Here is a 144,179-nt window from a genome sequence, read left to right as displayed (position 1 = left end):
AGGAACTGTAGCAGTTGTAAAAGATTTGCTAGAATATCTTACTGAATCCTTCATAGAATGATCTGTTGAGAAATGGTGTCTTCCCTCAGGACCTTCTGTAGTTTCCACTGACCATGAGGGCAGGCCATTAAAACAGCTCCCTCCTCCCAACAGGGTAGCTTACACTCCAGTCTCAAAATACAGGACACAGTGGTCAGTCCAGGAAATTGATCTAACTTCCAACTGCTTGACCTCCTATCTAACTCCAATCAATAGTATGTATAACTGTTTGAATGAACCAGTAATCACACAGTATAATCATAGATCACCATGGTGGGCATGAAACCTTGAACTAAATCTAAGGATTCATCATCCATGCATATGTTAAAGTCATTAAGCACCACCAGCCTTGGTGCCTCCAGTGAATATAGGAACTGATGAGGCGAACTTCATCAGCTCATGCAGAGGCTGCAATGGAAGAGGCAGTCAGTACACCAGAACTAGTCTTAACATATCCCTATCCTGGAGCTCACACAGAAGATGAATGCATAGTGCTGCATTTAATCCAGCTGAGAGCAGGAGACTATCTGCACTTTAGGTTTGATGCAGACAGCACAACCTCACCACCTTCCTGCCGATCTCCAGACGTTCCTGCTCTATCAAATACAAGTCCAGAACTAACTGCACCAAAAGTGGTCCAGCAATATCATCTAAACAGGTTTTGGTACTATAGGGGAGACTGGTGACTAATTAAGTTGCAGCTGTCCACCAGGACTTCATTAGGTGCAAGGCCATCAAACAGCAGGAACATAAGAGCATTTCTCAGCTGGCACCTCAGCCTCTTGAGAACTGACTATAGGCAAACTCAGCAGAAATTAGATTAAGCCTCTTGACTGTAGCTTACCCCGTACATATGGTGTTTTCCTGCCCACTCTCCCATCCTGCCATTGCTTCATATGTTGTGTTCAGTGGTCAGCTTCTCCAAGCCATACAAAGGAAAATGTATTTTTGTGTCAGCTTGTTCCTGTAAACATTCAATTAATCTGCCAAACACCGACACCTCTTCTTTATGGGAAAGTCTGCTGGCAGGGACCACCTCTTCCTCTTGCTGACTGCTCTTTGCTTTTTGCCTTTAAAGTGGAGCTCCAGGCAAACATTTCTGCTTGTGCCTGCTATCAAAGCCAATTATTGCTACCTTCCTCAAGTAATTACCCGTTTCGCCTTGAGTCTTAAAACAAGCTACATTGCATACAAAGTTACATGCACCCTGGCATGCACTGCAGCGATGGCACAGCATATCACACACCTCAAACCACGTTTGTGTAAGTTAAATGGTCTAAAAGCTGCTTTTTATTTTAGACGGGGGATATGGCAGTGGCTAGGAGCGATAAGGTACAAGTTCTAGTCCCACTTCTACCATTTACATGCAGTTAGAAAAGCTATTTGACCTGTCCTGGCTCCCTTGGTACAAAGGGGATAGTGTTGCTTGCAAAGTATCATTATCTGAAGGTGGGATAGTCTATTGAGAGAAGCAAATCTCCATATTTTCATCAAAATCTTAAATGTTAGGTATGTGAACAGCTGTGAAAACTGTTCATTCCGCTCAGCCTGTTTTTGTGAAGTCGGAGCCCAGCACAAGACAAGGGATGGGATTTTCAAAAGTGCCTCTGTGATTTAGTGCATGTGTTCCATTGGAAATCAATGAGACTTGTGCTGCTATGTTACCTAGGCACTTTTGAAAATCCCCTGCCCCACCTCCCCAGTCTCGTGCAACATATAATGCAAGATTTGCCATAACATGTCAGATTATTGGACCATCAAGTCTGCTATTCTCCTTTGGCTGAAGGATACCTGAATATTTCAGATATTGGCAGCCCTCCCAAAGCACCTTGCCGATTGTGGAATGCTATGCCTGGGGGAAGAAATTCCTTCCTGACCCCTGGTGATGCTCAATTTCCGTTTTGGAACATGAGCTTTTCTTTCCCCTATCATAGCATGCATAATTTTATTGCCCTTGAAACGCTATCTAGCTACAGAATTTGACTCGATGATCTTCTGCAACAGGGCATTCCGAAGGCTGACAATGACGACATGATGTGTGAAACAGTATTTCCTTTTCGAGGTTCTCCAGTTACCAGCTGTTAATTTCATCAAGTTTCTATATTATGAGAGAGAGAGTGAAAAGAAGGACCAGCTCTGTTTTCAAGCCAGCCTTCATGAGAGGACAGTTAGGCGAAATTTGACCCTGATTTAAACTTAATGAATTCAGTGGCATTGCAGGGGCTGTAAATCAGAACAGATATAATTCTGAGTGTACACTCGAAGTTCAGAAACCATTGCCACTTCACCCTGAATTTTTAATGGCAGTCTTCTCTCTCCACACAGGGAACAGAAATCATTCCCTCCTGTCTGTAATAATAATAATTTGTCTTAAGTATCCATTGTGCTGGAAAAACTGCATTATATGAAGTCTATAGGCTGGAATTCCTGGCACACTACAGACAATAGTTAATCTATAGTACACCCTGCGTTGCAAGCTTCCTAACAGTGACTCAACCCCCAGCTATCCCTCCTAACTGATAACAAAAGTGATATATTTGACCTTTTAAATGTGAAAGAAATGATTTGAAGAAAGGGTTATATATATGCACATGGCTTAATGTCACTCACTAATGAAATGTAGCCATCTCTGAGATGAAATACAGCTACTCTTTAACAGTGTACAGCCACACTACATAATAGATTAGGACAGGAAGTAAAGAAGAATAGGGTATCCAATTGAAATTGCAGAAGAAACTTAGGCAGGCAGCCTGTAATTACTCAAACTGGAATCAGGGCAGGACACACATACCCTGAGATCTTTAAAGCCACAATTAGTCATCTCCGTAAGCATAGTGTCTCAAGGCCATGCTGATGCTTTGATTCCATACTGGCTCAGTGGGCAGATTTCCACCTACAGAAACACTGCCTTCACTTTCTACCCCACCTTTGTATTCATTGGAGTTCTCCTATCCAAAGAGCTGACTGTTCTTAGCTTGTGGGAGCAGATAAGAGCAGAACCTGAAGGAGCATGATGAGTGAGTATTTGTTCTTGTAACTCCCATTATAAGACCAAAAGGACATACAGATTAAGGATGGAATTTTCAGAAGTACTTTGCTCCAATTAAAGTTGGTGGTAAAACTCTCATTGGTTTCAGTGGGAGCAGAGTTCAGGTACGTCTACACTGCAATTGGGAAGTGTGACTGCAGCACATGTAGACATACCTGAGGTACCTGATCAAAGTGAGCTCAATAGCAGTGAAGCTGTGGCCAACAAATGGTGGCACAAGCTAGTCCTGCCCACCTGACCAGAAGCCTGGATAGGTAATCAAGCAGCCACTGTCCATGCTGCTTTCATTGCTATTGGTACTCACCATACCTAGATTAAAGCTAGCTCAGGTATGTCCACACATGTGACAACCACATCACTGATGGCTGTGTAGACATACCCTTGAGGCCCATGCTGATGGTTTTTGAAATTCCGACTCAAAATGCACCTAGCAGTTTAATTAATAAAGTTAGTGCCCTAATTACAGTTAATCCCTTTAATGAGAGGATTGCCATCACATAATAGCTTTAGGGAATCATTAGGGTCCATAAACTATGATCAGTCATTAACACTGTTGTTGATTTTTAGCTTTTTCTAAAGAAGTGGCAGGTCCCTAGTAGTTACAAAACATGCAAACACTAGGTGCAAAACATTGCTCAGTAGCGCTGTTTACATAATTCAACTCATTAATCCTCACTACATCCCTGTGAGGTAAGCAATCATGTACTGTCATTTATCATGTAAATATGGGTATTGCAATAGGACCTAGAGCCCCATTGTGCTAGGTGTTGTACAAACATATAGTAAATGACAGTCCCTGCCCCACAGAGCTTATGGGCTCATCATCCTCAATTTATAGATGAGTAACTGAGCCCAAACTGGGACCCAGGGGTTTCTGGATCTCAAGCTGGTGATCAGATCATCAGCTTTAATGCCTTGTTCTCTTATGGCTGGGGATTTCACAGTTACAGATTATTTATAAATCAAGTGGGCGGTCGCCAAAGTGGAACAATGTGTGTGTGCATGTGGTAAGGAAGACATTCCTACTCTGGTTCTGTCACGCTCAGCAGTTTCTACCCCCTGGGTTTTTGTTTCTCCTTTAGTTTTGAATTTCTGTCCTTGTCAAGATATACTATAATTTATCCTGCTGTTGAAAGCACTTCCAGTTGCAAATCAAACATTATTTCTTCACTGAAGCAAAGCAGATTATTTGACTTTGAGCCAAATTATGGCTGACTCTGCTCAGTAACCTTCCCCACTCCTTGTGCCCCCATTCAGGGACTGGCCATAATGTGGCTGGGAGTGTAGCCATTTCTCTCTGTTTCTAACAGTAGCGCTGGCTGTCCCAGAGGGGCGAGGTTGTGGCCTGCTTTTACCTCTCTGTGCTTCAACTAGCGGAGCTCGCATGGCACGGGGGAAGCACACACTGCACCCTGTTAAAGGGCAGCAGAGCTCCCTCTGCACTGTGATTCCCCCAGGAATCCCAAAAGGAATTCTTACTGAGTCAGCCAGAATTCCGCCGGCGGTTCCTGATCACAGGAATGTACCTTAAAGGCACACCTAGCCCTTCATATACCTCTTACAGTGCTAACTAAAAGTAATGCCTTTGCCTCATTACTGATTACAAAGCTAAAACTGTTCTAGTCTAGCAATGAAGAAACAGCATTCAGTTCTGCTGTCAACACCAAGCTCACATTAACTCCTTCTTTCCAGCAGCAATTTCTCCCACAGATTTCTCTTCTTCAATGGTCTTTTTAGACATCTTTTTAAATCCTAAAAATCTCTCTTTGCCGTTGAGGTGTTCCAGTCAAGCAAACCTATTGCAGCCAATTAGACTAGAGCAACAGGCTCTTATTTATCCCCCAGAAATCTGAACCACTGTAAAACTGCTTGCACAAATGTTTCTCTTCCACTGCTCCCCAGGAATCACAGGCTGCTGCACAAATTCTGCTTTCAGCAACAGCAGTGTGACTCCACTTCAGAGGGGTGACGGTCTTGTGCCCTGGGACTCAGTTCCCAGCTCTGCCACAGACTGCCGGCGTGACCTTGAGGCCATCACTTAACGTTCTGTGCCTCAGTTCCCCCTCGGTAAATCAGGATAATACTATTCCCTCCCCCCATTTGTCTATCGTATCTCTTTAGATTGTGAGCTCTTTGGGCCAGGGGACTGCTTCTGAGAGCTTTTTGTACAGCACCTAGCACAAGGGACCCCAATCTCTGAAGGGACCTCTAGCTGCGACTATGATATAAATAATAATAAGCAGCTCAAGTCAGTGGGCCCTATTCTCTTGCCAGACAATGCCAGTGACTCCTACTGAAGTCAATGGGACTGATTCCACTCTCTTAAACTGCTGTAACGTCGCTGACCCCAGTGGAGTTATTGTTGATGTGCACCAGTGTGAGGGAGAAGGGAACCAAACCTGATGAATCCAATACTGTACGCCCATGACTTGTGCATAGAAGGGATCCTCTGCCTGCAGATCTTACCCTCACAAAAAAGTAGGCGGAGTTTAGTTCACTAGCCTGGGCAGCTGGGGGCTAGTTCAGTCCCTCAAAGCTGCTCTGAGTCACGCCGGTTGGGAATAGCCCCCTAAGGGCAGTTACAGCAGCCAGGGCTCAATGTAGCGTGCTTCTGTGTTCCTCCTGCCTCTGGCCTGTTCCTAGCACATTCCCTTTATTCTGAGTGGCCGCGAGGGGGTGGCATAAAGCCTCAGCCGTTTGTTTAAGACAATTTTAGAGCCCCTTTGCACCACTGCCAGAGTTGGGCCTGGATCTGGCCTATTAGAAGAAAAAACTCTGGGTAGTTAAAGGATTTCCTGAAGGATCATGTAAGCTGGTGTACCTCAGCATAGCCTCATTACAGTCAATGATTTCCATCAACTGAGATAATCCAAAGTTACACCAGTGTAAGTGAGAGCAGAATTGGACCCATTGTGTCCTACCTGTAAGTGAGAGAACTGGGCTACGATGCAGATAACACAAGAGCTGCAAAGGCAGCTCTAACTATCCCAGTTTTCAGGCGGCACCTGCTCAGGTTAGTTGCAGCCTCCTAGCCACTGAATTCCTTTTGCTTTCATCTCTTCAAGTTACAACCTTACCATTATGACTTACACTTACACACAGCCTTTCAGTTTCCAGTGAAAATGTTGTTTTGGTCTCTCTTTGCCATGACTTCAACTCAGTGCAAATCACTTATTTGCTCCGACTCTGCAGAGCCTGTACACCTCCATTCTTAACCCGCAGAGTCATTCTGTGAACACCTAGCAGCAGGGATGAAAGAGTCTCCAGGAAATAACACGCTGAGATGTAAGGCCTCCCTGGCTTCCAATCAACCCCCCCGAAGGGGAAAGGCCTAGGGCTAAAGCCTGAATTCTAATTATAACAACAGATTTGCAGTCATTCCCAATTATGTCAAGCTCGTCAACAGAGACTAAAAGTTATAAAATGGAAGTGCCATTCTACCGTTAACTATAGCATTGCTGTAATACAGGTTCCATCCAAAATACTATGTTACAGGAACATTGAGGTTACACAGTTGAGCACTCAGATGTCATGAAATGACACAGTTAATATGACACACATCCTTTGCTTGCACTACAGGGCCTGATTAACTGCATTACTCCAGTTTGACACCACTGTCACTCCATGGATTTCAATAGAGAGCTTCATCTAGCTAACAAGTGCATAACAAAATGCACTGGCTGGAAGTTGAAGCCAGCAAAGTTCAAACTGAAAAGAAGACTCATTTTAACACTGCGGGTAGTTGAGCAGTGATACGGATTATCAAGGGGTGGAGTAAATTCTCCATCCTTTGAGTCTTTTACGTCAAAAACGAATGTCCTTCCAGAAGATATGCAGTACACAACCACAATTTTGGGGCTCAGTGCAGGAATTACTGGGTGAAAGTAACCTGTGACGTGCAGGAAGTGAAACTAGATGATCACATTGGTCCCTTCTGGCTTTAGAAACTATGGAAACTGGAGTGCGACTGGCTGAAATGGGCCCGTTCTTCAATTACATAATCATGGATGGAGCCCTCCCTAACCCCTGCACACCTTCAGTGCACAAGAAGTGCAAATCAAGGGGATGAGGGAGTGGGGAAAAATAGTATTTCACTGCTAAATTTCAACTTTCTATCTCCAGGTTGTAAAGTTGTCCAGAAAATGTTACAAGCCTGTTTCTATAATCAGAATGCACATTTATACAGCACCTAGCACATGGTGCTCAACAATATTTGTTTACACTCTTCGTTTACTCAAAAAAACAGAACCCTTTTTGCTTAAACTTGGGGAAGGGGAGGAGGAGAGAGTTCACTTTCAGCCAGGCAGCAAGTGTGGAAAATTTCAGCAAGATGGAAGTTTCATAAATGCATAAGCAAATTAAAAAAAAAAAAAAAAAAAAAAAAGCTTCTGTGACCTTAACCGAAGTGGAAGCAAGAATCTGGTCAAGACTACAAAGGAATGGATTGTTTGCCCTTTGCCCATCAAATCAGAGTTTGAATTGCTTCCCAATTCCTTTGCCATTCCAGATCCTGCACTCACTGTCACTTGAAGGGATTACTTGTCCCTGACCCTACTCAAATATTTTTCACTTGTCAATCTCTCTCACGGGCTATGTTTAACCTGCTACGGATCTGTCAAGGCTGCTTGACCTATGAACATATGTGCTGCCACTGTTGCTTCACAAAACTCGTGGTGAAGGCTACTGTATTTTGACAGCCTCCCTCCAGGGTTGCCCAGCAGGGGGACAAAAGGAGGCAGTTTGCTCTGGACCCCAGCTTAATCCACGGAACAATTCTTGCAGAGCACCATTTAAAGTGGGTGGGCTGGGGATGTGTGATGAATGAGGAAGGTCATGACTGGGGGGACAGCTGGACCAAATTTAAGTCAGTGGTATTGCAACCTGATGCACAGGGTCACAGGGCTGCTCAGAATTGGCTCAGCAGCCCTTTCATCAGCCAGTTTTGGTCACATGACACTGTGCTGAGAGCCAATGGGCTGGAGCAGGGAATCACACCCAGCCCTGCGGGATAAGAACTGCTGCTGTGGGATGAGTGCTGAGTGGGCTTGTGCTCTCCATTCCCTACCCTGCCCCCACATCACATACCCCCTGGTAATTTTTTAGAAAGGAGGGACTCCATTTGAGATTTAGCCCTTGGTCCCCACAAACCTCTCTGCAGCCCTGATAGCATCCTATGATCTAGGTAGGCATTTAAAATGTGCCAAATCACAGGGAGATCTGATCAGTGAATACAAATTTAGGACTAGGTTCTGACAGCCTCAATTACATTTAGTCTAATCTTATTCTTTGTATAGCCCCATTGAAATCAATGGGACTGTTTATTACAGCCACACACAGGAGTCAGGGGATCAGAATAAGGTCCCTTAGGATTCTGCTATATTTCACAATGGACCCTCAGCCTCCTCTCAGTCCAACATAAGAAATGGCTTAGACAACAAGCTAAACCTTCTACTCCTTTTAGCAGATGGAATAAGGCAATCATTAAAGAAGGAAGGATTGCAGAAGCTCCTTCTCTGCTGGAATGCTGTGTTATTAACTCTGTGTTGTTTGATGTAATTGCTCTGTGTGTGTGAGAGAGAGAGAAAGAGAGAGATTCCTCTTTCTTCTGCTTCCCCTCCTTTGTGATGGGGAGGCTGGCTGCAAAGGTGGATCTTTCATTGTACCCTGAGATAAAGGGAGATTTTGTAGCACACGTTACATCCCAGAATAATTACTGCTTTCTTTCCATATTTCTTTTAGGGCTGGGAGAATTCAATATGACACTAATGACATTCTAAACACCTAGACAGATGAGAGACAGAGAGAGACTGAGAAAAGGACCAAATGACTTTAGTGGGTTATGGGTTTTTTATGCCATTTCCCCTTCTTTTAAAGCATTATTTTAAAGGAAATGTTAATTTAAAAAAAAAATTATTTCCAACAAAGTGAAAGCTGGGGAATGCAAACGATTTAGGACCAGATTCAACCTCCAGTTACACTAGTTGTGATTCCTTGGTTAATCACCCTCACTGTTAACAATTTGTGCCTAATTTCTAATTTAAATTTGTCTGGCTTCAGCTTCCAGCCATAGGTTCATGTTAGGCCTTTCTCTGCTACATTAAAGAGCTCTTTACTACCTGTTATTTTCTTCCCGTGAAGGTACACACTGACTGCAATCAAGTCATCTCTCAGTTTTCTTTTTGATAAGCTAATACATGGAGCTCTTGACATTGTCTCTCATGGTACGACATTTTTCTCCAGCTCTCAAATCATTTTTGATGGCTCTTTTCTGCCCCCTCTCTAATTTTTCAACAGCCTTTTTAAAACGTGGACACCTGAACTAGATGCAATGTTCCAGAATTGGTCTCACCAGTGCCATATATAGAGAGGAAGGCTCACCCCTACTGCTACTCACTGCTCCCTTATTTATACATCCAAGGATCACATTAGCCCTTTTTGCTACAGCATCACATTGAGAGCTCTAGTTGTTTATCCACTTTCAGATCCTTTCCAGAGTCACTGCTTTACAGGATACAGTCCCCATTTTCTTGGAATGGCCTGATGTCCTTGTTCCTAGATGTATAACACGGCATTTGCCTGTGTTAAAACCCAGTGTGTTTGAATGGGCCCAGGTTACCAAGTCTCCAGATCTGTCTGTATGATTGCCCTGTCTGCACCATTATTTACCACTCCATAAATCTTCATGCCATCTGCAAAAATTTTATCAGCAGTGATTTTATATTTACTACCAGATCATTGATGACCATGTTGAATAGCATCAGGCCTAGTGCCTCTCACCGTGGAACCCCACCAGAAACTGCCCCTCCCGCCTCATTTGATGATGATTTCCCAATGACAACTTAATTTTGAGATCAGAGAGTTAGCCAGCTCTTAAGCCATTTAACATGTGCTTTATAGATATCGTAGAGTGTTCATTTTTTGACTAGAATCTCATGAAAATACTCAAACACCTTACAAAAAGCTATTACATCTATTCAGTTACCTTAGCAGAGTGATTCTCAACCAAGGGTACATGTACCCCTGGGGGTACACAGAGGTCTTTGAGGGGTTACTCAGATCACCTAGACATTTGCCTAGTTTTACAACAGGCTACATAAAAAGCACTAGCCAAGTCAGCACAAACTAACATTTCACAGACAATGATTTGTTTATATGCTCTGTATATTATCCACTGAAATGTTATATTCCAATTGATTTATTTTATAATTATATGGTAAAAATCAGAAAGTAAGTAATTTTTCAGCAGTAGTGTGCTGTGACACTTTTGTATTTGTATGCCTGATTTTACAAGTTTCTAAGTGAGATGAAACTTGTGGGTACACAAGACAAATCAGGCTCTTGTAAGGGGTACAGTAATCTGGAAAGGTTGAGAGCAGCTGCTTTAGCAAACAAACATTATCACATCAAAGAATTAAATCAGGTTTGTTTGACAAGACCTGTTTTCTATAAAACCATGTTGACTGGCATTAATGATATTCCTATCCTTTAATTCTTTATCAGTTGAATTCCCTATCAGCATTTCCATTATTTTGCCTTGGCTGGTGTCAGACTAATCCGTCTATGGTTACTTGTCATTTAGAATATTGGCATAACATTAGCACTCTTTCAGTCTTCTGAACTTTCCCTGGTATTCCAAGATTTATTAAAAATTAACATCAGCAGGCCAGACAGCGCCTCAGGCAGCTCTTTGGCGCTCTGGGGTGCAAGTTATCTGGGCCTGATGATTTAAGTGTTTATCTCTAGTAGATATTTTCTACTAGGGATAAAGAGCTGGCAAATACTTCATCATCCTGTTGTGAGATGAATGTATCATCCTGCTTCTTTCAAATACAGAAAAGAAATGTTTTTGAACACTTCTGCCTTTTCTGCATCATCATTAACAATTTTACCATCTCTCTCTAATGAGGGGCTTTGCTATTGCTATGATTTCTTTTGATCAAAGATCAATTGCCAAATTATCAGCAGGTAAGTATGCCCAGTGGTCTGGGATGGGATGGGATGGGATCTGAATTAGTACAGAGAATTCTTTCCTGGGTGCTGGCTGGTGAGTCTTGCCCACATGCTCAGGGTTTAGCTGATCACCATATTTGGGGTCAGGAAGGAATTTTTCTCCAGGGCAGATTGGCAGAGGGCCTGGAGAGTTTACGCCTTCCTCTGCAGCATGAGGCACGGGTCACTTGCTGGAAGATTCTCTGCAGCTTGAGGTCTTCAAACTACAATTTGAGGACTTCAGTAACTCAGACATAGGTTAGGGGTTTGTTATAGAAGTGGATGGGTGAGATTGTATGGCCTGCATTGTGCAGGAGGTCAGATTAGATTATCATAATGGTCCCTTCTGACCTTAAAGTCTATGAGTCTATGAGGGGCTTTGCTATTGCTATGATTTCTTTTGTCCCTAATATACTTAAAAAACTTTTTCGTAATTCCTTACCCCTTCTGCTGTGGATTTTTCCCTGATGTCTTTAGCTCTCCTTATCAATTTTCTGCATTTCATAACTTCTAGTTTATTTTGATTGTTGTCTATCTTCCCTTTTTTATTTGTTAAATATTGCTTTTTTATTTCTAATTGATGTCTTCACTTGACCACTAAACCAGGATGGGTTTTTAGAAGTTAATGGCATCTTCCGGATCTGAAATAGGGAGCAGAATTTGGACTAGACAGACTTTATTAAAAGTAATTCTTACTCTGCTTCTGGGGCTACAAGGGCTACGAATAACAAATTATTAATGATTATTCTTTATTATTAATTTCATGCTGACGCTCAAAAAATCCTGTTTGGACAGAACCCACCAGAACTCAGCCTTCCAAAATGTCAACTCTTGTTTTAGATCTAGAACTTGTGGATTCTAAATTTAGCAAAATAACTGTCCTCCTCTCTAATTTCTAACTACTCTGGCCCCAGAATAGTTTCTGCTTCCGTTACTGATGCAGATGGGATGTACTCAAGGAAGCCAACAATTCTGTTAAAGACACGTGTGTGCGATACATGAGCCATGGCTTTCAGGGAATGTATCTCCATGTATCTTTTGTATCTCCAAGGCGTGAGATATTGTTTTCCCATATAACAGCCAGGTGACAAAACAGGAAAGCAGCTGACACCCCAGGGATAGATGTTGTATACAAACCTGAGATGATAGATGAATTAGATTAATACAAATGCTAGCACCTTGGTGCTTTGTCAAACCAATATGCAATAATGTGTGGGAAAATAGGAGCCTGCTCCTGCTCCCACTGACAATGGAGAGTTTTTCAGCTGACTTCAAGGGGAGCAGCAGTAGGCTCTGTGTTTGTGTATCTGCCATAATGGAGACATTGTTGAAAAACTTGCAAAACTCTGAACAGTGGGAAATGTCCCGCCCTCCCTCACTGAAAGCAAAGAAACCATAGTAACAGCAGGGAGGGAAAGGAGCAGCAGCAGTACAATTTGTTTTCAGTAACTTGACAGCTTTATTTCAACACAGTCTTTATCCTTTACCCAACACACTGTACAAACACATCAGACTCTCCATTTTCTCTCACAGGGCCATTGTCCAGGAGGGATAAAGGCATCTGCCTTCTACAGGGCTGAAGCCAACTACTTGCTACATAGCCTGTAGAGAAGACATGATGTGTGGATCCCTAATATATTTATCAGCAAGAGTGGTTCACAGTAATGAACGGCATTGTGCATCTCCTGGGAGAAGTATTCCTTCCACACAAACAGGCACTGGGCAACTGGGAGACTGGACCTTCACTGAAATGACCAACAGGTTTAGCTGCTGAATAGGTGGTGAAATCCTTACAGGAGCTATTGTAAATAAAGCGCAGCTCTAGCTGAACAAACAAGGGATTTTTCCAGGTTAACTTGCTACTCCACGGTATCTACTCTCTCCTCCTCAGGGATCAGCATTCGACCTACTCTGAGAGGAGTCCAGCCAAGCCCCCTCATGGCAGGCAACATGGATGCTAACAAGTTGGGGTCTGACCATACTCCGGAGCTGGCAGCACATGCCAGGTCTGTGGTTTAGCTGGCAGCATGCTAATGCTAGCCAGCCCTGAATACTAGATTGGAATTGTGCATTGGGACTGCTGAGCAGGAGGACAGGAGAAAAGAGGAAGGGAAATAAGGACCGGTAGGTTCCTGTCACTGCACAGGGCAGATCCTCCCCTGCAAAGTGTGGGTCTACTCTGCAAAGAGACTATGGAAAAATAGCACCTTCTTACTTACAGCTGTGCTCCAGGGGTGAAATGGATCATTGTGCAGCCAGTCAGCACTAGGCCTGTGCATTACATACGTCCCACTTAAGCCCAGTTTTGACCCTCAGAACTCCTCAGGGAACTTACATCATGGAAGAGTCAGACGTAGCAGATCTTATTTCTGCCCCGCTCCTCCCTTGCCCAGACCCAACCTGTGGTTCACCCCAAACATCCTTTCCTTCCCTCCCACTGTGAGAGTGGGGGCTGCACAGGAACCTCCACCACAAGTGAGTTCCCCTTCACCGGGAGATGCTCCACTGGCTACACACAGTCTCTCAAAGGCAATCATATAGCTCCTGGGCCAAATCCAGCCCTCTGGATGCTTTCGTCTTGCTTGTTATTCCCTCTGAAAACATCAGAGCAATCTGGCCCATGCTAAGATGTGTCTTCCTTGCAGCTGGGAGGTATGATTCCCAGCATGAGTAGACAGACTTGAGCTAGCTCAACTCAAGCTAGCATGCTAAAACCAACAGTGTGGATGCTGTGGCCCTGGTAGCAGCCCAGGCTAGCCACTGAGCTCAGATCCAGGGGTTCAGGCAGGCTTGGACTCAGGCAGCTAGCCCAAGCTGCCACAACATCAACACTGCTATTGGTTGCTATGGCAGCAGAGTGAAGGAGGGCATTTTACTAGAGTTGGGCTGAAGCCACAAAGTTCAGATTCATATTCAAACTTCCCAAACCTCAGAGATGTTCAGATCCAGAGTTTTGGTTCAGGCTCACCGTTGATGGTTATGGTTTCAAAATATTCATGCGAGGCTGTTATGGCCAGTGTGGTGCAGAGGCCAAGACAATGGGTGCTTGTCTATTCAGCTAATAATCTTGGTAGAAATCTTATCTTGGGATATATAAACCCTAAGGCCAAATGTATTATTATTACTAATAGTTATTACTAATAATAATATGAAATTAGTAAATAAGTAATAATTTTTTTTGAGGAAAGAGAGAGAAAAAATATTCTGTGCACGCACATACACAGACAAAATCCATACTGTCATACTGCTGAAAGAGACTACTGAAAAACGGCATTTCTGCATTCCCACTGACTGAGAGAATTTCATTTCAGTGTAATTTTGTTTAATCAGGCTTTTGATTAATTCATTTAATTAGTCACCATCAGGAGAGGGAACTTTAATGTGGATTGATTTTATGGAGTCTTCTGTGGCACTGATTCAAGAATTATGGCTTGCTTTAAATGTAGTCTGAGGGGCTTAGTTACAGAAATTGTAAGTGCAGTCTAAATTGATAAATATTCTAATTATTAGCCATGAGACCAGGTTTCATCTCACTTATAGTAGTTTGTATCTAAAATAACTGCAAGGACTTCAGATCAGAATCAGAGTTTAATTATGCTGATATGTCTTTATTTACATAATGAAAATGGGCTACATCCTCACCTGGTGTAAATGACTGTTGTTCCATTAAAATCTGGCCTGTTGAAATTACATCACTTTAAAACTAATGGAAGTAAGATCAAAATAATGCCCCATAGAACCTTCTTCTGGTTCCTTCCCTATGTAAATAAACACCAGCTTAGGCTCTTTGGGCCTGATTATCCTGTCAGTTGTATGCTGTTGTATATATGAAATCGATGGAAGTTACTCACGTACAGTTGATGCAATGCTTGGACTCCTTCCGCTTTAGACTCCCACTCACCAACATGCAACTTTACACTCTCCACACACACGACATCACCTCCAGAGTCTGTGCATGGCCAGTGTGAATCTGAAATACTGCTGAGTTACTCTGGATTTACACTGGTGTAACTGAGATCAAAATTTGCCCCTGTGAGCAAATATGTTAATTAAGACAAAGCCATTTTTTACTCAGTAATTCCTCAGAGCAGACCTGAATAAAATGAATGCTATAATTTGAGCTGATTAAAATTTTTCAAACAAAAAGCTCATTGGAAAACAGCCCTTTGTGGAAAACTGGCAAACAACTGTTGAATTTTTGTAAATTGTTTTTTCACAATTTTTTCCACATTTTTATCCATGGTTTTACCCAAAAAGTATCAAAATTCAACTGATATTTTTTGAAAATATGAAAAATGATCAGTTTCAAAGCCTGCTAAACAGAAACAACTTGACATTTCAAAAAAAAAACACCATTTTTTAAATAGTGTCCAGTTCTATAGCTATATTAAGGAAATAGCTTAATCACATTCTAAAACAGATTAGCCATTTATTGGTGAAATTTAGCCCTCCCCAGGGCTATTTGTGCCCGTGATTATTTGCACCAACAAGAAGAGGCCTGCTTATGGCTGGACTGATTTTTTTTTTTTATCTCAGATCCAGCATTTCCTATTCCAGTACTCTCTGCTTTTAACTAACTCTACACAAATGTATAAATATCATCTCATTTTCCTTTCCTCCTGCAAGGACTCCAGTGATCTGAGATGATGTTGCTGGCTTCTTTTCCAAGCATCTTCCAATTTTTCTATGAGTTGTGCAATCAGCCACTTTAGCATCTGGTTCTCTTATAGACTCATAGACTTATAGACTCTAGGACTGGAAGGGACCTCGAGAGGTCATCGAGTCCAGTCCCCTGCCCTCATGGCAGGACCAAATACTGTCTAGACCATCCCCGATAGACATTTATCTAACCTACTCTTAAATATCTCCAGCGATGGAGATTCCACAACTTCCCTAGGCAATCTATTCCAGTGTTTGACTACCCTGAGAGTTAGGAACTTTTTCCTAATGTCCAGCCTAAATCTCCCTTGCTGCAGTTTAAGCCCATTGCTTCTTGTTCTATCATTGGAGGCTAAGGTGAACAAGTTTTCTCCCTCCTCCTGATGACACCCTTTTAGATACCTGAAAACTGCTATCATGTCCCCTCTCAGTCTTCTCTTTTCCAAACTAAACAAACCCAATTCCTTCAGCCTTCCTTCATAGGTCATGTTCTCAAGACCTTTAATCATTCTCGTTGCTCTTCTCTGGACCCTCTCCAATTTCTCCACATCTTTCTTGAAATGCGGTGCCCAGAACTGGACACAATACTCCAGTTGAGGCCTAACCAGCGCAGAGTAAAGCGGAAGAATGACTTCTCGTGTCTTGTTTACAACACACCTGTTAATGCATCCCAGAATCATGTTTGCTTTTTTTGCAACAGTATCACACTGTTCACTCATATTAAGCTTGTGGTCCACTATGACCCCTAGATCTCTTTCTGCCATACTCCTTCCTAGACAGTCTATTCCCATTTTGTATGTGTGAAACTGATTGTTCCTTCCTAAGTGGAGCACTTTGCATTTGTCTTTATTGAACTTCATCCTGTTTACCTCAGACCATTTCTCCAATTTGTCCAGATCGTTTTGAATTTTGACCCTGTCTTCCAGAGCAGTTGCAATCCCTCCCAGTTTGGTATCGTCCGCAAACTTAATAAGCGTACTTTCTATGCCAACATCTAAATCGTTGATGAAGATATTGAACAGAACCGGTCCCAAAACAGACCCCTGCGGAACCCCACTTGTTATACCTTTCCAGCAGGATTGGGAGCCATTAACAACTACTCTCTGAGTACGGTTATCCAGCCAGTTATGCACCCACCTTATAGTAGCCCCATCTAAATTGTACTTTCCTAGCTTATCTATAAGAATATCATGCGAAACTGTATCAAATGCCTTACTAAAGTCTAGGTATATCACATCCACCGCTTCTCCCTTATCCACAAGGCTCGTTATCTTATCAAAGAACGCTATCAGATTAGTTTGACATGATTTGTTCTTTACAAATCCATGCTGGCTATTCCCTATCACTTTACCACCTTCCAAGTGTTTGCAGATGATTTCTTTGATTACCTGCTCCATTATCTTCCCTGGCACAGAAGTTAAACTAACTGGTCTGTAGTTTCCCGGGTTGTTTTTATTTCCCTTTTTATAGATGGGCACTATATTTTCCCCCTTCCAGTCTTCTGGAATCTCCCCCGTCTCCCATGATTTCCCAAAGATAATAGCTAGAGGCTCAGATACCTCTTCCATTAACTCCTTGAGTATTCTAGGATGCATTCCATCAGGCCCTGGTGACTTGCAGGCATCTAACTTTTCTAAGTGATTTTTTACTTGCTCTTTCCTTATTTTCTCTTCTAAACCTACCCTCTTCCCGTAAGCATTCACTATACTAGACATTCCTTCAGACTTCTCAGTGAAGACTGAAACAAAGAAGTCATTAAGCATCTCTGCCATTTCCAAGTCTCCCGTTACTGTTACCCCCTCCTCATTGAGCAGTGGGCCTACCCTGTCCTTAGTCTTCCTCTTGCTTCTAATGTATTGATAAAAAGTCTTCTTGTTTCCCTTTATTCCCATAGCTAGTTTGAGTTCATTTTGTGCCTTTGCTTTTCTAATCTTGCCTCTGCATTCCTGTGTTATTTGCCTATATTCATCCTTCGTGATCTGACCTAGTTTCCATTTTTTATATGACGCCTTTTTATTTTGTAGGTCACGCAAGATCTCAAGGGTAAGCCAAGGTGGTCTTTTGCCACATTTTCTATCTTTCCTAACCATCGGAATAACTTGCTTTTGGGCCCTTAATAGCGTCCCTTTGAAAAACTGCCAACTTTCCTCAGTTGTTTTTCCCCTCAGTCTTAATTCCCATGGGACCTTGCCTATCAGCTCTCTGAGCTTACCAAAATCCGCCTTCCTGAAATCCATTGTCTCTATTCTGCTGTACTTCCTTCTACCTTTCCTTAGAATTGCAAATTCTATGATTCTTGTAGCAGTGAGTCTCTGTCTCCTACCTCAGTCACATTCTGCTCCATTCATTCCAAGTTTTTGGTTCTGGCCCTGCTCGCTCTTAGCTTCTGGTTTGTTCAAACTCCCCCTTAACTTCTCCCAGTTTAAAATCTCTTGAGTCTCTCAAATTGACCCTTAGCAAGGTCACAAATCTGACCTTATTTTCTACTGTGCATTGATTTTAGGAACTGCTTACTGGGAAGTAAACTCAGGTTTTCCATTTGTTTATATCTGTCAAAAGGTCTTTCAGTATAGTCTGTAGTACTTCTGGTGTGCTCTCAACAGCTCTGAGTACATTGCAACATCTCCAGCTCAAAATGTAAACAAAATAAAATATAAACAGTAATAAATCTATTTTTTTTTAAATCAAGTTGATGAGGCAAAGTTTAAGATGCTACTAGTGCTGTGCAGGAACCTGACTTTTTGCTTCAGGGGTAGTTTTGCAGAATGAAAACAAAAATCTTCCAAAATTTCCTGTGAACCATAATCCCCTCTCCCCCCCTTCAGCCCCCTACCCAGCTGTTTTGGGATGCCCTTTCCAATTTTGACTTCTTTTACAGAAACTCTTCCCCCTCACCCATTTTTGTTTAGACAAGAATTTGCATCCATGGCGACACGTTTCCACAAAATATTTTGCTTTCAATGAATTGGCATTTCCTGTTGGAACAATGTTTTGCCAGAAAGCAAGGCCGGCCTTAGGGAAAATGACACCCTAGGTGAACTTGTATTTTGCTGCCCTTTCTTTGTGTTTGAGAACAGCAGTATGGGGCACAGGGTGGAAGGACCATCTCCTGGCCCCAGAGCCTGGCTTGGCTGCACAGGCAGGAGTTTCTGAGTTTGGGGGCTCCTCCAGGCATACAACCCCTGACCACCTAACAGTAGGAGAGCAGGTGTGCAGACACTACCCATGCCCACAGGAAGGGGTAAACCAGGGGCTGGCCCGCTGGTTCCACAGGGGTGAGCCCTGCTGCCTGAGCCTCCCCACCAGGCTGGCAGCTCTGGAAGGCATCGCCTGCCCCCTGCCCGCCCTGCTGGCCAGGGGCTCCAGTCCTGGGCTTGTTCTCACTCCCCCTGGTCCAGCAGCCCAGTCCCGACAGTTTGTGGCACTCAGAGGTGGTGAAAGGGAAGGGGGAAAAAAATCAGGCTTGTAATAGTAACAGAGATATAACCATGTCTTCCTAATTTCTGTTGTAAAATACCTATTACCATAAAATGTGGGTGTCATTTATTCCTGTTCCTTAAACCAATTCCTGGAGGAAATAAGATTCTACAATAAATTGTCTGCATGCCTGCTAGTGAGGCACTGTGATTTCTCATTTTCCCTTCCTTGTATTTTAATAAAGAACAATGGGCCCGATTCTCCGCTGTCATGCACCTTGGATTGTCATTCACACCTGCATAGAGTGAGTTCAAAGTGAATGGAAAATACTCCCATTCTGGGTGGGTATTATTTTACACCCACTTTGAACAGGCATAAATAACTGCACCAGGGGACAGGAAATGAAGAATCAGGCTTCATTTCTATTCCACTGACTCACTCTTACAGCCCTCCACTGTGCGCTGCAGTTTGGAGCAGTGCCAAGAACCAATGGGCTGCATGCCCAGAAGTCATTGCAGCTAACTAGTCCAGTACTAGTAGGGGGTAAGAACAATCCAGCTCAACCTGTGTGTGTGAGTTCAACATACCGAGGTGCTGCTTTGCATTAGCTTGCATCAAACTAAGTAACTCGAGTTGAGCTTGGCTGATATAGTGCTGTAGTCTAGATGTACCCCAAGAGAACAAATGAGAGCAGAATGGATCAATAGCTTATGAGTCAGTATCTACACTCCCTTTGCATTTTCTAACTGGGTCAATTAGAACTAGCTCTGGATGACTACTAATTGTCAAATACATTATTTATTTGATTCAGTGATGTCATTCATTGAATATGTTCTTTGAACAAATAATGTTTTGCAGTTTTGCTCTAAAGTTATTCAAATATTATTTATTGAATAACTTAGCTGAATAAAGGCAAAGTTAATTAAATAAATTATATAGTGAATAATTGTTTCTAATATTAGATAGAACACACACACAGAGCCTGATTCTGGCCTCACACCAGATTTGCACCAGTGTAAAACCACTGACTTCAGTGGAGTTACCCCTGACCTACAGTGTATATAGGGTAGAGATAAGCCTGAGTCACAGAATTACAAACTAGTATCAGAAGTAGATCAAAAGGGTGGCTTTATCTTTGTCCCTCTCTGATGTACAGTATTTGACTAGTGAATCAGATGAAGAGGGACACTGAACTTTAGCCAGCAGTAACTAAATATTCATAACGCATGCTGAAGAAGGCAGAGAGCAGGAATACATATAGACCAGTTCTGCCTCTCACTCATTATTCCCATCTTTAACAGAGGGTACTGCAGATAATATTAAATATAATTTGGTTGAATTTCTGACATGTGTGATTTTTTTTCCTTTTAAAACTGCTTAGGAATCTTGTGAGTTTGGGGGCGGGGAATAAGGGAATGTTTCGTGGCAATAGAATAAATGAACATTGCTGTGGAATTTAGGGGTTGTTGCAGCAGACTTTAGTCCCATATTGCCATTCGACATTGTACATAGTGTACATTTCTGTGTCGTACGAGATCTCTTCTCCCCACCCTCCACACCCCGCTGGAGAATTTCCAGTTTTCGTCCCTAAAAAATGCAGTTTTTCTCAGTCTTGGAAAGGGTACGTACAAGCTGCTAGCGAGCAGGAAAGCTTTACTGAATCCTGTGAATTGCCTGATAAAGACATGCTGGATCTCTGGTTGGTCACCTGATTTTTCACAAGTAATTTGTGGCTAGGTGTTTAAAGTAAAGTGTCAGCTTTAATTCATAGCCCTCTTCAAAGCTTTACTCATATGGAGCCTAAATAACCTCACATCTTCACATAGTCTGGTAGTCCAGGTCAGGTTTGAGGTCACTGGCAGGGCAATGGAAAGACCATAGTGACTCTGCAGCTGTTTGCACCATACCTGGCCACATGGACAAACAAAGGACTACACTTTGAACAAGATAACCTTTGCGATGACCTTGCACGTGTTGATACAAACCATATGCACAGTCAGACCTTCACAGTGTAACAACAAACCCACTTGTACTGTGGCACTTCCAGTAACATTCATAATAGAGATGGACTGGGCTTCAAAATTCAGACCTAGGTTTCAATCCCCTAAAAATATAGGCAGTAAGGGGTAGCTCAGGTGGGAGGAGCTGCTTATAAAATAACAGAATTGGCCAACACAGTCCAACTGCAAATGTGTTTCACAGAAAGAGCTTTCTCCCAAGTGCTTGTCGTCAGGAGTTTATATGTAAAAATTGGAGAAAATAAATAACCTTAAACAAGTAAAACAAAAGGCCCTGCTCATGGTACAGCAAAAACTACTAACAGATCATCTCAGAGGTGCATGGGGAGCTCCCTCTTTTGAGCATTCTGGGTTAGTTTGATCCCTGATAACCTCAGTTATTTTCCCTTCAGCTTCCATTTTATAGGGTTCTCTTTAGCTGCTGATGGCCGTTAGGGCAGAGGAAGTAGTAATACAGTTAATGTCAGATATCCCAAATAACCTAATCCCAATTTCCTAGAATATGAACAGGGAACCTAGAGAATGTCTCCAGGATGATCTAAATCTCCATCAGCGGCTGCTACTAAGGACTTCACATAGAAGTATCTCAGTCTAGATAAAGACTGTTGGTGCTTTTGGTTAATAAAAACCATTCCAGAAGTATTTCCCTTTATGTATATGTTTCTCTTGCTTCCCTGTATAGATGATGTGTTAGTATGCGTGCCCCTTATCCCTGTTTAATAATCCCCATTGTGCCTTGTGCACACATGGTACATTGGTTTTATATAGACCTTAAGAATACATTTTTTCTCTTTTCCCCTTACCTTGTCTCTGCTTGTTAGCACGCTAATAACAGTTTCTAGAGATGAAGGATGATCCAATGGTTTGGGCGCTAGCTTAGTATGCCAAAGACTTGGGTTCAAGTCCTTACTCTGGTATGATCTTAGGCAAGTTACTAAATCTCTCTGTGTGCCTTTGTTCGCCATCTGTACAATGGGGATAATTATCCTTTCCTGCCTCTGGGGGTGTTATAAGGATAAGTACAGTAAAGACTGTGAGGTGCTCAGATACTATAGGTATAGGGGCCATATAAGTACCTACAATGAGGAAGAGCAATTTGAAGAGGGAAGGGAGCCTAACCTGACCACCCTCAAAACACACTGATGTGCTACTATACCAGTTTCTGAGGACCAGGTAGTTACCCTGGAAACACAGCCAGATTAAAAAGAGCTTCTTTGGTGGCAATGTAAATTCATTTTTAATTTTCCATCCACAAGTCCAGCACTGAGCACTTGTTACAATTGTCCTTTGTATCTGCAGGAGCCGGCCATAAGCCAGAATTAAAATGATCATCAAATGTGGGACTGGAAGCAATTTCCCCTCACCTCATACTGACAGCCACCTTTGGAGATTTTTGTTTCCCTCTGCAGCACTGAGCAGGGATCATCTGTTAGCATCATTAGGACGTAACCTGATTTAATCCGTTTCCTTTGATTGCCGGGATTGGATATGGTAGAGCACAGTCTTTCCCATCTTCTGTGGGTTTTTGCAACATGATTACATTTTATGACTCAGCTGTTAACTGTGGATATTGCCAAGCTCAGGCTCAATCAGGGCTTTGTGTTTGATTCACAGCTGATCATTTTGTCATTAAGCAAGAATTATGAACACTTCAGACCTGGGTAATGCAAATAATCACTTTAAAATAAACAACTGAGTTTATTTGTGAGAGTGCCCAAAATGGAAATGACAGCAACGGCTGCAAGTAAATTACCACTGGCTAATTGGGCCCAAAGAAAGTTGAGGGCCTGAAATGTCTCTTTCTATTTCATGTAGAGAAAATAAGAAAGGAAAAGCATATTAGACTCAAGTGCATTGATTTTTGCACTCCTGAAATCACTCATGTTTTCTCCTAGCCCCAGAAGAATGGGAAAGGACTGATTCACCACTAATTCTTCTTCTACTGGGAGAGGCGCTGAGGATTAATGGTTTGATATATTTACTCTTCATTTGACTTGAAAACAAACTTGGCAGGCACTGTCTGTTAATTTAGTTCAACTCCCCCCCCCCGCTCCTCTCTTCCTGTGAACATTGTGTCAGCCCAGGAAATCAGCTGTTCAGCAGTTCTCTTGTGCATCTTTTCAGTGTATATTGATTATCCTGACTGTAAAAAAAACAGATGCAAAAACACGAAGTGATGGTTGTTGCAGTTATGAAAAACGCTGAATTGTTTGTCAGTGATGGCCCAAAACACTGTAGTTACACTCCTGCATCTTTGCAAAGCTGTCCTTCAAAATTGACTAGCACAGGCACAAAACCTATGCATCTGCCCTTAACTCTGATGATTGATAATGATCATTAAATATATATATTTTACTTACCAGTCAAAAAACACACCAACTCTTTGACCTGGGTGAGGGCAAATAGAATTTTGCAGGCTGCAGAACTGTAAGCTGTAGAATTTTGGATCATTAGGATTTAATCACAGTTTGGAAATAAACTCTTTTTAAAATGAAAAGTTAGCAGATCTGCCTATGGGTAAGTCCTCTTGTGCTACCAGTTCTCTTTTCAACGCCAAAAGGAGATTATTTAAAGTACAGTTCAAATTATTTGGCGTTCTCTGGGAACATCTGAAACCTTTGGATAATAAGGGGCGTGGGTCCAGCAGGAGATGAAATCTGTGCTCAGGGTGAGGGGCTGATTATAGAGAATTGGCCAGATTGCCCAAGAGCTGCTGGGTCTGCAGCTTCTCTTCTATGGAGCTTTGGAGCTCCATCCACCTGCTGTTGCAAAGCCTAGCATTTCTGTAGGACAGAGCTGCACAAAACTTCCTTCCTATGGAACTTAGGAGTTCTGCATGTCTGAATGGCTCTGTGGAGCTCATTGGACAGAAGCTCAGTTCTAGCAGAGCGGAGGAGCTCTACAGTACCAAAGCTTAAATTAATCCCAGATAAAACTCTGGCTTAGTCAGACATAACTTTTGCTAACAGGAGCCCAGTTAGTGAAGATTAGACAGCAGACAATTTATATCTACTAAGGTTCACCTGAATTACAATTCCTCAGTAATTCCAAGGGAATGAGGAAAAAATGACAACTAAGCATTAATATAATTAAAACTAAATTAGTACAGTCAAAGGAGTGGGGTTCAAATCGTCAGGCTGAATTGCCCACATATCAACGCTTGCTTTAATTTTTCTTTTTCACACTCATTTTTTGATCCTGAAAAAATTTTCATTCATCTGGCAGGTTTTCAAACCAGAACTGGTCATGCACGGTGGCTAGTGCCTGATGCTAAGCACATAGGGCTAAACTTGTTTTGACTTCAGTGGCAATCAGACCCACTACCAGATAAAGTTACATGACACCTGGCTCCTCCGTGAAGAAATGCAAAAAAGAAAAAAAAGAAAAAAAAAAAGCATGAGGAACATCAGGGAGGAGCAAATGGCAAGCCCCGATGGCATGGTAAGGTGGTGGATTTGGAGGTGCCCTGTGGGTAATGTATGAATACTGCATGTTGGCCTGGTTATTGGGGTGTTTTCTGTCTGACTATATTGGGTTAGCTTAACAGGAGTCTGTGTGGAAAAACAGGCACAAAGGAAAAGAATGGCTTAAGATGAGCCACTTTTCAGCAAACTCTTAGGAGTTGTTAAGGGACAATGCCAGAACTATTAGCTTCGATTATTGTGCCTCCTCTCCAGCCAACCTACAAAACTGGTTTGGACAAGGGCAGGGAAGGCCTGAGAACACAGAAGAATAAGTGAACTCTGGTAGCATAAAAAGGGACCCTCTCTCAAGAGATGCAGTAACTGTTCAAAGGAATGAGGCTGAGACACAGGACCCATTTGGGGTATCAGGTGAAATGAGGGCTATGTAGGTCACCATCACAGCATGGTAAAGCTTTAGGTAAGATAGGATTTTAGAGCAACAATCTACATGCATGCCTTTCTCTCAAATCTTTGTTCCAATTGTTAGACAAGCAATATTTTGATTTAAGACAGCTGTCTGATCACTGCACGCCACTGGTCACAGACTTCCAACATGAAGAACCACAGGTGACTAACTCTGGTAATATGCTTACACTTTAAAGCTATATCAGCATAGCTATGTCGGCCAGGAGTGTGAAAAAGTCACACACTTGACTGAAGTAGCTATGCTAACAAAACCCCCACTGTAGACACAGTGATGTCCATGGAAGAGTGCTTCTGTCACCATAGCTAAGCTAACCTCAGTTAGGGTTCTGGTATTCCTACAATGAAAGAAAAACTTCTGTCTGTGTAAGCTGTGTCTACTGTTGGCAGGTTTACACTAAAAATGTACATCGGTACAGCTGTCCCAGTGAAGCTACACCTCTGTAGGACATCTGGTGAAGACGCTCTAAGCCGATGGGAGAGAGCTCTCCCATCAGTTTAATAACTCCACCTCCACAAGAGGCATTACCTATGTCAGCGAGAGAAGTGTGGATTTCACCATGAGCAACATAATAATGCTGAAGTAAGTGTGTAGTGTAATCCAAGCCAGTAGGGGGCTAGGCCATCATAGCTATGTTGGCACAGGCTTCACAGTGTAGACATAACCCCAGTAATACCTGTTGGGTAAACACATTTGGAAAACAGGGTTCTGTAGCCCAGGGCCTATTCTAAGGGAAGAATTGCAAAATTCCACTTCAGAAGAGGTAAAGGCATGAAAACATAAGAACGGCCATACTGGCTCAGATCAAAGGTCCATATGGCCAAGTATCCTATCTTCCGACAGTGGCCAGTGCCAGGTGTCCCAGAGGGAATGAACAGGGCAGATAATCATCAACTGATCCATTCCCTGTTGCCCATTCCCAGCCTCTGGCAAACAGAGGCTAGGGTTACCAGGGTTCCCATCCTGGCTAACAGCCGTTGATGGACCCATCCTCCATGAATTTCTCTAGTCCTTTTTTCAACCCTGTTATAGTCTTGGCCATCAAAACATCTTCTGGCAAAGAGTTCCACAGGCTGACTGTGCGTTGTGGGAAGAAATATTTCCTTTTGTTTGTTTAAACCTGCTGCCTATTAATTTTGTTTGGTGACCCCTAGTTCTAGTGTTCTGAGAAGGAGTAAATAACGCTTCCTTATTTACTTTCTCCACACCAGTCATGATTTTATAAACTTGTATCATATCCCCCCTTAGTCGTCACTTTTCCAAGCTAAAAAATCTCAGTCTTATTAATCTCTTCTCATACAGAAGCTGTTCCATACCCCTAATCATTTTTGTTGCCCTTTTCTGAACCTTTTCCAGTTCCAATACATCTTTTTTTGAGATGGGGCGACCATATCTGCACACAGTATTCAAGATGTGGGTGTACCATAGATTTATATAGAGGTGATATTTTCTGTCTTATTATTTATCCTTTTCTTAATGATTCCCAACATTCTGTTTGCCTGACTCCAGAGGGGTGCTCTCAGAGAGACTCGAAAGGGAAACAAATGCAGCTAGCCCTATAACTGGGACAGTTAAATAATAATCTTAAAGTCCATTTTATCTCTTTATCCTTCTTATCTCAAGAAAGCCTCCCAAATTTTAAAAAGCTTATAATGAAAGGGGAGGAATGAAGATTAAAAACCATGGAGAATGGGAAAAGGTAACCCTGATCTGGGCATGATCACAAATCCACAAGTTGAAAGAGAAGGAAGACAAAGAGAAAGCACAAAGTAGTCTATACATTTGTGAGTAAGCAGAGGAATTCCAGGATCTAATAGCTGGAAAAATTGCAAGTAAGTTTCATGAAAAATGTTCAACTTACGAACTAAAAAAAAAGTTAGGTAATGTGGGCAAGAATTCATTTCCAAAAGGTAAAGAAAGCTGCAAGATCCAATTTTGTACTGGGAGTCAAACTAGTGTGCAATTAACCTTTCCTTCCTGCTTTGCCAAAAGTGAACATTAATCCTCAAAGCCACTAAAAAAAAAGCCTTGCAGAAATTCCCAAACCCCTTTCTGTGGGTGTTTTATCATGGAAGGGTGCTCGTGACTTGGTTTTGCCTGTGTAGGCATGTTAAGAACTGAGCTACAACTCTGAAAAAATAAGAGTCTAGCACAGTTACCTTAATATGGTTATAACACAGACAAAAATCAAATAGTGTTATTTCTCAGTAGGGAAACAACTGTGTTGCAACTTTGTTTCCCAAAAGGATTGCAAATGAAATAGAAATAACTGTGAAACCTTAACCCTTGTGTTAACATAGCTTCATGTAGTTCATTTTCTAGCTTTTTAAAAAAAGATATAGAGGAAGGAATCTGTGATAGAAAGTTTATTTTCATAGGGCAAAACTCATCCCAAAACTCAAAAAATCCTATAAACTTTACTAAGAGTTTGGAGTAAGCATCAAATGTAGGAAATGTTCTACATCTACTATAGTCTGATTCTTCAGGCTATTCGTGAGTGGAGTGCAGGACAGATGGAAAGATGAAAATCACACATACACCCCAACCCTGGATCTATGGGTTGCCACTGTGTGCCAGTTTTGTAGGGGTTTTGGGCCTCTGAATCTATGCAAACATGGATCTGTGGCTCATCTCAGACCTGTCCCCAAGCTATCTCCAACCTGCACCCAGAGTAGCCATCTTTGCTCCAGTAACACCAACTTGTAAATAAATAACTATTTTTGGCAACAGGAAATGTCTTTTACAAAGCTTTACAGGTTGGGCCTGATGCTATTCCCATTGAAGTATATGGGGAGTTTGACTTTGATTTCAGTAGGAATAAGAATGGACCCAGAGTGTAAACGTTTCCTTCTGAAATGAAATGTTTCCACTGCTGCTGCTTCTTCAACTTCCCCTGACAATTTCTCAAATGTCTTGGAAATGTTCAGTTGTTCTCTGCAAAACCTTTTTTAAATCCATGTTTTTATCCCATGTGATTGTAGGTCTTCTCCTACAAGATTCTCCTCTTTCACTTACGCTGGTACAAGGCCCCAGTTCAGCAAAGTACTTAAGCACGTGCTTCAATTTAAGCAGGTGCTTAAATGCTCTAGGTCCTGCTTTAGCAGTCTATTCCTATGCAGCAACGCGCTTAAACATATGCTTAACTTCACACATTATATCCCACTGAGGCATAAGTTCCTTTGAGTTTGATGTGACTAGTGCTTTGCTGAATGTGAGCCTAACTCAGGAATAGCGTCATTGAACTCAACAGGATTACACTTGCATAAAGTCATTCCAAGTGAAAGGAATATCTACCTCTTGCCACTGGGGATTAGTAGAGAGTAAGAGTTGGTCTACACACAGATCTTATACCACTTTAACTATATTGGTTTGCTGAGCATCACAACACCTAGCTTCTTTGGCACATCCAGCCCAGAGTGACTTGTCCCAGGTAACCCAGCAGGCCAGTGGCAAAGCCATGGACAGAACCAAGTGCTCCTTAGTCCCAGTCCAGTTCTGTATCCACTAACCCTCTCTATCCACTATCTTATTCCTATAAATTTAGGGAAATAAACTAAATCAGTAGAAAACATCTTTGTCCTGGTAATACTGCATCCACACAAGGGGGTTGTGGTGGTATAACTATTTTGCTAAAAAATCACACCCATAACTGATATAGTACAAAATGCATGTGTAGACCAGGCCTAAGAACTCATCTTGTGCTTTGCCTGGGGCTGTAATGCAAGCAAAGTATTATCTCACTGGACCATATCTGTTGGATTTCTTCCCTCCTGGCTGCCTGAGAATACGGTCAGGGAGAAGAGAACCACTTCCTTTGCTTTAATGTACTGGCACCAAATGTTTTCAATCAAGCCGTGAATGGGGGGTCCTCATGTTTCTTGCGGTGAGCACACAACAAACAACGCCAGGAGGAGGGATCTGTAGGAAACTGCAGATATCGCTACTGCAGGGCCAGCTCCAGAAATCTAATTACAGATTGTGCAAAGTAGAGAGAGCTCACAAATCACTCACATATTTCCCTTTGTTTAGCAGCTAGGTGATGGATAAAAAGGAACATTTGGTTAAAGAGTCATATATTTGGAGGACAGTGACTCATCCAGCATGATTCAGCAGTGCAAGCGTAACCCCTAAAGCCTCAAGAGCTGTCTCAGTCACCTCAGTGGATTTAGCACTGCCATTAGCAAAGAAACATATGGCTTTTTAAGTGATGTTGCTTTTTAAGTGACTATATGCTGATTATGTCACTTCCAAGACACTCAGCTGGGCACGCACCCACAGGCTGATTCACACAGGCGCTCACACACTGAGGCTTGCTTTTGTTGCTAACACGTGCCCACATATACAGGCTTGTTCTTAGTTTGATATTATCTGAATCATGGAATTCTGGCCCAAATAAGAGTCACTGGACTCCGGTCTTTGCTGCATAGAGGGTGCTCTATGCTAACTATCCACATTTTGTACAATTAACCATCGTGAATCACTCAGAAGAAAAAAAATATCTGTTTGTTGACCTTTGTGAAATTAATTGCTTACCTGTCCAGTTCCTAGAAGAGTCTACATCAGAAAAGTATCAGAGGGTAGCCGTGTTAGTCTGGATCTGTAAAAGCAGCAAGGAATCCTGTGGCACCTTATAGACTAACAGACGTTTTGGAGCATGAGCTTTCGTGGGTGAATACCCACTTACATGCATCTGAGGAAGTGGGTATTCACCCACGAAAGCTCATGCTCCAAAACGTCTGTTAGTCTATAAGGTGCCACAGGATTCCTTGCTGCTTTTACATCAGAAAAAGCCACCATCACCATCATTTTTAGTAATCTCAGCAGAGAGCTCAAGGATTAAATGAGTCTGAAATCTGAACCATCACTAGAAGTAGTCCTAGGCAGTCTGACTGGGGCAGCGTAGGGAAGTTTGCATTGCCATCACTCAGGCTTTTTCCGACTACAGTCTTCAGTCCCTGGCTGCAAGTGTAGCTGTTTTCCCCAGCACCTAATTCACTTAGGAAAAAAGGTCTTTGAGAATCCCAAAGTCTTACTTTGTCTGAGTTGTTATTTGTCTTATTTATACAGTATCTCAAAATATGCTATGTGCTTGTTATACTGATAAAAAGAATATGATCCCCTGCCTTGAAAAGTTTACAGCCAAATTTTAGACAAGATGCAATGTGTAATAGAAACATGGGACTAGGGGAAATGGAGGATAAGGGTTACAATAGTATCATGTGGTTACTTAAGGTTGTTATATGCATGTCTTGGTTGTTTCATTTTATATATATATATATATATATATATATATATATATATATATATATATATATATATAACTCATAGATTCATAGACTCTAGGACTGGAAGGGACCTCGAGAGGTCATCGAGTCCAGCCCCCTGCCCTCATGGCAGGACCAAATACTGTCTAGACCATCCCTAAACACATACATACACACTCTGCCTATGTCTATATTTATCTCTGTGTCAATCATGATATACTGTAGCATGGGGGCGTGGTCTCCCCCCCTGAAAAACGGAGAGAAAATTGCAACCCCTCCCTGGCGGGCAGAACCGGATACCGATGGCCACCTCGCTGGAAGCAGAGTGGCGGGACAGGAACAGGAACTATAAAAGGCCAGTCCTCTAGCTCAGTTGGGGCAGAGCTGCCAGAGGAGCAGGATACCTCCCCCTGCTCTGCTGGAGTGCGGACCTGATGGAAGTTGCTACCGTGCCAGAGACCCGAAGGAACTGCTGGAGCTGCCAGACACAAGGGACACCGAGGACCTGATGGGGCTGCCACTTGCTGTTTAAGCCAGCGAGACCGACGACAACCCCAGAATTCAGGTATCCTCAGACTGAGAGTGTAGGAAGAAGCCCAGGGAAGCCGAGTAGGGTTTGGCTGTGTTACTGACTGCAAGCCAGCCAGCATGTTGCACCTGCCTTTCCCCGCTGACCCAGTGGCGGACCACTGGTGGCACTGTTAGGGCCCTGGGCTGGGACGCAATGGAGCGAGTGGGCTTGTGTCCCCTTACTACTCCACTGTCAGGGCTGGTAGCCTCCCTCCCTAGCCTGCATTGGTCTGACACCCATCTGAGCTAGGATGCCAGATGGTTTAGCTGGCTGTCCCATTAGAGAAATAATACCCCCGACTGCTGGGCTGCTCTTCCTGACAGCAGGCCAGAGCCCCCTTATCTGATTGCTCTCCTGCCCTGAGTGAGGGCTCCAGGCAGATAGATTTACTCCTGTGTGGCCTGACTGCAAGCTAGGGCCATTAACTGAGTATGGCACCATCCTGATTGAAGGCTCTGGACTATAGATTTGCCACCACCCAGCCGACTGTGGGCCAGACCCATTAACTGCGTGCTGCCCCACTCTGGCTGAGTGTTGGGGCTACCAGACCCAATTGATACCCAGCCTGGACTGAAGGCTGAGGCCTACTAACTGTTAGCTAATCCCCCCTGAACGAAGTCACTCTAGGAGCATCGCAGTGAGGGGGCATGATCTCCCTCCTTGACAGGTGGGGAGAGAACCACAATCACCTTACATATACATACATGACTAATAGACTGAAGGCTTGACGGTATATACAGTACGAACCTTAAAAACTCAACATTCACTGACCAAGATACTGGCAGTAACTGTGATACTGGATATTCCTGTACTGAGAATAGAAGGAAACCTGCTGTACAATCTCTGCAGGATGGCAAATGTGGAGCTGATAATAGTGGCCACTGTATCAGAGCAGATTGGTAAATATCATGCTGTTTGGTAGCAATACACAGATGAGCCAGTGTGAAAAGTGCAAACGCTGGTAATAGCATCAAGATATCTGTAAATATCATGCTGTTAATAGCAACACACAGAGTAGCCACAATGTGAAAATCTATAACATCCACTGTCACCCAGTCAAGGATGAATGAATGTAAAAATACTGATTTCTTTTGAGAAAGCAGGATACAATGACAGAGGCATGGATTTCAGAATGATTATAGTCACCTCTACTGAATCACCTGTGATGAGATCCATCCTGTGCAGAGAGCCATTACAGGGCTTGTGCACCTCTTAAGTCCTGCATAAGCCTTGTGCTGGTTCTCTTCACACAGATGAATTTCACCCGGACTGCACAAGGTTCCTGATCTTAACCAGATTCCCTGTTCCATATGACTACAAAAAAAAGAGAGAGAGAAGGCAGAGGGAAATATACACACTCTGTTCTCAGGACCCTGAAACCTTTGACACCACCAAAAAAACAGTACAGATAGAACCTACCACAAACTAGCTGAGAACTGATTGCTGCTTACAACATGACCAAACTTGGTCTACACTAGGAACTTATGTTGGTATAACTACATTGCTCAGGAGTGTGGGAAATCCATATCCCTGAACAACACAGTTATACAGAACTAATCTCCTGTGTACACAGCACTATGTTGATGGGAGGGCTTCTTCTGTCAACATAGCTATCACCTCTCAGGCAGGTTGAGTATCTATGCCTAGGGTTACTATATGTCAGATTCCCAAAAAGAAGACACTGATGGAAGGGGGAGAGCTACAGGGAGGAGGCAAGGGGAGGGAGAGTTGAAGGGGGTACAGCTGGGGAAGCTGGAGGGGGTACCTGCAGTGGGGGGTACTCACTGGAGATAGGGGGACAGGTCTGTTACAGCGGCTGGCGCAAGCCCAAGATGCAGCCACAGCTGTCAGTGAGTGCATCCCTGAGAGACCACCTCTCCAGGGCTGGAAGTTGAGGCCTGGGTGGGCAGGATGCTGCAGCTGTGGCTGCAGGGGAATGGACCAATCAGCTGCGGATGCAGCGGAGGGACCAGTCGGGAAGCGGACCAATCAGGGCTCTTTCTCAGCTGCAATGTCTGTTCTGCAAAGATCCTGGACATTGCCTGTTATTTGAAAAATCTGCCAGGACAGAGAACAGAGCCTCAAAAAAGAGGCAATGTCCAGGAAAACCAAACATATGGTAACCCTGCCTATCCCGGTGCAGCGTAGGTAACATCTCCACTAAGCAGTACAGTGGCACAATGGCATCGATGCAGCTGTGCTGCTGCAGTACTGTATGTGTAGACAAGCCCCACATTGATTTGCTCCCTCCTATGCTTTGTTATTGTGCTTGAGATGAAGCTGTGTTCTTCCTACTGATAACACTGAATCGGGTTATACTGGGCATTTGCACCTTCAGCAAAATCAAGGCACATGTGCGTCTGGGGTTAGAATTTTTCCCATTGTCTCTAATGTTGTGGTGTTATTTCTTTGAGAAACCAATTGAAAAGGTGACTGTTGTTTTTGTTTTTGTTTTAAATATAACATAAAAAACTCTTGGAAAACTGAGTAGGGAAGGGGTTCTTTTTTAGTTTGATTGCATGAAAAGACCTAGTGGACAAGGGGGGCTCCTGGTTTATCATTACGTGAAATATTTTTACATGTGGGAAGGTATTAGCAAGAAACTAAATGCATTCAAGTCATTGCTGCAGTAACTGTGTATGCCTGTCGTGTTAGGGGCTATTATTTCAGGCGTGAGACCAAGCAATCGTTTCCTTTGTTCCTCAGATTGAAAACAGAAAAGAAAATACTATCTCCGCAGTCAAAAGTAATGTGCATTCAGAGCCATTTCCACCATGCAGGCAGAACAGGCCTAGGGCAGCAGAATGTTTAGCGACTCTTGATTCCATCACTGGATGGGAAGAGGTATCCCTTTTCCATTTTGCCCGAGGCAGTGAAAGCGTCAGCATCAGAGCAACTGCATGTTCATTGCTCTGACTTAGTATTCAAGCAGCATTTGCTGTTGTTTCCTCTCACTCTCAGCCCTGCTCCTCCTCCTGTATGCTGAAGTCATCAGGCGAGCAGTGATTCCCACTGCCTGATACCAGCTAGCACATTGCACTTAATCAGTGAGGAGTGACTCTAATATGAACTCCCAGTGCATTCACTTCAGCAGATGGGACCTGTGGGAGGAAATGGAAAAGAGAGGCTAGTGTTCCAGCCAAGGACCTTCATTTTTTTTAAACCAGGAACTGTTTTTTTTTCTCATGTATTGAAATATTCTTGCAGACCCTTGAGTTAGAACTTATCCCTGTTTCCAGAGATATCAATGGGAGTTTTGCCTTTGACCTCAATGGGAATAAGAAGAGGCCCCTAGTCTGTCTTTCTTCTAACTTTTCTGATAATGCTCCTGGATCTGTGAAGCTGTTGATCTACTAGCTTGCAGCAAGTTACAGCCAATCAGCCCATCCAACACCTCAGCCTCTCTCTCTGCCATCTGCCACCTCATAGTGGATGTTGAGTTTCAGTTGGTGACTTGACATGGTCAAAACTGATTTGTTGATCTTTTTCCCCATACTCTCTCCTCCCCACACTTTCTCAATCACCATTCACAACACCTCAGTCCTTCAAAACTCTTGGATGAAGACTGTTACCCCAGGTTTCCAGAACCCAAAGCAGTGGTAACTTAACTGTTTCACTCCAGGTGGTGTCAGGAGTAAATCAATGGGAACACAGCTATTCTGTCTGATGAAAGATTAATACAAGTAAACATGCTCTTACCTAAAACTATAATTTATTAGATTTAAGCACACACAGACTTAAGTAATAGGTTTAGACCATCCCAAATAATTACCTAGAATCTGAGATGGTACTGAGCAATTTGCAGCAGGTCAGCAATAGCCGGTTGCTTCCCGCTAGAGAGTCTGGTGTCAGGGAAAATGTTCTCAGGGTAGCTTCAGAGAACTGCTCCAAAGTACACTCTATTATCTAGTCTTTTTATAACTAACTTTTATAAAACACATAGATTATCCTGACCCCAACTGGATCATGACTTCACCTAACTTCAATAAACAACTTATCAACAAACATTCCTAACAATTTTAGTCGTAATAAGCCTCCATAGCAAAGACACCCGAATTCAAAGTTTTCATCCACTTATTTTCTTTCAGGCTCAGTTTGTTGACTCTTTTTCTCCCCTCCTCCCATTCTGATTAGCAGAAACTGCAAATGCAGCTAGCATTTGACCTGGCCTCCAGAAGCCCTGTTTGTTCAAATTAACCCTTAACTATGTGGTGTTCTTTTTTAATTAATGCATGGTGGCTGAATGCACATAATATGGTTGCACGTAGCTTGATCAAAATCTGGGGTACACAGACCTCTCAACTCAGGGGCAACAAAGACCATCTGGTCCTGGTGATTTATTATTATTTAATTTATCAATTTGTTCCAAAACCTCTTCTATTGACACCCCTGATTTGTTCCTCAGATTTGTCACTGTCGGGGAAAAGACCACCACCTTGTTGATTGATCAGACAGCCTGAGGCTCCTTTTATTGAGAAATCATCAATACATGCGTGCACACACGGAGAGACAGCGTGTCCCCTAGCAAGGGTTAAGCCGCTCTCCCAAACTGATTTTTGCCACAGCTTATAAAGCGTAAAACCACAAATTAGCATATTTGCTTACACATAAATCATAACCTTATTTGGAAATCATATGACATACATTTCCGAAGAGCAATTAACATTATCCTTATATGGTAGGTATAACATATGTAAAATTGCAAGCTCTTATCTTTTACTTCCTTAAGGATGTTTTCGTGACTGTCAGAAGACCCTGACATCAGTTACCCTACTTGCGGTCTAGCTGACCTGCCTCGTAAGGCCCCTTGGGACTCAGTGTCCGGTGTTCAGTTCCCAATTCTGGCCAGCTGTTGCTATGCTGATATTTGGATTATGCTAACGCAGGCCTTTTAATATGTTACTGTAGGGCAGTGGTAAGCTGGTTCTTTGGGGAATTTTTCCCTTATGCTAGCAGCATGATCATGGTTTGTGTATACCGAAACTGCCTTCTGGAAGTGCAGTTCCGCAGTGGTTATGTTAGCTCATTTCTTATGTGTTAGTACTTTAGGCCTCTGATCTTGTGATTAATATAAGCGGATTAGATCTGTTATAAAAAGGGGGGGGTAGATTTCCCTGTCAGTCACCTAAAAAGAATGGCTCCGGTGTGAGCATCTCTCTCACAGCCTCTATAGTAAAGACTGATACAAAGAATTAATTTAGCGCCTCCACAATGGCCTTATCTCCCTTGAGTGCTCCTTTACCACCTTGATTGCCCAGTGGCCCCACTAATTGCCTGGCAGGCTTATTGCTTCTGATTTACTTTTAAAAAAATTGCTGTTAATTTCTGAGTCTTTGGCTAGTTGTTCTTCAAATACTTTTTTGATCTTCCTAATCATACTTTTACACTTGACTTGCCAGAGTTTATGCTCCACTCTATTTTCCTCAGTAGGATTTAACTTCCAATTTTTACAGGATGCCTTTTTGCCTCTGACCGTGTTTTTCACTTAGTTGTTTAGCCATGGGGGCACTTTTTTGGTCCTTTTACTGTGTTTTTTAATTTGTGGTATACATTTAATTTGAGCCTCTATTATGGTGTTTTTAAAAAGTTTCCATGCAGCTTGCAGGCATTTCACTTTTGTGACTGCATCTTTTAATTTCTGTTTAACTAGCTTCCTCATTGTTTAATTCCCCTTTCCGAAGTTAAATGCTGCTGTGATAGGCTTCTTTGGTGTCCCCCTCCCCAGGATGTAAAACTTAATTATATTATGGTTGCTATTACCGAGCAGTTCAACTATATTTACCTGTTGGATCAGATCCTGTGCTCCACTTAGGACTAAATCAAGAATTGCCTTTCCTCTTGTGGATTCCAGGACTAATTGCTCCAAGAAGCAGTCATTTATCGTGTCAAGAAACTTTGTCTCTGCATCCTGTCCTGAGGTGATATGTACCTTGTCAATATGGAGATAATTGAAATCCACCATTATTACTGAGATTTCTATTTTTATAGCCTCCCGGAGCATTTCACAGTCACCATCACCATCCTGGTCAGGTGGTTGGTAATATATTCCTACTGGTATATTCTTATTGTTCGAGCATAGAATTGCTATCCACAGAGATTCTATGGTACAGTTTGAGGCATTTAAAAATTTTACTGTATTTGAGTCTATGCTTTTTTTCCACATACAGTGCCACTCCCCCAGCAGCCCAACCTACACTGTCATTCCTATATGATCGTGTTACCGTGTCTCATTGGTTATCATCATTCCACCACGTTTCTGTGATGCCTATTATATCAATATCCTCATTTAATACCAGGCACTCAAGTTCACTCATCTTAGTATTTAGACTTCTAGCGTTTGTCTATATGCATTTATAAAATTTGTTACTTTTTAGCTGTCTGCCATTATGTGATGTAATTGGTGGCAGGGCCGGCTCTAGCAATTTCACCGCCCCAAGCACGGTGGCATGCTGCGGGGGGGCGCTCTGCCGCTCGCTGGTCCCGTGGCTCCGGTGGACCTCCTTCAGGCATTTCTGCGGACGGTCAGCTGGTCCTGCGGCTCCGGTGGAGCTGCCGCAGGCGTGTCTACAGGAGGTCCACCAGAGCCGCGGGACCAGCGGACCGTCTGCAGCCACACCTACGGCAGCTCCACCGGAGCCGCCTGCCACCCTCCCAGCAACCGGCAGAGTGCCCCCTGCGGCGTGTATCCCCAAGCACACGCTTGGTGCGCTGTGGCCTGGAGCCAGCCCTGATTGGTGGGATTCTTTTTCATTTGACTGTTTCTCTTCAATTCCTACTTGTACTTTATCATTTTCCATTCTTGCCACCTTACTAGGATATAGAGAATCCCCATTAATAGAGCCTCCCCTCAGGGATGTATCTATCCAAGCAGTGTGATCCTCTGCACCTGCTGGCTTCCCCTAGCCCTTAGTTTAAAAACTCCTCTACAACCTGTTTAGTTTTACATGCCAGCAGTCTGGTTCCATTTTGGTTTAGGTGAAGCCCATCCTTCCTCCATAGCCTCCTCCTTTCTCTAAAGTTGCCCTAGGTCCTAATAAATCTAAAACCCTCCTCCCCACACCATTGTCTCATCCACTCATTGAGACCCTGCAGATCTACCTGTCTAACTGGCTCTGAGTGTGGAACTGAAAGGATTTCAGAGACTGCTACCATGGAGGTCCTGGACTTCAATCTCTTACCTAACAACCTAAATGTAGCCTCCAGGACCTCTCTCCTACCTTTCCCTATGTCACTGGTACCTACATGTACCAGGACCACCAGCTCCTCCTTGGCACTGTATACGTGTTAAACTTTGAGATTCACAGAAATATTGTTTAAAAATCAAGATAATACTTATTATTTTTGTGGGACTGTGAGACTCTTCCTCCTCTGAGCATGCTGTGGCTATAGTGCATTGTTTATGCTATGAGTTGTTGCTAAAATCTGATACCAACAGCACAAAGATCACTTGTGATTTCATATCATGCTTTTTGCTGCACTTTGGTTCAGAGACTTTACTGATCCAACTTTGGCATCAGTGAAAATTGTGGCTGCAGGGTCAACAGTTATAAGTAGCTAAAACTACAGCGCCTAAATATGGTGATAGGTGCTATATCAGGCGCCAATCCTGCAATGATCTATGCAGCATGCTTAACTTTATGCACTGGGAGTATTCACATTTATTTCAATGAAACTACTCATATGGCTTGATTTTCTGAGGTGCTGAGAACCTGCTGCTCCCCTTGAAGTTAGCTGGAGTTGAGTACCCAGCACTTCTGCAAATCAAGCCCAAAGTGTGTAAAGTTGGCACATGTATATGTCTTGTCAGGCTCAGAGCCAAAATGTGGATCCATCAGATATTGGAGAGATAAGGTGGGTGAGGTAATATCTGGGTGCAATAGAAAGGTTTCCTCAGTGCTTGGGATTGCTGCTCATGAGTGGCTGCCTATTCCAGCTTTCTCTCTTGTCCCATATCACTTTACATGCATATCTCTAGTGAAAAATTTATTTATCTTATTCTCACCGTGATCAGAATGGCCCAAACTCTTTCACTTCGCATTATGCATAGCACTCAGTGATAGCTTTCTGGGCTAAAGGTCAACAGCCCACTACTTCCTTAAGCCTTGCCTCAGTGGCACTAACCATCACATTGCACTATTAGAAAGAAAATATGTTTTGCCTGATTAAGGGAGTTAGACGTCACGGGTAATTGCAGAGTATTCTGCACATTGCACTTGGAACACAAGCAGTATTTTGTCTTGCCAACTAGCAATTAGTAATGTGTTAGCAAACAATGACTTCACCGGACTTCTCTGGAAAATTCAGGACAGGGGCGCATTACAAAAGCAGAGGGCCTGATCTGCCTGCTTTCAACACTGGTATAAATAAAGACTAACTCCACCGAAGTCAATGGAGTGACACCAGTGTAAAACCAGCATACATGGGAGGGGAAGCAGGCCATGGAGTTTTTATTCCGGGAGCAGGTGCATTGCACCAGCATCGGTGTCAATACCCTTCAATCCCTGCCTTTTGAAGTGGCCCCCATGACTGGCCAGCCTATTTTATAGTGCTGACAATTGTCTGTCCAGAAAAAACAATGTCAGCGAACTGCTCAGCAGTTACTGGCTGAAAACATCAAGCAATCTATAGCTTCAGGATGATTAGGCAGCCTCAGATCACTGGGGATGTGGACGTTCCCCTGCCCTGTCCCATTTATGAAACTGAAATAAATCCTTGTTTTCCATCAGCCTTGAGCTGCACAATTGCTTTGCAAGGATCTAAATGGTGAAGCTGTAGAAGAAACGATGAAGCTGCAGTTTATGTTGCTCGTCTTCCCTAGTATGCAGTCACTAAGGATTGCTCAGGGCTCCTTAGCTACCATCCTAGGTAATATGGGGTGTTTGGTGTTGCAACCATAGTAAAGCTTGAGGCTAGCAGTGGGAGAGGGTGTTTCCCTTCTCCCACTGCCCTACTGGGGCATGGGGAAAGCACATCCTGCCCTCAGCCATAAACCCTTTAGGATTTTGGGGGGTAATGATTCTTACCTGGCAATGGTCTTACCCCAAAGCAACCACTCATCACTTCCCAAATGCCTTGGGCCATAGCGACCCAGACACAGGAGGTGGCAGCACAGATGGCTCCCCTGAAGACACCTAAGGAAATACAGACAGTCTCTGAGCCCTGAGATGGGGAGTGGCAGATTCCTTTCCCAAATTGGAGCTGAGGTATGTAAATAGCAAAAGAAACTGAACCACACTCCGATTTCAGGTGTATTCAGGATTCTATGCAAATCTTTCACACAGCCGTAGCGTTAAGACTGCATATTCACTCTTCCAATCCAGTCCAAGGCCTAATGGTGTAAATCAGGAGTAACTCCATGGCAGTTAATGGAGTTATACCAATGTAAAACCAGTGTGAGATCAGAATCAGGCCTGATCTGGGCATTTATGATTATAAAACAAGTCTGGTTCCTTCCCACTCTATTCTATTGTATCATTTGCTGCGCAGTATGCTACATTGCCCAGTGACATATGATTAATGCCTGTGTAGTTTCAGTAAATCATACTAAGAATGCAGGAAATGCTGTCCCGGGAGACACAGTGACAACTACAGAAGCCTAAATGATGCTGTTCTTCATCTTACCTTCACCTGAGCTTTCTAACCCTCCCCCGCCTTTCCAAGGACTAATCCTTTTTTAGAATGATTGCATTACTCAAGAGCAAATATTTTTATCAGCCAGCTACATTCACAAGATACTGGAGCATTCATTTTTTACTATCTTGTTTCCCTAAAGGATTTCACCTTGAAATGTCACTTGCATTTGCTACTCTCCTGTTTGGTCATTTGCTGCTGTGCATACTGCAAAAAACCACACCTCCTTTGCTTGGGCAGTCAATTTTTACTGAGTGATATAAAGTAGTATATATTTCTCTTGCTGTCTGTGTACAGCACTTGCCGTGAGTCTTCTTATAGTTTGGGTTAGGGACTATTCATAAGTAGGGCATTTCTCTTCTGTCTTGGGAAGAACATAATAAGTGTGAGCTTTTATGTACAGAGGGACAAATCCTGGCTTTCTTACCCACGCAAAACTCCCAGAGGCCAGATTCTTATTTACACTAACATCCTTTTACACCATTTGGGTAGTCTAAAGGGGCCTTTAAAGTGAGTGTAAACATGTAAGGCCTGTTTATACTGCCAGAGCATTGTAAGGGTATGTCTACACTACAAAAAAACACTTGCAGCTGGCCCAGATCAGCTGACTTGGGCTCGTGGGGCTCTGGCTGTGGGGCTATAAAATTGCAGTGTAGACGTTTGGTCTCGGGTTGGAGGCCAGGCTCTGGGATCCTCCCCTTTACGGGGGCTCAGAACTCAGGCTCCAGCAAGAGCTTGAACATCTTCACTGCAGTTTAATAGCCCCTCACCCCAAGTCCAAATCAGCTAACACGGGCCAGCCGCGAGTGTTTTATTGCAGTGTAGACATACCCAAGACCCTTGGAATAAATGAGAAATCAGGCCCCCATTTGTTTTGCCTGATGAAGAACTACAGAGTTTGGCCCAGAGTGTCTTTTATCCCAAAGCCCTTTACAATTACCAATATAAAACAAGTACATACTAGCCACAGGAGCACAACTCTCAGCATTGATAGGCAGCCACTACGACCAGGAAATGTGGTACTTATTTGACAGCAACAGAAATACCACACAAGAGCTTATGGCCAGGATAAGCAGAATATCACTTCACATTGATTTGGCGGGAGCAACTTTTGGTAGGCAGAATGTAGTTACTCAGGCTGGCATTTAGTTACAACTCCAGGGGTAATAACCCTACTTTTACCAAAAATGTCATTGGCTCTTTAATGATCAGATGGGGAAGATCTCAGTTTTATATGATTCCAACAGCAAAGTGGCCCTCAACAATCTGGGCGACTGGTTCAGAGAGAAAAGTACCACCTACAAGATAATCAATACAACGTCATGCAGCGTTTACTGTAGGTTTTCCATTTAAGTACCGATCCAGTCTATCCCTACTTCACTTAGGAGAGCTGACAGGATCATAGCACAAGGAGAGGTAGCAAGCTACATACATGAAAAACAGCATGAAGTTATTTATATGCTTGTTTGCATTTTAGCGTATATAGCATCATACATTATGTCATTAAATATTACCATATGCATTGATCTAGTGAGTCTTGTCTTTACCTGAGTGTGGTGTCTTGAATGTACTTAATTAGAAAATCCTTTCTAATCTGACTTTCTGACAGAAATTTGATAAAGCTTTGTAGAAGCTCTTACTGAAATTCCAGTAATATCCATGGTGTAAAACTGGGGTAGCACAGTGGTGAATGAGGTCCCTAAATTTTGGATGGATTTGGAAAAAACAAAATGGGATATATTCTGGCCATTAACAACATTTGAAGTTATGTAAGTCACAATAAGTGTAATCAAATCTCATTCATTAGGGCATAAAATGATCACCTACAGGGGACCAGAAGGAATTATTTGTTAATGTACAGCATGGCATAATTGACTACTTGATTTGTGGGGTAGGGATTTTGGTTTCCATCAGAAGCACTGGATACTGTCCATTGCCAGAGGCAGAATACCAAATTTGATGGACCAATGGTCTGATTTGGGATGGCAAATCCTTCTTTGCCATGGGGAAAACAGATATTTCAGTAAAGAATGACATCATCTTTAAATAGTATAGGATTGGCCACACCCAAATCCAGCAGTCCTGATTAACAACCTGAGTAGCCTATTCAGGCAATCAGACTTGGTTGGCATTTGTTGTTATAGACCTCATCAGATAGAACCAGAGACATGAAATTTTGCAGCAGTGAGTAGATTCCATATTGGTTAATCTGAGGTTACCTGGGAAAGAATTTCACCAGGCCAACAAGTGCTCTATCTCATTACTTTTGCTCTGACAGCAGTTGCTTTGGAAAGACTACATTGATGGCAGAAATGTAGTGTTTTAAATGCAGAATGATGGGGGCCAGTGGTAGTTTTAAGACATCTAAATATCAGAGAGCAAAAGTTTCACATAGCCCATTCATGATGTACAACTGTAACAAACCTCCTACAATGCATTGTTACCAGGTTTAAACCCTGAATCTTCAGCACAGATTTCAACTACTTGAGCTACAGGACTAACTACATTTCATTTTCAAACTAGAGAAGAGAAAGTGAGTGAGAGAGAGGGGGAATATGTGTGTGAGAGAGAGAGAGACAGAGAAAGGAGCAGGAGAGGAAATCACAAACATTTTCTTTCTAGGGATATTCCATCTGACAATCAGCAAATACTCAATGGGGTGATTTCTCCTATTGAGTCTTTCCCTGCTGGATGCCCCTCCTATTCTATTCCCCATGCTCTGAATTAGAAATATATGCTACCATTTAGAATCATAGCAGTGTAGGGTTGGAAGGGACCTCAGAAGGTCATCTAGTCCAAACCCCTGCTTAAAGCAGAACCAATCCCCAGACAGATTTTTTACCCCAGTTCCCTAAATGGCCCCCTCAAGGACTGAACTCACAACCCTAGGTTTAGCAGGCCAATGCTCAAACCACTGAGCTATCCCTCCCCCACAAGTCCCTAAGGTCTTGTCTACATGGGGAAGATGTACCTGTTATACCAATAGTTATACCGATATAACCGGCCATGTTGAGGCTCTTATTCACATATAAGAATGGCTTTGATTTAGTTTAAACTTCTTCCTAAGTGACATAAGCTAAACTGGAAAAGGTACTCAAAGTAATAAAAGTGTCTACACAGGCAGTTATAGTGGAATAACTATAGTTGTTTAAATTCATACATTGGATTATACTAAAAAAAACCTTTCCTGTGCAAACAAGACCTAAATTACTTCCTAACAGGACAATTCCATTTAAAAAAGCAATATAAAATCAATTCCTGCAAAGCTTAAAGACAGTTCCTGTAAAGAGGTCTCTTAAGTAACCCACAAGGACAGACAGGAGCCTGCAGATTTTACGTCTTTACTTGAAGAACTGATCTTGCAAAAGTGGTTCATGGTCCTTTGTACTGTCTATATTACATCTCTGAAGCTGCTGACAGTTTATGGAATAGTATCACTCATGACCTTTACCCCTTAGGAATATGACTGTGCAATGCCATTGCTATCTCATAGCAGTGCAGTTGATTTCTGAAATACTGCCACCTAGTGACAATTTAAAGAAGAAGCTCAATCAACTCCGATTCACAGATTTCAGTGGTGGGGAGGAGAGGGAGGGGGTTGTTTTGTTTTTGTATGTTTTGTATTTTTTTTTATTTAGGTTCAGTTTGGGGAATTTTTGTATTTACCTTATACCACATGCCATGGCAGCCACAGTCGTGCCCCTGACATCATCCTTATCTCATCTCATTGTTGTTTATTGTTAGAAATCTCTTGCAGCGCATTGTGAATGCCCACAGCACTTTACAAATTGAAGGCCACCTCCCGCACTCCCCTTAGAAGTATGGTGGTGAGGAAAACAGGCTACAAAGTCTTACACTGTATCAGTGGGAGAAGGAACAAGCCAATGGAGAATCTTCCCCCTTCCCTCCAACTCCACAGAAACATTTCGGTCAGGGTATGGCTACACTTGAAATTTCAAAGCGCTGCCGTGGCAGCGTGCAGCACTTTGAAGTGTGAGTGTGGTGAGTGCAAGCTTACAGGTGTAGCGTGCAGCGCTGGGAGCCGTGCTGCCAGCGCTGCGGCACTGATTACACTGAGGCTTTACAGCGCTGTATCTTGCAGCGCTTAGGGGTGTGTTTTTTCACACCCCTGAGCACGAAAGTTGCAGTGCTGTAAAGTGCCAGTGTAGCCAAGGCCTCAAACTCTGGACAACTGAGGCCCTCCAGAGGCCCTGAGACAGTTGGTCAACGGGAGGGCTGTTCTCCAGGGCATCAGCCCCCTCCAGACTCATCTGGATTTCCCTATCAGAATTCTCTTATGCAAAATGCCATTCCACAAAATCAACCTTGCTTTGAAAGGCAAGTGTTGGCCCAGGTATGGAGTGGGAGCGAGTTTCCCAGGAGAGCTGCTGTGTGAGACAGGAACTCTGGGGAGAAGTGCAGATGCACTAGGATACACTATTAATTTCTTGGCCTTCTGCATACATATCTAGAGCTGCAGGATTTTGCTGTGGATCCATAGACTTTCATTATTTGGGAGGGTCATGCCTCCCCCTGCCCTGTAACACACACCCATCACTTTGGGCTCTGCCCCCGCTCCATGGTAGGATGCTTTGTAGAAATGCCACAAACTGAAACACATGGCATTTTCTGGCCCTTGCACAGTTTTCTCCTGCAGAAGGCGTGAATTGGCTCATAAAACACATTCCCACGCCCTGGAGTTCTAAGACATCCACATTACGGAGGCTGGCAATTATAACATCAGTAATGAGAAGTAGGTCAGCAAAGGAGGGATTCACTCCTATGTTGAAGTAGATTTTTGTGCTTGAAGCTGGAACAAAACATGTTTGCTCAATGTAGATTATGGTGTATTTTACAGGAATGCTCACATCAGTTCTGGCCAGAAAGAGAGGCTACTTGAGAGGCAATGGGCAGGTGACTCTTGTAATACTAAGGAGAAATACATGTCATTTCCTCAGCATGTTGTGCAAAAATCTGGGAGTGTGGGACCAACCCTGCATATGCTTGTGGAACATGGAATAGGGAGCAGAGACTCAAGAGTGCACCACAGCAGGCACAAAAAACGACATTGCAGGGGCACAGGTACCAGTCTTTGTCTTGCACAAATGCAGTGCATGAACGCTCCACAGGCTTGAGAGAGCCATTAAGATGCCATCTGGAATTGGAGGCAGAATTGGATTACTGCCCTATTGGTAGGGCCCTACCAAATTCACGGTCCATTTTGGTCAATTTCATGGTCATAGGATTTTTTAAATTGTTAATTTCATGATTTCAGCTATTTAAATCTGAAATTTCATGGTGTTGTATCTGTAGGGGGCCTGACTCCAAATGGAGTTGTGGGGAGTTGCATGGTTATTGTAGGAGGGGGCTGCGGTACTGCTAACCATACTTCTGCACTGCTGCTGGCAGTGCTGCCTTCAGAGCTGGACAGCTGGAGAGCGGTGGCTGCTGGCCGGGAGCCCAGCTTTGAAGGCAGAGCCACTGCCAGCAGCAGCGCAGAAGGATGGCATGGTATGGTATTGCCACCCTTAATTCTGCGCTGCTGCTGGCGGGGTGCTGCCTTCAGAGCGGGGCGACTGGCCAACAGCCACAGCTCCACAGCTGACCAGCTCTGAAGGCAGCACAGAAGTAAGATTGGCAATAACACGATTGCCCTAAAATAATCTTGTGATCCCCTGTAACTCCCTTTTGGGTCAGGACCCCCAATTGAGAAACTCAGGTCTCCCCCTGAAATTAGTATAGGGTAAAAGCACACAAAAGACCAGATTTCACAGTGGAAGACCAGATTTCAGTCCATTACGTGTTTTTCATGGCCATGAATTTGTTAGGACCCTAACTACCAGGCTAGGTGGGAAGCACACACCGAAAGGACCGTGCATTTGCTGCACTCCCTGGGAGCTCCTGGAAATAATGTGCTTCTTGCAGCTCCCAGGTTGTGCAGCCCATGCAACATCTTTTCAGAGGGTACAGTGTGAGTGTCCCACCTAGTCTGAAGTCTTCTTCCAGATAATTTTGCCAATGTTAATATTTACTGGTCTATACTGTTTTCAATCATAGAGTTCAAAGTGTTTTAACAAAGGAAGTATCATTGATCCCATTTTACAGACAGGGAAACTGAGGCATCTATATATTTCCAAGATCACACTGCAGGTCAGTGACATAATCAGGAAGAGAACACAGGTCTCCTAATGCCCTGTCCTGTGACCTATCGACTAGGACATGCTGCCTCATTTTAGACTCAGCCAAAATCAATTCCTCTCAGAGAAGCAACTTCCTGCACATGTATTAACTATTTTTATTATAATGACACTTTTAAAAAATAGGTATATCCTTTTTTAAATAATATTTTTTGAGTTTTGCTCTAAGAAACTTGTATGATAACACTCTGTTTATCCATAACCCAACCCTTCTTTAACCAACCATTTTTATATCAGAATCATGTTCGGTCCCCTTGAATTAAGCACTTACCCATTAACTCCCCTGATTGTCCTAAGTCCTTTTTATCTGAATGCTGTTGATGTTGCTGACACGTCTTAAATGAGGTTGCACTGCAATCAGTTGTCCTAAGCAAGATAAGCCGTGCACACTGTGCATGACTCCATCTATTAATGTTTTCTTAAGTTTGCTTTTTTTTAAGCGCACCAATATTCATGTTAAAGTTTAAAAGGCTGGAAAATCTTGCAACATGAGGTTTTCTCTAATTACACCCTCTGCATGGTGCAGTAAACTAAGTCTCCACATTTTTGTCTGTGTGTGCTTCATCCCTGGAAACTACGTGGAAAACCTTTTATGAAACTCCAGTGCTTAGCTTTGCTGCACAAGAACACCACAGATCCTGATCCCCCCGAGGCTGTTTTCTGCCACTCTGGAGGCATAAAGTATCCCTAAAGTTGGATTAACCAGTTACATGGGGAATCCCCAAGTGGCACAGGGCTGGCATAATATGTGCCTGATACACCCCTTCCCATCCCAACGTGCCAGAGCTGGTTATGTCAACTCTACAGCCACTGGGGATCCCCCCATGCCAGAGAAATAAACAGCTGGGGTGAGGAGGCCAGTTTCAGCTTCTTTTTGCCCCTAGAGTTCCACAAAGGGAGCAGAACAGAGACCGGGATCTGGTTGGGAGTGTGGAGGCCCGTGAATAAAAATATTTATGAAAAAGCATAGCCACATGTAGTTACTGCAGTTGCATGGGCAAATAGGATAAAGCACATGTAAGCCAATAGCTAGATGCCCAAATATCCATTTGCAATCAGGGAGCGTTCAGGTTCGTGGATGGAGAGAATCAGTCAGAAACTGACCTGGAGGGAGGGGGAAAAGAAGAGGAAGGGAAGGAAGCAGTGTTAGAGATCAGTTCAAGGGATCTGTGGAGGGGATAAAGTATCTGCTTGGGTTGAGATGAAGAAGGAAAGATAGGAGCCACAGAAAAGGGAAAAGAGAGAAAATCTCAGATTATTTTAGAACTCATCCTCTGAAGGTGAAGGAAGTCCTGCAATTCAGTCTCCAACTCTAGATGAGTCCTGGAATCCTCACGAGCTCAAAACACACACTCGGAGCCAAGGGTGTCTGTTCAGAATTGCATTTGAAAACTCAAGACAATGAAATAAAGCTCTGCAGACCACACTGACACTGAAAATCTATGGCTGCCAGCCACCTAGCAGCCATTTGTCCTCACCGTAGAATACGAAAGAGGAACATCCCATGGACCTTCCCCCTGGCAATTCTGCACACCTTTAGGCTCCCAGAAGCTGCAAATAACTACTGCACAGTGGCAAACTGGCAGTAATGGCACAGCAGCAATATACTATCAGAGAGAGTGAAAGGGTGTTTCCAAATGAGATCAAGACATGATGTTGATATTATTGCCCCCTTAGGGCTGAAACCACCCCACTTATTTCTTTTTAATACCTTAGGTTTCATTTAGATTCCATTCCCAAAGGTGAGCAGCCAATTTCCTTCTCCATGAATAATTCAGCCTCCCTGTCTATTGACTATTTCATGTGTCATCTGCAACTCCATGTGTCACAGTTCATTTCTGACAATATCTCCACACCAGGCTGGAAAATATTTTTTCCTTTACTTATTACTCAATATTTGCTAATTCTTCTGCTTAAAGATCAAAGCGCTTGGACTTGCTCCAGGAAAGGATTTTCTAGCCTGTGGCTGCATATCAACCACGGGTCTGGCAAGGTTTCAAGATTAAATGTTAGCATTGCTAGGGGAAGCTTTGCATACGTTACTGAACATTTCAGCACTGGAGGAAGAAAACAAAGCAAAGATTCCAGTTTTCCAAACAAATCCAGGATTTGGGATTTTCAGTAAAACAGAACCAATTGTCTTTTTAACTTCACCAAAAACAAGATCGAAGGCACAAGGAAGCAAATGGGAAACGTTTTCTAAGGGCCCAGTCCAACTCCAATTAAAGTCAATGAAAAGATGCCCAATTCAAAATGCACAACAAAGGTTGATTGGAGAAATGCCTCTATAGCTAAATAGAAGGCCAACAATGCAAAAAGAATGTCTGGGGGACAGGCTTACAAGTCAAAATTAGAGATGGGTCTGATCTGGACCTAAATTTGCCCCAAAATCAGGGGTGTTCAGATCCAGAAATACTGTTTGCTCCATTACCCAGGAAAAGATATCTACAAGTTTGAATTCAGATCCAGACTTCCTCCAAGTTCAGTGGTGTTTGAGTTCGAGGTTTTTACTCAGGCCCATCTTTCCGGCAAATAAGAGGGCTGACAAGAGACTGTTTCCTTCCCGTAATTTAGACACTGTTCCCTTATCCTGCACATAAGAAGAAGTAGATCACAAATCTGGACCAGATCCAAACCTCAGTGGCATGGCTTGTAACTGCAAATCTCCCCTGTTGGGATTGGAATCTAGCCCTTCAGAGTTAAAAATAATTTAGATGAGCTGAGCCAAGAAAATAAAAAGGAAACACCCTCCTAACACCAGCTAATGAAATCAAGAAGCTGTATTATTAAAAGTCATTGTTGCTTTCATTTTATTATAAGTATTTTTTAGCTATACTGAACGTAAAGTAAACTGGTAAAGGCCTTATGACCTTATATTTCAGATGTCAACAAGGGTATTATGGAGGAGACCCTGTTCTAAGAGTCTATCTCTGCTTCTACTGGGAGCATCATCAATGATGTTCTGAATCCCCTGTAGATACCTGTGTTGGAACTTGTTTGAACTATCATCTATCTTAGACCAAACTTCAGCTCTTTTTTTTTCCAGTTCATACAAGTTCAGATAAGGATCTGGTGGTTCATGTTTTAAGCACAAAACCAGCTGCTGTCACTCCTGTCAGATGTGCAACAGGCTTCAGAACTTGTGCAGATCCAAGGGAAAAATTTGGCCGAGAGGACAGGCGCTGCATGTGCCCTGGGAGGAGAAAATAGACCTTCCAACTGGGCATCCCTGAAAGCCATAATAACAAGATAACATAATCTCCCTTCCTCCTCATAAAATAAAGCAACAAACGACTTACAACACTAACAAAGGCTGCTGTCTGCCAAGGTTGAGATTTAGGCTGCTGTCTGCCAAGGTTGAGATTTAGCCAATGACTTGCACTCTGTTTACCCAATATGGATAAATAAACTGATGTCAGAGTAAAGGTCAATGGCATATTTGTCCTAACCCTAAATTACACAATAGTGTGTCAGGGTGCAGATATTACTTCATAATAACTAGCCCTGTTTTGTGTTTTAGGGATACTTGCCCCTATCATCACTGATGTGAATACCCCTTATTTTGATTTTTAAAGAGGTAAAGAACAAGTTTCAGGAGGCCCTTCAGCAAAATGTTGCCATGTTGTGGGAAAATGGCTGCCAACCAAAAGTAATATCTTGTCGGGAACAAGTTTAAATATTCAGACAACAAAATTTAAGTAAGGAAAAAGTTGGAGCCAGGGGATGTTGAAAAGTAAACATTGGATCCCGCAGCCTGGTCACATGCTTTGGCTGGCTTTCATCCAACTATGTGGGCCCAGCTCTGTGTCCCAGAGTTTACTCAATTGGAAAAGCTAGTTGGTCTTTTTGGTGTGAGGCAGTACCATCAGAATGGATGAGCAAACACTAGAAAGGAGAGCTAGGATTCCCTTGGAAAACTTCCTCAGTTAGGAAAATGGGTCAAATCCTGCTCTCAGCTAATGGATCTGAGTTCAGAGTAACTCCACGGGAATCAATGGAATTATGCTTACTGATAAGACTGGTGTGACTGAGAGCAAACTGTAGTCCATTGAATCTGTATGAGATTGTATGAACATTGCTGAGTGTGAAAGCCAGAACACCATAACAGTCCACCCCTTCTGAGAGATACCGATCACTCTCCTTGGACCTGGGCATTTTTCTTCCTGATTTTAGAGTAATGTCTTGTGGATGAATCACAACCCTGAATAGAGGGTACAAATTATTATTATTACCTGTTGCTTATATTGTGACAGTGCCTTGAGGTTCCAGCTGAGAGAGGATCCTCATTGTGCTAGATAAAATACATTGACCCTCTTTGCACAAGCAGGGCCCACCTTGTCCTGGGGGCATTGACTTACAGAGGAGAGGGTAAATGGTAAGTTCACCGCAACTCTCCCTCAGGGATTCCATCTGAGATAAGATTTTAAACTGTGGTCTGGATATCTGCAGAAGTTTACTGGCAGAGGATGATAACAGGGGATGCACTTCCGAGTGCATCTTCTGGCCACACTTCCTCTTTGACCACCATCTCCTACTTCCAGAGCCCTCAGTGGAAAAATTATGTCTCTGCAACTTCCCCCAGTGGACTTTTTGCCTCAGATGGCTCTGTGCCCAGGATTATATCACTAGAAGATGGGATAATCCGGGGCTGAATCTATTGCAATGTGTTATCATGACATTTTAGACAATAATGCTTTTCAGAGAGAGTCTAACCTCCACTCATTCTTGGGAGCCAGGGACCGGGAGCATTAGGAAACCCTGCTGTTGCATATTCAATTATAGAGAAGTCTAGTACAATTAAACAAAAACTATACATAAAAGAATTTTGGTTCTTATTATAGATGGGACAAAATCAGAAACTTGAATCCAAAGTCCTATGGATTTGTGACAGCTGAGATTCAAATCCCATCTTCACATCCCATACATATGGCTTTGGTTCAGAGCTGTATTCAAAACAGAAGGGCTCTATTTTCTGGGTTCACTGGTACTGTGACTGAAATCTCCTCTAAGGTTTTGGACTAATACTCAAAAAGTAGGATCCACCTTTGACCTATCACTATCTCAGTGATTGGCTCACATATAGATAGGATGAGTGATAGACTAATCTACCTATATATACTCTAGCTACACTACCTAGGCACAGTGAGGTAGATTAAGGTTTAGAACCCCATCTGATAACTTCTTCCACACCCATCTTTACATATTCTCCCCGACACACAGAGTATCTTTTCTGATCTGGTCTGCAAAACCACTACACCACTCGTAAAGGCTCCATCCTACTCCCACTATAGTCATTGGAAATTTTGTCATTGGCTTAAATGGAGCGGGCTCCAGTCCATAAATCCCTCCTGAAGGCCTAATTCTTCCATGATGCCTTCAAGAAAGCTAAGACACCTATTAAATAATTTCATTTATTTATGCATGAAAGAGCTGCACATATATGTGAAGGGAAGGATACAATATCACTGGAACTGAGGTAGGGAACTACTGTGAGGGAAGATGAGTAGGCTGAATTGTGGGGGGACGTTATAACGATGTGCCTGTCATTCTCCTGATCACTTTGTTTATATGTTGTATCCATTTCCCCTGCCTTCTGTCTGGGTGAGATTCTATGATTCAAATCTCGATGCAAGAAAAAGAGGAAATTCATTGTATGAATTATTCATCCAATACTATTAAGGACATTTCAGCCGTCTCAATTTTCCAGACTTTAATATTATTTTAATCATGCATTAGCAATGACATAGCTTAGTGTGCTGGGATTTCCTTGAAAAACACCTGATTTCCGGGGTATTATACCTTGGTAAAGCAAAACCCTTCCAGGTTGAAATGTGATATGTTAAGCCAAGGAAGGAATCTTTTGCAGCATTTGGTAAAACAATAATCTAATCATGTAAAAATGTAAGTGCTGCCTCAGTTTGACTTGAATGCTGCTGGATGTTAATAACAATGCCGTTTTAAAATATTTTGCCATAAAATAAATGGTATGATTTATTTTATACACAAAAAATAACTGGAATATGGAGCATGTTAAATGGAAGAGGCTATTTTGTGTCTCTTTAGTGCTTCTGATGTTTAAATCTGCCTGAGACTAGGGAGAAATGGGTTAAATTCCCTGTTCTACCACAGACTTCCTGTGTTTGGCCATCATGGTCATCCCTGGCCATAATGATAAGCAGCTGCTCAAACAGTTCCCTCTGCTGCTGGAGCTCCTACTCCCTCATCACTCTGTCATGGTTGATGTATTCCGCCAACCCCCACTCCTTGCCCTCCCTCTGCATATCCAGGAGCTGCTCCAACCTTTGTGGAAAGTCCCTATGTATGTCCTGCAGCAGGTTGTCCCTGAGCCTTTTCTTTTTGGACAGTGTTCAGGGTCCTCCTTGCTCAAACAGGCTTGGGTGGGTGCCCTGCTCCAGCTGAGGTAGAAGGTCCTGCAAAGGCAACAAAAGATTGTTTCCAGGGGGGAGGGAGGGAATTCTCTCCTTTAAAATTCTGCATAACAGCAAGGCCAAAACTTGAACCTTTGATCTCCTTGGTATCAGGGCCGGCTCTAGGTTTTTTGCTCCACCAAGCAAACAAAATAAATAAATAAATAAACCAAACAAACAACCAAACAAAAAAACCCTCTGGGAGGACAACTGCCGAAGTGTCTGGAGTGCTGCCACTGAAATTGTGCCGCCTCAGTCACGTGCTTGTGTCATAAACAGATAGCCAAGGGTTAATGTTCTTTTACCTGTAAAGGGGTAACAACAGTAACCTGAAACACCTGACCAGAGGACCAATCAGGAAACAAGACTTTTTCAAATCTGTGTGGAGGGAAGTTTTGGGTGTGAGTCCTTTGTTCTTGGTCTGTTCTTCTCTCGGCTCTGAGAGTGATTTTTCTATCTCTAGGCTTTCTAATCTTCTGTTTCCAAGTTGTAAGTACAAGGATAGTAAAACAATAGGTTTATATTGTTTTTTCTGTATTTACATGTGTGTAGTTGCTGGAATGTGTTAAATTGTATTCTTTTAGAATAAGGTTGTTTATTCACTTTTTTTCTTAAGCAATTGACCCTGTATATTCTCACCTTATACAGAGACTATTTTTAATGTATTTTTCTTTCTTTTTTATATAAAGCTTTTTTTTTTAAGACCTGTTGGAGTTTTTCTTTAGTGGGGACTCCAGGGAATTGAGTCTGCAGCTCACCGGGGAATTGGTGGGAGGAAGAAGTCAGGGGGAAAATCTCTTTGTGTTAGATTTACTAAGCCTGACTTTGCATACCCTCTGGGTGAGGGGGGAAGATAAATTAGCTCTCTCAGTACTTGTGTTTCCAGGACTGGAAACAGGGAGGGTAGAATCCCTTTGTTTAGATTCACGGAGCTTGCTTCTGTATATCTCTCCAGGAAACCAGGAAGGGAACACCTGGAGGGGAGGAGGGGGAAGGGAAATGGTTTATTCCCCTTTGTTGTGAAACTCAAGGAATCTGAGTCTTGGGGTCCCCCAGGGAAGGTTTTGGGGAGACCACAGTGAGCTAGGCACTGTATAATTCTTAGCTGGTGGCAGCGATACCAGGTCCAAGCTGGTACCTAAGCTTGGAGGTTTTCATGCTAACACCCATATTTTGGACGCTAAGGTCCAAATCTGGGAAGAAATGTTATGACAGCTTGGTTTGCTGGTGCCTAGAACCAGCCCTGCTTGGTATGCCATTATTCCGTCTCCCTACATTTTCCTGCTCAGAAACCACCCCAGCCCAGCAAGACAATGGTAAATATTTCATATTTATTTTATTTTAAAACATTCAACAAACCAGATGTCCCCGAGAACCTTGGTGTCAGCCTCCAGTCAGCTAGCAGCATGCTGGGATGGCATCTCTCTATTCAGTCAGGCACCCTTCAAGTGCTATGTAGAAATGGAGCAGGCCATATGAAATGAGGGGTATAAATTCTGACCAGGTGCATATAAACGGGTAGGTGATTTTTAGTGTAGAGGAATGTAGTAGGTAGACAGCCAGGCGTAGTAGGTAGACGGCCCCAGGGAATTGTGGGAAGGGGGTGGACTATCAGAACCTAAGTCTTGAAACTCATATTTCAGCCTGCACTCTCACTGTGAAGTAGGTGTGTTAGAGCCTGAGTAAATGTGAAATCTGAGCTCTAACCTATACCCCCAACTGGACAAGCAAGCCCAGCTTCAAAGCACATATAAATCCAGGGAAAGGGGTTTTGTGTGTAGATGGTGGGAGGAGGATTGTGTAAAAGTCCAGATTAACTCTGAAGTGATAACATATCTTAATCTCCCTGTGCCTCAGCTCCCCATCTGTAAAATGGGAATAACAGCACTTCCCTACCTCACTGGAGAGTTCTAAATGTATTAAAGATGGTGAAGTGCTCAGAGACTATGGTAATGGGGGTCATATGAGCACATTTGACTGATAAACTGAAATGTTCTGTATTTTGCAAAAACTGATGCTTGGAATGATGAAAATAGTCACTGAAACATTGAGTGGAGCTGTGCCCCCTAAAAAAAAAATCAATACTACCCCAGGCTAGAAGTGTTCAGTCCTGCTGCAAAACCAAGGATGGATGTGCTTCTGCCCCTCATCTTGCCTGCCGGCTTGGAGTGCATCCTGAACCCCAGAAGCCCCTACATAGTGTCCCCACACAAAGTGCTTTACCAGTTTCCTTTACTTGTTTCCAGTCCAGCATGGAGAAGCAGTCTACATCACTGACTAGGTTATTAGAAACTTTTTGCGATTCCCCACATGCCCTGAGTAGCTTTGTGCTGTAAGATGTCTTTACATTTGGAGCTGAATTCTAATCTTGACAAGTGACTCAGCAGTTGGTGTCATAAACAGCCTATCAAGACAGAGTGGAGTATGTAAGACCCAAATGAAGCCCTTACTCGTATGCTTGTATTTGGAAGTGCCATGAATGTTCTGTTAAAGGCCTTAGCCTGTGGTGCTGTCTACCATCAGAAATAAGACTGAGCCCGCATTTTGTAACACCCTTTGCACAACCCTGTCTCCAGTAACAGAGCCACAGAATAGCCCCAGCAACATCCTCCTGAGAGAAAACCATCTGAATTAGCCTGCATGGAATACACAGAAGCTGGGGTGAAAATTATAGTCCCTTCTTAGCTGAATCAACGTGAATCTCATTTATGTGCATGGTATTCAGATTCTGCCATAACAGCTGCATTATAAATGCATAGATAGGAGTATTACATTAATCTCAGGTTTCACAGAAATAACTCCTGCACCACTTTCGGAAGGAAACCCATTGGATTTATGACATTATAAGATTTTCCATTAAGACTTATGCAGTTGACATTAGCTTTATATGTAAGGACTTTATACAGATCTAAATCTGATTTCTGGAGTTTAAAAGGGATTGCATGGCTCAGCTGCTGTAGAACTTAATCCTGATCCAAGGGCTAAAATTTACTATGCAGTCAGTGCAATGCAAATCTTAGGCAATGACCCATCAATTAATCTATATCAAGAAGTCAACTTTCCCAGCTATAGGAGGTGACATATATAAAAGGGCATCATACACTTTTTTTTCCTGTTCCTCATGCTGGTAACCCACTCCTCAGAGAATATACATAGTTTATGCATTGGGACCAGCAGGATTTTCTCCTTTATTACTCAGCTTCTTCCTGGTGCCATTGACTGACATTGACATGACCTTACACAGAATAGTCTGGGTTTCTTTGCTGGCATATACATGTCTCATTAAAAGGAAGAGAAAGATTAAAGGTTTCCAAACTGCCTACTGCAAGACATAAGAAAATAAGAACGGCCACACTGGGTCAGACCAATAGACCCTCTAGCCTTGTATCTACTCTCTGAAAATGGCCAGTGCCAGATGTTTCTGGCAGTTGTAGGTTTAGGGAAACCCAGAGATGGGGTTTCATCCTGACCATCTTGGCTAATAGCCATTGACATAGGCACTGACTTTTCATTTTGCCAGTGGGTGCCCCACACCGGCTCTGCCCCCTCCCTGAGGCCCCACCCACACTCCTCCCCAGGACCTTGTCCCCACTCCAGCTCTTCCCGCCCCATTCTGCCCCTCTCCCTGAGCATTCCTCCCCTGAGTGCCTCCCACCAGCTGCTGGCTCATTTCTGCCCCCTCCTGGCTTAAGGGCAGTGAGGGGGAGAGGGTGGGGCAGCCCCCCTCAACAGCTGATCAATGGATGAACCGCTGAACTGCTGCTTGGATGTAGGGCCAGCCGCTGAGCAGCTAACTGGCAGCTAACCCCAGCACCATCATAGCAGCAGCCCTGCCAGGCCTGTGGGTACTTGAGCCCCTGTGCACTCACAAAATCACATCTGTGACCATTGGCGGACCTATCCTCTATGAATTTATTTATTTTCTGAACCCAGTTATAATTTTGGCCTTCACAATATCCCCTGGCAACAATGTCCACAGGTTGACTGTGCACTGTGTGACGAAATACTTCCTTTTGTTTGTTTTAAACCTGCTGCCTATTAATTTCATTGGGTGACCCTTAGTTATTGTGTTATATGAAGGGGTAAATAAGTCAGGATAACTTCCTTATTCATGTTTTCCACCCCATTCATGATTGTATAGACCTCTCGTATATCCCACCTTACTTACCATGGATTTATATAGAAGCATTATGATATTGTTTGTTTTATTATCTATCTCATTCCTAATGGTTCCTAACATTCTGTTACCTCAAGGGTTCTCAAACTGAGGGTCATGACCCCTCAGAGGGTCATGAGGTTATTACAGGGGGGATCACAAGCTGTCAGCCTCCACTCCCGAATCCTGCTTCACTGCCATCACATATAATAGTGTTAAATATAAATAAGTGTTTTTAATTTATGGGAGGGGAGGCCCACACTCGGAGGCTTGCTGTACGAAAGGGGTCACCAATACAAAATTTGAGAACCACTATGTTAGCTTTTTTGACTGCCACTGCACATTAAGCAGATATTTTCAGAGAACTATCCACAATGACTCCAAGATCTCTTTCTTGAGTTGCAACAGCTCATTTAGACCCCATCATTTTGCATGTATAGTTGGGATGATGTTTTCCAATGTGCACTACTTTGCATATATCAACATTGAATTTCATTCGCCATTTTGTCATCTAGTCACCAAGTTTAGTGAAATTCCTTTATAACTCTTCACAATGATTAATTTTGTATCATCTGCAAATTTTGCCACCTCACTGTTCACTCTCCTTCCCAGATCATTTCTGAAAATGTTGAACAGCACTTTTCCCAATACAGATCCTTGGCGGACATTGCTATTTACCTCTCCATTGTGAAAACTGACCATTTATTCCTATCCTTTGCTTCTGATCTTGTATCCATTTACTGATCCATGAGAGGACCTTTTCTAGTGTCTCATGACTGCTTAGTTTGCTTAAGAGGGACCTTGTCAAAGACTTTCTGAAAATCCAAGTACACAATATCCACTGGATCACCATTGTTCACATGCTTGTTGACTCCCTCAAAGAATTCTAATAGATTAAGGAGACATGATTTACCTTTACAAAAGCTGTGTTGACTCTTCCCCAACATATTGTGTTTATCTATGTTTCTGATCATTTTGTTCTTTACCATAGTTTCAACCAATTTGCCTGAAGTTAGGCTTACTGGTCTGCAACTGCCAGGATTCCTTCTAGAGCCTTTAAAAAAATGGCATTACATTATCTACCCACCAGTCATCTGTTACAGAGGCTGATTTAAAAGATAGGTTATATACCGGAGTTAGTGGTTCTGCAATTTCATATCTGAGTTCCTTCAGAACTCTGAGGTGAATACTATCTGGTCCTGGTGATTTGTTATAGGTTAGTTTATCAATTTGTTCCAAAACCTCATCTGCTGACAACTCAATTTGTTCCTCAGATTTGTCACCTAAAAAGAATGGCTCAGGTGTGGGAATCTCCTGCGTGGGGATGACCCTATTTGGCAACTGCAATTGTCCATGAGCCCTCTTTTCTCTATTGCTTACATATTCAGTTTATAACATGAGTGTCCATGGGTGCAATCAAGAGTAAAGAGGCATATGGTGCCAGTACGTATATGCTGGCTGTGTGCAGAAACCTTCCTACACTTAAGATGGCACTTCCTGGGTTATGCAGGCCAGATATCTAAACTGATGGTTGCTTGGCACCTATGTCCATGGCAAGGATCTGATTAGCGTGTGTGCAGGCACAAGGACAAGATTGGCACATATGCAAGTGCCCAATTATGTGCACCAGGTGTAGCTGATGAGGATAAGATGCCCTTCTGGGAACACCTAAACAACTGTCCAACTTGAACTTCTACACTAATGGGGAAAGTGCTCTTGATAAGTCTATTCGGAACACAATCTTAAACATGTAACAGATTTGACATTTGCACTAAGCCCCCTTTACACTACCAGAGTGGTGCGAAGGGATCTTAGCATAAAAGAGAATCAGACCAACTGACTGTGGAAAGTGAGACTGTGACTACTTTGAATCAGGAGGAGTGTTGAGTAGTTATGTTAGCAAAATGTGTTGCTGTGGAGTGTAAAGTAGTGATTCCCCAATTTGCCCCTTCTTGAGGGACTTTGCAGTACATGGTGGAAAAAGAATAGTTAAACATCTACACCCTTATTTAATCAATTTGATAGGCAACAGCTTAGGCAAAACGGATCTAAAAGACTTCCTTGGGTCAGCTGACTTTATAAGAGTAGTAGAGTGAAGAAATCTATACTATCTACACAACTACTAAGGATTGCTAAGAATTGAAAGTGGTATACAACTTAAATACTTTTTGGTGTGATTTACACACTAAAAATCATTCTTGAAAAATACTCTTGAAAGAAACAAAAGAATAATTTGCTATGATATGTTGCCAATATAGCAGCAATATACGATTCATTGTATTTTCTGTGTTGCTGATCTAATACGAACCCTTGTCCTCCAAATGGATCCACATGAGAAGACTCCCACACCACCTGGAGAAGTTTTAAAGATAAGAGCTATAAATTGCAGCTTTGAGTTATATGGTCTCTGACAGAATTTCACTGAAAAGCATGTCCAGTTCATGACCATTTGTTTTGATGTTTTTTTAAACTTAAAAAACAATTGTATAAAGTTACTTGCTGTGAAAGGTCCAGCACTGGGAGCTCTAGAGATCACATTCTCTAGTTGTCCACAGAACAGATACAATGTTGCACAGGTACCAGCAGTGCAAGCTTCTCTACACTGCTCTGCCGGCATATGAAAGGGAGGAAGAGGGTTATCTGCCACATTAAATCTTGTATGCAGTGTTGCTACAGCGGTGTCAGTCCCAGGATATTAGAGAGACAAGATGAGTGCGGTAATATCTTTTATTGGAACAAGTTCTGTTGGCAAGAGAGAGGAACTTTCGAGCTTATCGTATCTCTTCAGCAGACCTGAAGAACAGCACTGTGTAGCTTGAAAGCTTGTCCCTCTCACCAACAGAAGCTGGTCCAATAAAAGACATTGCCTCACCCACCTTGTCGCATTAAATCTTGGCCTTTCTGCTGAGCACACCAACAAAAGAGTCAATGAGTGTTAACTGTGCTGTGTGGGTTTTGTGATGTGAACAGCTGAGAAGATGGATTAAGATTAAACACGTTTTACATAGGACATCACAGCTGTGAACAATGGGTCATGGACCATGAAATCACACCTCCCCCATGAAATCTAGCTATTGGAGGAGAGGAGAGGGGAGGGGAAGAGGCAGGAGTGGCAGTGTCCGAGCCAAGAGCTCCTACCATGCCTGGGGCTCCAGCTGCTAGTCCCATTCAGGCTGAGGAGGGACAGGACTTGCTCTTCCACTGCACAGCTGCTCTTGCGGGGAGAGCAGATCCACCTTCAGGCACATCCCCCAGCTGCAGGAAGCTCCGGGGCTAGGCAGCAGCCCCAGAGTTTCCTGCAGCCGCAGGAGTTTGCCAGAGGTGGAGGGAGGCGAGTCTGATCTGCCCTCTCCCCCGCCCCCAAGAGCAGCCATTCAGGGGAAGAGCAAGTCCTGTCCCTCCTCAGCCCAGCCCGAACTAGCAGCCAGGAGCCCCTGGTTGGGGCACTCTCAGCAGCACGGGGGAGATCAGACTCACCTCCAGCTCCAGGAACCTTCTGCAGCTGCAGGAAGCTTTCGGGTTGCTGCCTGCAGAGCTCAGCTCTGAAGGCAGCGCAGAAGGGAGGGTGGCTATCCCACAACCCTCTTTTGGGTCAGGACCCCCACAGTTACAATACTGTGAAATTTCAGATATAAGCATCTGAAAATGTGAAATGGACTAATTTTCAAATCTTATGGCCATGAAATTAACTGGAATGGATGTGAATTTGGTAGGGCCCCAGCCATCAGTAACAATCATCAATCACTACCAGCCTGGGCTGGATTTGAACAATGCTCATCCATTTCAACTTGATGACATCTAACTAGCTTCCTTAGAAATGAAGAAGAAGTATCTTCACATAATACAAGTATTTTCAAGGTACTGAAATTATAAATATACTCCAAAAAAGGAAATAACAGCAGAATTAACCATCCAGAGATCCAGCAATGCTAGGAAAGTGGCGGTTATGGCCAGGAACAGAAACCTCTTCTGGTAAACATAAGCAATATACTTTTTCATATAGATATTTTAGATATTTGGTAGTTAGGACCAAATTCTGCCTTTAGATACACTTGCCCAATTCCCACTGAAGTCAAAGGCAGTTGAGTGTGAATATATGAAGATATACATATAATTTGGCCCTAAGTCTTCATTACTTAAGTTAATTTTAACGTATGGTCATTTTCAAGTCACATAAATGATCACCTCACCCTAGAAAAAGTATCAGTTTTAATGTATATTTATGTGACTGAACCAATGATGAAAAATGTAGAGACCAGGAACTTCAGTGTATCTCTAGAACAAACTCAGCACAGTAAGCAGCAGCAAAAGCCCAGACACTGTATCTCAGTCATGATGAAGGATCAACTCTGCTGGTGAGAGCAGTTCAGCCTTTATGTCCATTCAGTCCTGCTGAGATTGCCAGCAAAGGTGCCCATGCTGTTTGAGAGAGCATTTTTTGTTATACTGACTCTTGTCTGACAGGAACAGGACTGACACCATTTCACAGAGAGAAGTGAAATGATAATCCATTTAAGGCAAGACTTCTCAAACTTTGTCAAAGGGTGGACCACATCCTAATAAAGAGATTGTTTCATGGAGCCTCCACCCTCCAATTCATCATCATATAACATCCCTGTGGCACCCACAGCAATTACTCAAATGGAAAAATAAGATTCAAAAAGTTTTAAGGTCTTTAAGCTTTTTTCAGTAAGATATAGCAGCTGAAACCAAAGAAGACAGCCAGCACCATGTGACCAGCTAGTGCTCTGTGGGTGACCAGCTAGTGCTCTGCAGGCCACCAGTAGCTCAGGGGCCACAGTTTGAGAACTATAGCTCTAAACTGCACTAGGTTTCTCTTTAATCAGATTTATTTGTATGGAAAAATAGACAAATGAGAAGCTCCTGGGTTGATATAGATTCACTTGAGAAAGCAAATTCCAAAGTCTAGAGTGAGATTAAGGGCCAGATTTTTAAAGGAATTTGGGCATCCAGAGGTTCAGATAGCATTGCCTATCTGCCTCTTTAAGCACTTAAATACTTTTAAAACATAGCCCTAAACCCTGGACTTGTGCAAAACAATTGCAGGTTAAGATTTTGATTTTATCTGGGATGATGAACTGCCAGCAGCAGGCCTTGAAACCCCAAAACAATTTGCCTTCAACGAATATGAAAAACATAATCATTGCTTCCTAAGTAGAAAGAAAAGTACAGTGAGATTAACTAGCATCATCTGCAGTCAGTGTGGCTTGAAAGCTTGTCTCTCACTAACAGAAGTTGGTCCAATAAAAGATACATCCTCACCCATCTTGCCTTTCAAATATCCTGGGAGCGAACCCACACTTCATACATTCAAATCAATAAATGCTCAGATAGTTGTGGAATGGAATCAAGACTATTACATCACATCTTTGAGGATATTTGTTCCAAAAACGTGATCCAGCTGATCAGACTTCTGTCACATGACCTGGCTCTTGAGTTCCTTAGAACAGAGGAAGGAGCTTCATGTTCCAGAGGTTGAGCTATAGGCTCTGAATGTTCCCTAGTAATTGATTAGGAAGCCTTGTGTTTCAAGGATGTCATGATGATAAATAGCAAGCACTTCAACCATTTGCCATTGTTTTCAATGAATAAATGCAGCTCATGTCATGTCCCCATATTCCTACATGTCACCAGCATAAGAGTTAGTTAAGTGACACCATCAGGCTACGTTGACAAATACCTGCTGATGCTTCCACAAAGCTGTACTCACCATAGTCACTGCATATATTTAAGTGTTCTTCATAATATGACACATTTTTTCAAAAGTGACTAGTGGTCATGGGTGCCTCCGTTTTTGGGTGCCCGGCCTGAGATACCTTAAAGGATTTGCAGAAAGAGGGTGCTTGGCACTTTTCTGATATTCAGGACTTTTAATGTATCTCAGAGCAGGTGCTCAAAAACTTAAGCCACCTAAAATCACCAGTCACTTTTGAAAGCTGGACCTATACTCCATTTTCCTTGTGAGCCTCTCTCTTATACCATACATTTCTGTTTGTGATATAGGGATTGTTTGCACATTCGTGCCCTATAAAACCCCATGACAAACAGTTTCATCACAACAAACAATGTAAAATGTTATATAATGTTCTAGTGCACATAAAAAGATGGTGTCAGATCCTGGGCTGCATTAAGGCAACTTTGCACCACTCTACTGGCACAAAACTACCCTGAAGCTAACTTATTCAACCACTGGGGGGATTCTCCCTGCATGGGCAGTTTCCTGAGATGACACAGAACCACTGCAGTGGCTCCTGTGCTCTCTCTCCTCCCTGCAGTTGGTGCAGAAGGCATGACTAGAGGAAAGGGAGTGTAACCAGGGTATCCCTTTACATTGACAAGCACTATCTACCATAATGGTTCCATGGCTGGTAATCAGCACCATATAAGAACCCCTGTAGAACAAAATGGCTCATGAGCTGTTCTCACTTATTCTGGGAGAAGATCCCAGTGCAGATCTACTGCATGACCGAGGGCGCTCAAAAGGTAGATTAAAGCCATTCCTCTTCCTCAGCTGCATCAAACACTCCTTGGCAGCAGCCACAGATTTGGTTCATGGTATTTAAGTGCCATATACTATCTTCAATCTTCAGACACAACTGCAATTAGCTGTCAATGGGAACTGTGTGTGTGGATCAATGGCAGCGTGTGGTCTTCGGTGAGGGCTGGCAGAGGGAAACACTGCATCAGTGTAGGCAGGAGTTTTCAAAGTAACCTAAAGGAGTTGTGGCCTCAACTCCCAGTGACATTCAGTGCTGGTGGGGTCAGGTGCCTAACTCCTTTAGGTTCCTTTGAACATTTCAGGCATAACTATACATGTATATTTAATTTGGACTCTTTTTGTCACTGGTTCAATGACAGTTGAAGGCAATGGCTTCAATCTACCATAGATTCCCTCTGTCCTTCCATGTCAAGTACCCATGAACCAGGAAAGTATCATGAGGGAGGGAGACTCCTTGTATCTTTTTCCCCATTCCCTGAGCACTTAAGAGCTATAAGCGGAACAGCTCAGAATTGTCAATGGAAGACACACACACACACTTACGTTACTGTCAGTGCCTTTCACATGTGGCCTTTTAGCGCCACCTTCAGGTTAACCTGAGATTTGCTCTGTGTGCTTTCTTCTGAGCACCAGTCCTTCCTTAGTGCTACTGCATTCCAAAACTAGCAGGAAGCCATGGAGTCTGAAGTAGATACAGGTCTAAACAAAATCAGATCTGAACTTCAGATTCAATTTCAATTGTGTATCCCTGTAACAGGCAGAAGCAAAACATCAAGATCTGATCAATCTCAAACTTGGTTTTTTTAAAATCCATATCCAAATTGGTACTTCCCCAATATTCATGATATTTAGCTTTCGAATATTACAGAGAGGTTCCAGCTGCAATCTCACATCTGAATCCAGATCCAGGGTTTGACTCTGAGGTTTTGATTCAGGCCCATCTCCATTCATAAGGCACCATACACTCACATTTTTGGTATACTGGTTAGTTGAAATTTGTTGTAATTGTAAATGACTTGGTAAAATTTATGTCTGCAATTTTGCACCCATAATCAATTGCAGGCACAAAATTATGGCGAGGTTAATTGTGGGTATAAATGATAGGATTTAAATGTCTGTCGATCTGATGTACTGGCACAACCTGATATTTGCATGTTTACCTGCTATCTTATTGAGCCTGCATTTACTAGCAGGTGCAACTAGCTGCTGCAGGTACAAAATCAGAGGACATTTTTTTAATGAGCTCATTTTTAGTAGGCCTATAATTTCTCATTATCCCACTCAAGTTAGATGCTGGTGATGTTTGTTCTATGCAACTTTATTTGTTGAGTACTAAAAAAATAATAGCTTGTATTAAGATACAGTAGTCTACACTTTCAAACAGCAGAACTGTTAGCTACGTACTTCCCAGTTTACGTGAATTTTTTTCTTGGTTTCTAAGTTTTACTTCCTGTTCTTATTTCATCTTAAAAGCAAAACTACTCAAATACTCCAATCCTAACCCAGCTCACCCTTTTCTTCATTCTTATTCATAGACTTTAAGTTCAGAAGGGACCATCATGATCTAGTCTGACCTCCTGCACATTGCAGGCCACAGAACCTCATCCACACACTCCTGTAATAGACACTCAATCTCTGGCTGAGTTACTGAAGTCCTCAAATCATGGTTTAAAGACTTGAAGATATACAGAATTCACCATTTACACTAGTTTAAACCTGCAAATGACCCATGCCCCGCATTGCAGAGGAAGGCGAAAACCCCCCAGGGTCTCCGCTAATCTGACCCGGGAGAAAATTCCTTCCTAATCTCAAATATGGTGATCAGACTCTGCACATGTGGGCAGGGCCCATCAGGCAGATACCTGGGAAAGAATTCTCTGTAGTAACTCAGGCCATGGCTACACTTACAGTTCTGCAGCGCTGGTAGTTACAGCTGTGTTCGTACAGCTGTGTAGGGCCAGCGCTGCAGTGTGGCCACACTCACAGTTACCAGCGCTGCAGTGTGGCCACATTTGCAGCATTTGCAGCGCTGTTGGGAGTGGTGCATTGTGGGCAGCTATCCCAGCATTCAAGTGGCTGCAACGTGCTTTTCAAAAGAGGGGGGTGGGGTGGAATGTGACAGGGAGCGTGGAGGAGACAGAAAGAATGGATTTTTGGAGTTGACCCTGTTCTCAGCTCCCTGCCTTGCAAGTTCTAAGGACTGGAAGACACAGAGTGCCTACCTTCAATCATTTTAAAAGTTCTGACCCCTTCGCCCACCCCTCTCTCATTCACTAAATGCAAATTATGTACTCCTAAATAGCTGTCAGACCAGATAAGCATCTGCTCAACATGGACTTCCCCCTCCCCCTCTGCCGTGTGAGCGTGCTGTTTCTCTCTTCAAGCAAACAGCTGTGAACATTCTAAAGTAATTCCCCTGCCTGCCTCCGCTCGCTCAGCAAACAGGAGCTGTGTTTGTTTTTTAAATAAGCAGTTTGGCTGAACTCCGAGCTCTCCCTTTCTTCCGGTTTGTTGTGGACAGGAATTCTGGGATACCTCCTTATACCCCGGAGGTCAATAAAAGCGCTGGTGGGGTCCACACTTGCTGACCAGCGCTGGATCACCAGCGCTGGAATCGCTACACCCGAGGCTCGACCGGGTGTACAGCCAGCGCTGCAACCAGGGAGTTGCAGCGCTGGCCGTGCTTTGCAAGTGTGGCCACATCCTAAGTTGCAGCGCTGTAACCCCCTCACCAGTGCTGCAACTCTCTAGTGTAGCCATGGCCTCAAAGCCCTCTCATCTCTTTTCCTTCATCAAAACCACCTCCACCTACCCTCTGTCTGTTCAATAATAATATTCAGCACTTTATATAGAGTTTTACCTTTTTAATCACTTTATTACCATAAACACGTTACGTAATCTTTTGGGGGCCATTAGCTGCTATTATTTCTCTACCAATCATTATCTCTGCATTGTCACACTCTCCTAGCAAGCTATACATAATTAAAGAATCAAAGACAAGAAAGGTCAAATGGGACTAATTGCTATTTTAGTGAACATGTCTCTGCTGTATCTCTGTGCTCTGATACTGGTGTAAACCCACGTATCTCTGACCTAGTAACTTATTTCTTCTTGTTTGATGGACATTGTAACCTTTTCCTTTCAGGGGAAAAAAAAGGAAATCAATAGCACATATACTGAGGGATTCACTGACCCTGGCCCCTTCGCCCAACCTTGCCCTCATGCTGCAGTACAGTTGGCTCATGTGAAGCTCTGGTCCATGGCACACAGACAAGCAGACCTCTGTGAGAGCTTCCTGACTCCTGCCCCAGCCCCTGCACAGCAGAACCACACCAAGAGACTTCTTAAACCTTACATTTTAGACCCTCTTAAATGATGTGTATCATGGCTAAGGCTATGTTTTCATTACAGGTATTTTTAGTAAATGTCACGGACTGGTTGCAGGCAGTAAACAAAAATGTACAGCCCAAGACGTGTCCATGATTTTTACTAAAAATACCCTCAACTAAAACTTGGGGTCGGGAGCTGCCCAAGGGCAGCATGGGTGCTGGGAGAAGATGCTGGGGTGCTGGGGTGGGCGGGCAGTGGTGCATGGCCCGGCACGTCTGCTGGTGCTGGAGCAGGGTTTGACAGGCCCGCAGGCTCCCTACCTGGCTCTGCTCTTTCCTCCCCAGCAGGAGCCGAGTTTGGGTGTGGGTGGGGGTAGGGGGTTGGGACATGGGACGGTGTGAGACAGGCTCTCAGCTTACCTGGGGAGCTCCCCAGAGCGGTGACACCCCCCCTTGCTCAGTTCCTAGGCAAAGGCGTGGCCAGGAAGCTCTGTGCGCTGCCTCCGCGTGAGTGCTGGCTTCACAGCTCCCATTGGCCAGGAACAGCAACCAATGGGAGCTGTGGGGACGGTGCTTGCCACTTCCGGGGAGCCCACAGGAAAGCACTGCTGCGTAGGGGGCTGGGGGAGAGGTGTGCAAAGTTCCTTATGTACCCTTATAAATACAGTACAACTTCTAGTAACATAGGGGATATTGAATAAGTTTGAATAATTGGGGGTTTTTTGGTAATCAAGGGAATTTTCAATTTAATTAAATGATGCCATGGGATATGACCCTGTTTTGGATAACAGCGATTATCTGATAATTAAATGTTTGGCTAACCAGAGTTGCACCCTATTAAGAATCAGCTCCATTTCTTTATATATGTAAATTGTTTAAATCTCAGCACAAGAACATTACATTTTTCTAAAGCTCATTAAATGCCGTGATTAAAATACCACTGGCCTCTACAAAATGGTGAATCTGGGGGGATTTTCTTGACCAAATTACCTTAGGAGTAATTACCCACTCTTCGCATATTCAAAACTCCCACAGATTACAGGATAAGGCCTTTATTACTAACTGTCCAACAAAGCAAAATGTACTGACTGGTATCATGTACACCCACAAAAATTATTTGAATCAGTATTGAATAATTATCTATTTCCAAGCACAATCTTAAAATTCTACCTTTTCTCTCTTTTGGAAAAGCCCTACATAATTTAAAAAATATGAAAACAGTAAGAGTCTATGGAAATGTAATAGATTTCTATAGAAATTGCTCTAAAAATATGGATCCTTTCCATGGGTTGTTTTTAAATTATCTTATACAAACCAAGAATACAATTGTCTATTGAATTATATATAAATTAAAAAAAAATCTTTAGAAAAGTTATCACTTGCTATTAAATCATATAGGATTATTATAAGATTAAGTTCTATAGGACTTTTTCATTAGGATTACCTCATACATTACTGCTATCTTTCAGCCATTATTGAAAACGCCTTTCTAAAGCATATTTGTCTAATCTGAACATTAGAGTTATTTTTCATGTCCCTCTCCACTGCTGCCTATTCATAGCAACTTGCTTTTCCATCTAGCTCTGAAGCACATTCTCCAGGCAATTAGACAAAGGGATCACACAATTTATCAACCACCAGGGGACACTATTGACAATGGAAAGAGAATACTAATGTTGACTCATTAAAGGGAAATGCAATTTAAAACTCAAAACTCCTGTGTATGTGTGTGTACACACACACACACACACACACACAAATAAAACATACTATTGTTACAAGTAACACTTAAGATTACAATATCTGAATGGAAATGGAGGAAAATTTTATTTGGCTTTTTTACCCCAGTTCGTTTACTTTGTGTATTTTAAGTGTGCGTAATCAGTTTCACTGTTTTACCCTATATAATCAGTTAGCTATTCAGTCAGTTTCTTCTATTGTTTGTGTGTTTTAAAGAGGTGTTTTAAAATGACAAAAATAGGTGTCCTACCTGAAACTACTCAATGTACTGAAATTTACCAAATTTCAAGCAGATAGTGCCTCTTTAAAACCTTTGTTATCAATATTTATGAATGCACCATATAACTCAGCGTAAGAATATTATATTAAAACCATCACATTGAAACAATATTTTAAAAACAAAGGGTACTGACTTACAGAATCTAGATCTTATTAGTTGATTCATAAAAATGACACCATATATCAGAGTACGGCAAAAAGCCAAATAAATGAACCAGACAACTTCCAGACCTCAGTATTTAAATTTATTAATAAAGTTTCAGTCTGCAACTTTGACAAAACATAATTTCGGAACACCACAGAAGTCAATGGGGCTGGGAGATGCAGATGTTCACCAGTCTGGAGCTTGTTGCAGGACTAAGGCCCTAGACCATATACAGGCGGCGTCGGCTTCCAACTTTCCCCCAGGGTGTTCAACCCCTACTCAGCCCCAGACCCTGCCTCAACTCCACCCCTTCCCCCAAGCCTCTATCTCTGCCCTGCCAAGGATGACCGTATTTCCCAAAGGGAAAATGGGACATCCCTAGTCACTCACCCGAGTACCCTCCCCCTCTGCCCCGCAAGACTGTTGCGGGTTGCTGGAACCCTGACAGCCCCCCGCATTCTGGAACGCTGCCTATCCCCCAGCTCTGCCTCCCGCCCCCGAGTGGGACTGCCATCTCTGCTCACCTCCTCCCCCTATTCTCGCACGTTCTTCTGCACCACACCACACTTATTTGACAAAAGTGGGCATTTGTCCCATTTGCTCTTGCCAACTGACCAACTCAGAAACATAAAATGGGACAAATGCCAACTTGTGCCAAAAAAGTCAGGACAGCCGGAACAGGAATGTTATGCCCCTACAAAGCACACGGGATCTTTACAGAGGAAAGTAAATACACAGCATTGACTGAGAATACAACAGTTAGCATATGTTTTTTAGTCACACACACACACAGAGTCCTGCCAGTGATGTTCATAGTTACCAGTCTGTTATAGCTCGAGTCAATCTAATGGCCAGTTAGACTGAGCATGAGTGTGGAGCTGGGCTCTTGTCAGTCGCGATCTGATGCTCCTGGAGTGTGGCAAGACAAACCCAAAGTCCCATGGCCAAGCACCCTGGTTCTTATAGGTTTTTGTCCTTTGTTGAAGTCTATGGATTTTGCTGTGTCAGTTTGTGATCAGTTACTTCTTAATTGGTGTAAACATTCCAATACATCTCCGAGAGGGTCATCCTATCCTTTGTTCTGATTTAATCAATTGTCCTCAGGGGTGCTAGCCTTTACCTCTGGGTCATCAATCTGCCCTTCATTATGGATGTGTGTTGATGATACTTTGATGTCTTTTAAGTCTCTTTACTTCTTCTTCCTTGACTCTGGCTATAACAATGTCCTTCACACCTTATCTTTTTCTGATGCATACATCCTCATTCACACAAACAGATTGAGAATACAAACAGTAGTATGAGCAAAAAAGGAATTGCAAATTAAACCTTGCTAAGTTTTACAATCAATAACCAAGACCGGGTCTTCGATGTTCCTCTCATCTACTTAACATAGACACAATAGAGAATCCTGTCTCTTACTTGTTAAACCTTAAAACAAAGAAATGTATATTTAACTAGTGTGCCTAATTTGTAATACATAAAGGAAATCATAGTAGACATTATAACTCATCCTAAAACAAAAGGGTGACCATAATCACTCATAAGGATTGTTCTGGCCTGCCATTCCTTTCTGCTATTCAAAACAGGGTGGCTGACAGGATAAAATCAAATCATACATTAATTCTCATAGTACATTATAGAATTCAGCTCCTACACAGGACTTTAAAAAGGGACTGTCCTGGCCAAAATGGGATGTATGGTCACCCGAGCCCTGCCTGTTCCTGCCCCCACTCTGCCCCAGGCCCTGCCCTCACTACACCCCTTCCTACTCCCACTCCACCCATTCCTGCCCAGTTCTGCCCCCTCCCGTGAGGGTGTCCCATCCCTGCTCCTCCCCCAGCACCTCCTGCATGCCATGTAACAGCTGATTTGTGGTGGGTGGAAGGCGCTAGAAGGCAAGGGGAGCAGCTGATCAGCAGGGCAGCTGGCAGGCACAAGGCATTGGTGGGGAGGGAGGGGAGCTTGGCTGCAGATGGGTGCTAAGCACCTGCTAATTTTTTTCCATGGGTGCTTCAGGGCTGGAGCACCCACGGAGTAGGTGCCTATGAGACCATATCTATTACTTGACTTTACATTGAGACCTCTTCCCTCATTTCCAAGAGGCTACTGGACAGTCGCCAGATAGTAATAACTTCCATTCATTACTGAGTGGTTCTGAATTTGAGCCAGCCACCTAGAAGTGAAAGGCTATAGCACCTGTAACCAACCTCTGAGTCATCCTGTCTCCTGTGTTTATGTTCATTATAATATAATGTTTTGTACACGTTAGAAGCTGCACTACAATATATAAATGATTTATAAATACATTTTAAAATAAAATGCTGTCATTTAGGAGCACGGGAATTGCCATACTGGATAAGACTTGAAGTTCATCTTATCTCTGACAATGGCTAGTACCAGAAGCTTCAGAGAAAAATGTAAGAATCTCATAATAGGCAAGTATGGAATAATCTGCCTCCCCTAGAGGTCTCCTCCTGATCTCTAATAGTTAGGGAATGGCTTAATCCCTGAAGCACAGGATTTAATATCCCTTCCACCATTTTTGTTGTACATTAAATCAGTTTATAAACATGTAGCAAGATTTTTACCATTTAAATGTCCTGACCTAGATTATTCCATAAATTGACCTTTCCATCAGAGGTCACCAACCTTTCTTATGGGATTTTAGCCATTCATCCAAGTACTAGTGTGAGGTACAAACTTGAAATTTGCTCCTGCACACTTGTATCTGATTTCTGGGGAGGAGTGGGGAGGGGAGGCACTGGGGGTGCAGACTGATTATCAAGGATCATCAAGAACTCACAAATCTAACCATTTACAAAAATCATCACAATCCTCTCCCCGCAGGTGCCATGTTGAATATAAGGCCTTTGATGTGGAGACATGACTGTTCTTTCAGGTCAGCAGCTCTATTAATCAAACAACCGTCAAGAAACTCATTTTAAGTGAGTGTGTCACAGGAAGATGCAAGCACCAAAGGGTGGGTTGCTCCACTAGAATCAAATGTCGGCAGCCCTCAGGTTCCTGGTAGCCAGCCTGGCCTCAGGCCAGGTAAAGAGGCACAGATGGCCTGGATGCCCCCCGTCCCCAGCACCTCAGGGCCCACGATCCACCCACCCCAGCCATCCCACTCCTGCATACCCAGCCAGCGGCCCAGGCCAGCGGACAGAAGGGTCCCACCTATCCCGCACCAGAGCTGGAGAAGTGACACCATCCACCCTCCCCACGTGCCTCCCCTACAGCTACTGACCCTGCACCGCGCCCCTCCCTCGCGCCCTCAGTCACCTGCCCGTGTGAGGGCAGCCACGCCCCCACCACCTGCTCAGCTCGCCTCGTGACTCCTCCCAACGGCTCCGCGGCGAGCTCTAAAGCCGCGCACGTGCGCTTTGTTTTGGTGAGAGTCGTTGGGGGTGGAGAGGAGGGCGGAGAAGAGTAGACAACGCGCATGTGTGGAGGAGAGACCACGCCCCGATAGGTTGGGGGTGAAGAGCTGCTTGCGCACGCATGCGCAGAAGTGGCGATGCGTGGTTGCTGCTGAGGAAGTTTCTCTGGTTGGGGGGTTTGTAGCGGCGGCCGCTGTTGGGACTCGCCCCTGCACCCCTCCCCCCCCGGCCGTTGTACTTGGCGGCCTGAGACGCCCCCAGCTGAGCACCAGCCGAAGGCGCGGGAGGAGGCGCAGGCGCAGGCGCAGGCGCGGCGCTTCCAAAATGTCGCAGACAGCCATGTCCGAGACCTACGGTAGGAGCCGGGCCGGGGCCGGGGCCGGCTGGGGGGCTCTGCGCTTGCGGGGCGTGCGGGGTCCCGGCGGGTTCGTTCCCCCGTTCCCTGCTGTCCCGTGCCCCCCGGCGCCGGCCCGCGGGTGCTGCCCGTGCCCTGTGCGGCGGTTCGGCCCGCAGGGCGTTGGGGACGCTCAGCTCCCCGGGGGGCAGGGGCAGGGCGTGTCAGCGGGTGCGGGAGGGTCTGAGAGCGCTGATGGCTACGCGGTAGCGCGTGTGGCTCGGGGGCCATCGAGTCCCCGGGCCCAGCAGGAGCAGCTTCCTCTCCGGGCGCAGCGCTGCGTGGGTGCCTCGGTGTATGATCATCCCGGTGTGTGTGTGTGTGTGTGAGATTTGTGTCCTTCTGAATTACCAAGAGTTGGCCACAGCTGGCGACAGACTAGGAAATGTGATGAACCCATGGCCTGACTGGGTTTGGCAGATCCTTCGAGGTCTTGGACTGCAGCAGGCTTTTGGTGCCTATCCTTCCGCCAGGCTTTTTCTCTTACATTTGTCAAACAAACAACAAACATTACTTGTGTTTTCAGCTTCCTGGATTTCACCATGGTCCTTCCCTTTGAAGCTCAGTACAAGCAGCCTAAAATTAGAATGCCTGGTTTAATATGTTTTTTCACTGTTAAGAACTAGGGCCAGCTCTTCCATTTAGGCGACGTAGACGGTCGCCTAGGGCACCAGGATTTGGGTGGACGGCAGACTGCTGTGGTGGACCTCCCCCAGGGACGCCTGCGGACGGTCCGCTGGTCCCGCGGCTGCGCTGGACCTCCCCCAGGGACGCCTGCGGACGGTCCGCTGGTCCCGCGGCTGCGCTGGACCTCCCCCAGGGACGCCTGCGGACGGTCCGCTGGTCCCGCGGCTGCGCTGGACCTCCCCCAGGGACGCCTGCGGACGGTCCGCCGGAGCCGTGGGACCAGCGGACCGTCCGCAGGAACACCTGCAGGAGGTCCGCCGGAGCTGCGGGACCGGCGAGCCGCCCCTGCGCCTAAGGCACCAAAAACTCTGGCACCGCTCCTGTTAAGAACTGGTGGGTTATTTGACTTGGGGCTTGTCTACATCACAAAGTTGCAGCGCTGGTGAGGGGGTTACAGCGCTGCAACTTAGGAGGTGTACACATCTGCAGGGCATCACCAGCGCTGCAACTCCCTGTTTGCAGCGCTGGCCGTACTCCCGGTTTGTCTCGGGTGTAGAGGATCCAGCGCTGGTGATCCAGCGCTGGTAATCAAGTGTAGACACTTACCAGCGCTTTTCTTGACCTCCGTGGAATAAGCAGGTATCCCAGCATACCTGAGGAAGCCTCTCTGGTAATCAAGCAGGTATCCTTCCCCGCGGTTTGCTCCGGTGTTCTCCAATCCCCTCCCAAGCGGGTCTCCTTCCCCGTGGTTTGCAGGGGGGTTCGGGGAACGCGAGAGCAAACCGCGGGGAAGCAGGTCTCCTTCCCCGGTTTGCTCTCGCGTTCCCCGAACCCCCGTGCAAGTAGGTCTCCTTCCCCGCACCCCCGAGCAAGCAGGTCTCCTTCCCCGCCGTTTGCAGGGGGGTTCGGGGAATGCGAGAGCAAACCGCGGGGAAGGAGATCTGCTTGCTCGGGGGTTCGGGGAACGCGAGAGCAAACCGCGGGGAAGGAGACCTGCTTGCTCGGGGGTGCGGGGAAGGAGACCTGCTTGCTCGGGGGTTCGGGGAACGCGAGAGCAAACCGCTGGGAAGGAGATCTGCTTGCTCGGGGGTTCGGGGAACACTGGAGCAAAACCGGGGAAGGAGACCTGCCTTCCCGCGGTTTGCTCTCGCGTTCCCCGAACCCCCCTTGAAGCCGCCCAACAGCGCTGCAGTGTGGCCACATCTAACGCCACTTGCAGCGCTGGTTGCTGTAAGTGTGGCCACTCTGCAGCGCTGGCCCTATACAGCTGTACTAACACAGCTGTAACAACCAGCGCTACAAAATTGTAGATGTAGACATACCCTTGGTGGTGAAATTCAGGCTTTGAATCTTAAGTAGACACTTAATACTGTTATATTTTAAATGGGTTCAGAAGGAATATCAGAGATCCATTATTTTAGCAGGAGGTGATTGGTACTTTTATGGCAATGCTCAGAGGTTCTAATTAGGTTCCATACAAACTTATAGAAAGACATGATCCTAGCAGATGACGACTCTAATCCTATATCCAAAAAGCTTGAAATCAAAGATAAAATACGTAAGTATAGCAAACCATAGGAGGGAATGGCGAAAGAGGACCAGAGAACAGTGATCTCTTGTCTATATAAGCACATGTTACAGGGCAAAGTTAAGGCAATGAAAGGGCTTGTGAACAGCATGGGCATGTTGTTGCCGCTTGCTTGGTCTGGCTCACTACTGTAGCTGAGATTGTTAGGGCTCTCCTCCTGTCCTAGAAAGGGGAAAGCACAGTTCATCATTGTCCTGTTAATTTGAGGGTGCCTTCAGTGCTTCATTGTAAGGATAAATACAATTCACATTTACCTGAGATTCCTTCCACTGCATTAGACTTGCCTGTGCTTGACTGCTAGGATTGCAGTGGAGTCTCAAACAGGTCCTGGCTCATGGCATAGTTGGATGCACTAGTTGTATGTCCCCCAATCCTTCTCGTCCTCATTGTTCACACCAGGGGACTCTGGCTTGGTCTCCTCAGACATTTCCATGGGGGCATTCAGGGTAATGTTGGGGTCTCTGCCAAATATGGCATGCTGCTCTTTGTAAAAACGGCAGGTGTGGGATTTGATACTAGATTGGCTGGCCTGATATGCCTGAAGCAATTCCTGCTGTTGGTTCCTGTCATACCCCTTCTTCTGCAAACCTCCTCTTCACACACCCCCATGCAATCTGATTGTAGATGTCTGTTTCTAGCACTGATCCATAGGTGTGCTTGCATAGCCTCTTCTCCTCACAGGCCCAATAGGTCCGTATTTCACGTCTTTTCCAAGATAGAGTGTGTCTGTAGTGTGTAGCCAGCATGATCAGCTGGGCAGTTGTGCGCGCACACATGGAAAGCTAAATGTGCTTACCAAGCTGAACAATCAGGAAAAGGCATTTAAAAAATTCGTGGGGCTTTAAAAGGGAGGAGGGCCTTCTGGTCTTTGTGACCTGTGGGCAGTGGAGTTCACAATAGTGACCAGAATGGTCAGTATCGGGTGTTATGTGACAGCTACTGGAGGACAGTTATGATTGATATAAATATCATGATGTCTACACTTGCTCTGCGTTGACCTCCATACATTGACTATGGCTCAACACTAGCTGGAGATAGTGAGGTGATGTTGCTGTACAGGGTACCTACATTAGTGGGAGACAAATTTAAGTTTAGTCATGTGTACAACTAGGTCAATACAAGGCAGCTTGTGTCCACCTAACTTTGTCATGTAGGCCAGGCCTATGTATGCTGACTTGGCTGGCCACCAGTGCTTGAAATAAGGCTATCCTAGATACTGCAACCTCTGCTCCACAGTGTTTTTAATCAGCGCTGCTGTGGGAAATAAGACAGCTGTGCATGAGAACCCTTAAAGTACAAAGACATTGGGACTTGGGTCTGGATTCCTTCTTCCACAGACATGCATAGTGCTTTTCACACTAAAACAGCACTCTAGGGAAAGCACATCTTCATAACTATAGGGATGAAAGATCAGAATGGAGTCATTTGGATATTCATTTGGGAATGCTGACCTCGGCATTCATAGCTAATACTTGATTTTGGTATCTTGTTTGCCTATATTAATGCAGCTCTCTTTTTATCAGTCTCTTCTAGTTTATGAACTAGCCATACCTTTGTCTTAAATCGCTAATTCTAGGTGGGTTGATGTTGTTCCATAACACATAATCTCCTTTTGCAAGCATCTCGTGGACTTTTTGGACTGGTATAATGTAAAGCAAATACCTGACTAGAAATGGGATTGGGAGAACTAGCTCTCACAAGTACTTTTAGCTGCCAACAAAACACACAGTATTACCTTTGGGGTCTTATGAATTTTTGTGGCTGCAGTACTTGCTTTGGAACTCTCCACTTGTCACAAGTTAACCTACAGAATAAAAGTTTTTAATTTAAAAAAAAAATCATGAAAGAAACCTTACAATGCTAAACGAAACAGTATTTTTTCTGAATCTGTAGATAAACTGATGTTTCAGGCTTAAGAGGTATTAGAAAGACAAGGTGGGTGAGGTAGTATCTCTTATTGGACCAACTACTGTTGGAAAGAGACAAACTTTTGAGACCTGCACAGCTTTTCTTTAAACTCAAAAACTTGTCTCTCTCATCAACAGAAGTTGGTCCTATCTCACCCTCCTTGTCTCTCTAATATCCTGGGACTGATAGGACTACCACTTACAACAATCAGCAATGATACAGTTAACAGTTGTATGCAGTGTAACAGACATCCAGCTAACATGTCTGTCTAATGATCCCAAACTGGTTCCTATGCTTTGAGGCTTCAAAAGTTCTGTTCCTTGTCTAGCTGTCAAAATCTTCAGATCCTCCTTGACCTCTTGAAATGAAAGCTGTGCATTGTTGATACAAAGGTCTATGACACAGAAAAATGAAAATATGGGGGATAGCATATAATCTGAATTTTCTATCAAAATAGCACAAAGATTACTATACTGACTATATTTGTCTGTATTATCAAAAAATCAGTTTTAAATGAAGCTGCTGTAGAATTTAGCTTAACCAGTGCCACAAAAAAAGAGTGCCATTCTGCAGACTTTTAGATCTAGCTTAACATGACATACGCAAGGCCTTGGTTATTGTCTGATATTGCTTAGAGTGAGATCTTCGTTATTATGCTGCATTTTGGTTGGAAATAAGAAGTATGCTGCAGGCAGTCCCATGTATAATTCTGCTGGATTCACTCTTGCAAAGAGCCAGGTCCATCGAAAGTACCCATGGGCTGTGGGAAGTGGCGCGGGCCCACGGATGTGCTGGTCGCCGCTTCCCACGGCCCCCATTGGCCTGGATCGGTGAACCGCAGCCACTAGGAGCCACGATCAGCCAAACCTGTGAGCACAACAGGTAAACAAACCAGCCCACCAGGGTGCCTACCCTGGTGGGCTGTGTGCCAAAGGTTGCCAATCCCTGCGCTACAAAGTACCCACATTGATTTAACCATGATGTCCCATGGTATCTGGAAACGTTCAGGACTAGTCTCCACTACAAAGGCTTTGCCAAAACAGTTGTGCTGGTAAAGCTTTATTGACACACTCCCTTAGTGGAGAGTAATACCAGCAAAAGAAATTTTGTTTTTAATCCAACTCCCCGAATGACATAAGGTATACTAGCAAAGGAGTTATTTTGCCATATAGTGGTATCTACATGGGCCATTTGACTGGCAGAGATGTGATTTTCCCTTTCCCCCCGTCCCCCACCCGATCCGACTTACAACACTACTTTGCCGTTAAGAAGTGATCCCACATTTTTCAGTTTGGTTCTTGGACTCTACCTACTGCAAATAAGAATTTTATGTTGAGATGTTCTCCTCTTCCTCCAATTAACTTTGCTGCTGATAGAATTTTGGAAAATGGAAGGTAGCTGTTTTGCTAAGGAGGTGGTGTTAGCTCTTCTCACAAAATCAGAGCAGTTCCGGTAACCTTGATGATTCACATGTAGGTAACAGATCCAGTACAACTTGAAATAATCTAAAGACCATCTTAGGAAGCAGTCTATGTTTATAGTAATATCCAGTGTATTGCCAAGATTGATTATGCAGTGTTGCTTCTGCTGCTAGGTAAAAATGTATGGACCCTACCAAGAGATGCTAGAATTACAGTGTTCTAGTCTATTGCTGTAAATTTGCAGATGATCTGCTGTTTAAAAATGGAAAAATGTCTTAATAGTATCAAGAATATAGTATTCTGTGACTCTCATCATATGAAATTGTTCCTAATACCATTTTTACAAAAACGGTCATTTTTGTTTCTAGAAATCTGGATGCAGACAGCTAAAGCAAGATAATTTATTTCTTAATCAAGTTTCTGTTTTGGCACTAGGTTGAAAACTTGCCCTGAGCTTAACCATTACCACATTTTCAGTGTGAGTGGAGGTTTTCAAGAGCATCTAAGGGAGTTGGTTGCCCAACTTCCACTGAAAATATATTGGAGTTGGATACCTCACTCCCTCAAGTGCTTTGAAAATCCCACCCTGTTTACCAACAGAATTTTAGGTAGGCAAACAAAAGGCTGGATGCTGTGGTGAGTCAAAGATTTGAAGGAGGGGGATTGGAGGTCATTCCCCTGCAAATTGTAAAATGATTGGTTCAATTTTCTGCATTTCAGAAGATAGTAGGCAAAAGTTTTAGGTGCTATATAAATAAAAGCCAAATGAGCAGGGGAGGGAAGCCTATCTGTTCTTAATTTGGAGTTCTGATGTAACTTGCTGGTGACAAATAAAATGCCAGCAAAGGTGCATCAGAAATCCTGGGTTCTAAAATATGGGGATTTTTGCATGTGAGAACACTAGGATTGTCACTGTTTGGTGTGGTGGTGGGTTTGTTGTTTTTTGTTTTGTTTTTTTTGTTTTTTTTAAACAGAAGATTATCACGGTCTCCATAGACATTAGCCTTTTATGTCTGTTGCCTAACCCCAGTCACTTCATCCTACACATATATACATTAAATAAAAATGTTTGATTCTACATCATATTTTACTTTTCAACTTTTTATTACATAAGTAAAATAAATGTCACACTTCAGTCTTTTACTGTCTTTTTCTACTCACTGTAGGCCTTGCTGGAGCCCTAAGCACAACTAATAGTGTGAACCAAAGGCTGTGAACCAGAGTAGGCCTGGCCTTGGCAGAAACAACAAAATAGGTATTTGTTAATGCCAAGAAAGCACGTACATGACATGAGAGGATGACACAAAAACACACATTAACTACGTACACACTCCTAAGAGAGTACAAGAATGCACAGACTCCTCATAAAGATAAGGAAGAGATGACAGGATAATGTTTTGTTCCAACTATAGCAACTGTCTGCAGAACATCAAGCTGTGGCTAAAGGGTGATAGTTTCTGGAGGTGGTAGTGCCCAGTAATATGTTTTTTTTGTTTTTAAAGTGAAGTATGTGTTTTAAAACAACGTTTTTCTTAATTTATCTTTGTAGTAGGTGTTATAATACTAAAAATCTTATTTATTCCTTACAAATTGGCTTACGTATCTTACTTAACTCCAACAGTTTATTGATTTGCTTATGCCACAGTGTTTCCTGAACTCTAACTATTTCATGTATCAGTATCTCTTGAATGATGTTTTCATTTTGTTCAGCATCATGGTGAATTTCTTGTTAGTTCTTGATACTACAAATAGCAGTGCTTCATTTTCTCTTGACTGTCTTAAGATTGACTTTTTCTGTGTTCTCTTGATGTAAGAACTGTTATGTGAAGCAGATCAGTTTTCGTGTGTTTAAAATAAATCAACTCTTGGGTTCTTAACAGCCAAGAGGCATGGAAATGTTTTACTTCTAAGTAATATCACTTCTATATTTTTATGGTAGGAATCAATTCCTAGAACTTTCAGTATTTGACTTTACATAAAAATCCTTGCATATGAGAACTCTGTTGTAATGTCTGAGCAACTTGAAATGACTTTCAAATAATGTTTAGGGCTCTCATTGTAAGAAGTGGGGATACTGTGAAAAACAAGAATATACCCTCTTGGAATATGAAAAGGCCACCTATCTTACGATGCCTTTGTATTTTTCTTTAAATTGCCCTTTTAATCCAACTTCTGTCTTTTAATTATCTATCCCTATAGCTCAGTAAACATAGTGCTCTCTCTTTTTAATCCCTTTTTTGTTACCTTTTTCCTTATCTTTATGGCCATTTTCCCAAGTTTCCTACCTATTCCTCCTCTTTAGAATAACAGCTAGTGGCAGGTGGCTGACTGAAGAAGTGTTTTCTCCTTATACTTATTTACTTGGTCTGCTGACAAGGCAAAAAGAGATACTAAAACAGAAGTAAATGTCTCATAGTTGATTCTTATGTCTTTTTTTTGTTTTCATTCTTCAGATTTCCTCTTTAAATTCTTGGTTATTGGAAATGCTGGAACTGGCAAGTCCTGTTTGCTTCATCAGTTTATTGAGAAGAAATGTAAGTATTTATATCTGGGCATAATGACATTTTTGATGTTTCACCGTATAGTGGTTTTACAGCTCTGTCCACACTGCCATCTGTTTTTTGCTAGTGACAACATTGTTTTAAAGTATTTTGTACTAGCAACACTTCTTTAACCAGTGTAGACAGGGATTTTGTCTGGGAACTGTGTTCAGAACTGTTCTAAAACTGTTGTAGACTACAGAGGGAGGTGATCTATACTATGATACTCATTAATAATTGTTGTCCCCACTGTCCAAGTAAAACCATACTAGGGCATGCTGGTAGTGAGTGTTTAAGCAAAGTAAGCTTGCATGTTTCTGATGCCAGAGTGCATTTGTTAGAGTACACGTCTCTGTTTTGTACTTTGTTTATATTTGATGGCAAAAAGCTGCTTTAATACAGAGTTAACGTTGCTTGGTGGAATGTCATTCCTTTGCAGAACATTGAGTTGATCATAACTAAGACTTCAGAAAATCAGCAAATGCAGAGTTAAGGTTACCCATACAACCTTAACGCTTCTCTTTCAGCAATACTCCCATACACCGCCTTAACACACATACCACAGTTGCAGAGCTCTTCACTTCCTTTTACAGCCTGTTCTCTCTCTCACCCACAGGATTCCATCTAACACTAGTAAAGGACGAAAAAGAACAGGTTTTCCATACCATCTTCAGGCAATACCTCATTATTCACGTTGGCTCTTGGCATTATAAGATTCAGGAAGTTCCAGATCCTGGCATATATTCTCATACTTAGCCAACTCCTCAGAAAAAAATAGCATATGTGTTTGTAGGGAGTTGTGGTGCATTGGCAGAGCTGGTGGGAGATGCACTACTGTCGACATAGTGCTATACATTTGGAGTTAAGTCAGTATAATCTTGCATCGTTCAGGGGTGTGGATTTTATATACTTGTTTTTCCTTTTACACACCCTTGGCAAAGTAGTTATACCAACATAAGTTATTACTGTAGACCAAGGACATGTCTACACTACAAAATTAAGTTGACATAATTTATGTCAGCATACAGCCACTGCAGTAATTGTGTCATTTGTATGTGTCCTCGCTTTACTACTTGTGTCGGCAGGCACGTCCTGATCAAGAGCACTCTTACTGTCAGTGACGGGCATTGTGCAATGGCTTCTAAAAGCCAGTAACAGTCGATGTAAGCAATGCAGTGTCTAACTTGGCACTGTGTTGACCTAACAACATCAACACTGACTCTGTGCCTCTCATGGAGGTCGAGTTAAGTCGGTACAGTGAGCCATATATGATGATGGGAGCAAAATTTTAGTGTAGGCACTTACATAGTTAGGTCAACACAAGGCGGCTTATGTCAACCTAACTCTGTAGTGTAGACCAGGCCCAAGCCTCAAATTGCAGCAATCTCCCACCACTCAGTTCAAAACTCCTTTTGTCTTAAGTGGGGGATTATGATTAATTATGTTAATTGAATGGTGAGTTCACAGCCATCAAGAAGTAGGTCTGTGATTCATCCATTCGTTGTACCTCTCAGTGTAACAGTACAAGGCAGCAGAATAAACCATTTTGTGGGGGCGCTGTAACTTGCGCATAAGAACAAGCTTTACAGGAGAAATAGAGCCTGCATATTTGTGGACAAGACAGAGTCCTTTGTGTTCTGCTATTGTATTGAATTGGTCTGTTTTTAAAAATGTAGCACCTTAAACATGGTCTTACAGAGACTATATTAAAATTACTCCCAAAATTGCTAGTGGGTTCAGTATTATGAAGTAGTCTTATTTAAAAGCGAACCTTTCCTGCAGTGATATTTTGAATTGGTCAGGATATTAAAAAATTGAAGGGGAAAATGTATTAATGGCACAGGAGCTATGTTGGATTATGAACAATTCATCCGGTCTTTTGACAAGCAGGCTGTAACTTTATGGGTACACTTGAAGTTTTGCTCCTGCCTAAACTGGGAGCATATGCTTCACAGAAGGTGACTTATCTAGCATTTGCAGTAAGTGGTAGAGATCTATTTTTAATGGCACTTTCATTGTTTATACTCTTACCTTCACAATGAATATAATATTGAAGTGTTTTTAAGTTATGTAAAAACATCTAATCATAAACCTGAAATGTTCTCAAAATAAACACTAAATCTGTTTTTTTCTTTCTCTTTTAGTCAAAGATGACTCAAATCATACTATAGGAGTCGAATTTGGTTCAAAGATAATAAATGTAGGGGGTAAATATGTAAAATTACAGATATGGGACACAGCAGGACAAGAAAGATTCAGGTATCTTTTCACTTACTTTATTAAAAAATATTTAATACTAAATTGGAGATATAGATATTATGGACCAAATTCAGCCCTGATGTAAATGAGTGCAGTTAATGTCTGAGTCATTGGAGTTGTATCTACTTATGTCATGGCTAACTCTGTTCCACTGAACCTGATCCTCAGTTTGTGTAATCTGGCATAGCTTCATTGAGGTCAGTAGACTGATGCTGACTTGCATCAGCTGAGGTTTTGGCCTTCTGTTTTTCATATAGTGAAACACCATTCATGCAGTTGGTTGTGTAGTGTAAGTTTTTTATATAATGATTAAGGTATGTAAATAGAAGAATGCATGCCTTAAGTTTGCTATCCAAATTCAAATACCATGTTATCAAATTTTGAGTACTCAGATTTCTGTGGAAGACTTCTGGCTGGAACAAGGAAGTGCCAAGAAATTCTGTGCCAATCAAAATATACAAGAAAATAAATCTCAATATCAGTGGAATCTGTTACGAAAATAGTCCTAGTACATTTGTCAAATACATTCATAGTCTGCCAAATACACTTCTAGAGAAACTGATCTATGCCCCAGACATGCTGGTATGGGTACAATATGTTGTTAAAGGTACATTTGGTGTTTTGTTTTTGACAAGTGAAGGGCATTGCCTCTCTCCCCTCCTTAAATTATTCAAACAGCTGTTTATTATCTAGAATATTCCAGGATCCCCATTAAAGTGTAGATACTGCAGGTTTTGATACAAATATTTGAATGGATCTCTATCTAAAAGTACTGAACGATACGTTATGTCTACTTCAATATTCTTTAACTGAAATGGTTGATCAAAACTCAATTAGAAATTATCTTTAGTTGCTTAAAGCTAAACTACAACTGACCTACACTGGGTGACTCTCTTTATCTGGGTTTATCTGGTGAAGTTGCGAATTTTAAAAAAATACCATGTCTGAAACACAATGGACTTACATTGCAGTGTAGACGTACCCAGGATTAGTGGAATTCCAGCTAGCACACCCTGAGATAGTTAACATAGGATTTGAGCATCTTTACTCATTCCTAACTCCAAGTTAGGAATTGTTGAACCCTGGGTCCTAGCTTGGGTCACCAGTATCTACACTGAATTATGAGGACCCAAGTCCAACCACCCATATCCCAGATTTTTTAGCACCTCCCAAAATGTGGCCACTCTAGCCTGTTTGTGGTGCAGTGTGGGGGAACTTCACTGTCCAGAAGACAAAGAAGAATAGCCCATGGGATCGTGGAATATTTTTGGCAAACTCCCAGAGTGTGAGTCTAGTGGGGCTGTGCCTACACTGGAAAGCAATAGGGCTTAAACCCTGGGTCAACTGTAGGGTCCTTGGTCCAAGCCCTGAGTTAGTGCTATTTGTGTGTAGATGGCAGAGGCGGATAGGCTTGAGCCAGAGTTCAGAACCTGGGCTTACATTGCAGACAGTATAGACATACCCAATAAGAGCCTCTTAGGAAAACCTCCACCGAAGGTCACAAAAGACAGGCCAAATAATAGGAGAAATGAATTACAAAGCTGAAGGCTCCTGAGAATGTCCTACTGTTGGGCATTGCCTGTTTAAACCAGAGGACTGTTCATGCGCTTCAGATGATCACAATTGCCCTAGAATGAGTGGAGACAATCTCTCATGTAGCCAGGACCCAGAGTTTGGAACTCATAGATCAGACCAACAGTTCAGTCTTCATCTGGAAGTCATTCAGTAACTAGTGCAGATTGTAAAACATTGGTGGAAGGTGCTTCCTCCAAGAAATACTGCTTAATTTTTAGCTTCAGTTTCTGAATTGTCTTTCCTGAGTGCTGGTTGGTGAGTCTTGCCCACATGTTCAGGGTTTAGCTGACCGCCATATCTGGGGTCTGGAAGGAATTTTCCTCCAGGGCAGATTGGCAGAGGCCCTGGAGTTTTTTCACCTTCGTCTGCAGCATGGGTCATGGGTCACTTGCTGGAGGATTCTCCGCAGCTTGAGGTCTTTAAACCATGATTTGAGGACTTCGATAACCCAGACACGGGTTTGGGGTTTGTTACAGGAATGGGTGGGTGAGATTCTGTGGCCTGTGTTGTGCAGGAGGTCAGACTAGATGATCATAATGGTCCCTTCTGACCTTAAAGTCTATGAAAGCATAGCCCTATGTGGAACACACCATGGTGACCCAGACTTGAGATGAAAAAGACATTATGAGAGCATAATTGTATAACTTAAAATTCCCTTTCAGGTCTGTAACAAGAAGTTACTACAGAGGTGCAGCGGGTGCTTTGCTTGTCTATGACATTACCAGGTAATAAAAATTAACCATTTCTGGTTTTTTCTTTTTTACTTAAGTCTATAATTCATTTGATACTAGATACTATTAACGGTTCAAAATATTTTTTCTTTAAAATCAATACCTGTATGCTTATCAGTTGGAAGTAATGGAGGAGGAGAGAGACCTGGTTTGTTGATCACTCACAGGATGCTTTAATGTGATGCGGCTATGAAAAAAGGCAAATGTGCTCCTCGGGTATATCAGGCAAGGCATTTCCAGTAGAGAGAGAAGTATTAATGCCATTATAAAGGTATTGCTAACAGGAATACTGCGTACAGTTCTGGTCACCTGTATTCCAGTAAAATGAATTAATCTGGAATTGGTGTGGAGAAGATTTAGTAGGATAATCAGGGTCTAAACAGTGAAGTTCCACTCTACTCTAAAGCAGCATTAATATAAGGTAGAAACAATGTAACAATCTGACACTAGTTTACGAAGCCCAGGGTATAACAAGTGAAGAGCAGAATTTAGCCTCTTGACGGAGGAAGCAAATTATTTTCTGGAAACCTGATTTATCTGTGTGCTGATATGGTAGTTCCCCTCTTGCTCTCTGGAGAAAGTGAGGTGTGATTGACTGGATCCCCCCAGATTTGGAAGCTACAGCTCTAGATGTAGTAGTAGAATTACTTCTGTTCATGGTTCTGTCTTAATTGTATTTTAGGGTTCTCTGAGATTTCTTAGCTGGTAGTGAAACCCAGTTCTCAACAATGGTTAATCAGATTTATATGCGCTGACTTTTTAGGATCAACTGTCTTCTCCTGTCTGATGTTCTATAACCAACTTCTTGTAGAACACCAGTCTGATTAGACTGTGACTGACTTAGATTCTTGAAAATTCTTTAAAGGTGTTCTTGCTTAATATGGTGCTTTTTTTATTTTTAACACTAAGCTAGATAGCTACTCAAAATCTTTAGTTAGAGGAATTTTGTATTACCATAAACACAAGAACATATACAGAATGTTTCATAGTTACGTCATTATACTTCACTAGAAGCTTACTGGTGTACACATCAGTTCACCAAAAAAAAAAAAAAAAAAATACTTCTAGTCTAAAGCTCTTGTGCTAAACTTCATTCCAAAGTGAACTCTTATTGCTGAATTATAAACCCCGGTAAAAACTTCCACAAAAATAAATGCCAATATGATTGTAGTGTACAAAACAACTATGTTACTCAAAGCAGTAACTTTGTGTGCAAGATATGAGAAAATTAGAATTGGAACAAGCTACACCACTTTTTTATTTCAATAGCAGTACCCACAAGCAAGGGTATACTGCTAAGCACCCATCATATAAGCACGCACCATACCCTGACAGGTGAGCTGAAATAGAGCCTAGAATGAACTATTGGCCAGATTATTGTATAATATATTGTATACCTCCCTGGGCTAGATGGTCCTCTTGGCCTCCTGGACATTACCCTGACACTCAGCAGTCTTGCCATATGAAGAAACTAAGGGAGATCTCTTACTGGCTCCAGAGATCCAGGATCTGTCAACTTCTAGAGAGAAGGACCAGTCTTCAGTTATTATTCCAGATATACTCTGGTAGTGCTGGAATGTTATAAAGAGATGAATCCAGAGCTGGAGGACCATATCTCTCCAGCTGAGAATATGGCATTAGCATTGCCTCTTTCAGAGGATACAGTCTTGTCCTACAAATTAATAGGAAGAATGGCAACAACTCTTAAAATTCCTCCTGTGGCAGTGTAAGAAACTCAACAGCCTAAATTTGATATCCTGTGTTCTAAGAAGATGACCTCATCAAATAGCAGCAACGTACTTTTAGAGCCAGCCAAATACATATGGTCCAAGCCTGCATCAGTACAGGCTATGCCCAACAAGGGGGAGAAAGTTTTGTTAAGGAACCTGACAATAGTTTATTTTTACCTTCACCCCTCTGCCAAAACTCTCATAGTGGAGGCTGCAGTTCAGAGCTCAAAGGCCAATCAAGTTGACTTTACACCAGCAGACAGAGGGGAAAGATGATAGATGTAACTGGCAGAAAATTCTTCTTAGCAACGCTTGGCATCAGAGTATACAATGGCAAGGCACTAGTTGCATCTTTAGGAAAAGATGATGGTATTTAAAGATCTGTTCCAGAAGATCAGAGAGAGCTGACTAATGCACTGATATCGGAGGGACAGTTAGTGGCAAAACACTGATTGCAGCATTCGATTCCTCTGATGCATTTAGAAGAGCAGTAGCCTCAGCAATTTCTTAAATGTCACGCTTGTCTCAATCTGCCTTCAGAGACAAAAGTAAGAGTAAAGAACCTCCCATTTGAAAGGGGATAGCTTATCCTCCATTAAGGCGAAGGATACTAGGTCTTCTGCTATAATGCAAATATATCAACCTCCCAAAGGAAACCTGAGGTAAGTCTTTAGGAAACAGACACAAAAATCCTTTTTCATCTAGTTCCTGTTTTAATCAAAAGCTGCAATACCAACATCAACAGGTCCTCCTTTGATATTGATAAGGAGGATACCATAAGCCACAAATAAAGATCGGGAAGACCCAATAACTTTTTCTGGGTCAGACCTGAGGTGACAGACTTGATCTGAGGATCAGAAACTATGAACCAATATGGAACCATATCTCCCTCTTCTCCCCCCAGCACCTCATTTGGATACCACCTATATAACTTTTGTCTGGTTATCCCAGTCCAAGGTGGGCATTTGGAAATGATATGAAGCAGATGTGCAAGCCAATTCAGATACTGCACCCTCTCCTTCCCAGTTCATGTAGCAAGAGGTAGACTTATTTTTTAAAAACCACTTGTACCAAAACAAAACATTCCACTTCACACGCTTTCCCTCTGGGGACAGGATGTGAGAACAAACAACACGTGTAGTCACATTGCTTAATGCACTACCAGAAAGCACTCAGATACTACAGTGATGAGCGTAGTAAAATAATCTATATACAGTGGATTATTCAGGAGTCCTCCTTATTTATGAAAGCCTGCTATGAGCAGAGGCTCTCTTTTTTCTTTTGGAGATGAGGGCCATAGAAGAAGTGCCAAAGAAGTTTAGAGAGAAGTTTTTACTCAAGATATTTACTGATCCCAGAGACAGCGATCTATACTGGACCTTGCATTCCTATCCTTTAGGCAGTTTTCTAATCAAAGCATCCTCAAAAGTAAGCTTTCCAGCACTATATCCTCACAACCTGCTGCCTTCTTGGAAGACTGGGACTCATAAGAGAGTGTCACTTTTGCTTTCCACTCAAAGGATCATCTTAGTGTTTCTGGACTCTTGGGTAGGAGCAGCCTTTCTGCCAAAGGACAAACATTCTTTGTTATAAAGTTTCCCTCTTCCTCGGAGTTCTAACTATAATTCTGGACTTTGGGGGCAGAAAAGGGGGGGAAGGGTAGAAGGAAGTGAGGTGGGCAGAACATCATGCCCTCTTTTATAGTCTGACTCAAAGTTGAGGAACAGTGAAAAGAAGAGTTGGAGGGTGTGAGTGAGTGCTCCAACAGGTTCTGTCAAAAGAATCCACTATTAGAGCTGCACCATTGACATATCTCATGAGTGTGAATATTCAGAGTCTATCAAAGAGAACTCTGGTGACAGTAAATAACCTCTTGTAATGCTCTTTATCTGTAGATCTCAACATGCTTTACAGAGATCAGTTTTATCCCCATTTTAAAAATGGGGAAACTGAGGAAGTAACTTGTCCAAGGTCACCCAGCATGCCAGTGGCAGAGACAGGAATAGAACCCAGGTCTCTTAAGTTCTATCCTCTAGGCCATCCTGGTCCAGAAGTTTATAGAAATATTATTCATTGTGTATTATGAAAATGTTGTTTTTGTGTTACGCAGCCGAGAAACCTACAACGCACTTACTAATTGGTTGACGGATGCAAGGATGTTAGCAAGTCAAAATATTGTTATCATACTGTGTGGGAACAAAAAGGATCTTGATGCAGATCGTGAAGTTACTTTTTTAGAAGCATCCAGGTTTGCACAAGAAAATGGTAGGTAGTCTGTCTAATCTAGTTTGAAGATTTTGTTCACATTATTCAGCTCTTGTGTCTAAGGAGCTAATGTTTGCCCACGTACAAACCTTGTTACACTGATAACAGTATTAGAATTTTAATGCCCCTTCCCCTTTATTTAGTATTTAATACAGAGGGCTTCGCTGAAGTAAAGGGGGAGGAGGGAGGAAATTTTATTCACGGAGGCTCCCATCATGTAGTTTCCCAAGAGTTCACTTCACTGGCTTCCTTCCCCGACAACAGAAAAGGCTAAAAAGATGGCCCACAAAGCCTCCATTTTCCCAGGAATCCAGGGGAGGTTAGAACCATCCATGTAAGGACTGTGTGCCTCAGGTGCTTCATCCCCTATTTCCTGTTCCCTAATAGCATAGTTTCATTGAAGTCACACTACCAAGGATTCCCCCTACACATAACTACTCTCAGGGCCCTCTTAAAGGCGGATTCTGAACCATAGAGAAGATCCACAAAGAAAATATGGCAAAAATACAGGCAATACAGCTCCAGGATATATCTCCATAGGGCTGGGGAGAAGATGATGAATAGGATCTTCTAGCTCCCACTCCTTCCCCCTATGAGGATCCCTCTCCCATAGAGATTCTTTTGCAGATTCTTGGGGTGGGATGGTGCCACAAAGGCAGCTTCCACATGGGAGGGGTGAGATCCAGGCATAGAATTTCCCCTCCCTGCAGGGATCTGGAAGAGCATTATCGGGGGAAAAATATGAAAGTTATAGGCCAGCTGATTCTTTTCTGCGATTTAAGGGGAGAAAGGGAAGGAAAAGGGAACAGAGTTCTAAAAAACCCCAAGACCTGGTCTTAAAAATCCAGTCTTAATTGTTCTTCAGTCTCCTACATGATTTTGCTATGATCCAAAAATTGCAGGCAGTGCAACATTATGTGAGGATCTGAGTGTGGGTAGTGACTTCAAATGTTGTCTTTTTCTCACAAAGAGGAAAACAGGTAACTTGCTCTGTTAACTGGTGATAATATATAGTACAGTACTTGCTTGAAGCCACTGTGGAGCAGCATTGATTAACTTTGTCAAGGGAAGTTAAGCTTGCTGTTCTTGGAAATGTAACGTGAATGGTAGGTAGGCAGGCAACATAAGCTTCTTGTGAAGATCAGGAGGAACAAAGGCAGCCCAGCAAAGCCTATAAAGTTCCAGTCCTTTAGCCACTGGAACAAGTCAAGTTGGTATTGTCTAGCCAAAATGCAAATATGCCCTTCGTTTGGATAGTGGGAGAAGGCATCTTGGTCTACTGCTGAGAAGAATGGCACTGTTTTCCTGCTCTTGCCTCCCCTTCCCATTCCCGCATAATCTGCTAGCCACTCTCCTTCCACCTGTAAAACTAATCTTTCATAAGTAGACATTTTATTGAGGACTGGATTTTCTGAATGGCATGTTCATGCTTGCACTCTCGCGCTCGTGGTCTCACAAAAAAAAAATTGAATTTTATAACTGAAAGGTGAGGGGAGAATGTTACCAGGTAAAGTTCACTTCAGAGGACTGGATAGAGATGCAGTAAACTTCCAGTTAATTGCCTTGCTATCATATTTGACTTCTGGATAAAGTGTTAAGCTGAATTTTCATCCAAGAACTAGATGCTCATGCTGTAGAGCCAATATGCAGCCTTTTGTAGTCTAGAACAACATTTTTTAATTTATGTATGATCAAATAGCTATTTGGTGAATGTAATGTTATTTGTGGCCTATTTGGGAAATATTAGCCATTGATTTAATCATCTCTTCTTCCTTTATAGGTGCTCAAAATAAGTATGTATTAGGTTTGTCTTGGAACTGCTTCATAGTTTGGTGCTCACATCACCGTTTCCTCTCTGTCAGCATGCTTGCAGCTTTTTAGGGCATTCTTTTAAATTTTTCACTGGAAAACAGTTGCGCTGAATAACAGCGTGGTGCATTAAAGGGACATAGAACACAATCAGTTAAAGAATCCATATCTATATTACTAAAACCTTCTTGATAAATCTAATGTCTTACCATAAATATTGGCTGATTTTTGTACTCCACTTGCTTTGAACAGTAGAACTAGATGGGCCGGTGCAGTTGGCTTCATATTCTGGTTCCTGTGTACAAGCACAATGCTGTTGCTTTTGAGTTTCCAGCACTTGAGAGAGAATGTTTAAATCTCAAACCAAAAACCGTTTCAGTTACACGTAATCATGACTACGTCAATGTTCAGTATGTTCTCGGACTCCTCCCTTCAGAACCTAATTATTTTTTGGAGAAGGTGGGGGAGGCTAAACTGCTTCAGTGTCTCACTTAAAAATTGCTTCTGTTTAAAAGAAATCTTACTATTCTGACAAACTTTTTTCTTGTTTCGAGTACTGCAACGGAGCATTTCAAAGTTTTAATGACCTGAGATTTTATTTTTCTGGCATCAAATGCAGAGCTGATGTTTTTGGAAACAAGTGCACTAACCGGGGAGAATGTTGAAGAAGCCTTTGTACAGTGTGCAAGAAAAATACTTAATAAAATTGAATCAGGTAAATTGGAATAAAGATTATTATTAAGTTAGAATGTATTTTCACTTGTCCCATAGTGAAAACTCCAGTATCTCTCAGCTTTGGAATTTCCTTATAGTAAAAGTTTAGTCACAGTGCATGAGTAAATCTGTGGATACAGTTACTTGTAATAGATTAAATGTATACATTCTGTTGTTAGAAAGGGACTTTTTTTGTTTTGTTTATCCACTTCTTGCCTCTCCATATATGTTAACAGGAATGAACATTAAATTTAATTGCATTCATCAAAAGGAGGATGTACCCCCATATAGTTTCTTAACGTTAGACTTAATATTCAGCTTTCTGGTTGCAGGCTGCATGCTCTGTAGCCTTCTTGGTCTTCACAACTACAGAGCCTCTGAATTAGGAATATTTAAGTTTTAGCAGCTTTCTATGCTGCATCACTATCCTAGCAGACATGACTCTTCAGATGACTTTTGCACTTGCTTTTATATAGGTAGGGAATAATAATATCAAGGTGATTAAACAGATCCTGTACTAAGCATTTCAGACCTTTCGTTGTTAGAAGTGCTCTAATTGAACTGCATGGCTTCTGGCTGAGGCCAATTTACTCATTTATATTTTTGCAGGCTCCAGAACACACAAGGTGCCTCACAGTACAAGTGAGACTTGGTTGTGGTAATAGTCATTGCAGCAAATCCACTTTCTAGTCTACTCTAGTTGGTGCCTCCATAAAATCACTTTTAAAATTGACAAAACCAGGAAGCTCAGTCTAGTAGGAGCCAGTTTCCATGTTTTGAATTCCAGGGACATATTTTGAATGTTCAGGAACTTTTTGGTGTAAATTCCTCTACCTTTTTAACTCAATCAAGGCCAAAACCATTTTTTTAATTCATATTTTAAACGGAAATGGAGCAAAACAGAGAGCTCAAGGCTAGTGTGTCAAACTGATCGATCTGTCCCTGGTTTGCTGTGGTACTTTTGATCCTTCTTTGGTTGAAAATATCCTGATCCTTCTTTGTTTGAAAACTAATATATAAAATTGGGTCTCTTTTTTCAGAATGAAATTGGAACTATAAAGCCAACATTTAGTTATTTTGGACTTTAACTACCTCTATAAGGGAAAAGACCTCTTGCTGTAGTCGGTCTAAGGGCTTGTCTGCACAGGGGAGTTAGTGCACAGTAAGCTAGAGTGTGAATTTAAAGTGCATTAGCTATTTTGCACAAATCTCCCCATGTGGACACACACTCTACTGCACACTAAGGCTGCATCTACATTACACACCACTTTCAGTGGCACGTAGTATACATGTAGCTAAATGTCACTGGGGAAGGCGCACTGCATCCACACTGCAATGCATAGCCACCCAAGTTCATGAAAACTTCTGGGAGAGGGGAGGCCAAGAGAAAAGGCTTCAGCTGCTCCCTGCTGCCAGAGCCTTTCCTTGCTGCCTCCACCCCATCAAAGCCTTTCCTCGCCACTGTGAAAGCGTAACCCTTTCCCTGCTGCCACCCCCCCAACCCCACCAGAGCCTTTTCCTGCTGCTGGAATCTTTCCCTGCAGAGGAGAAGGGCTCCAACAGCAGAACCTGGCAGCCTTTCCCTGCTGTCAGAGCTTTGTACTGCAGAGGGAAAGGCTCAAGCAGCAGGACACTACACTGCTACTTTTAGCAGTGTAGATGGGAGGCACAGCTTGGGCCAGTAGAGAACATGTAAGGAATGTACTCCAGGTACATAGCCACACCCTTCACGTGTGTCACTCTTACTGATTTAATCCATGCTTCACCATCTGCACTGCTGTTTATACTCGGAGGGCTGTGTGTGTATGCCCACTGCCAAAAAAAAATCCTTCAGTGTAGAGAGACACTGCACTTTGGACAGGCAGAGAAAGCTACTATGCACAAAGGCACTTTTTTTTTTTTAGTGCACAGTGTAAGTGTTCACATAGCAGCTAGTGAGTACTAGTTCCCTATGGGCTTTTTCCTCATGTAGATAAGCCCTAACTCACGGCTTCAGTTCTGTTCAGGGGCTGGACAATTTGAAACTACTGTGGGAAATGAGAGATGGAATTATCTGAATGATAAAGAACTGGATCACTGTTTTATAACTGGGATAGGGAAACATAAATGCTAATAACTTTATCTAGTGTTAGCTGTTTTTACTTGTCCTCACTTATAGATAAACAGATTACAACTTATAAGGCCATTTTCTTTCTCATCAGGTGAACTGGATCCAGAAAGGATGGGCTCAGGAATTCAGTATGGAGATGCTGCCTTGAGACAGCTGAGATCCCCACGTAGAGCACAGGCTCAAAGTGCTCAAGAGTGTGGCTGTTAAAAAAACACAACAAAACAAACTAAACACTTGTTCTAGAAACAAAAGGTAAGCCGTAGAAACTGAGAATAAGCATCTTTGGTAGGTTGTTCTACCTCATTAGTGTATTGTATTGATGCCTCCATACAGAGCCTTCATATTTTGTGGTGTTGGACTTTTTCATGGCTAACCTTTTTAATGATGGTTTTTTGAGATAGCAAGGTGGGGTCTCTCCCCTCCCCCCTTGCCTCCAGTATGAGGGAGACTTGCTTGCACTTAGCTGGATGTCTGATCCCTGACACCACCAGCCTGTAAAAATCTGCTCAGAGTGCAGTGGCAGTCACAAAAGATATGTTAGGAATGGGATAGATAAGACAATAAATATGGTAATGCCACTGTATAAATGCATGGCACACCCACACCTCGAATACTGTCTGCCGTTCTGGTTATCCCATGTCAAAAAGATATATTGAGGTTGGAAAAAGTACAAACGAGTGCAGCAAAACTTATTAGAGGTAAGCAACAGCTTCCAGTCTTTTTAATCTCTTCTCATATGGAACTGTTCACCTTAGACAAGAGGTGACCAAGGGAGGAATATGATAGAGGTCTGTAAAATCATGAGTAGTGTGGTGAAAATGAATAAGGAAGTATTTTTTACCCCTTCATGTAACACAGGAACCAGATGTCACCCAATGAAATTGATAGGCAGCAGGTTTAAAACAAACATAAGAAAGTGCTTCTTTACACTGCGCATAGTCAGTATGTTGAACTCATTGCTAGGGGATATTGTGAAGGATAGAAATATAACTGGGTTCAAAAAATAATTAGCTAAATTCATGGAGGATAGGTCTATCCATGGCTATTAGCTAAGAAAGGAGGGGATGGAACCCCATGCTCTGGGTGTCCCTAAATCTGACTGCCAGAAGCTGGGACTAGATGACAGGATGTATCACTTGATGTTCTGTTTCATTCCCTCTGAAGCATCTGGCACCAGCCACTATCTAAAGACAGGATTCTGGACTAGGTGCACCATTGGTCTGAGCCATATGGCCATTCTTATGTTCCTTTTACTTTGCAAGTTCATAATAGGTGTACTCCAGTCCCCAAGTTCTTTTGATGTGTTCCTGTAGTGTCCACTTCCTTATCTAGTGAACACTCATTGAAATACCAGGTCTGTGGTCCCCAAGGGAACAGTGTACACACTAGCTTATATGATGCAGTTCAGGATCAACACCTTGCTTAACCTCAGTAATGAGATATAGTGAAAACAACAATAGGCTTATTATCAAAGATTCAAGAGACGGTAAATAATGGATAAAGGGCTACATAAACAATTACATGCTTTCTAGGTACTAAACTTAAGTATTAGGTTAAACTTCTGTCTAATGAAGTCTTATCTGAACCAGAGTCATTTGCAGCTTCTTTAACCGAGGCTGGTTATGATCCTTTTTTCCTGAATGTAAATGCACTGCCCATTTACTTCCTAGGTGCAGGATAAGTGGGTATCTTCCTTGCCTTCTTCTTATATCACCAACATTCATTGTCTGTATTTAGAGACAGTATACCCATATCACTTGTTTTTCCTTTCTGCTCTGTTGACTTGCACATCTCTCTGACTTCGTATGTAAATGTGCATCCATTGTGTTAACTTAAAATGCTTAATTTACGAGGCAGAGGCAGGTGACTAAACATGTTTTGTCTGACAGCACACCTGTTTTTCCATCTCTGTGATACAGAATCTAAGAACTTATTTTCAGTACCCATACATAGCTCTTCATGGTGTCTGTACATACATTTCACAACAATAACAATGACCGGCATGAGCCTAGATTTCATTTAAGACCTCGCATAACATTCTTTGGTGAACCAGAACCTATGTATCATGATCAGGATATTTTTGTAACCTCCTTGCCAGTTAGCATTGAGGGGTTCTTGGGTTGCAAAACCGTATAATAGAGTAAAGTTATAAGCAAAGTTCATTTGTGCTGCCATTAACCTTTTCAAGTAGAGGTAGGTTCCATGTGTCAACTCTTTGTTGAAATATGAAATGGTTATTTTTATTCCATAGAATTTCTCAATCAAAAGACCTGCCCTTTGGACTCTTCTGCTGCCATGAAATGTGTTCTGATTTTTCAATAGACATTTGTACTGTACAGAAGTGCAAACAATTTCCATGGTGTCATAAGAAAATGCTTCTAGAAATCAGAATTCAAAAAAAATAGGGTACATTTCCATATCTATCAAACTTTTTTCATAATCAGTTTTTTGAAAGTAAATGTTTAAAGATCAAACTTGGTCTTTAAAATGAGTTAAAATACAATATATGGTTCCAAACATTCTCCTCTTCCTTGCAGGAAGACTAGTTTTTGGTGTCTTGCATCCCTTCTTATGACTTGAGCAGAAATGCAGCAAATGCTTCTTCCTTTTTGCTGGATTAAGATAGTTACCTCTTCAAGCTGTTGTCTACGGTCATTTTCAGCATATGGAGGAGAGCCAGTCTGACACATGTCTCTGGGAGACAGAAAGGGAGGCTGGAATGAAACATCCCTTGCTCTCCTTTCAGGAGTTCTCAAGCAGACTGTGGAAATAAGAGGCATGTTCCAATGAAGATCAGCAGCTGATTTTCCTCCTCCCTCCCCTCCCCCACCAAGAATGCCTGACTGTTTCCTGCCTGCTCTTTGCGTGGCTCTTGAAAGCAAAAAGGAAGGCAATGAGCTGTGTTTGGCCAGCCCTTCTTAGAATCAGAGTTGATGCTTCCCAACTCTGGAGATGTGCCAGGCTGGAGAGGGAGAGCTGTTGATAGACCAGCCTGTTTCCTCTCCTCCTTCCAGTAGCACACAGGAGCTTAAAGATGGGTCGAAAGCAGATGCTCTTCTTTAGGGAGCTCAGCAAGCTGGTTTGTTTGCTTAACTTCCTCAGGAGCACTTCTCCCACTCTCCAGTTTCCTTCAACTATCTAGGGTTTTCTTGAGGGCTTTTTTCATCTAGCTGTCCATCCAACATAAGAACGGCCATACTTGGTCAGACACAGGGTCCAGCTAGCCCAGTATCCTATCTTCCAACAGTGCCCAATGCCAGGTGCCCTAGAGGGAATGACCAGAACAAATAATCAAGTGCTCCATCCTGTCGCCCATTCCCAGCTTCTGGTAAACGGGCTAGGGACACCGTCCCTGACCATCCTGTAAAATAGCCATTGATGGACCTATCTTCCATGAATTTATCTAATTTTTTTTAACCTTGTTATAGTCTTGGCCTTCACAACATCCTCTGGCAAAGAGTTCCACAGGTTGTGCACTATGTGAAGAAATACTTCCTTGTTTTTTGTGTCTTCCAAGCTGAAAAGTCAGTCTTATTAATTTCTCCTCCTATGGAAGCCATTCCACACCCTTTATCACTTTTGTGCCCTTTTCTGAACTTTTTCCAATTTCAATATTTTTTTTTGAGATGGGATGACCACATCTGCACGCAGTATTCAAGATGTGGGCGTACTATGGATTTATAGAGGCAATATATTTTCTCTCATTATCTATCCCTTTCTTAATGATTCCCAACATTCAGTTTGCTTTTTTGACTGCTGCTGCACATTGATTGGATGTTTTTCAGAGAACTATCCACAATGACTCCCAAATCTTTCTTGAGTAGTAACTGCTAATTTAGACCCCATCAATGTATATGTATGGTTGGGATTATGTTTTCCAAGGTGCATTACTTTGCATTTATCAACATTGAATTTCATCTGCCATTTGTTGCCCAGTCACCCAGTTTTGAGAGATTTTTATAGCTCCTTTGCAGTGTATCTGAAAACTCTCATTTATTCCTACCCTTTGTTTCCTATCTTTTAACCAGTTTACCAGTCCATGAGAGGACCTTCCCTTTTATCCCATGACTGCTTACTTTGAAGAGCCTTTGAGGGACCTTGTCAACAGCTTTCTGAAAATCTAAGCACACTATATCCACTGAATCACCTTGTCCACATGCTTATTGACTCCTTGAAAGAATTCTAGTAGATTGAGCCATGATCTCCCTTTACAAAAACCATGTTGACTCTTCCCCAACAAATTCTGTTCTTCTGCATCTTACAATTTTGTTTTTATTATAGTTTCAACCAGTTTGGCTGGTACTGAAGTCAGGCTTACTGGCCTGCAATTGCTGGGATCACCTCTGGAGCCCTTCTTAAAAATTGGTGTCACATTAGCTATCCTCCAGTCATTTGGTACAGAAGCAAATTTAAATGATAGGTTACAGACTATAGTAAGTAGTTCCACAATTTCACGTTTGAGTTCCTCAGAACTCTTTGATGAATACCTTCTGGTCCTGGTGACTTCTTGCTGTTTATCAGTTTGTTGCAAAACCACCTCTAATGACACCTTAATCTGGGACAATTCTAAGATTTGTCATCTAAAAAGAATGGCTCAGATTTGGGAATCTCCCTCGCTGAATTCATTTAGTTTCTCCGCAACGGCCTCATCATTCTTGAGTTCTCCTTTAGAATCACAGAATATCAGGGTTGGAAGGGACCTCAGCAGGTCATCTAGTCCAACCCCCTGCTCAAAGCAGGACCAATCCCCAGACAGATTTTTACCCCAGTTCCCTAAATGGCCCCCTGGGTTTAGCAGGCCAATGCTCAAACCACTGAGCAACTCAATCGTCCAGTGGCCCCACTGGTTGTTTAGCAGGCTTCCTGCTTCTGATACAATTAAAAAAATGTTGCCATTATGTTTTGAGTCTGTGGCTAACTGTTCTTCACATTCTTTTTTTGGCCTTCCTAATTATATTTTTACACTTCCTTTACCAGAGTTTATGCTCCTTTCTAGTTTTCTCACAGCAATTTACCTTCTACCTTTTAACAGATGCCTTTTTGCCTCTCCTTGCTTCTTTTGCTTTGTTTAGCCGTGGTGGCACTTTTTTGGTTTTCTTACTGTTTTTTAATTTGGGTATACATTTAAGTTGAGCCTCTATTATGGGGTCTTTGAAAGGTTTCCATGTAGCCTGCAGGGTTTTCACTTTTGGTGCTGTACCTTTTAATTTCTGTTTAACCTCCTCATTTTTTGTGTAGTTCCCCTTTCTGAAATTAAATGCTACAGTGTTTGGTTGCTGTGGGGTTTTCCCTGCCACCAGGATGATAAATTTAATAATATTATGGTCGCTATTACCAAGCGGTCCAGGTGTATTCACCTCTTGGACCAGATCCTGTGCTCTACTTAGTCCTAAATCAAGAATGGCCTCTCCTCATGTGGGTTCCAGGACTAGGCTCTCCAAGATGCTTTTAAGGTGTCAAGAAACTTTCTCTGCATCCTATCCTGAGGTGACATGTACCCAGTCAATATGGGGATAGTTGAAGTTCCCCGTTATTGAGTTTTTTTATTTTAATAGCCTCCCTAATCTCCCTGACCATTTCAGTCACAGTCACCATTACTGGTCAGGTGGTCAGTAATATATCCCTACTGCTATATTCTTATAATTAGAGTATGGAATTACTGTCCATAGAGATTCTGTGGTACAGTTTGGTTCATTTTAAGATTTTTACTTCATTTGATTCTATGCTTTTTTACATATAGTGCCACTCCCCCACCAGCACGACCTGTTCTGTCCTTCCGATATATTTTGTACCCTGGTATTACTGTATCCCATTAATTATCCTCATTCCACCAAGTGTCTGTGGTGCTTATTATATCAATATTTTAATTTAATATGAGGCATTCTAGTTCACCCATCTTATTATTTTGACTTCTAGCATTGGTATATAAGCACTCTAAAAACTTGTCACATTTTAGATGTCTACAATTACACGATGTAATTGAATGGGACTTGCTTTCATTTGACTATTTCTCATCAGATCCTACCTGTATTATATCTTCCATCCTCTCCTCCATTACTAGGATATAGAGAATCTCCATCCTCCTCCTAAGGGATGTCTCTGTCAGAATCACATGCTCCTCCACGCCTGTTGGCTTTCCCCCAGCCTTTAAAATTAAAAAGGTAATTGAGGAGTTTTTAAACAAAGTGCCAGTAATTTGGTTCCATTTTGGTTTAGGTAAAGCCCATCCTTCCTGTACAGGCTCCCCCTTTCCCAAAAGTTTCCCCCAGTTCCTAATAAATCTGAACCCCTCCTCCCTACACCATTGTCTCATCCACATATTGAGACCGTGTAGTTCTGCCTGTCTCACTGGACCTGCACGTGGAAGCATTTCAGAATATGCTACCGTGGCGGTCCTGGATTTCAATCTCCTACCTAGCAGCCTAAATTTGGCCTCCAGGACACACCTCCTGTCGTTCCCATGTCATTGGTACCTACATGTACCATGACCACTGGCTCCTCCCCAGCACTACACACTAGTATGTCTAGATGTCTCGAGAGATCTGCAACCTTCGCACCAGGCAGACAAGTCCCCATGCGGTTCTCCTGGTCATCGCAAACCCAGCTATCTGTTTCTAATGATGGAATCGCCCATTCCTAATACCTGTCTCTTCCTAATAACTGGAGTTCCCTCCCCTGGAGAGAGATCTTCAATGCAAGAGGATACCACAACATCATCTGGAAGGAGGGTCCCAAATGCAAGATCGTTTTCTTTGTTCAGTTGTCTGTCCTCCTTCCCTGAGACATTCATCATCAATAGCACAGAGGCTGTCAGACTGGAGGTGGAATCATTCTACTGTGTCCTGGAAAGTCTCATCTGTGTACCTCTCTGTGTCCTCCTTAGCTCCTCCAGCTTAGCCACCCTGGTCTCCAAAGCCCGTACATGGTCTCTGAGGGCCAGAGTTCCTTGTACCAAATATGCACATACGCCACCTGCCCATAGGGCAAGTAATCAATACATGCTGCATTTGGTGCAATAAACAGATGGTTTTTGAAGAAAGCCACCAACTTGCTCTGAGCTGCAGATGTATTAAAAATAAAACTGGTCTTTGAAACACAATAACTGGATTATTTTCTCTGCATTCATTTTGGCCTGAGTGGGATACAGTATGAGTAGTACACATCCTCCTCATTCAAGCTGCTAGCAGAAATCTGAGCAGAGGAGGTTGAAACTTAAGAGCAAAGTTTTAAACATTTGCAAATACTGATTTCTTAAATCAACTGTCATCCATAAATCTTAAAATGAAACTTTCTATTCCTAATGTAATCTGTGAGTTAGCAATCCCTAAATCAAAGGGCTTTGTGCCCTTTAAATGAAGGAAAACTGGAAGGATGCAGCTTGCAGGATCCTGAGTTTACAAATGGCTTGAATGCATCCATCTGAAGTCCCAGGAACTTCAATGTGGCTCTGCAAGGGTATATGTCCGCAGAGCCAATTGCAGGATTTGAGCCTTTTTATTCCTAAACTTAGATTACATTTCATAAAATGTTCACACAATAATTTGTTTGTGTTTTTCAGATGTCCATGCAATTGGTGTTTGTAGCAACAACTGACACAGCTTGAAGGCTATGCAGGTTTTTTAAAACATCTTTACTACTGTATGTGAACAGAAAAACCACTGCTGGAAAAACAGAACGGTATGGTGGTAGGCAGGAATGTGCATATGACATAGCAGACTGCAAAACAAATACTTCAGTGGACAGTACTAAGACTCACCTATATGTAAACATTTTCCGTTACATATTTTTGTCATTCACCTTTAAAGTATTGCTGTATACTGTATATAATGTAATAGTAAATTTCCAAAGCATGATATACTTATGTTTGATATAATAAATGTTGCACTAAAAGCAATTATATTTTATTTTTTTAATCATATTAACTAAAACTTTGTTAACTGAGTTAGGCTTTATCATGTTTGTGTTAATTGCACAGTAGGTTATATTTATGACCTGAAATACAAAGCCACGACACTGTCAGTGATTTTCCTACTTCACTACGTTTGCCACATTCTACAAGGTGTTTACATAATCCATTCTAGAATTACGGTGAGGACATTACCTAAGTTTACTAATCCTGTCAAATTTGGAGTGGACGTTTCTAGTGAAGTGCATCTGTCCTGTTTTCTGACAATTCTTAAATTTTCTCTCAACTGTATTTTTTCCCTACTTTGTAGGTTAAAAATGCTGCTGCTAAGTCTCTGAAATGACAGTTGTCTGACCTTAGATCTTGGAAGTTTCTTATCTGTGCTTTCTGGATCTTTTCTTTTCCTTTTCTATTTCTGTTGTATAGAAGTGGGGGGCCAATGAGGTAGGTTTGTTTGTTTTTTTAGTAAAACTGTATCTTCTGTTTACTGCTGTGTGAGTCCATGAAAGATCACCACAATGATTTCTCGTGTGTCTATATGAGAGAGCCGTTTCTATAAGATATTGCTTAATCTCGTTGGACTGCACTTCTCAAAGATGCTTTAGCTACTAATAAAGCAATCTGCTATAAAAAGTCTGTTCAGTGAAAATACCTGTTCAGTGAGGCCAAGTGTTTCAAACGTACAGTACCTAGAAAGTGCAACTAACGCTGCTGAATGTGGAATTTTCATTAAAATGTATTTTAAATCTTCTAAAAATCTATAATGGTATTATAGGAATTTAAACAAGGGCTTGATGGTCCTAATTGGAGGGTCTCTTCATACAAGTCTCCCCTCTGGCCTGGAATAAGGTGCCATCCTCCCTGTTGTCAGATCCCGCTGAGGGTATTTCATAATGTTGGATTTATATACATGAGGAAATGGAATATAGGTGGGCTACATGCATTTTTCTCTCTGCCCCTGGAAACTATTAGGTATTCAGCTTGTCATATTAACTTTAGTTCATAGTTTAGGATGTTGGAACCTCTCTCCTGACTTCTTTATTGTGGGGCAGAACAGTCAGCACAGGAAATCCTGTTGTCATGGCTCCATTAGAGCTATACTTAGGTGGTAGGAGAGAGTCCAATGACAGCATGAAGCCTAGGTGGCTACATCACTCTCCAGGAGTGGTGGGAAATCTCTGTAGCTTTTGTATTACCCCCTCTCCACAGGTCCTTAAGTGGCATTTCTGAAAGGAATGTAATAAGGAGAGGGTAGAAAGGTTTCTTATGAATGTAAATCCAGAATAATTCCATTGATCTTAAGTTATACTAGTGTAACTGAACGGCATTTGGCCTAAGAAACCTAGTAACATAAAGATTATTTCTTAGACATCTGTTACAATTTCATGGGCAAAAACTGCATTATTGATGGATACCTGAATCCTCACTTGATAAAGAACACAAATGGAATTTAAATATTAAAATTAAATTATAGGGCTATAATTCCAGATGGTATTGGCAGCACAAAAGCACACACAGAGTGCTTCAGGTAGATTCTAGAGCCCCTCAATGGAATTCTAATCCTGCATTTAAAAATAGTCCATGGTGAGGCTTGGTTCAGTTTAGACAGAGACCCACACCCTTTTGGAAAAATTGAAACTGAATGTAAAAGCACAAGGATTAAATAGAATCACTTGACCATGCTTTATAAAGGAAAAGTCACTCTTTTGGAGTCTTTGCAGGCCATTAATCCAAGTAGCTTTGTATGATATCCCTCTCAATCAAGAGTCGGCATGCAGCATTAGACTTAAATGACATGTAGAAAAAACTCATTGTATTACTCCTGTAGGGAATTCTGCACCAAAAACATAAATGAATTCTGCATGCAATATTTATAATTCTGCAAAATTCTACATATTGTCAAAATAATACACTAATCACACCAGCTTCAATTATTTTAGTAATTTATTTCAAAATACCTATGAGCAAGTGTGTCTGTAACAATACAGACTACAAAAAAGGTTCAGGAAATGCTTTTTGACAAATAGATTTTTTACTAGGCATATTTAACCCAAACTCTGCGTAATTCATTTAAATGACAATACTGAACTATATTTCCCCCCCACCCGAGGAAGCAGTTCAAAGGCTTGGGGGAGTCAAGGGTAATGGAGGCACTTAGGGAGAGGAAAGTAAACTGCTGGGAGGGAGCCTGGATGTGAATTTAAAGGGTTTTCTGGGTATGGGTAGGAAAAGTATGGAACCGGGCTGGGGCATGGAGGCAGCTTGTTAGGGAGTGTCTCCACACACTGCCAAGAGAGTCCTTTTTACCATTCAATCTGCCCCCTCCCCATGTGTGTCTGTGCCCCCATGCTCCATTCCCCTTCCCCCCTGTAGCTCTGCACCCCGCTCCCCCATGTCCCTGTGCCTTCACTCCCATTCAGCCCCTGCCCTAGTCTGTCCTTCCCCCACTAGCCCTTATGAGCCCCTATCTGACCCCTGCCCCCGAGCAGGCCATCTCCCTGTATCTCCTGACCTGGTCCAACAGGCACTGTGAAGAAGGTAGGCTCTTTCTCTTTCTCTTCCCCCTGTCCTGGCTGGGGCTTGCCAGGAGCAGCTGCTGTGCTCTAGCACCACATTGCCCTCTGGTGGGCAAAAATGCAGCAACTTTTCAGCAGAAGCTATTTTCTACCAAAACATTTTTTAAAATATGTATGGTACATGAAAATATGCACACATGCACTGATCATAGAATATCAGAGTTGGAAGAGATTTCAGGAGGTCATCTAGTCCACCCCCCTGCTCAAAGCAGTACCAATTCCCAACTAAATCATCTCAGCCAGGGCTTTGTCAAGCCTGACCTTAATCTCTAAGGAAAGAGATTCCACCACCTCCCTAGGTGACCCATTCCAGTGCTTCACTACCTGCCTAGTGAAAAAGTTTTTCTTAATATCCAACCTAAATCTCACCCACAGCAACTTGAGACCATTCCTCCTTGTTCTGTCATCAGGTACCACTGAGAACAGTCTAGAGCCATTCTTTTTTGGAACCCCCTGCAGAATTCCTCAGGAGTATTATATATATATAGCATGGATATCTGTTGCCTAGCTGACCAGAAATGCTACTAAGGAATGTTCTTCTCCTAGTATATTTGCATATTTTTTTTGGAAACTGCCTAATACTGCATTTCAAAGCCTAAAATAACGCCAAAGAACCATACTATGTAAATATCTACCTTGATCCCAATTTCTTGGTTGTCTTCCAAGTATATATTATCTGGAAGTGCTTTCTACCACAGCCCCTCTGTTCCTCCTCCCAGAAAAGAGAATATGACTGGTGATTCAAAATAGAGGGAGTTTACACATCAGATTTGGAAGACCCTGCTGATAGCTTTTAGTTTTAGATCGTGCAGTTGCCTGTCCTTTGATCCCAAACTCTGCTGGGGGTAGTCCAGTGGAATATGTTGCCTTCATACCAGCTTCTCAAAGTTGGGAGAATTGTGTCCTGCTTTCCAGAGCCCCAAAGAGGACTGAACGCTGAGAAATGACTGTCTGGTTTTCACATTTACACCTCCTGCTCAACTTTTTGGTAGATGGTGAGAAAAGGGGAAGGCTGCTTGACCTTCCCAGTTCTGAGATGTAGCACAAGCTGTGGTCTCTCTCCAGCCACTGTTGTTGTGACCAAAGCAAGTAGGGCCTTTAATCATCTAGTTTTATTACCCACCAAGTTAAGGGTGCCAATAAAAGGAAGGTTTGCTTAATTCCAAGGTTCTCAAACCCCAGTAATACTTGCACTGTGGTCTCAAGTGGTTTTCCCCTCCTTGGGTGCTAAACCTCATTCATTTTCCTTCTCTGCAGCTCTTTACTTTTTGCCATTACAATGTCATCTTCAGTGTTACAAATGTGATTTTTTGTTTTTTTGTTCTTTCCAAACAATCTGAGAAATAACTGGTGCAGATTTAGATTTGGAGTGATAAAAAGAGTCTCTCTTCCTTCCTCCTGCCGTTTACATACAAAACTGATAGAGAAACCTTTTGTTTATATGTGAGTACTTTTTGAATAGTTTGGTCAATTTTCTAGAACTCAAAAAAGGCTAAGCACAATTTTTTTCTGTAATCAGTTATCTTAAGCTTCCAGATTCCCTTCATGTAGAATAAATAGCTTTATTACAGTAAGCCTTAGTGTATATACTTGATCTTAACATCTTAAAGTGTTTCTAAAAATAAAGTGCATTCAGACAGTGCACATTAACAAGGTTAAAGTGCATGACTTATATATGTTACAATTTGTACTGTGATGCATATTTCATTTTAATGACCAGTTGGTACTAGAGGTAAAGTAACAAGGTGTTCTAAAACTTAATGTAGCAAGCTTTGGGGAAAATATAATCATGACAGAGGGTAGCTCTCCACAGTGTATAGGTTAGATTATCTACTATTCCACAGTGATAGATTTGAAGATGTTACATTTCATGCCAGGAACATCCCCAAACTAAGTTCACATTTGGCTCTAAAATTTTAATCATACCTGTAACAAGCTAGATTGACAAATGTATTTACTTAAATAGTCTGCTTACCTTCCATATACATAGTGCATGCATTCCATGTGTGGAGAAGTTCTTACCCTAATTGACTTACCAAAGCAAAATGGCTCAGCAAAGCTTTCCTACCACATCAGGCATCTGAAGTCTAATTCATTGTTCATGGAGATTTTAGATTGTTAAAGTTTCTGATGGTTTAAGTATTTTATAAAACCCTCTCTCCTACGTTGAGTGTGTTGCTGCGCTACACCATTATGTTTGATGCTTGTATCTACTCTTGAATAAAGAATGTTTTCTGAAGAGTATAGGTGTTCTGTAGTGAGTCATCTTATTTCTTGTACCTCTATTACAGTGCACAGCTGGTTTAACTCAGTTTGTTTAGGTGGTTTTATGTTGCTGGGAGAGAGCAGTAGCTGTACTAGTGTAAGCTTGCTAGTGCAGACATCACCTCAGTCTTCTGAATCAAGGCAGGGTTGCTGTATGGGTTGTGGCACCTGTCTCAGGTCCTCATTTGTGAATTAAGAATTGTAAGCCAGCACAATGGAAACCCTATTTACATACAAAGTCAAGATACCAGAGAAGGTCAGTCTCTGAGGGCAGACTATGAACTTTGAGGAATTTAAGGGAAGGGCAAAAAGATGCCCATTTGTCCTGTGGGGGAAGATGACTGTTCATCTTCATGAAAATGGAATCCAAAAGAGCCTTGCTTAGAAATGTTATGAAAGACATTTGGGATGAGAAATGCTGCTTTAGGTAGATAGAAACAAGTTACACAGAAAACATGACTCCTGAAGACTATACTTGGACTATCAGCCTCTTGATCATTGATACACATTGTAGCAAAAAATGTGTAAGTCAATTCAGGATCAGCACTTACCTAACAGGCTGGGTTTATACAGTTTCTTTGAGGACAGGATATTGGGTATTTACTGGCAGTATTCAGTGAATGCTAGAAAGGGATGTGTCAAAGGGGACTAAGGTACAGCTGTTAGCCTCCCCCAACACTCTTTGGGTTATGCAGCCTTTACTTTATCTTGCAGGTTAAGAGTGGTGGTGGTAGGGAGCTGATCTACCCAGTTAAGCACAAGCCAATATTTTGCTGGAGGCAGGGGGATAAGTGACTCACTCCCACAGATACTGCTACCAGATATTCCACCCCTGCTTTATGTAGCAGTGGTGCGCCTGAGATGAAGGACCCCTACCTTAGTGCAAATGGCAGTAGGATCCTCTATTCTCCTCTTGCACCTTAAGATGGCCAAGTTATTAGTAATATTTCCATAAGTAGAATCAACACTTGCTTAAGAAAGCAAGTTTTAGGAGTATGTGAAGTAAGAATATCCTGAGGGCAAGAAGTCTTCCCATGAATGTTCAGTGTGTAAGAGGCTGGACACTACAGGGAACACTGAGAAGGCCTGTGGGTTGATGTATGTTATAGCAAGGCCTACAGAGGCCTCAGAGGTAGTGCTTGTACTGCCAGAAGCTGATGTTTCCAGGAGCTCATGCATAGTGGTACACATTAAGGCAGGTAGCTCACAACCCTGGGGAACATTAGATAAGATACTCATTGCTGGCATTTGGTCATTTATCTAATGTAGTTTCCAGCTAGGTCTAGAAAAGAAGTTGCTTGCTAAGCTCTTGGAACACTTCCTCTAGTCTTTTCTTTGATTTTGCAATTCCCCAGGTTGCCAGAACTTTAGTGTGACACTTGCATAAAAACTTCTGTAACTTCTTGGAAAGTGACAATCTGATCCTGATTCTGCTACAAACTATTACAGATAAGTACCTCTGACTACTTGTAGAGTGGCCCTTCTCAGCATGAGGGTAGCAGCATCAGGCCTGAGTAAACCCACCACTGCATTAAGGCTGGGCAGGTTACTGCATCCTTTCACTTCTAGAGCTCTCAATGCTACTTTGCATACAGCTATGGGGGCCAGTTGAATTAATTACCTAGGCAAAAGAATGATGGAATTTCTTCTTGCCCTTGTCAGAGGGACCCCCATCTGCACTTAACAGTACAGAGCAATGAAGCCAATGTTGTCATCTGTTAAGCAGAAGAGGAAATGGTATTAGGGATCATGTTACACTACATTAACTACTGTAGGAACAAGAGGAAGGCAAAAAAGTAGACTGAGTTCTCCAAAGGAATACTGAAAAGTGGCCAGTAGAAGATGGAAAAGCACCCATTCCTTTTTCCATACTAATACCTATTCCTAATGTGGTGTCTCAGGGAGTACAGGGTGATGGCTAGATAGGGTTGAAATTTTTACATAGCCATGTAGTGGCTTTTTTCACTTTAAGGCCTGCAAAGTCAAATAGGTACTTGGTTTGTGAAGAGATGGTTACATTCACAAAGCTATACCCCCACCTTCTGTCTGTACTACTGTTTAAGTCAGAGGCTAAACCAGTTAAGTTACTCAATTTTATTCACATGTACAAGTTGACCCTACATAGTGTTAAATACAAATACAGAAGCTCTAAAAACAAAATACTGTTTAAAAACATTCTTTAAAAAAGTCACATATTGCTTCAAGCTTAGATGGTATTTTCCCCATAGTTCTTAAAGTGAATTCAGTGCTCACAAAAGCTAACAAAACAGCATCAGGCAGCTTCCCCGGCTTCTACCCTTGTTTTTAGAGGAGCCAACTGTAGAGTTGAGAGTCAGGCTCCATTATGGCTTTGCTGCTGAGTGATCTAGGAATGGACTGAAAACAACTCATTGCACATAGATCCTCAGTTTATGAACTTTTGGTCACTATAACCATATGTCCAACTCAAAGAATTTAGTGCCAGTGCATTACATTAAAAAAATTTAAAGACTGATGTACTTTCCCCAGAATGAAAAATTGAGTGGTGTACATCTGCTGCCTCAATTAAAGTGGACCAAACAAGTTACTAGGAATACAAGACATCATAAGTCAAATTCAGCATCTTAAACGGATATTTGTTCACTGAAATTTAGATAATTACATGATGCAAGAAAGATGTTACAGTATGATTGAACACAAGCATGCTACTCTATTATACAAAGGCATTCTTTTACAGCTTTCATTGCAACACTGTACACAGAGTACACCAAACTAGTCTTCATAGAACTTGTGAAGTTGACAAACTGCAGCATTATATTAGCAAAATCTACCAAGTTTCACTTAATGTAGAGTGCTGTTAAGTATCTAGTGAATGAAGGGACACCCTTCAGAGTTTTAGTGAAGACTTTGGTAAATAGTTCATAGTATTTTTTGCTAAGTATAAAACAAGCCTTGTCTTTAAAATGAGGGTTCATTAAGCTGGTAGATTTACTTTTTCTGTAAAATCAACTCAATTCAAGATAAGCTTCTGTCTCCTCTAAACTGAAAGGGTTGTGACATTTAAACTTAAACATCTACCTAAACTCTCATTGTCAAAGAGGCAGTCTGCTTCAGCGAATCCATCTCTAAAGCAAAGTAGCTTAGCTAGCTAAACCATTATAGGTATTTAATAGGAGTTTCTGGCTTTTCATCAAGACTCTGCTCCAATATCACATCAAGTTTAGTTTAAAAGCTGTTGAGCTGCAAAACCCCTGCTTTACGAAACTGTCTTTGGGACTTAGATCAGCCATGGCCATAATTAGGTTAAGTCTGCACTTATGGTGGCAAGTAGAGCAGACACTGCTAGCGTAGGTATGAATAGCTGTGCAGACAGCAAAGCACAACTTAGGCAAGTAAAGTACCCTACATGTCTCTCTACAGGCCCAAGCCAGTCTCCCACCTCTACTCTATGGTTTTTAAACAGTGTAGTGTCCTGCTATCTCCCTGCTGCTGTGAAGGGTTCCAGCAGTGGGAAAGGCTCTAGGCAGCTCCCTGTTCCAGAGCCTTTCACCAGCTCAGTGAAAGGCTCTGGCAACTTCTTGCTGCTAGAGCCTTTCCCTGCTGCCCCTCCCCCCCAATCAAAGCCTTTTGTTACCATGTCTTGGTACACATCACAGTGAGTGTGGATGCAGCCTGCCTGTCACTGCAACGTCAAGCTTCACATACAATACACACTGCCACAAGCGTAGAGAAGCTCTTAGATGTCAATGCTACAATTTGCGCCCACAATTGATGGCAAACGTCAAATGGTCAAGATTAGGACCCTTTAAAATATGGCCCCAAGTGTTGACTGATGTGTTTATTTTCAAATGGTTATCTTGAAGAGTCAGACAGATCAGCAGCTTTCCCAATTTAAAAAAAGTCTTCAGAAAAAACCTGCCTTGCAACTGAGGCTTTACCTGAGTTACCAAAAAAGTCAGTCCATGCACATAATTCAATGCTGTTTTTAGCCACAGCCTGGTACTGTGGAACCTTCCAACTGACAGACATATGACCTGATTTTGTGACACTACTGCCTTTTAGCTAGTCAGTCAACAGCTGTTCCTGTCAAAACTAACTTAGCCCGAGGGTGAAAACAGAACAACCCCTTAAAAAAAAAAAGTTGTCAACATAGAGAGACTGATGCTGTAGCTTAGTTAGGGCATAAACTGTATATAAGATATTTAAACAACCTACTGAATCTTTAAATACTAAAAGACCAGGGCAGTAGTTTGGCTGATTTGATATCTGCACTGAAAGTATGGAACAGAAAGGACTAAATATTAGGTACTTCAAAATATTCCAGCAAAGCCAGAGAAGCACCCAATGTTTGAGTAAAAGCAGTTTTGTTTATCCAATATAGTTGCTAACATACAGCTAGTGGAGCTTCTGTGCTGCTGTCTAGGGGAGACCAACTAACCCTGAGAACAGAAGGGGACATTTGGAACTAGACCACGTTTACAGCAGATGCATCTTGAGGGAAAGTAAACTAGGCCCTAGATAGTGGAAAGATCTTAGTTAAGTTAAAAAAAAGTTGACATGCAATGGACTAGGATGTCCTCAATACTGGGCATTGATCTGGAGGAAGGGAGATCTATTAAGTGTATTTTAGTCACTGGTACAAGCCACAAATAAATTTACAGAATATTTTCAGCTGTAGACAGATATTAGTTCTGAAAAGCAAATGATCTGTCTATTAAAGACTCTACAAGCCTAGTCTTCTAAACTAGTCACTAGAAAGTTGCATAAAATCTATTGGATGTTTTGAATTTTTTTTGGAATTGTATTATAAGTTTTTAAAGCCAGAAAATGAGGCCATGTCTGACTTATTAAATCCTTCTGTATTTTATAAGTCAGTTTTAATGATCTCTGGCCTCAGTGACATACAACTTTCAAATTATTTAACCTAATAGTATCCCTTGAAAAACTTAAATATGAAAGCCATGCTTACTCAGTCAATGTGGCCAGTTTCAGCCAGACTATTCTAGACTGAGTCACATCAACTCCTTTATTACTACTAACCTTAGATTTTTGGATTCTAGTTTACTTATTGCTGTTACTTTATTTTCTGCACTTCACTGTAGTGAAATGAAGCAGACTGGTCAAATGCATTAAACACACTGTTACTACACTTCCAATAGGGGCATAACATTTCTCATAGATTTTAAAAGTTTTGTTTAAAAGAGAGTCTGAAATGTTAAGTGTGATCAAGCTATGTCAAAAGAGGTCAGTGATCCCAAAGCAGCCTGTAAAAGAATGAACCTCAGAACTATTACACCACCACCACCGCACTTCAAAGAGATCTCAAAAAGCGCACAGCTACTGCAAGGATCTTTAAGCTCATGTTTACTACAAAACTAAAGTTACATTTAGAACAACTGAGTAAAGAAACAAATTGAGGATCCATCAATTACTGGCAGTCCTACGTTGTACAGAAAACAGCCAACCAAGTGAAAATAGCCACAGATTTCATTAGTCTCCAGTTACTACGGGGTTTATTTTCTTTCCCCTTGGCAGAAAGTTATGAACATGCCTCCAGGACAGATATGGCCATGAAAACTTCATTTGCAAATGTTTATCAAAACTGTTCTACAAATTTAAAACTTAAGTATTATTAACCATACTAAACCAAATGGAATGCATACCAGTGAAATACACTCTCCCCACTCTCCAGCTACAAACATTAAAAACAAACAAGACTTCACTAATGAATCAGCTGGTGTCTGGTCAAAGTACATTTTGAAATATATACAGTCTTCATTGAGAGGCTGGTATCAAAATGATTAAGCACAAAACGGGTGTTTTTACTAGCTCAGTATGATGTTGTCAGGTCAAGAGCAGTACAGCAAGCAATTGTCTATTGACCAACAGCCATCAAATAATGATTGTCTACATCAGTCATTTGGTGTAATAGTCACAGTAATTGCAAATTAATCCCGTGGACTTCTCACTTGGAAAATAATTTGCCACAACTGAATCATATTAATCTATTCCACTGACATTTTAAAACAGCAATGAAACTCAGTTGAAGAATATCTGCATGATTCACTAATTACTGAAAGTTTAGAGAAATATTACCAAGTTTTTTTTAAAAAAAGTCTCTAATATATAGCAGACAACACTTAACAGCTGTCTTCATCAGGCCAGTATTCATTGTGTCTCAGATTGTGTACCAGAGCCACTTGCTTCCAGGTTGGATATTGTAACCTACATGATATTTTGAAGGTGTTGAATCAAGTATTTTAAATAATGCAATAGCACATACACCATACTCTGGGAAAGGTTGCCAACACCACCATGATCACATGATTTGAGTTAAGGCCCCCCACACACACACTTTTTTTTTTTTTTTAAAGGGGGCAGTTGAAAGTTTTTTTAGAATTGGTTCATTTCACAAAGATTTTGTAAAAGTTTAGACTTTCAGTATTTTGAAATCATCTCAAAAGATCCATTGAAATGCCTCTTAAAGACTTCAGAAAAGGAGAAATATTTAAAAATTTAAGGAACTATATTTAAAAACATCTTCAAATGTTATGGCTCCAGCTCTACTGATGAGGTAGGTAGCCAAAATACAAATGATTATAACAGACTGCTGGAAACCCCCTATAAAAACCTTGCATAAGTAGTTCGCACCAATGTCCTGATCTAATATAAATATTTTAATTTAGAAAGATGTCCAAGCAACTTTTGATTCACCGAGATCTTGCTGAGTAGCATCTCATGTACTCAGTCATCCAGGGATTATCTGGCAGGGAAGGCTTTACTCTCCAGGTCCGATCCACATCTGCAGAGCGCACTCGCTTTTGAGACAATTTCCTTTTCTCCACTTGCCTTCTGTTCTTTGCTCGTAGTGCAGATTCATGAATCTATCAAGAATTTAGAATTACAGTCAATTTTGTGGAAAGAGTAAGAAGTCTAATTTTTATTCAAGAAAACAAAGGTTATTTAAAAATTGACCCTTGACCTTCATTCCCCCAGTCAAAGGGAACAATTTGATTCTACGACTATAGGATTCCAAAGAGATTTTAGAACACCCTGGGGTATACATCTTGGTGCCACTAATCACAAGAGAGGCATGTTAGTGTTTGTGGTCTCAGATTAGATGAAATTGAACTTTACAAACATTTGGTATTTCTGCCCCCACTGTTTTTCCTCCCTTCATGATTTCACTCCAAGGTAGAGTTGAAGTTGCTTGTGAGTCTTGAGTTTGCATTTCTATATCTTAACATGTTTGAATCTGTCAAGTGTAACCCTAACTGTGAATTTTAAAAATTACAACAACATCCCTCTAATTTATCTTACCCTTAAAATGGAATTAAGTTACAGATGTACACAACTGTAATTTTTCAATTCTTCTTGGAATTTTTGGTTTTTAAAAGTTAAAAACTTCATACATGAACACCAAAACCCAAAAGAATGCAATTATAAGATTTCTATTGATTTGAAAATGAATTAACAAGCTTATTTTTATTTTAACTTAAGGACAGATTCACCAGTACACCACAGCAGTCCTTAACATTCAAAGCATACTGTACTTACACAAAATTAATCATTAGTTTGCAACTAACATATTGGTTTAAAGGGCAGTGTTTGGAGACCAAAAAAAAAAGTAAGTAAAAGAAATGGAAGCCAGCCCCCAAGTCCCAACATCTGGGCCTGCACTCCTTCCACAATTATCCCAAAAGTGCTCAGAGCCATAGGGAACCTTTCAAACACTGACACCTAAGCTAGCAGGCAGTTGGAGAACCCTGAAGGAGGATGTGTCAAGTCTCCCTCATACTAAGTAGTCAACAGAATGGTTGCATGCAAGTAAGCTGTAGAGCAAGGCTGATGGTTGGCTTGAATTGCAGCCAATGTGAACAGCCCCACTTCAGAGTCCCCTGAGCTGTTGAACTGACCCTGTAGAATCACAAGTTAGATACATTAAAGTATCTTAATTACAACCTAATTTTTTCAAATGTAATTATGCACAAGATCTCCAGATGCTTTAACTATATGGAAAGTTGAGTGTTATTCCATTCCTATCATCATCATTCAGGAAAGAAGAAAGACTACAGCAAAGCTTTCTTAGGACTCACTGTTAGCTTGAGTTTTAAAATTAACTGATTTGCTTGTACATTTTAAAAGAATATCATGGTGTAATCTAAGTGCTCTAGGTTCAGAGAGGATATACTGCATTTTTCATAAAGCAAAGCTAGAATCTCAGTGTAAGAGGAAGACAGAACTCAACTTTAACTACAGACTCACAACCAGCATCTCCATAATTTGGCCAGCATCCATGCTTAGCCCAAGATTAGCCTAATAAGTTTCTACATTCTACAGGATGGACTAAGGAACATGCTATAGAGGGGAAAAAACAAGCAAGTCTTTCTGTATTAAGAATGATTACTATGTGGACTTCCAAAGAGTTGATTGGGAGGGCTCATGCAGGCTGCTATGCAATACATGTTTGCACCTATTTTCAGTGGCATTGGTCACAGCCTTCCCCGCATCCCAAAAAACCTGCTGGAATAATGCTTCTGGAATACATGTATTTGAGAACAAAGTGATACCATATCCCAGCAGACCTAAGTGGCCAATAGTTACACCTAACTAAAAGGCAACATGACTGTGAGGGATGAGGAAACAGTCACACTGCACATAAAGGCCCTATATGTAGAGCAATTATGCAGCTGCACAAACCACTACCCACTTGCAGATGTTTGGGCATAAGCCTTCAGAAATATCTGCTTCTTCATTAAGAGTGTTCTCGAACCAATGCTAGTCATCCCAGGCCTGCACGATGTGATCCCACCAATCCATGCTTCTGGTCCTGCTCCAGAAGGATCAGCCTACATATGGAGAACCTGCAACTACGACAATAGGCATGAGCAGCTTCAGTCAGGTTGCAGCTGCCATGGCTGTGACCCCCTGCCAAGAGATATTGTCAATAGGATAATTACTGCTGCCAAAACAGCCATCAGTATCTCAGATGCTTTGCCCAATTCCCAAAATAAGAGAATGTGAGCTGGAGAAGGTCTTCCTCCAGTGATGGATCCAATTGATGGCTCTGGATGCTCGGAGCTTGCAGACTCAAATGGCTTGCCTGGATGCACTGGCAGGCTCCAGTCAAGTTCCACAGGATGGGCAGAAGTGTTCTCCCACGATACATGATGAACTAAGCTCTAGAGTGTCCATAGCTACCCAGGGTGCTGAGAAACCTGGAATATGCCCCAGAAACCTCAATGTCCGACTCTGGTGTAACTCTGGTCTGCATAGTGCAGTGAGGATGCATTGGCATGCTTGTGACACTCATACAGCAATGCAGTGTGGACATTTTCATGAGAGCTTGGAAAGAATAGGTCCTACAAACCCAGGTTTGCTATGCAGCATAACCATGCCCTTGGTCCACTGTCATGGAACATCAGGCCTTGACATATTCCAATGACAAGACTATGGCCTGGTCTACACTATGCGTTTAAACTGATTTTAGCAGCGTTAAACCGATTTAACGCTACACCCATTCACACAAGGCCCTTTATATCGATATAAAGGGCTCTTTAAACCGGTTTCTGTACTCCTCCTCAACGAGAGGAGTAGCGCTGAAATTAGTATTACCATATCGGATTAGGGTTAGTGTGGCTGCAAATGGACGGTATTGGCCTCTGGGCGGTATCCCACAGTGCACCATTGTGACTGCACTGGACAGCAATCCGAACTCGGATGCACTGGCCAGGTAAACAGGAAAAGCCCCACGAACTTTTGAATTTCATTTCCTGTTTGCCCAGCGTGGAGTTCTGATCAGCATGGGTGGCGATGCAGTCCCAAATCCAAAAAGCACTCCAGCATGGGCTGTACGGGAGATACTGGATCTGATCGCTGTATAGGAAGACAAATCTGTTCTATCACAGCTCCGTTACAGAAGACGAAATGAAAAAGCATTTGAAAAAATCTCCAGGCTACGATAGACAGAGGCCACAGCATAGTGCTGTGTGACAAGCGTAACGGAAAGCCAAAGAATCAAATGGACACTCATGGACGGAGGGAGGAGGTACTGAGGACTCCAGCTATCCCACAGTCCCCGCAGTCTCCGAAAAGCATCTGCATTCTTGGCTGAGCGCCCAATGCCTGTAGGGTCAAACACATTGTCCAGGATGTTTCACAGTATCTCGTCAATTTACCCCCCCTTCCCCTGTGAAAGAAAAGGGAAAATAATCATTTCTTGACTTTATATGTCACCATATGTCTACTGCATGCTGCTGGTAGACGCGGTGCTACGGCAATGAATAGCAGCATCCTCTCCTCTCCCCTCCCCGGTGGCGGACACTACAATATGACTGCTATCCATCGTCATCAGCCCGTGAATGTTCCTGGCTGGCCTCAGGTGAGGTTGGCTGGGGGCACCTGGGTAAAAATAGGAATGACTCCCGGTCATTCCCAGTAGATGGTACAGAACAGCTGGTAACCATCCTCATCCTAGCAACTGGGGGCTGAGTTCCATCAGCCCCCCCCTTTCACATCTGAAGAAAAGATTCTGTACTGCCTGGATTATCACAGCAGCTGGAAGCTGCCTCCCCCTCATTTTATCTCACTAAAAAGGTCAGTGTTTCTTATTCCTGCATTCTTTATTACTTCATCACACAAATGGGGGACACTGCCACAGTAGCCCAGAAAGGTTGTGGGAGAAGGGAATCAATGGGTGGGGTTGTTGCAGGGGCACCCCCCGTGAATGGCATGCAGCTCATCATTTCTGCAGGATCTGACATGGAGCGGCTGTGCTCTCTGGTTCTCTAGTACACTTGCCCCATATTCTAGGCAGGACTAACTATTTTTAGATAAACCATAAAGGAGGAATTGACTTGGAGTCATTCCCATTTTTGTCTTTGCGCCCCTGGCTGACCTCAGTGAAGGTCAGCCAGGAGCACCCATGACAGCAGCAGACGGTACAGAACGACTGATAACCGTCATCTCATCGCCAATTTACAATGGCACAGCAGACGGTACAGAACGACTGGTAACCGTCTCTGCTACCTTGTAATGGCAAATGCATGCTGCTGTGTAGCACTGCAGTACCGCCTCTGTCAGCAGCATCCAGTACACATAGGGTGACAGTGACAAAAGGTAAAACTGGCTCCATGGTTGCCATGCTATGGCGTCTGCCAGGGCAATCCAGGGAAAAAGGGCGCGAAATGATTGTCTGCCTTTGCTTTCATGGAGGAAGGAATGAGTGACTACATTTACCCAGAATCACCCGCGACACTTTTTGCACCATCATGCATTGGGATCTCAGCCCAGAATTCCAATGGGCGGCGGAGACCGCAGGAACTATGGGATAGCTACCCACAGTGCAATGCTCCGGAAATCAACGCTAGCCTCGGTACATGGATGCACACCGCCAAATTAATGTGCTTAGTGTGGCCGCGTGCACGCGACTTTATATAATCTGTTTTACAAAACTGGTTTATGTAAAATCGGAATAATCCTGTAGTGCAGATGTACCCCTACTCTGTGCATCAAAGAGAACTGTTGACTTGAGCAGAAGTTTTCAGTGAACAAGGAATGAAGGGCTGAGGCCCAAACAAGGTCAAGGTCAGCCATTCTGTAAGATAGTGTGTTACAACAGTCAGAACTTTCACCATTTTGGAGTAATGAGTTGTTATTCAGACATAACATTTTACTAGCTACCAACACTATCAGGCTCAACATTTACAACTTCATAACATTACTCAGCTTCCAAGGGATAGATACAAAGGAATTCACTCATCGATAGCTGAACCACTTATGTCATTTCTAGGCTTGAGCTCGTCTACCTGTCTGCCTGCTTTGGGACACTTGCTGCTAACTGCCCACTTCTGATAGACTTTCTTTCATGGAGTTCAGACCCTGAGGGTATATTTATTTCATCCACTTTTTTTCCAGTAGCGCTGAAATAAGACAAAGAACTATGCATTAATCAGAGGCTGCACCAAGGAGTCATTTAGTCTCGAACCTTTTGAAAGCAATTGGCAGTTTAGAAATATGGGGACATGGCCTTAGTCGACATTTTAAATGTCTATCTGCACATCTATATTAGGGCTGTGAAAAACCCAGACCCCTGATTGGCCAGCTAGGCAGACAAAAGCCCTGGTATAGACACAGCTGTACTGACAAAGGAGTGTTTGTTGGCATAGCTATCATTTGGGTGGGGGTGTTCCTACACCAGCAGAAAAACTCTTGTCAGCATAGGCTGTGTCTGCACTAGGGAGCTATGTAGACAGACTCAGTTGTGTGAAAACTAAAGCAGTATTCTTAGATCCAACCAAAACCAGCTATAAACGTAGTCACTGGTTTTCTTACAGTTGAAGCTATAGAGTAATCGGTGTGCTTGAAAAATTAGTGATGGGACCAAAGTATTGGTCAAAGTTCATTTGGAGTCTTCAGACAGGAGATTTTGATTCTTCATAAGCAGTTGCTCTCTCTACCCCAAAATCCCCACCCAAGCTCTATAATGACACATAACCATGTCCAATGACAGTCAGATAATTGGCATCTACATAGATAACAGGACCCAATCTTCAGCATCTCACAGGAGCAGACCCTTAATGAAGAGGGGAGAGGAGAGGAGGGATGTGCATTCACTATACTATTTGACTAGGAAGAAGTTTATAAATTATGTAGTGTATGACAAAGTGACACAACCCACTACAGTTGAGACCAAGGCATTTTAGTTCTTGTGGTCATCACTGAAATAAAGGCTTGATTGTGAATTTGATTTTCTTCAGGGTAGAATTAAGGTGGGTTGCATTCCTCGTTTGAAGAGGTGTGCAACCTTAACTGAATTTCCTGGAGTTTTTTTTGAAATTAACGTTCTTGAAAGGTACCATGCACTCAAACCACTGGTCTGACTTCAACCTTTGAGTTTGAATTGAACATTTATAAAGAGCATATGCATTTATACACTGGGGCAAAGGGTGAAAGCCAATGAAAGGAAAGGCATCTATTAGAGGAGCCATTCTGATGTACTTATGGCAAGATTTTCCAAAAGTGATCGGTTAATTTGGGTGCCTATGTTTTAGATGTCCAGTTTGTCATCTCAACAGCCTGAGTTTCAGAGGGCAGGTACTTAGCACTACATGAAAATTAGGCTTGCAGGGTGTCAAAGTGGGCACCCAACAATTTTTAGGAAGTGGCTGATTTTTGCTGTGGAAGCCTGAGCTTCGTGTGCATAGGGCAGAGGACAACTACTGTTTAAGTGAAAATGCACACACTACATGGAACTCAATTTTCCTAAACTTGGAAAAGTTAAGGCCAAGTTAGTCCTGCAGGATTCAGGCCTGGAGCTCTAGAGAATTTAGGTATTTCAAACCTAATGCCTCCTAGTCCACTCCTCCCAAAGTGTCATTCCTTCTGACTAATACAGAGTGACAAAATAGCATGGCAGGACTAAGCTAGGAAAACTTTGAGACATTAATGCCCAAAAAGTCCTGGATGCAGGTTAAGAGGGGTTAATAGGGTAGTGAATTTTATTTATAAATAATCAGTATTATTCTTTTCCCTATAGATGGGGAGAGAGATTAAACTGTAAAAAACAATTTTATATTTATATTTGAATGTTTGCTTACTTCATGCACTGAAGCAGAAGCACAGACATTGTGAGTTTTCTGGCTCCCTGTATCTGTACGTTTTTCTCCCCAGCCATATAAAGCAAATGGATGTTTATGCTCCTTTGCTGCATCTGTCCTTTGAGGACTTTTAGCTGATCTTCGATCATTCCGACTGGACAAGGCACTTCGACTTGGTTGTTGTCCTGTACGGGTGGTTGATTTGTCAGTTTCTTTCACCAATGCCTGTTCTGCAACTTTCTCTTGGTCGTCTCCCTCTGTTTCTTTCTCTAAAGGAAAAATAAGTATTCAGTTCAGCTTTAAAACATTTAGCAACAAAGACCGCATACATATACATGCCTGAACAACAGTTAAAATTTTTCTTCCTAAAGTGGTATTGAAAGATAGAGAAGAGGAACAGCCCCCGGTTGCATGACTGCAGATACACCCCCATTAAGTCTCATTTATACAAGTGATCTTCCCCTTGTTAGTGTCAGACTGGCATATGGAGCATGCTAGTCACTTGATGTCCAAAACTACAGAATATCAAATACTTAAAACAAGTGCACTCAATATAAGGGTGTGACCAAAGCCACCTAGGAGCACTTGCTAGAATAGACAGACTGAGTACCATGAGGGGCCATCATCTTGCAACTTTTTCTACATAGCCAACAAATATGTTGACATAGGCATTTAAACTCGGTCATTATCTTCAGTGTGCCTGGTAGAGCATGTGAAATATGACCTCATGCTGTAGGAGTGCCTACCCTTACAAAAGGGTCTTTGAATTTAGGCTTCCTTATGTGAAAGCTTTCATGCTTCCTGATTACACACATTTTTGCCAACTGTATCCTGCTGATATTTTCATGGGAAAACACACTTCTCAAAATAGCCTTATGTTTAAGTGGCCTCACTTACACACTGTGCCATGCTTGGCCCAGAGCCTTTAATACTGCTCTGCAGATTCCTTTCAAAACACCAAAAGCCAACACATATAATATATAGATTTTTAAACAGGTATTTGAGGGTTTGTTCTCTTTTTGCTGATGTTCTTTTAAGTGAGTTGTTTTACACTAATGTACTTAATATGCAAGTGAAAGAATGGCCACCAAATTCAACTGTCCAGCACTGCAGGACTGCAGTGTTGGAGAAGCCATCTTGCTCCTAAAAATCAAGTTTTATTTCACACGCTGCCTTTGCAAGAAAAAGTTAGACTATTGCTTGCCTTCAGATTACCTGAGCTTAGTTATGAGCTATGCTCATTCTCCCCTGCCTCCATCAGATCACTAACATTCAAACTGAGCCCCAGCCTCCAGCATGCTCAACTGTGTGCACTGCTCCCAAGACATTGCTTTTGACATCAGCTACTCTCCATCATACTCCACTCTAACTGGCAGCTCTGCTCTAGTATTTGCATCACTCTTCCACCCCCACAGCTGTTTACTGTGCTCCACTTCCTCTCAGCCTTTCCAGACATCCCCATTCCCCACTCAGACTAGCAACTCATTGCTGTTGTCCCTGATGTTAGTCAGCCTGCCTGCAGCACCACCTGTTGACCATGCACAGTGGGAAGGGAAAGTGACACTTTACCAAACTGCATTTCTACTTGTCCTGAGTCGACATGAGGATTTTTCCCCAACCTGTTCAGCACAGTTCCAAGGAGTGTTTCACATGCATTCAAGAAGAGCCTTTCAAGGTTCTATCTATGACACAGACCCCTGGCTCTCAGTACAGAGATCAATTAACTATTAGAAAGTTTGCTCAAATGCCAAGCGTCCCTCTTTCTTGTAAAACAAAACCATTTCTATACCAGAAAATGCAAAAAAAAAGGATTTATATTATAGTGTGTGTGTGCGCATGTGACAGATCTCCCTGCCCTGAGTTGTTACTGGTCTAGATGGGCAAAAATGTAACAAATATGCATAGGGGAATTTTTTCTTTGAAATTTACAGTAAAATCCAAATGGTTTTACAAGAGTTAATGACAAAAATATCAGGACACAAGAGATTATGATGGAAGGACCTCGGAATAGACTATTCTGCAAGTTCTACTTTAAATAAAAGCCATCTTTCTGTTATGAACACAGCAATCACAGTGTAAATCAAAGTACGTCCTGTTAGTGACCTCTGTGCCCAAATGCAAGGCTAACCCCCTACTCCCAAGCATCCAGTTTTAAACCCCACAATGGCACTTGGTGGGCAGCACCACATGCATCCTCCATCCCAAGACTCATTAATTCATGCCAGGTTTGCCTTGTAGAGCAGACAGAGCTCACCTTCTGCTCCCTTTCTCCAGATGCCAACACGATCCACATAGAGACATACCCACAATCAGGAGGTGAGAGCAAGCCAATAAAAAAATTGAGTGGAACATTTAATGAAGTGTTTCAGTTTGTAGTTTTAAAGTGTGTATGGTTGAAGGTAAAGAGATATCCATACTTTAGACAGAGCTCCTATTGGACCCAACTTGCACAAGCAAACTTAAGATTTCACTGAGCATGTAAACTCTAGCACAGTTTGGGTACTTAGCTAGCATAGGAAAAAGACAGTCATGTAAGAGGAAATAGTCAAAATTATTTTTAGGTTTTGTGGTTTTGGCCATAGGTTGTCGCCACAGCTTGCCAGCTTGTTCAAAGATGACATCTGCCCACTGCAGAAACTGAGAATACAAACTATGTAACCAATAGAAATGAACTGCTTGGGAAGTGGGATAGTATATACAAACCAATAGGGTGTCACATTATTTCTAATTTTTAACACCTTTAAACACCATATGGAATGGGGGAAATTCATCTAGCTCAAGGTTGGAATAGCTAGTGGACTATGGAAGTCAACAGGAGAGGGGGAAGTTTAAGAACATTACAAAAAGAAGAAAAATTCAGTAATACACTTGCCTGCAAAGCTTCAGAAACAAAAGGGCAGCATAGAAGGCTACAAGAAGGTAGTGGTGAAAGAAAGAATATCCTCCACACACATCAAGTACAGGATGAAGAGTCTGTAAAGAGCAATTCCACAGTCAACAGCAGTCATTCTTCCCTGCCTCTTCTCCAGCACAGCACTATCATCAGACCAACACCTCTTTAAGGCACTTGACTCTGGATTGGTCATGCTACAGCTATATAGCATTTGGATAATTCTCCAGCACAAGCCTTATCTGCACAGGAACCTGCATCAGTAAAAATTACACTTAAAACCAAGACAAGTCTGTTGAAACATCCATATGTGTAAGATGCAACGGGGTTCTTTAAGGAGGATGAAAATTGAGATGCCAATCTATATCCATCAGTGACCTTTGCAGTGCCATCAGCACCTCCACACCAGAACCCTGTTTATGACAGGTTTTTTTAATATGGGGAATAACTTTGCAGGAATACTACCACCTAACCTGTATCTGAATGAGTCAGTGTGATGCAGTTGCTAAGAAGGTTAATATTCTGGGATGTACTAACAGGAGTGTTGTATGCAAGACATGGGAGGTAGATGTCCTGCTTGGCGCTGGAGTGCTGTGTCCAGTTCTGGGGGGGGCCACACTAAAATAGATATGGAAAAATTGGAGAGCGCGCTCAGAGGCAATTAGCAAAAGCGATAAAGGCTTTAGAAAAACTTGCCCTATGAGGAAATGTTTAAAACCTGGGCATATTTAGTCTGGAGAGAAAAGACAACTGAGTGCGGACCTAAGTCTTCAAAATATTCTAACTATTGATTGGTTGTTCTCCACATCCATTGAAGATAGGCCAAGAAGTAATGGGTTTAATCTGCAGCAAGGAAGATTTAGGTTAGATATTAGGAAAATAGTTGTAGCTAGAAGGGAAGTTAAACACTGGAATAGTCTTCTAAAGGAAGCTGTGGAATACCAGTCATTGGAGTTTTTAAAGAACAGGTTAGACAAACATCTGTCAGAAATAGTCTAGGTATACTTGATCCTGCCTCAGCACAAGGAGCTGGCCTGAATTACTGAAATCCCTTCCAGCCCCACGTTTCTATGATTCTATAGAACTTGTAATGTGGATGCAGACCATGTTAAGGAAAGAAACAGTTTTCAAGTTAGTTGACAAAGGCCATGTGGATGGGATCTTTATTTGGCACTCCACAACTCGTGTTAAGTGGTTCCCTTCCAAAGGAACATAAGCCTGTGTGACAACTTTCTATTGCGATAAGTCTTAAAATGTGCACTAACCATCCAGCACGGAAATCTAAATAGGACTTATTTCTTTGGGAAAGACTGCTATACAAAAGGACCAAGGAAGAAAGAAGCAGTAGTACCCATAAATGTCACTGCAGCAGTGAAATATTCCTAAATTTGAACAAGTAGTGCTAGCCATGAGGAATGCACAAATCTGAACAGCCATATAAAAAAAAAGCACAAGATTTTTAGTACAAAAATAACCTAATGAATAAAGTTGCAGTCTTGAGTCTTAAACAAAAAAACAAAACAAAACTGTACACTGCATGATAAACAAGCACATCTCCTGGTAAGGCCCTATCAGATAACTGTAGTGTGTAGGTGGATGTCAGTCACAAAGCTTGGAAGAGCTAAGTAAAGAAAATGCTGATATTTAGCTGCCCACACAGCACTTCTAACTGTAATGAAATTTTTCAAGAGATGTAGCTGGAAAGTGTAGATACTACCGCTTCATAAATTTTCTTCTCCTTGGTCTTTGAAAATTATAGGCGTTAAGCAAAGAATGAAATGGGGGGAGGGTTTCGACAGAGTGACCAACAGGAGTTCTGAACTACTGTATATTATACCCAGCATAACCGTTCACAGTATGACCAGAGGAGAGGGACTTTTCCTTAAAAAAAAAACAGAGCCAAAAAACCTTATTCTGCAATTATGCAGAGACACTAAAATCTCATTTATCATTGGCCTCCTAAACCCAGGGGTGTGAGTTCAACCCTTTAGGGAACCAGTTTAGGATTGGTCCTGCTTTGAGCAGAGGGTTGGACTAGATGACTTCTTGAGGTCCCTTCCAACTCTTATATTCTATTCTATGATTTGTTTGAAAAGTTATGTTTCAAACTTTCTTGCTAAGGCTCATGAGTGCATGAACAGTTGCCACAAATGGATGTTGTGCAGTGAGTCATGACTAGTCAGCAGGAACCATATGTGTTTTCCCCCCCGAAGCAGGTAGATCTTGGGGGAAGTGTGTGTTGCTTATTTGCACCTATTGGAACCATGTCAGCTGTGTGTGTGACAGGTTGGTTTCATCAATCAAAAGCCCTCCATGCAGTTTTAAGGTGATGGCAGCTCATCAAAATGTTGGCTCATATAGCTCCCCAAAAAATAAATTAGATGTTAATGTGGGGCTGCATGCAGCTCCAGATTAACAAAGTGTATGCCAACTTCAGCACTACATTGCACTATGCAAGCCAGAGTTACATCAGAGTCAGATATCGAGGTTTCTGGGGCATATTCCAGGTTTCTCAGCACCCAGGGTAGCTATGAACACTCTAGGGCTTGGTTCATCATGTATTGTGGGAGAACATTTCTGCCCATCCTGTGGAACTTGACTGGAGCCTGCCAATGCATCCAGGCAAGCCGTTTTGAGTCTGCATGCTCCTAGCATCCAGAGTCATCAACTTGGAGGAAGACCTTCTCCAGCTCACATTCTCTCCTGTTTTGGGAATTGGGCAGAGCATCTAGAGATACTGAGATGTTTTGGGAGCAGTAATTATCCTATTGTAGAACATTTGCCTCTGCTCCCCAGGAGGTTCCTGCTAGCTCTGGATCAAGGCAGTGCAGGAGGAGCTCTTTTCTTTAAGTGTTCTAGATGGGAATGGTATGTTAGACTATGGTCCTATTCACTCCTAAATGAGTGACAACTGGCTGAAAAGGGAATGAACAATCCTCAACACAGATTGGAAGGGGTTGATTGGTCTGGCGGTGTAAAGTTGTTGCCACCATCTTAGATTCCCTTAGTGTAAATAGCTAAAGCATTCATGTCCTCGGTAAGGGACCCTTGGATATCATGTACATAGTCACCCACATGTACTTATTGGCAGGTCATAAGTATACATGTTGATAAGGAGAGGACCTAGAATGGATCCTTGTGTAGGAGTCTATTATGGAGATGCTGTACTGTGCTATTTTCCATGACTGAGAGGCTACAGAGGGAGCCAGGCATAGCTTCTGCTGTTTCCCCTGCTCACCAGAATCACTGCTATATTACACAGGTTGAAATGTGAACCAGCTGTGTCCATCCAAGTACTTATTGCTGCTACACATTAGGACAGTGAGCAACAGTAAATCCTGATCCAGTTGGAGAAGGATACATATGACCATGTAAACATACTGTCGGCACTTGAACCCATAGCAGCTCTTGATATCCACTAGTGATAAGGGGGGGAGGATTGATCTCTATAGGGTCCTGTACAAGAGGGCTCCCAATGAAGATGAGCAGCTGTCTGTCAAGATCACCTGAAATCCATCTGTGAGGAATGACCAGAGAGCCAGCCTCCAGTCTATCAATTTGCTACCCAGTGTAGCTATATAAATAACTTCATGGAATATCTTCGATAGAGACCGATGTCAGAAGTTGTAGCTTCCTGGCTTGAATTGAATGGTCTCCTTACAAACAATGACACTACATGCCCCTCTTGCCCCAAACACAGGTATAAATAGCAGTGTAGATGCTGAAGTAAAGACATGCCTGAATACTGTCAGTACATATCCTACATGGCTCTCTACATGCCCAACCAGTGCCTTCTCTGTCTACACTGCCATTTTTAGCAGTGTAATATTCTGTCACTCCCCTGCTGTAGGGAAAGGCTCTAGTAGCATCCCTGCCACAAGGAAAGTCTACAGCCAACTCCCCTCTACCAGAGCCTTTCCTCACTGCCTCCCCGTACCAGAGCCTTTCACTGCAATGTATAGGTACACATAGCAGTGTCAACATAGCCTGATTTCACAACAGCACATAGGTATACACACCCCACATACCACCATGCTGCATAAACATACTCTAAAGATACAATGCTCTCAAAACTCCAGTAACTGGCATGTAGCCTTCCTTGCTGCTGCTGCTTTTTGCCACAGAACCTGCTTATGTAATTATAAAGATACACTGACACCATAGCAACAATTTACATAAGTAGCTGTGAGTCAGGATGAGAGATACTGCCACAATTTGTTTCTTTAAACATGCTCCACAAATGCTGCAGTTACAGTTTCCACTAGCCTGGGTCATGACAATTCATGATTTACAGTCAGTTAGGCCACGTCCAGACTAGGGTATTAAAATCGATTTTAGATACGCAACTTCAGCTACGTGAATAACGTAGCTGAAGTCGAATTTCTAAAAATCGAGGTACTCACCAGTCTAGACGGCGCGGCATCAATGTCCGCGGCTCTCCGTGTCAATTCCGGAACTCCGTTCGGGTTGATGGAGTTCCAGAATCGATGTAAGCGCGCTCGGGGATCGATACATCGCGTCCAGACTAAACGCGATATATCGATCCCCGAGCAATCGATTTTAACCCGCCGATGCCGCGGGTTAGTCTGAACGTGGGCTTAGTGTACCTAGTACTTCAATACCACCTTCATTTTACAAAAAGTGCAAGAAAAGAGGTGTTAAAAGGAATACATGGAACTTCAGTGGTTAAAGTGTTTCACCTCACAAAGCACTTAACAGTATAGATGCCCTAATAAATCTATATACATGGTATGACTGCTTATCATTAGTTTTTGTACATCACAGCCTCCATTTTGAGTTTCACATTTTTACTTAATTTACTTATGTTAGTATACTGTAGATGTGTCAGAGTCTGACCTTGAGGTATTGCAGGTGCCAGGTACCCATTCACTGCAATGGGAGATTCAAGTGCTCAGGAACTCCCAAGGATTAGGGCCTATGGTGTCTGCCCAAATCACACTTAGCACTTGTGTGACCGACTATAATACAGTACAGTTCAGGGATAACTGAAAGTAGTTACTACACAATGCTGGGTAACAAGAATTGATAATGGGCAATGGTCCACATAGCCAGTTATCACAACTAGCCCGGGTGTTGGCAGTCTTGACAGATAAGGAATGAATGAGCATGAGAATCAGCTGCACTTGCATACCCCGGAGAGGCTACTTCTAGGGCAAGACATTAGGAGGGGAGATGTGCACAGGTGCTGCCTATATGGTACACAAAGAGCTTCAATTTCCAAGGTTATTGTGTTTATGAAACATGCCAGACATTCACTTAACCTGGAATTATATAATTCCCTGGGCTACAAATGTATGAAACAGTGCAATTTAACATCCCATGCTGTTGTTTTTAGTAGTCTTCTTATTGCTAGGATAAACTAGACTCAAGGATTGTCTATATTTCATTAGAGATAGGACTCAAAGGAAAAAACAGGTTTTTTTTAAGACAATTATTTACAGTGCCACATAACAAGCCTCATTGTTTTCACAAACCAAAATAGTTATTCTCTATATTTCAAAAGAAAAATACTTAACTCCAAAAATTGGAAATGTGGAGAGATTTTATTAAGTTTTCTAAATACATCACAGTAGTATCTAGGCACTGAAAATAAGGTAAAATGAAAAGTAAAGGACTCAAGTGGACTAGAGCCTAGGGTACAGTCATGTATACTTGCACTTCCCCATTCCATCCCAAATCACCACTTCTGTTATCATGAATAAACTTCAACACTGCATTCTGCGCTAAGCTCTGAAGGTGGGAAGATTAGAATACAAGATGATCTTTGGCAAACTGTTCCACAGTAACGGACTAGCACCTAAAACACTTTGTCTCCAGCTACCAGTGGCCTCACTCTGGGTTCCTCCAGTTGATGAACACAGGGGTCTTGGAGGAGGTTGGGAACCACGTGGCAGGCACAGAGGTAGCTTGGTCCAAGCTCCCTAAGAATTATAATGGGGCCAGGACCTTCCACTGAACTCAGAAGCAACTGGAAAAGCCAGCAAGAAGGTGTGGAAAATTGGTACAGTGTGCTCTGTGGTTAGCCTCCTTTAGGTAAAGGGTATTATGAAATCTAGGGTGAAATCTTACAAAAGGGTATTGAATTATGAAAGGAGGGGTCAACTCCTAGACTTTCAGCTTCCAAGCAAACAAGAAGTTACTAGGCTGCAAATAAACACAAATTGCTTGAGCCAGGGGGCTAAAAAAAACCTATTTGTGTATCACCCTCTGCAACCAGGAAAGCTGTCATCAGGGCAGGCTTTAGGAAGTGTGGGGCCCAACTTGAACAGTTTTGACGGGGTCCCAGCAGGCATGACTAAGTAAAAAACCACATGAGGCTTATACTTACCGGGCAGTGCTCCGAGTCTTCGGCAGCACTTCCACAGCGGGTCCTTCACTCACTCAAGGTGTGTTCAGTGGCACTGAAGGACCTGCCGCTGAAGACCCAGAGCAAGCGAAGGACCCACCACCAAAATGCCGCCAAAGACCCAGAGCACCGCCAGGTGAGTAAAAATTAAAAAGGTGCCTCTAGCCAGGGAAGAGATTCTCACTGGATGCAGGGCCCGATTTGGGGGAATTGATGGAATTGGCCTAAAGCTGGCCCTGGCTGTCATCTCAAGTGATGAGACCTACACAGTCAATTCCTGCAGAATTTAAACCTTACAAGGAAAAATATGGGTCAGAAAAAAGCCTTCCAAATGGGAAAGGAGCATAACCAAAGCAGCCTTATCTGTCTGAGCCTACATGCAATCCTCCCAACAGGCCTCAGCCAGCAACAGCTTTAAGAAGTGTGAAATTAACAAGACCTGCACAGGGCAGCTGCTCTGGGAACCAAATCACTATATTCATGGGCACAAATTCACAGGAGGGTTGGGTTTGCTTGTTTTTTGTTTGCTCCTGCACCTTTTGCGTGGGGCACTGAAAACGCTTGTTGCTCTGGGTGACAAGGGACCCGGATCCTCATCAGTTTCAGGGATGCGTTGTGGGCATCAGGCAAGCTGTCAAGAATCACATGATTCTCCTGCTGCGCAAAGCTGTGAGCGACAGCGGGGACCAGCAGGGCTGGAGGCCATCCACCCCTGCACAAGAGAGACGCAGAGGGGACAGCGTAGCAGATTTTCCTCTCCCCCATCCCCGGGCAGCAGGAAGGCCCGTGTCTTACATGTGTCAGGCCAGGAGCAAGGGAAGGCAGGAACCGCCTTCCCCTTGCACCACCCAGAGCGGGGATAGCGAGGGGGGATTTTAATCAGAAACCCGCAAGCTGGAGGCTGCTATGGCCGATGGAGCAGCACAGTCTAGCAGCAATCCTGCCCGACGCGCCCAGGAGCAGCCCGAGAGGGGGAGCAGGAAGGTTTGACCTCCCACCCTGGCTCTCCAGGCCCCACACCACGGAGCACCTGCCCACGGGCAGTCACGGCCCGGCCCCGCCTGTTACCTACCCGCTGGGCGCGGGGGCTCCGCCGGGCTCGCCTTCCCCGCTGCTCCCGGCTCCCCAACGCGGCTGCTGCCGCCGGGACCTGGCGCTGGCGCCTCCTGCTGCTGCTGCGCGGCCGGGGGGCTGGTGCTGGGCGGCGAGGGGGAGCCGGCGCTGCTGCCGCTGCTGTCGGGCTCCCAGCCGTCCCAGAGCCAGGGCCGGTGCGCCTGCTCCAGCAGGCGGCGGCTGAGGCGGTAGCGCAGCAGCTCCCGGTAGCAGGGGCCGCACGACTCCCACTTGGGCTCCTTGAAGCGCTTCATGTACTCGCTCTTCACGCGGGGCCGCGCGGGCACCATGCCGGGGCCGGGCCGGGCCGGGCAGCTCCCACGAGCCCGCTCCAGAGACCCCGCTCGGCGTAGCCGCTACCTCCCCCCGCGAACAGCGCCTAGGCCCGCCCCTCCCGCTGGAACGTTTAAACCCAAACAGCGACGTTCTGCGCCCGCCCCTGCCCTGCTCTGGCCAATCATCGCGGAGGCAGCGTCTCTCCCTCTCTCCTTCCCTCCCTCTGTCGCGCACACACACACATATATCTACGTCACAAAGGAGCCTTGTGGAGCGGGGGTGGAATGTTGCCTGCAACCTACCTGTGGTCCGGCTCGATCTGCCTGCCGGGGGCCGGGACTGTGATGGGGGGGCTGCAGCTACTGTTGTCCCTGCGGGCTTCTGGGGGACTGGGCCCCGTATGGGCAGGAGCAGCGCAACCCCCTCCCCCGTCACAGGCGGGACTACCCTTGCACAGACGGTCCCTGGCAGATGCCTCCCCGCTGCCGATCAGGGGCAGCCAGGGGCACTAGTAGTTGCTACTGTTTCATAGCGGAGGGGGTTGGGGCTCAAAGCCGGATCAATGCACCCAGGAGACCAAAGCGAAGTGCAGCTGCCAGCCTGGGCTGATGTGCCCCTCTCCCTCCAGAGCTACGAGGTACAATCTACAGCCTCCCTCCTCTGTGTCACCCCATCAGCTCTCTTTTAACATATTATTTAATTAACGCTAGTCCCAGGGATGGAACTGGACCAGATCAGCAACTCAGTGCTTTTTAAAAAAATGTTGCCAACCTCTTCTCCAGAATTTCAGCTTTCACTGGAATAATAATAATGAAACCATCTAGTCCTCATGATTGCAATAGGAACCTTTACAACTTGAACAGCATGTAAAGTATGCAGTGGTGTCTGGCCAGGTCTGAAGGCAACTGAAACAATCACTCTGGGAGGTTTAGGCTGCTCCATTGACCTCTGTGAGATAGTAACTGAGATGCCTTGCCTTTAATTTTCAACACTGTTGACTATTTCACTGCTGTTCAAAGCATGTCAGAAAGGAGGGCGACAATCAAATTATGAAGATCTGCACAATCAACAACTCAGTTTGGTGCCGTGAATGAGTGGCACTTGGGAAAGTACCATTTTTCCCCAGAAATTGCCCTGTGGGGGTCAAAGGGGAGGACTGAAGCACAGGAGGGCATCTAGTGAGTCCTACGAAGCAGGAGCCAATCCTGTAGAGTCTAATGGGATAGCTAGGTCCTCCTCAACTAGTCCATTGTCTACCTTCTTAGAGAAATGGAGGCATAGACTGCTCTGGGGGTGAGTGCGGAGCTATGCAGTTTCCTTTCTGGCTAAGTGGGTGCTGTTGGGTGCCTGCAGACTCAGGGAAAGAAACCTCATTAACTCAGTGTAATTGTTTTCAAGCCATTTTCTGCAACCCTGGGGACAAGAAACAATTTCGTTTAAAATAAGCTCTTAGATTTTGATGTTATTGAATGATGCTGGGAGCAGAGACTCTAAAGCATTTGCCTAAAATGTAGGTAGGGTCTACGCTGCAAACTTTTGCCAGCTTAGCTATGTTGGTAAGGGGTGTAATCTGTGACTAATTTAGCTGCTGCTGTCAAAAGCCCCTAGTTTTACGTTCAGTTATACCAGCAAAACTACACTTTTTGTGGAATATCCTATTTCACTTGGGAGAGATGTAGTATACGCTATACCAGCAAAAGCACAGTTTTGCTGATACAAGCTGCATCCACAGTAGAAGCGTATGATTGCTGGTATAGTATACCGGTATAGCCTTAATTGGGCTCTGCCTAGTATCAAAATTCCATTGAGGAGAAGCAAAAAGCCTGAGGGATCCAACAGCACAACTGATCTTATTTTGAATATCTGCACAATCTATTGAGTGGTGTCCCATTTTAATATCTGAAGTAGGCAGAACTTGGTTTAGGGGTGGAGTTTGAGGAAAGTACCACTATATTTTTTTCCTTCCCGGTTCAAGCCCTCAAGACCTATTGAGTTGTGGAATAACCTAGCTGCATTGCTTGAAGCATTTTAAAATGGATTGGTCAAAACAATAGAAAATAAACCATAGGGGATAATCCTATAGTGGCAGAAGGATGGATTGGATAATATAATACATCTCTTCCATCTTTATCATGAATTCAATTCAAACTAAAGTGGGAATTAACAAGCAAAATGTTATTACCTAGGTATTGCACATTCTCATGGGGAAAAACAAGTTCGTAAAGTACTTTGAGAGCTTCAGAAGTGCACAGTATTGTCACATTACGGGAAATACTGTACCAAACCTGAATGTAATGTAAATGGAATGAACTAGTTGTACAAACATGAAGTTAGATGGGAAATGGAGACATTTCCTTTGCACTGCAGGCCTTTTACTGCTAACCTTTTAAATTATGTTGCACAATTTTATTGTTAGCGAATGCTGGCTATAGGTTTCAAATGCCATTTGTAAAGGAACACAATTAGGTTAAAAATCACATTTAAAAGTATTTCCTTCCCTCTACTATTAACCCCATCTTAGATTAATAAAAACAGAATAATTTTAAGATATAATTTACTATTTAACGCTTATGTGCTAATCAGGACTGGATGTAATGACCCAAGAGTTCCCTTCAAGTCATATGTCCCATTCTGTGTACACTTTGCCCTTCATTCACCGCATAGACCATTCTTTCTGTTGTTACGTCATGAAAATGTTTCCTCTGAAATATGAGTTTATGATATGGGTTAACAAAGCCCATATTTTTGGCCTTAGCCTGACAAGTATCCCTCTCACAGAATTAGATCATATAAAAAAGCACTTTTTTAACCATGAAGTCCCTTTTATCCACTGAAATAAAAGACTAGGTAGAGAAGCAGAATTATGCTGTGACATCTTGCTCGTTTATCTTATGTGCTCTTGAGAGCAAATAAAACTAGAAAGGCTTCGCATCTTCCCATAAGGATCCTTTGCAAAATATACAACTGGAAAATAAAATGTTGTTTTTGCGACAGCTTAACTCGCCATCAGAAACCTGCTGTTGAAACCAGAACACTTTCAAATTTACCCACTTGAGGTCCTGAGGAGACTTTTGCTTTTCATTTGCCTCCCATAATTTTTTCTCACTGAGTTGCACAGACTATGCAGTAGTACTTGGCACTCAATATTTATAATGTAAATTATGTTACAGAAAGCATCATAACTAGGTATCTGTTTATTCTCTATTGAGTTTCTGAAGTAATATCCACTTAACCATGGTCAATAATTCATTGTTTCTCCTCTATAAATGACTTTAAATATCCCAGAGCTCTTTGGGATACATCTACATGAAAGGTACTATATAAATATAAAGGTATTATTTATTATTCTTAGATTGTAGTAGGCATCTCAGTTGTCCAATACATTTATATTCCAACTGTCTTGTCTGGGGTTCTTTTTTGCTGAGCAATGGATTGTTTCTCCTCTGCTGGCACAAAATATTTTGAAGCGTGGGAATGGCAGATTTCTCATAAAAATGATTCTAGATAGAATAGTGTTGTAGCCATGTTGGTCCCAGGATATTAGAGACATAATGTGGGTGAGGTAATATCTTTTCCTGGACTAATTTCTGTTGGTGAGAGAGACAGACTTTTGAGCATACACAGAACTCTTCTTCACGTCTGGGACTGAATAGAGACACTGAAGCTGGGTCTACACTACAGACCAATATCAGTATAACTGTCACTCAGGGGTGTGAAAGATCCACATCCCTGAGTAACGTAATTATACCAGCCTAATCCCCCACGTAGACAGCATTATGGCAATGGGAAGGCTTCTCCTGCCAACATAGCTACCGCCTGTCATGGAGGTGGATTAACTATGCCAATGGGAGAAGCTCTGCCGTTGGCGTAGGAATGTCTTCACTTAAGCACTACAGAATCACAGGAGCACTACACTGCCTGGAGTAGACAGGAGATATTGGATCTCCTGGGCCTGTGGGGAGAAGAGGCTGTGCAAGCACAGCTCCGAATCAGCCATAGAAATGTGGGCATCTCGGAGCAGATTGCTCAGGGGATGCAAGAGAAGGGCTATGACAGACACCAGCAGCACTGCCATGTAAAAGCCAAGGAACTGTGGCAGGCGTACCAGAAGGGTGGGAGGCCAACAGCCGATCTGGTGCTAAGTCACAGACCTGCCACACTTTTACAATGAGCTGCATGCCATACTTGGCACAGACCCCACACACCACCGTGAATACCTCCAAGGAGCCTGAGCCACAGGCCCCTGCTGTGAACAGCAAGGAGTGGGAGGTAGACGAGGAAGAGAAGGAGGAGGGACAGGTGACTTGGGAAACCTGTGTAGTGAGCTAGCTGTTTTTGACTCCACTGCAGTCCAGCCCATCCCACCACTGAGCACAGCTGAGCCCAATGCAGGGGAAGGAACCTCAGGTAAATGTGTAAATAAATTTCCCATTCCAGGGATGGCGCTCCCAAATTAGCATGACACAGGTTTTGACTTTTCATTAAATTACTTGTGCTAGAAGAGGAAGCAGTACAACCAGGAGTGGTAGCGGTGCTATCTGCTTCTCATTCCCCTCTAGCGATGGGGGGAGAAGACATGGGGAACAGTTTGTTTATGGACACAGGGATGTCCCTTGAATCCTCCTGAGAAATCATGCTGAAAACGTCCATGAAGGTACCCTGCAATCCATCTCCTCTAAGGGTGACAGCCTTATTTCTTCCTCCACAGTAGGGCTCTTTCCTGTGCCAGGCAGTGATAACTTCAGCAGGCACCACTGCAGTACAAAGGCTAGCAACAGCTTTGGCACAGGTGGCTTTGGGACGCCAGCAGCAGCTGTGCTCTCTGTGCCTTTGTTACTCTCAGGAGTGAGATACCGGCTAAACACCGCCGCCGCCTGTGGAAAACCATGCCAGTATTCAGCAACATTGCCCTATGCTCATAATTTCATACATCTGAGCAATACCCTCCTCGTTTCCTTCACACATGGTGACCCCACTCACCACAGCTTGAGCTGAAAGTGGCACCAGGGATCAGGGAGTCCAAAACAGAAGTGTCAATGAGCTCGTTTTGTTTAACACTTTAGAAAGCAAGGGAAGGGGGGAATTCTGAATCACTTTCTGTTTCTACTAGCCCGGGGTGGGCAAACTTTTTGGCCTGAGGGCCATATCAGGGTTGCGAAACTATACGGAGGGCCGGGTAGGAAAGGCTGTGCTCCCCAAACAGCCTGGCCCCCACCCCCATCCACCCCTTCCACTTCCCGCCCCCTAACTGCCCCCTTCAGAACTCCTGATCCATACAACCCCGCCCCCCGCTCCTTGTCCCCTGTTTGCCCCCTCCTGGGACCCCCCACCCCTAACCACCCCCGGGACCCTACCCTCTATCCAACCCTCCCCTGACTGCCCCAACCCCTATCCACAACCCCGCCCCCTGACAGGCCCCCCAGGACTCCCACACCTATCCAACCCCCTCTGTTCCCCATCCCCTGACCACCACCCCCAGAACCTCCACCCCATCCAACTGCCCCTTGCTCTCTATCCCCTGGCTGCCCCCCAGGATCCCCTACCCCTTATCCAACTCCCCCACCACCACCACCCAGCCAGGGAAGTGGACAGATGAGGGTAGAGAAGGAAGATAGTGAGGCTGCTGCCAGAGGATCCCTGGGCTGGGACCCAGAGTAGAGGTTGGGCCTGGTTCCCCCCCTTGCAGTACACCCAGCCATCGGCCGTGGGGAGCAGCCATCATACACTACACCAGATCCCTGACAAGAGGGATTAGACTTTAGGAGTGTGGTTGGATATGGTGGCTGGGGTGTAGTAGGACTGCTGATCACCACCACCACCACCCGGAAGGGGGTGTGGATGGACTGAGGGGCACTGACGGAGGGAAGTGGTCTGGAAAAGGATGCCCCCAGCTAGAGAGTGACGTGGGCTCAGATGCCAACCCAGGGTGAGGCAACGGGTGAGACACCACCAGAAGAGGGTACTCCACTGGACTGAGCTAATTCCCAGAGACAACCAGCAGGGTGGTGAGTCCCAACCTTGACACAGTCATGTTGAGCTCTTCTGATAGCCCTTGTGTCTGGCTGTTCAAATTCAGCAGACTGCTACTCCAACTCCACCCCTGCGGCAAGTTTTCCCCCTTTGCTTCACAAATATTATGCAGGACACAGCAGGAAGCTTCAATCATTGGGATATTTTTCACACTGAGATCCAATCTGCTGCATAAACAATGCCAGCACCTTTTCAATCTACCAAAAGCACATTCAGCTGTCATTCTGCATCTGCTGAGCCGATAACTGAGTCTTTCTTTAGTGCTGTCGAGGTAGCCAGTGTACAGCATCATGAGCCAGGAGAAGGTGGGGGCTGGGTCCTCCAGGGTCACTACTGGCATTTCAACATTGTCAGTGGTAATCTGCCAGTTGGCAAATAAGATCCCTACTTGTAGCTTCCTGAACAGGCCTGTGTTCAGAAAGAAGCAAGCATCATGCACCTTCCCATGCCAGCCTACATTGATGTCAGTGAAGCATTCCCATGCATAACCATGGAAAAGCAGCCCTTCCTGTTGATGTACTCTGTAGCATAGTGCTCTGGGACCAAAATAGGGATGTGTGCCATCTGTCACTCCACCACAGTATCCCAGAGCTGCAAATCCATCCCTATGTCCAGCACATTGCCGAGAGTCATGGTCAGGGCCGGCTTTATTAACTGCGAGGCCCAATTTGAATACCCAGCGGCCGTCCGGGACTTCAGCAGCACTTCAGTGGCGGGGGGGTCCGCTCCAGGTCTTCCACAGCACCGAAGGATCCCCTGCCACTGAAGACACCCGGAGCGGACCGCCATTGGGTGAGTAAAAAAAATTTTTAAGATGCCTAAGGCACAGGGCCCAATTCCTGGGAATCGGGCGAATCAGCCTAGAGCCGGCCCTAGTCACGGTCCTGCGTAGCTGAAGGTGATTAATAGCCCTGCACACTTGCATGACAACAGCCCCCACCGTGTGTTTTCCCACTCCAAAATGACTTCCCACTGACTGGCAGCAACCCAGCATAGCTAGTTTCCATAGTGCAATCTCCACTCACTTCTCCCTGTCAGTGCAGTTCTCATTTTGGTATCCCTGCACTAGAAGCGAGCTCACCACACAGATCCAGGAGTGGGGCCTTGCACATCTGAAATTTCTGCAGTCACTGCTCATCATCCCAAACCCGCATTACAAAGTGATCCCACCAGTCAGTGCTCATTTCTTGGGCCCAGAAGTGGTGCTCCATTGTTTGAAGCTGCTCTGTGAACACCACCGCCAACCACCATTGAATTGGTTCTTGTTATGTCCCACAGCAAAATTACTGCCAGGAAATCATCATGTTCCCCACGGTTCTCCTTGGGGATAGGCAAATACCAAAGGATTGTGTGTCCTGTACTTGCAAAACTCATAACAATAGTGCAGAGCTGTGCAGATCTCATGCTACTATTAGAGATGGCAGATAGTGACAAGTCCTGCATGGGTTCATGGAAATTGAAAATAGGCATGAAAATTCTGTCTATTATTAACCAGTGGGAAATTCTCTCTTATGTATGATAGATACTACACTCTATGCTCAAATTGATGCACTAAAGCATGGAGTATATTTACAAACAAAAAACTGTGTCGTGTTATTTAAGGTTGCTCTCATCAGTAAACTAAGCCATAACAAATTAGGAAACACAATGTTAAGGATTAAAAAGTGGCAAAGGCAAGCAATCTCAGATTAGGAAGTGCCAGAATGTACATTGCTCATGCAGCCTTAATTTAGCCCCCTTGTGCCTACACATTATGATTAAGGCTACGATTTAGTCATGAGTATTTTTAATAAACGTCATGGACAGGTCACGGGCAATAAACATAAATTCAGAGTCTGTGACCTGTCCATGGCTTTTACTATAAATACCCCTGACTAAATCTTAGCGGGGTGGGGGGACCCTAACTATGGGGGAGCCCTAACTATGGTACAGCCTTTAATGACATGCGGCAGCAACTACCTGTGAAAAGTTTGGTGTAAGTGACAGTTTCACACAGGAACACAGTGGCAGAGGCAAGGGTAAAGTCCAAGTCTGCAGAGAGGCATTCAGCTGTTCTATCAAGTGACTAAACAACGGCTTTGAAGGTTTTATTGGCATTTTACTGCTTCCCTATCACACTTACACTGTTTACAAGTAAAATGGAGGTTTCCTCCCTCACTTCTAGGCCAATAAATTCAGTTTGGGATGGAGCATCAAGCTGGGTGTTTCTTTTTTATACATCATCTCCAGTAGTAAAGATGATGCAGTGATGCCCTCAGTGGCTTCTGGGCAATTCCCATTGTCTTCAATTCTTGTCCCCAACTGCACCTGTGCAATCCCATTGTCTTCCAGCTATGTCCTCAGTCACATCTTTTGCAACAGAGTGTTTTTGTTGGAAAATAATGAGGCTGCACAGCTGTATCTGAAGGCATAATTTGGCCTCCAGCATCTTTACAACCGGGCAAACCTAGAATAACTGAGAGAATAATTAGTGATTAAAGAATGAAATAAGTTACTTCATTTGCAGTAACCTCCCATAGGTTTAGGGGAGAACAGACTATTTTAATTCAGAGAGAGAGGGAGAGAGAATTAATTATGGCTTGTTGCAGGCTGGTGATCTTCTGTGACGTTCCCGTGGATCCAGAAGACTAGGGGATGAGGATTACTAACAGATTTAATGTAAGAGGGCAGGCTCCCAAGCTGGCAATTTTTGTTTCATTTGTGGCTAGAAAAGCTGTCAAGTTTATGAACAAAAAATCCCCCAAATATCTCCCTGGCAGTCATGACTCAGAGAAAGCCATTCATGGAATACATTTTAGAAACGTTAATCACTCTTTTCCCTAAGAGAAAACTCCCACCAATTTCGGAGGAGATAGTGGCTGTAAGGTACAAGGATGCTGTCAGGCGACTTACAGCTGACATTTTGCAAGCCAAATGTGCCTCTTGTATAACCTCTGTGACCTGAGTGGACTCTACTGAAAACACACTTCTTCCAGGAAGCCTATATATCCTAGTCCTTTCCTCTAAGTCATTAACAAAAATGAATGATTTAAAACAAGTCACCAGACCCAAAAAGGAACAAGTGTGCACTAAACCTCACAGTTCTGTTACTTCCATTGTGTTGCTTCCCATTTCCTATCCTTCATCTATATGTTGTCTGTTTAGATTGGATGCTCTTCAGGACAGGTATTTTATCTCCATATTTGTCTGCAAAGTGTCAGCACTATATAAACAATGCAGAACTTTTGCTAGCTACTTTCATGAATCCTTTCCCACCATATACTATTTACCTTTAAGTTGTTTTTCCTTGGTGGTATGAAAATCAGGATTCATACACCACTGTCCACTGTAAAAAGCTGTGGTTTCACTCTAGGACCAATGGTCTCTCACTTTTATCCATACACCTATGGTTTTCCAGATTTAATGCTTGCATGTAGATACCACACTGATAGATTTCTTAGTAAAACCTAGGATAGATCATCATCAACTAACATGCAGGTCAGAAGAGAACACAAAATCTTTCGTCCTAGAAACATAAGCTGCTGTTGGCTGAACTAAAAGAACAGTTTTGTTAGCTCAGCATGGACAGGGACCGCAGACACATGGGCAAGCAAATGTAATATATTCCACCCAGTAGATGGCAGCAGTAATCATGCACAAGCCACTTCATGTCATATTCTCCCCTATAGTAATTGATCAGTGCAGAAACAAGAGAGGTTATTTTAAGATTTTATTTTTAATAGTTTCTTGAGCACCTTACAGAAACGTGTTCACATGTGACTTGACGCAATAACCCAGATACACAGTCCAGTGTGCTTGTATATACGGCACCCAAGACATTTCCAGTGAAAGAAGAACAACACTGGGGGGGGGGGGGGGAATGGAGAGTGGATAAATTTTGACCTTCATACTTACAAGATAGAGCAGCTTTCAGGCACTGATCTTTGGGATGTATGGTGAACTTCTTGAGATAGACAGTATTCCTTTCACTAATTAAAGTGTTTTTGCTTTCCTGCCCACTGCATTGGGAATATGCCTTAGATTTCAATATTGTTTGCACTGTTGTTGCACCCATTATATAAGAGACACAAAAAGGTGAGTGAGGTAATATCTTTTATTGGACCAATGGCTGTTGGTGAGAGAGAGAAGCTTTTGAGTTGCATTGACTGAAGAGGAGCTCTGTGTGGCTCAAAAAGGTGTGTCTTTCACCAACAGAAAAACTAGTCCAGTAAAAGGCATTACCTCACCCACTTTGTCTCCCATATTTCGATAGTCATCAGCCTTAGGAACATAGGAATTGCCAGACTGGTCCGCTAGTCCAGTATCCTGTCTTACAGTGACCAGCACCAGTTGCTTCAGAGGAAGAGTCAAGAAACCCCACAGTTGGCAGTTATGGGAAGTTTCATGCTCAAAAGGAAGTTTCTTGTGGAACCCCTTCCGTTAGAGTTGATGCTTCAATGAGTGTCCAAACCCTTTCCAATAGTTGTTTTCTCAGCCTTACTGCTGGAATTCTGGATGTTTTCATTTATCCATATAAATGTCCATTTTTTTTTAATCCTGCTGAGCTCAATGATATCTTGTGGCAGTGAATTTCACATGCTAATTGTATCAAACTCTTAAGTAACTCCAGCTACATAGTTTCCAGGATAAGAAATCAGCAAAGAATCCTGTGGCACCTTATAGACTAACAGACGTTTTGGAGCATGAGCTTTCGTGGGTGAATACCCACTTCCTCAGATGCATGTGCTTTTACAGATCCAGACTAACACGGCTACCCTCTGATACAGGATAAAAAATGATGATACTGGGACACTTTCATAAATGAAGAGATATTAGAATTATAATATTAGAATTATAATGATACTTAGCACTTTTACAGCCCTTTTTATTTGAAGATTTTAATCCACTTTACAGACCCTAAGTAACCTTTACAACACCCTTCTATTCTATTTTACAAGTGGGAAAACAACAGCCCAAGTAAGTTAAGCGCCTTACTAGGTTTGCACACCAAGCCAGCAGCAGAGCTGGGAACAAAACCAAGGAGCCACAACTCCCATTCCTGTCCTACCCAATTCTAAACAGAATACTGCTTCCCATTACAAACGGAAGAGAGACAAGAAAGCTACATGGACTGGAAACTGTGTTATTTGCATCTGAAGGTCAGCAGATGCAAGGAAGATATAAAATGATTGTTAGAAAGGAGAAGATAACAGAGAAGTAAGAACAGATCTCTTTTCTCACAAGTAATTTCTAGGAAGAGTAAATATAATCATATATACTATATGCCAAAGTGCCTATTGCAATCCTAAATGATAAGAGAGGATAGCAGCTGAACTATATGTAGTAGAGGTGGAAAATTAAGCATCAACATAGCTTTTCAAGCTACAGCCTGGCTCTAGGCCAAAACCAGGAATGATGGTGATCTGAAATGGGACTGCTGAACAAGCCCCTTGGATAATGGCTGGGTGTGAGAGTGAGCCACAGAGGGGAGAAGCATACTGTTTCTTAGAGAGACCTATTTTTTAGTTCCTGTCTGGTTCCCTAAGCAAATTAAGCAGCAGGAAAAACCAACAAATGGGCAAAATAAGGCCAGTAGATAGACAAATAAACTCCCTGGACCTGCATCCACTGATTAAACTCTGCCAAAAACTAGAGCAAGCTGTCTCAGTCCAAGGCAATCACACTGGTAATAGAAGGCCTGTTAATCCAGCAATTGCTGGGTTTTTCATTTCATGGGCTGTTTATCCCTTTAGGCTTGTACCAGCTGTGCAAAGAGTAATGCTGTCCTGGGGGAAGGCTCAAGGGAGCTGGTGCAGGTACCGTACAAAGCAGTTTAGCAGAAAGCAATGCATTTTGCTGCAAAAAGTACCTCAGAGACAGGGTTGGTTCTAGGGGTGGGTGAGCAGGGCAGTCCCTCTGCGGCCAACTTCCAAGGGATGCTGAACTGCTGTGCTGCTTGGATTCCTTTTTGTGTTCTGCTCCTAATTGGCCAGCTTGGGGGAGGGGGTGCTCAACTGCTCATGGGGGTGCTGAAAATATTCCCCCCCCCCCCCAGCCAGCAAAGAGCCACTCCTTTTGTACAACAAACCAGAGAGCTTAGAAATGGTAAGTGCAAGTTTATTGTGACCTGGACAAGTCACTTGTGACTCCACAATCACAGTTATTGTGAATCTCACATTCCTTCCATATCACATTCAAGCTTTTCACCCTCACCTTTACAGCTGTGAAGGAGTCTTTCCCTCCTTACATGGCTGATATTGCTTCCTACTTCCCTTCTTGTTCCCTCCCCCTACAAGAACTCCCCCAGAGCTGGCCTTTAGCCTTGATTTGGAGAAATGAGAAATGCAAAGAGAAATGCATCTTTTATTTAAATAAAAGCTGTCTCTCACACACACACACATACACACATACACACACGATGCTGAGCACTTACCATTCCCATTAAAGTCTTTGGATCCAATTCACCAGTGCCTTGCACCTTAGCTAGTTTTCACATCAGTGCTAAGTAGGTATAAAATGCTACCAAATCAGAATGGTGTTGTTTTACACTAGGCTGCATGACAGCCCAGCATGCTGGGAACACCTTGCAAGATTGGGCCCATTCTTCCCAGGAGGTAATGTGGCTGCTCTAATCTACATTAGCTTTGAAAGCATTTCACTAGCAAGAGTTCTCTTTGCCTGTCTCAAAAGTGATTTACAATGGTATTAAGTGATGAAGGAAATTGTGATGGCTGCATCTTGGACCATCTAAATTGATCTAGTTTACTGCAGTCTAGCCAGCCTTTGACCCTCCAAGCCTTGTTTGTGAGAGCTAGTTTTTCTGCATTG

At 42.9% G+C, this 144,179-nt stretch overlaps 2 protein-coding genes across 3 annotated transcripts; one reads left to right on the top strand and one right to left on the bottom strand.

Moving 5' to 3' along the window:
• Positions 1 to 72,798: 72,798 nt before the first annotated feature.
• RAB4A (RAB4A, member RAS oncogene family) lies at positions 72,799 to 102,266 on the top strand. 2 transcript variants are annotated; one of them, XM_030556880.1, is made up of 8 exons: positions 72,809 to 73,056; positions 81,093 to 81,173; positions 83,324 to 83,438; positions 85,676 to 85,738; positions 89,585 to 89,739; positions 92,168 to 92,263; positions 94,464 to 94,624; positions 101,931 to 102,266. In XM_030556880.1, exons 1-7 carry the CDS (start codon positions 73,026 to 73,028, stop codon positions 94,577 to 94,579), a joined length of 657 nt encoding a protein of 218 aa, XP_030412740.1. In that variant the 5' UTR covers positions 72,809 to 73,025; the 3' UTR covers positions 94,580 to 94,624; positions 101,931 to 102,266. The 2 variants fall into 2 exon arrangements, with proteins under 2 accessions (XP_030412741.1, XP_030412740.1); XM_030556881.1 differs by lacking the exon at positions 92,168 to 92,263 and having other exon boundaries at positions 72,799 to 73,056.
• A 6,932-nt stretch (positions 102,267 to 109,198) lies between these two features.
• Positions 109,199 to 131,409, bottom strand: CCSAP (centriole, cilia and spindle associated protein). Its single transcript, XM_030556879.1, has 3 exons — positions 131,026 to 131,409; positions 120,697 to 120,965; positions 109,199 to 113,982 (listed from the first exon to the last, which is right to left on the bottom strand). The coding sequence occupies exons 1-3, from the start codon at positions 131,354 to 131,356 to the stop codon at positions 113,809 to 113,811; spliced, it is 774 nt and encodes a 257-aa protein (XP_030412739.1). The 5' UTR covers positions 131,357 to 131,409; the 3' UTR covers positions 109,199 to 113,808.
• Between the last annotated feature and the right edge of the window lie 12,770 nt (positions 131,410 to 144,179).

This window comes from Gopherus evgoodei, chromosome 3, assembly GCF_007399415.2.
Source record: "Gopherus evgoodei ecotype Sinaloan lineage chromosome 3, rGopEvg1_v1.p, whole genome shotgun sequence".
Lineage (NCBI taxonomy): Eukaryota > Metazoa > Chordata > Testudines > Testudinidae > Gopherus > Gopherus evgoodei.
This window is presented reverse-complemented; position numbering and strand designations above follow the sequence as displayed.

Coding starts and splice junctions, on each gene's coding strand:
- CCSAP (XM_030556879.1), bottom strand. CDS start 131,356: ATGGTGCCCGCGCGGCCCCGCGTGAAGAGCGAGTACATGAAGCGCTTC. Junction 120,966..131,025: donor GGAGCCCCCGCGCCCAGCGG/GTAGGTAACAGG, acceptor TTTTTCCTTTAG/AGAAAGAAACAGAGGGAGAC. Junction 113,983..120,696: donor CTTCTGCTTCAGTGCATGAA/GTAAGCAAACAT, acceptor AATTCTTGATAG/ATTCATGAATCTGCACTACG.
- RAB4A (XM_030556880.1), top strand. CDS start 73,026: ATGTCGCAGACAGCCATGTCCGAGACCTACG. Junction 73,057..81,092: donor AGCCATGTCCGAGACCTACG/GTAGGAGCCGGG, acceptor TTCATTCTTCAG/ATTTCCTCTTTAAATTCTTG. Junction 81,174..83,323: donor TCAGTTTATTGAGAAGAAAT/GTAAGTATTTAT, acceptor TTTCTCTTTTAG/TCAAAGATGACTCAAATCAT.